We start from the raw sequence: 125,251 nt of genomic DNA on the forward strand, positions 1-125,251 counted from the left end.
CAAACATAAAAGAGTTCCACACATAATGGAGAGCAAGTTCAGCAAAGAAGCCACATGTGCCATCAAAAGGAAGATCTCATGAGTCCCAACAAACATATTAAGAAGAGAGAAAAAAAATACAAGTTTGATGGGACTAAAATGTTGTCAATCATGAAAAAAGAACAGCCACCTCTTCCCTGTAGGATGTAACATTTACATCCTGCATATTTTTATAAAAAAATAAAAATAAAAAAAAAAAGTGGTCACCTATTCTGATGATGTCTTAACAGAGGTGAAATGTTGCATTGCACAAATTCTATTGGTTCATCAAATATTGACTCATTCTTTTCAGAACAGCAACCTCCTGCAGAAGGTCCATACCACTGCTAACATGGTACAGTGTGTTGCAAAATGGAACCAGTTACCATTCAGCCAGTCACTATATTTCAACCACATTGCCAGCTCCAGACTACAGCTGGGAATCTGTCAGTTTGCAAAAGCCCTCTCATTAAAGTAGTGCAGTAATTAATCATTGCACTGCATCAAAATGCTGGAATCCTGTTATGTCTTTTTGTTTCTTTTCATGCAAAATTCTTTCATAGCAGCAGGCATCCAGGCAGACCTGAAGGCAATCCAGCATTAGCTGCTGTTGCTGTTCACATTTTTACAAAACAACCTCCACTTACGCATCTTTACATCTCTTTTATTTATATTCTTAAATGAGGTTTAAATTAGTTCATGTCCAGCCAGAAAGAAAATCTTATTAGTTAGGTCAACTTTAATATCTTCCACTTGATCCTAAATTGATAGAAAGTGAGGAAAGCTTAAATAAACAGGCCAGGTTCCTCCCTGCACTAGTAATTACTACAGCCACATGTGTTGCTAGGTTCTCGCTTTGGGTGGCCATAATACTATGAGTGTAAACTTCAGCCCTACAACCCCACCTGCTACATCTTGAGAACTAGGTCATACTGGTACTTCTCCACTTTTTTTGCTAGAATAAACAATGTGTGTTTACCATCTATCCCAGTGCCACAGCAATATATTCTTATGATTTTGTCATTCATCAACTTCTGCTAAATTTACAGTGGTCTACACCCAACATTTTTCCATTATTATTATTTATTTGAGTATGTAATGTATTTTTTTTTTAAAAATCTCAATTAATGGTACTGCTTTTTCTTCTTGTGCTTCAAGCAAACAAATAACCAATAATGAGGGCATCACAGACATTTGCTGATTTATTTGACTTCATATCATGAGAAGTACCATACCAGACCATGCTCTGGTGAAGTTCAGATATTTCTCCAAAGCATCCTAAAAATTACCGTTTAAGGTTTTTTTTTTATTGTTATCATTGTAAATCACAATTGTTCTTATCATTTGGCTTTAATATGCAATCAAGGTTTCGTGTTTCTCACACTAAGGTTTCATCTTTGAAGAGCAGATTAATCGAGAAAACTTTGTGTTAGTCTTACATTGCTTATCATAAGGTTGAACAACAACAACAGTCTCACGTTTACTTCAAGAAAAGCAGGGGTTAACCTATTAATGAGCCACAGGTGTGAAAATTGTTATTCCAATTAGTGGTAATTTTACAAGCAATTACATCCCATTATAAAATTACAGTGAGGTGTCAACGGGGAACAAAGAGGTTGCATTCAGTTGTTTTTCATGGTTTGCAATCTTAGATCATAATATTAATCCTGTATGGTTTTCTTTTGACTTTTTCTTCTTTTTTTTTAGTTCAGTAATAAACTTGTTTCTCATGCCAGCCTTTGGAAAAATTTAGCAACATGAAACCGATGCTACTCAGCACCCTGTTGCTTATGCTGCAGCCACTTTCTGCTTTTAGAAATGGTTTCTCTCAACTGCATTACAGCAAAGAACAAAAACCGTGAAATTTTAATGTCCATGACTTTACGTAGAGACAGATGTGGAAAACAGGATCATTGCACCATACTTTAGCTAAAAGTTGATTCATATAGCCTTGCTGTGCATTTGCAGCCAAGTCATTAGACCTGGCTTGAAACTTGACTTTTATCAAATTTCATGAAGATAAGAAAAATATATCTAATGGTGAGGATAGATAATATGCACCCAGTTGGTTCAGCTGAATACTAAATTTACACTTATTTCCATAAACTATTTAGATAGGTTTGGCAAAGATGTGTTTGCATGTATTATTCCTCCAGGCAACACTGACAGATGTGTCCTTTCTCCTCTGCAGCCTGGTTAATCATCTCTTCATGAGTGTGGTTTTTCCTCTAATGAGAAGCATGAAGGCTTTCCTGCTTTCCAATAAGCTGGTTAATGTTCACTTATGTGTCAGTTTAGACATCAGGAATGAGAGCTAATAATCCTGTTAAATTATGTTTTTGCCATATTACATCTTACAATATTAACACTACATGAACATGTCCATGTACTTACATGCTACAAAGAGACAGTGACCTGCTTGCTGAACGATGCCAAGTGACCATGGATTGCACATTTTCCTGCTATATTTTACCACAGACTGAAAGCTAATTTCTGCTAGGGCAACAACAAAGCAATTCCCAGTAGCTACTTCACATCCATCATGTGGCAAATCCAGAGGCAATATGATAAATACATTTCACCAGACCCTTTGCTGTGTTTCGCCTCAGTTTTATTTCTTGTTTCTCATTCTCACCAACAGTGAGGAACTCTGAGAATGACCAATCCAGAAATCAGTGTTATTGAGGTTGATAAAAGTGCTTTAACGCTACCTTTGCATAAGGAATGGGGGTCTCACAGATGTTGATTCACTCTTGTTTGCAAGACTATAATAACCTGGATCAGTCCATTCTTGTGCATATTAGTTAAAATCATGAACATTTACTTTTTTTCTGTTCAAATACCCAAATTTGACCTTTTCCGGACTGTCATGGATTTTCTTTCTAAACTTCACAAGCTTCGAATTTTAGCTGTCATGGTTTGTGGGCTTGCTTTTGGGGTTCTGTTAGTCTGTTTTATTTTTATTTTGTTTCATCTGATTTTGTAGGTTTTCTCTTGTCTATTCTGTTTCGCTCATTCCTGTAATTTATTCAGTTGATTGGATTTAGCTCCTCGCCTCACCTGTTTCATTTAGTTGGCTTCAGTGTATTGATGCCAAGAGTTTCAGTTACTCCTTACTAGTTCACTGTCACATTTGTCTTGTTGCCAAAATGCTCCCTATTTATTTTTGGTGTTTACACCTTATTCCTGCAATAATCTTTGTCCTGTCTCATCAGCCTGCATGTGACTCCTCACCACTGCCTCGCTATGACAAAACAAGGCCACAATGCAAAAATGCATGTTTTTCTGATGACTTTCTTATAAAGCATTCGTCTTCCGGGTTTATAAATGATTAAATATCTAATTAAATAATGCACTTGTTTCAAAGTGCATTGAAGGACAGTAATGCTTCTTGTAATTATCCACATTAAACTACACAGAAACAGGACTCTAGGAGTCCATTTAATACCCATATAAAGCCTTTAGTCAAAACTTTAATTGATGAAATAGATTTAGATTGAAGATGGTGTCATCCTTTTTCTTTTGAAACATGATTGTAACTCTTATATACTTGTTGTCTGTTTTGTCTTTGAATTAAAGCTTGACAGGAAAAAAGTCACATGCAGTTTCAAAAGCAATTTTCAAGAGCATTTCATCAATTGTTCTGATGAATTTGGGTTATGTTAGACGAGTAGTTCGTCTTTCATCAGTATCAGTGTTTTATTTAGGTTTTGACAACAAAGAAATATTTTGCTTGCAAATGTGTTTGTATGGTATTTGGATACAAGTGGTGGCCTTAATGTTAATATATTTTTTATAATAAGATATTTAATTTATTAAGATCATAAGGATGTATTGCTTTAGTTATTCATCATATTGAAGCTAATTCTTTAATTAGCAAAGGTAACATGAATCAAGTGTTGCACAACAGAATAATGCCAATTAGTTAATACAAACTCTGCAACGGATGTAGAAAGAGGCCTAAAATGTTGTAACACTTCCACCTGCTGGTTATTTCTTCATAGATGCACAACAACCATGCCCTCATTCAAGACTGTAATCATCTATAAATGTAACATGTATGCCATTGCACTGTGGGAGAAAATTACAGTATTCAAAGAAGGCCGATATAAGCTAAATTAAAAAAACAAAAACAAAAACAAGAAACACTGCATTCAAACTCTTCGTATCAAAGCCCCAGTTCTAGCCGAAACTGTTTCACCATCAGGCGAAAGGATTAATCATTGTATGTTCTCTAATGCATGCTGATGATGTAGAATGTCACCATCTTCTAACACATACAGGTCATATTTGATAACTGCACATAAAGCACTTGTGGGAGAATTGAGTGATCTTTGGATCTTAATGTCGGATATAAATTAGTGGGGAAAAAAACTCATTGTAGAAAAATTGATTGTTATTTTAACAAATGCAACTAAGCATTGTAATTTAAGTTAATTATAATAACAGTATTTGAATCAGGTTAAGAATATTATATTGTCTTAGAGAGTCTTAATAAGCTAAAAAACTTGAGATCAGACATGGGGGTAATGTACTTTAATGTATGTGTGTTTGATCTGCCATTTCAAAGGACTATATTACACTGATTGAACAATAAAACTGAACAAAGTGTGGTATTGCAAACTGTATCTTGTTATTATCCTATATTTCATGAACACTTATATCCAACGTTTGACTCTTGAAAAAACTATCTTTCAAGCTTGACCTGCGTTATGGTTCCATGATGTGTTGCCATGGTGTGAAAAAAGAAACAGACATGCCTTTTTTTTTTTTTTTCCCAAATCAAATATTTCGGTATTTTATTGCATCGATAGGAAATGCTCATAGCTCTCGAATGAGCAACAATACAAAGAAAAAAGGATGGTGTAACACAATCATCCAAAAACAAAACAAAAGTAAACTGCAGCTCAGCAACTCCCCTTCACACCCCTACACCCATCAGCTGCATCATGCATTGTTCTCACTTTGTTGGTTTTTGCTTTTATTTTCAGTTCATAAAGTTATACAAAACAAAATAATCAGAATGAACGAAAGAGTTTCTTTTTCTTTCTGTATCAAAGCAATTATAAAAATAAAAACCTTTAAACACCAATTGCTTTTTAATTTATTCATCCCATCTGGAAATTCTACATGTCATAGACAGTAACAAGTCCAAACACAAGAAGGTTATGTATTGTACTGGACCCAATACAAACAAGTCTAAGTCCTTTACTTGCTCTGTGCAAATGTGTTTTGCTAATGCAACATCTATAGTACAAACTGGTGCATAGTCATGCTTGACATGTTCACATGTAACATGCACAAACAGGCATACAGTTAAAACAGATTCTCAACTGAAACCCATTTCAGAGGAAAAATAATGTCACAGATATTTACACAACTAATGAAAAGCCACAGAAGAAAGAAGGAAGACCTACATTTGATATTTGCAAAGATGAATCCCAACTATTACAGGCAGCTGCTTGATTATACAACACATTCAAATGATACAAAGAAAGACAACTTTTTAGTAACGGATTCAGTGAACATACGTTGAAACGATACAACACACAAACAAAGATAACAAAATATCTGTACAATCAGTCCAGGAAGCCATGTTAACGGGGCACAAAGTTCCTTCGTACATTTTCACACCAAGGAGATTTTAGACAATACATAGCCAACTAGACCATTCACTATTAAATAGTGGAAATTTCATACAAGTAGCTCATGCCATAAAGTCCAACTATTAAATAAATGTAATGTTTCCCTTAGAGTATATTGTACAGACCAGAAACAGCCCAGAAAGACAGTAGTTTGACTGTTAAACAAGAAAATATTGGTGATTGAACATGTCAATGTAATATTGCAAGTTCTGATTTAATTGGTCATCTGGCTTTAGGGATCATTTAAACTTAATAATCAAGGATCACTGCCTGAGCCTTAATCACCTATTAGTCTCTGGACAGGGTTATAGTCTGAGCAGAAAGTAAACTTCAGGCTCTGAAGTGTTTGTAGGTGGGAGAGAGTCATCTGTATAGTACCTATCTCCATTATGGTCCCCATTTCCATAACGTAATGTTGTGCAAGCTCCTTCAGGAAGCCCCCTGTCTTCCAGTTCACCAATGTAGCCTGCTATGTAGGAACCAGTAGAGTGCCTGTTAGCTGATAGATTTTGTGAGGCTGGTTTGTTCCTCAGTACCACCCCGCCAAGGCTGGCAGTACTATTGATCACCACCCCTGGATGAGATTTTAGAGCTTCTTGCTGCCTCTCCCGAGCACGGCTATTGATGTGACGCACTCGGCTTTGGCTTCGAGAGGAAAGCCGACGAGTAAGGACTGGAGGGGAATCATCTATATCTCTGGTAACAAATGGAGATATGTTTGCTGCTTGGGATATTTCTTCATGGTGTAACTGGGTTGATCGAGAGCTTTTCCTGTCTCCATCATCCCCCTCCAGACTGACCAGTCGACGTAACTGTTCGGTAAGTGGATCACAAGACTGTGAGTAAGGTGTTGCTTCTTTAAAACTGCCAATATGCTTTTGCTGCCTCATATGAGGAGTGACAAAACTGCGACTAATAATGTGGTATTTGCCCTTAAAGTTGCATGATATGTCTTCAGAAGTCAGGTCTCCCAGAGACTTCGACTTGCATGGGCTGGGGACTGCAGAGTCTGTGGCAGAAGATGGGAGATGACTTGATAAAGGCCCTGAATCTGCAAGCAGTGAAGGTCTGGTTGCAGCCTGTGGCAGGTGCGTTGCATGACTGAGGTGAACCTTATGTTTTTCAGGAAGTTCAAGGCCACATGATTTTGTTTGACTTTGGCCTTGTGGCTGGTTGTTTCTCGAAGCTGAAGACTCTGAAGGTATCATGCAGTCATAGCCTGGGTGGCTGTACAGCGCTTTACATTCAAAAGATTGTAAATTCCCATCTTTGTTTCCAGACATGTTTATAGGTACAGCTGGTGGGACACTCTCCATCTGACTGTACCCAGGTCTGCCATGATGAGACCTGTTTAGGATCTGGCTTCGACTGTAGCTCTTCTGTTGCATGTAGGAAATGCTCAAGTCTCTGCTATTGTTGAAGGCCTCAGAATGGCTCTGAGATATGGGATAGCTGTTCTGATGCAAAGGACTAAAGTTAGAGGGTCCACAGTTGGCATGTCTATGGTCAAGTGGAGGCTGGGAGTAGTCCTGTTGTTGGTGGTGATTGGGCAGCTGATGAGAGATTTGATTTACTGGGGAATCACACTGTAAAAAAGCTGGATAAGATGGACGTTTAGGATACTGAAGTTGAGAAAATGAAGATGGCTCTTTTTGGCTTGAATAGTTGGGATTGGAATCATGGTTTCGAAACATAGCATGCTGTTGGGATGGACTTACTAGCTGGCTCCAGTGTTTGCCATCTCTTCTGGAAGTCAGCATACTTTCCAATGGATCCTCATCGACATTTAGCTCCACTTCTGTAAATGCCTTTCCAGCTGCATAGTGGAGGAACTGGTAACTGCTCTGCGTATTTAAAGAGCAGCTCGTGTACATTTCAGAATTACCCTGCTCTGTTTCAGGTACTCCTGTTGGGAGATCATTCACCTCCTCATATATCCGCTCCTCTGTCTCCTCTACTTCTTCCCTGTCACCTCTTCCTCTATCTACACAATTCCAGCTAACACTATGGCCATTCTCGAATTTCTGAAGCCCTTTTACAGGAGAGGACCCTAAACTACTTGAAGGCGTGCTCCCTGTGGTGTCTGCTTGGACATGGACTGTCTGTTTCCTCAGGTTGTAAACTGACACAGGTAGCAGATCCTCCTCATCCAGAATAGTGTACACATCTTCCATTTCAGTAGTTTGTGGGCTTGAGATGACGGTTGGAGCAGGTGTGTCTGCTTGGGAAATCTTGTGGAAGGAACAAATTTCTTTATTTACAGGATTTGTCTTTTGAGAGGCCTTTTGGGGACTCATGCACAGCTTTTTATTTGGAGATAACATCTTAGTCTTGAGAGGAGATCTTAAATCTTCCACTTGAGGCATTTTTGGACTGGTTGATGTATGGTAAAGAGTGTTATGTCCTGCAGTTGTGGCATTGCTTTGATCAATATTGCTTTCAAATTGACCAATCAGAGCAGAGATGGAGCCACATGTGTCTTGCTCATTGCCTAAGGACATGGCATCAATGAGTCTGGAGATAGTGCTATCATGTAAAGAGCTGGTACTTCTCAGACCACAATCCATTCCCACAGGAGCCGCAGATGAGGCAGCAGAGGAGGAAGATGAGACTGAAGGTGCAACTGTTAACAGTGTACTGTTTGATGATGTTTCTGGTTTATCTGATCTCACCTGGCTATTTGTCAATGCTAAGATAGAACTGTTCTTATGTATTGCTGTGAGTTCTGACTGGTAATTAACATAATCTTCTTCCTTGCTTACTTCCCCACCACCAATAAGCAGATAAGAAGCTTCTTTTGATTCGTCAATTCCATTATTTTTGTTCGTCTTAGATGGCAAAAAGATGCTTGACTCAAGTGAGAACGATGATGCAATGACAAGGTCAGCGGAGGAAGATCTAGGCCTGTTGAATTGGCAAACTCCTGTAAAAACAGATAAATAAAGAAAATGATTAATGAAAAAGCAGTTACACGCTATATTAGTAACAGAACGCAAGCTAACAAACAGTTAAAAGACAGCAACATTACAGCCAGTACAATGCAATAGCATTACACAGACAAATGGATCACCAAGAACAACTGTGGAGGGGAAGCTGGAAATGGGACTGCTAAGGTTACAAAAAATAGCAAGAAATAAAGAAAACAAAGGAAAAAATGGAAGAAATTATGTATTTAAAATATCATATTTGGAAAGAGATGCTCAAATGGGATTAAACAGCACAGCGATTTATATCTCTCAGACCACTTCAAACAAAATACACTGGGTGGACGAAATACTGGTATGTTTTTGAACGATGCAACCTTAAAGAAATAGGTATTTTAGATTACCTGAAGGAAAATCCTAGTCAGTTCTCTACTATAAAGAAAAACAACAAATGAAGATGGGATAGAAAAGGTATGTTAAGGTATCATGGAGAACAGGCTGAGGTCTATCAGTTCAAAGGATTACTGTACATGACTTTTTGGTAATTGCAGCAGCAAGTAGAGAAAAGGAAAATCAGAAAAAATGTTACATCAATTTATATGCAAAGCAATTACAGGCAAAATGGGGTTTAAGAAATGCTAGATCAGTTAAATGAGAATTGATTTTGGTAACATAATTTAGCTTAACTGAATAATGCAAAACTGAACAAAATGTCCCCAGCAGTGACTAATAAACATCTGCATAATTTGCTATGTTTCTATTGGATTACAGTTAATTTATATTATACATTAACATATACTATTTATCAAAATAATTTGTGTGTAATTTGCATTATTCCAAAATGCCTCGGTCTTTTACCAGAACAAGATGAAAATACCTACCAATAACAGTGTCTGCACCTCCATCTTGCTGCTCCTTGTCTGAGGTGCAGAGAGACAGCTGGCCTTGAAGGAGTCTGTCTAATGGCATGGAGATTGGTCTGTGGGTAAGTGGGGCTCTGGGCTGCATCGGCTTCTCTACCCCTAATTCCTTCCCTGACACTCCCTCTCCACCTGATCCTGCACTTGTGCCATTCTTATGGTCAGATATTGAAGCCATCGACTCTGACAACGCCATCTTGGTCTTTTTCCGTCCCTTTGCTGGGGCGCTGGCTGTGCGGCGTAGGAAGTGATCACTGAAAGAGCGTTTTCGAAGACCAGAGGAGTTCGTGTCCACAGAAGACTTGGAGGAACGGCTGAAGAAACCTCGGATACCTCGCAGCTGATTGCCCTGAAGAAGAAAGAACCAGTCCATAACTGGAAATGGGACTGCTTATACATTGACAAAACTCTTCCGACTCTTCAATTTAAGGAAACAGTATTAATATTATAAAAGTATTAAAAACATTAAACAAAGTTGATTAGCAGAAACTGAAACAATGGCATGCTTTTTTAAACATTGCCCGTAGATGGCACTGTTACTCCTTAGGTCACTGCAAACAAGACGCAAAAAGCTGCAGTTTTGTTGTTTGTGCATGCACGATTACACTGCAACCTTTGTGTTTATGACGACACAAAAAGATCAAATAAAATAACATGGACTAAAAAGTAGCTTTGTGAGTAAATTGCATCACTCAAAGCCACACACAAACGTGCCTGGAAATTTGTTGGAAAATAAATTTCCAAATCATGCAATTCTTTTTCATGCAGCACAACACAGAGCCTGGGTTCTCAGTATACCTTGTTAGATCCTAAAAAGTGCATTATGGTAAAGCTGGGGTTCAGGACTAGAGGGCTCCACTAGAGAAACAAAGACGCAAGGAGCAGAGCTTCAACTGACTGACGTGCTAAATGAAACACCATTTCTGTTTTCCTTTACAATAATATTTGAGCTCACAAAAAAAAGAAGCTAAAAGTGAGGCATAAGAGCGAACAATTTAAAGCACTTACCTTCCCATAGACATCATGCACTGACACATGTACAAAGATAGAAGCCTCAGTCAGCCCCTCCAAGTAAACATGCCTGTAACCTGTTGTTCAGAGATGAAGGGAGAAAGAGTTTGAGTTGGAGTGTGGGTTACAGAATGATAATAGCTGTCATCACACTGCTGATTGTGCAGTAGTTGCCTCCGGAGAGGGCATCAGGAGTTCAGGGTCAACTCCAATGGGTATAGATAACTAAAATAAGCAACCAGGTCACAGGTCCCGTAGAATACAAATCACTCATGTCATGGATAATTTCCCTTCTGGCTTCACTGTCAGAAGCAGGGAGGAATTATGCATATAAGTGTGAGCTTGCCTGTTTGTGTCAACTAGCAGTACTGTTCTGAATTCTTGCTGGCAGTGACAACAGTGTCAGTCATACAGAAAACTTTCCTCATTTAAGAGATAGATTTAAAAAAAAGAAGAAAAAAAAAAGAATTCTGCACAGACCAGGCATCAGGCTGCTAAAGGCAACAGTCCGTTGACCAATAAAGTCTCGTCCAATCGGGTCATGGTCCCAGACAAGGAAACGCACAAGTGCCACTTCAGCCATGTGAAGAGTGAAGGATAGACTCTCTTCCCACACTGGATTGAAACCTGAGGAAAAAACACAAACGTTATGTGTATTTTATTTGGTATCTTTTACATTAGTTTGCTACTCACTGCACATTCCTTTACTAAACTGCACAAGAGCAAAAATAATAGAAAAAAGATAAAGTTAGTAGAAATGATTAGTCAAATGATGTTTTTATGAGATCGATGATCTTTGTGTTTATCGTATATCACCAATAAGACTGAGGGGCTCCATAACCTTTCCCTGAGGAGGATTTTCCCTTCCCCCTGCTGGGTAGCCTCATGTGCAGAGACATGTTAGGTGTCACAATAACAGATCTCTCTGCTTTGCTGCCTTTGTGGCTATAATAATTAATTTGACGTTGATTGTGGTAGTGCTGCAAACTCCTAGAGTCAAATGTGACATACAAAGCTATGGTATTTATTGTTTTATTATGCGCTCTGTGGAGAGCATTGAGGCAAATTACTTAATGTGTCACAAATATTTCTTAGTTTTGTATTAGGTTTGTTTGCTGTTCATATATTGGGGAGGCTCCAAAAAGTTTCAGGGAAAGTTCAAAGAATAAAAGTATAGTAATATTCCATTAGATAGAAAAAGAATAAACTAAATATCTATGATGTAGTTGCTTAGAAATATTAGTTATGAATGTGATACAACCTTAAAATAGACCCTTAATTTAGCCACTGTAGCTTTGATATGTCAAATGGCAACATGTTGTTATCTTGGCTCTCTGCAGAGTCACGAAAGGTTTATAAAGGAATTTAGCAAAGTCACCCAAACAGTGTGTTGTCTCTTTTACAAACTTTTTATGAGTGTAGGTAGACTGTCTCGGACTGAAAAACCAGGATATAACGCTTTGAGCATAATTTAATGTGACGTACAAAAAAAAAAAAAGTAACAAAAACATTTGCATAGCTGGACTTAACACAATAATAAGCCATTAATAAAGCCATGCAAACGGTGATGTGATGCTGTGGTGTTGTTCTGTTTGATCTGTTTGTGTCTAACCGTTGTCATCAACAACTCGTGTCTGTTCCTTGCAGCAGTCAACTGGCAAACCGATAATCTCCACTTCAACAAACGGATCAATAATCTGATAGGGAAGAGAGGAAAGTAAAATTCATTACATTTCAAGCTGTAATGTTTATAGTGAGAGCAGGTTGAACATCTCTTGGGAGTCAAGTATAAAAGTGCATGTATGTGGGTGCAAGTATGTGCATGAGAAAGAACGACAGATGGAGAGTGTGAGAACACTGCTTTTACCTCTCCACGATCCCCCAGCATGGAATCTGGTGGTTTGGGCAGCTGCTGGCCACTAATGATCTTCAGAATGAGCTGCTTCTTAGGGTAAGCTGGAAGTGGGTCATCACTGAATGGGTTGAAGGAGCCTAGAGGGAGTAAAACACAGCAGAGCAGCAATTTTAATTAATGTCATCAGTTAATCCTAACATCCAGGCCCTCTGACACTGTTGTTTCCACACAGTGGATTCCTGTTTATAATTTAATCTGCATTATAATAAGTAGGTTTGTAAACTATAAGCGAAGCAAAACTGTGATAAAGGAATTCACTGAGTTTTAAAGTGGAAAACCTGACTTACAGAAGGATTGATGAAAATGATCAGAGTTATTTTGTGAAAAACCAAAACATTTTGTGAATTCTTGCATTAATCTCTTGATAAAATCAGTCATTTGGCAGACTTCTCTACTTCCAGGTAGACAGTGTTTACATATCTATACCTGGGATTGAAAATAGCATTATTTCATTATCAAATTACAACAAATGAATAAGGATCTGTGTCTGTTTTTTGTGCTATACCTTTGCACATGGGAGGAGGCTTGAGGACGTAACCAATTCCACCATTCACCATAAACTTGGCTCTGTTGAGCTGCATCATCCTCCCCTCTGTCTGATAGTTAAGGGCCACTGAAAAAGAAAGGAAAAAAAATGCATTTTCACCGACCCACCTGTCAGATATGCCACAAAAGGACCATTTTATTTCAAAATCTTTTGTGAAAGGGGAATTTCTGCATGAATGAATAAATAAGTTAATAAATTCCAAGTGGAATCCATCCCTACATTATGTATGCTTTATTTACCTGAAGATTCTTCAAAGATTCTTGGTCTGAATGTAACCCTACTGAGAAGCCCTTTAAACTTAATGCACAAAATACAAACGTGCAGCATATATTTTTATGTCTTCACCCCATTTATCCATTACTCATGATCATAATCAAATTATCTTTTGACCATAGTTTCAGATCTTTACTTTTTACGGCTATGACTTATTCATAACTATCATTGAAAAAGGTAAAAAGATGCAAATTTCATCATTTAGACGAACAATTTTTAAGCCATATTCCAACAAACTGCTGTTTAGGCTCATTTAAGCAACCACCTAGCAGATAGATTTTCAAACAAGGCATTTCTTCAGTTTTTATCAAGAAACAGCACTTATCAAGAATTATGAAGACCAACCATGGGGGAAGAAAAGAAATCTTTTAAAAAATTGCTTCTATTATGGTTAGAAAGGCTTTTACTGGAAAAAGTAAGTATTACAATTCTGCCACGTATGTGAGGTAATGTACTGTTCCATTGTGCAGTGAGACTTTGACAATCATGACTACCATCACAAGTTGTCAAAACCAAATTCAGACAAAATTCAGGCTTCTAGAGGAGTCCAGTGCATTTTGGTTACAAGTCCTGTGGATGATGAACTTTCAAGTAGAGATTTTTAGCATCTCCCTGACTCCTTAGTCAGGAGCTTAATCTGCCATGTCTTGGAAAGAAATCTGTGGATGCCCTTTAATAGAACAGCCCAAATTAGACCATCCATATTTGTAAAATATGGCATTTTCTAACCATCAGGCTATTGTATTTTAAATCCAATTTTTTTATCATGTATATTGTATAAACTATAAGTGTAAGCAAAAGCCACAGAGAAGACGGCTCCTGTGTGCATGAGGTGTGCAGTGAGGATTGATTTTTTGATTAGCAGCTTGGAGTGACACACCACAATCTTACCCAGTTGACAGCCCACATTCCAGTATAACTGAGGGTTAAAATTAGAGGAGTCAATACGATAAGCTGAGGGATAAATCCGTGACAGTTGCCGCTGGTTAAAAGCCAGAAACTGTTCCGTCCTGTGATTGACCAGAGATTGTGCTCTGGTCTCGCTGAATGACAAAACGTCACCTGGAGTGCCTGAAAAGAAAAAAGAAAAAAAAAAAAAGACATGGGTTAGACTTGAGATGATGTCCCCAAGGTTCAGAATATATTGTACCTTTTTATTTGTGTGTAGAATGTCAGAATTTTGGTGTTTCACCTTCGTTCAGGCACTCCTGTGAAGCAACAGAGTTGGTGAACACTACCAGGTTTGACAGATCTCTGCTCAGTTTCATCGTCTTCCTCTTCCTCCCACCCCTGAGAAATTTGCAAGAGAGGACACACAAGCAATAATGAGGTTGTGTAAAAATGCATCTGAAAGGTTAAGTAAAAAGAATATGGCATATGACATGAACACATTTATTGACAAATTTAGAGTGGAAAAACATGGCAGGATGGAGAGGATTGTCCATCAGAGGCAGCTTGCGAGCCACAGGAAAGAGCATCAAAGGCAAAAAGCTTAATAGGGACCTGAGCGCATGCAGAGCAGTGATACTTACACAGTCATGCACACATACACTGACACAGTGATGCACACACACTCTTAGATAAAGATTGTCAGTCACACAGCCAATCAGATGCATTCTTGCAGGAATCTGTTTTGTTATACTCCTGAGGACATGCATCCATGAATATGCATCCAGGAACAGACTGGAAGAACAAGGAGAACAAAGACTGACAAGAGCAGACAGGAGCTGAGGGAAGAAAACAAAGCTGAGTAGGCATGATTCTTGCCCGGTGTTCGTTCCCGTAGAAAGAGGATGAAAAAAGAAAGATGTAGACTGACTGTATGTGTTGAAGAGAAGAGTGTTACAGCAGGCTCAAGCAGTAGTTACAATACACTCACTTCAAACTTTTGGTTTGTTTATTTGTTTTTCTTCATTTAATCGTGTCTGATTAAATATCTAACAAACTCATTTAACACAAGACTGGGGACGTTTGAAGTGGGATTTCTAATAGTGGGCTATAAAGAAGTTCATACAATCCGCTATACTTGGAAGGAAAATGCCTGTTTTACTCCAATATATTTAAAATACTGCTGTACTTAGGACTTCCCTTTTTATTGAACTATTAATTGAATAATAGTTTATAAAGATGTACTTTTAGTGCTACGAATCAAACCTACATGTGCAGAATAAGAAAAAAAATCTACTTGTATACATTAGAAGATGGCTTCCATTCATGTTTGTGGAAGATGTAAGATTGAGTACATATTATGCACATACAGAAACAAGTAAAGATGAGTTTTACATTTGTCATACTAAAAAGCAAAGCATGACGTGTGTAGATACTATACATATAATGTCGTTTGATACCTCTAACTATTTCTCTATAAACATCAAGTATAATAGACAGGGTTTTTTTTTTTTTTTTTACATAAAATCATGGCTTAATATAAACATTAATAAAAGTTCAATAAGAGCTATTGGGTGATAAAACATGTCTGTTGTCAGCTCAAATCGGACAACATCCTGGGATCTTAGTCGTTGTAGAAATTCACTAAATTTAACACGTAAATAAAATTGAAAATATGTGAATGAGTGAACATGATTATAACCCTGTAAACATGATTAAAAAAAAAAACAAAGTGTCTCCTTTTCAGTTAGTGAAAGCTTTGAGTCCATCACTCAATCCGTTTAAAATCTGCACTAAATGACACCAGGAGGAGCGCCGGCGTTTTAATGGCACAACTCGTTCCCTACACTGAACAGTGCTTTCAGGAATCATCACACTTTTCTATTGTCACTGACTGCCAGTGTTGTAGTGATGCTGCTTGAAGGTCACCTGTTGAACTGTCCTCCAGCTTCCCTTCCAGACTTCTCCTGAACGTCTTCCTCCTTGTCCACACTTTGGCATGACAGCCTGGATTTGGAGTGTCTCTGGATGACAAACACAAGTAAGTTTTATAATGCAGAGAGGTATTTCCTGTAGCATACCTAGCCTGCAGCTGAGATCCTAGTGCACATGCTAAATATACAGAACATCATATGTGATGCCGCCTCCACACTCACAGCACTGAGAGTTCTTCAGTGGCCAGGGGTTGCTGCAAGTGTGTCTTTGGTAAATCGTGTATGTTACGGCAAAGTGAAGCTGCGGTAGAGCTGTGGTTTTGTTGTAGCAGTTTAAAGTGTGTGCTTGTGCATAAATGTGGGTGTTTTAGACATATTGAATATAATTATAGCAAGTGTAGTACATGATGTGTTTTTTTCTCTCTCTCTTTCTCTCTCTACATGTTAGGCGCAACGTTTATAAGCACTAAGGTGGAGAACAGGAGGAAGGTTTTGTAATTATAGGGGTTTAGGCTGCTTTGGAAGGATTGAATGCACTTGAGCTTGTGCATACATACATGCACACATGGACACACACACACACACACACATATATATATATATATATATATATATATATATATATATATATATATATATATATATATATATATATATATATATATATATATATATATATAGTGCATAAATACTTGAGGGGAATGAGGTCAGGTAAAAGAAGAAAAAGTTATAGTTTTTATCTCACATTGAAAACTAATGACTAGAAAGTATTCTGTAATTTCGTTCCTTGCTTGGTCTCTTGCTTTTGTCCCTTCCTTGGTCCTCATCATTATCAGCTTTTTTAAGATATTCTTAGCAAATGATCTAAATCAACACAATGCATGCTTTAGATTTAAAAGTATACTTCACAGTTATACATAAGTCATGTATTCTTCTCTAGGGAATCAGAAGATGTGTATGGAACTAAAATATGGTCAACTACAGGCTGGAAACACATCCTCAGAGTGCTTTACATTTTGCATTTTTTTAATTTTCCCTTGAAAGTTTTATACTAAATGAGAATAAACACTGTTTCTGTTTGGCTCCCCTAAAGTGGTGCTAATAGGAAGAGGCATCTCAGCCTGTCTCAACTGTTTAAAAAGAACAAAGGGTGGCAGATTTATGAGGCACCTCTAATGACACATAATGATTTAATTCTAAAATTCTGATACATTTGTCAAGACTAATGTTTAGTATTGTATTAGAATAGTGTTAATTATAATCTATGGTCATTTCAAAGCATGTGTATGTGTTGCTGTTTGTAAAATGTGAAAATGACAAAGGGCAAAATGTATACAAGTTATGAAAGGGAATAACTTGGAAATGGGACCAAAATTTATTTTGTGAATACAATAATTTGCTTTTATCACACATAAACATCTATATAAAGTAGTACTATGGAGGACCATGTTCCATTCAGTGCTTAAAGCTTTAGTATCTTTCTAGAGCAAATGAAATACTTGGTGATATTTGCGTCTTCATACAGATACGAATAAAAAGCATGAGAGCAGAAAAGAAACTTGAATACCATGGTTGCTATGGAGATGTTTTATGTGTTAGCTACATTGCATGTTTGTATTTTTTAAATTGTTTACCCTGTTTGACCTGAGGCAACATACATATGATTTACCTTTTAACCACGAGTGACATTTTCAAACCACAAAATGACAACTTCAACAAAAATAATGACAAACGAGGATTAAATCATTGATTTACAACAAAAGCTGAGGTTATGACTTTTCAAAGTGTTTTCTTTTCACTTTCATCAGAAGTTGGGAAAAATAAAGTTTAGAGAAGAATTTCACAGAAAACCCACAGCTTTTACTAAGCTGTTAAAAGAAGTTTTATGTCACAAATCAACTGTCAGTTAACATACATGTGTGGGTTTGTTAAGCAGTGTGTTAACTAGCTAATTAAACAAGTCCATTCCTGCAATTATATTTTGCCAACATTTTATTAGGTGGATAATACAGATGTAAATCGCCAGTTTGATCATGATATGTTGATTTAATGGATGTTTGCTGAGATCTCAAATTCAGTCATGATCCACTTTCCACTCAATTTGATTTTGGATCCATCATAGGTATGAAACAACATTGCAAGAAATTTAACACAGTCTTTTTTTTTTTTCATATTAAACTCTCAAAAAGTAACTAGAATATCATTTCACATTTTTATTTCCGAGTTCAGGTGTATAAATAAATCAATATAAAAAAATAAAAATAAACATTCTTATAACAAAAACAAAATAAAAGACGAGCCAGGAGACCTCAAAATACAGCCACTTTCAAAATGAAAGTGTGTTTGATAAATGTTTCTTTTATTTTTATTGATTTTTTAACTATGTTTGCATTTTGTATCAATGTCATTGTTTCACTGACCACATGATTGATTAATTAACGTAGATCTATGTGTTGTTGCACTCATAGTGAAATTAGGAGTAGTCCTGGTTAATAGTCCTGGACATGCAGATGCAAACCATTAGCAGACAGAGCACCATCTATGCCCATTCTCATGTGGGCCTATTCCCTGAAAAGACATTTGAGATAGTGCTGTCCAAAGTCGGGACACTGTCCTGCAGGTTTTTGATGTATACCTGTTCCAACACACCTGGCTTCCACTAAATGGATCCAACAACCAAGAGAGTTCTGCACAGTTACTGAGTCATTTAAATCAGGTGTGTTGGAGCAGGGATGCATGGAAAAGTTGAAGGATTGCGACAATCAAGGACTGGAACTGGACAACCCTGATATCAGGATGTGTACTCCCAAAAAGTGCTCCGACAAAGGCCTGACCAGGAATCATCCACCATTAGCAATAACTTGATGTTTGTGTTGAGATTTATAGTTCAGAGAAAAATGAAACAATCCAGTGTTTCTTTGGATGCTAAATTCGTATACACGTCTGAATTTCAAGTCATTATCTGGAAACAACAAACAAATATGCAAAGTAAAAATTAAAAATCATCGTACCCAAATGCATAATCCACCTGCCTTCCCTAATCCTAACCGAAAATCACAGGAGAGTGACTCCGTCAGCTTTTTTCGTGCCTAAGGCAAGTTTGCTGTCAAAGAAAAGTTGCCTTACAAAGAAAATCTTTGTTCTATGAAACTGAGATTTTATGGAGTGATGCCTTCCTTAATTTATTTTCTTTAAACCAATCTGATCTGAATTCACCACACAAATAGATAAAAACAAATCAATTTAAATCAGAAATGAAACTTCTTTTTTTCATTCTCCTTACCTTCTGTTTGAGTGTTGTAATGAAGGATCTGCTTTGGGATTTCTTCAGAACCCCTTTGGAACTCTATTTTAAAAAAAAAAATTAAAAAAAAAAGGGAAACACATTCACATTGATCTTTGCCTCTATTTGTTTGCATGTAGGTGTAAATCTCATAACAACCATATTAACACCCCGTGAGTCAGTGGAACCCTACAGCTTCAGAGCTGTAGCAGCACCATTAGACAGCAGCCAATAATGCACAACACAGACGAAGAGGGCAGTGGGCGAGAAATGGAAAACTTGACAGTAAGGAACACTTAGAGAGAAAAGCTTTTGAGACAGAATGAGGTGAAGGGGATCACCAGCAAAGTAGGACTAAAGCGGATGGGAAGCTCTGAAGCACTACACCCACTACATTAAAATGGCTGTCAGAGAACTCAAGTTTCTAAAAATAGCACAAGAGGCGAGCGAGCAGGGAAATTAAATATTAAGTAACATTGCAAACATTTAATTTCTCATCACTTTCAGTCCATTTTGACACACTGTGGATGAAAACTCATATATCCTGGTGGAAACACAGCAGCACCTTCAGTGCTACCCAAAAAACTGGAACTTTATCAGTTTTTATACATGAAGTATGTATGTTTCACTTATGAGTGCTGCTCTAACTAGTTAGCTCCTTTATTTTCTCCATCCTCTTCCTTAACCATGACCTAGTTATATTCCTCCTTATTTATTCTTTTTCTTTTTAGCTGTTCCCTTCAACTTTTTAAAGTACTACCCCTTCCTATATCTAGCTCCACAAACTGCCTTGGGGCTGTACCTGCCGCAGGTTCTTCTGAAGACCCTGGTGTGTAGCTCGCAGCAGAGCTCTAATGCTGAAGCTGTCTGTATCCTCCTTGTCTCCAATCCGAGACTCCTTCAAAAGAGAGTCCAGTTTCTTTCTGATGTGAGACTCCACCTGGTGATGCCCATTGCCCTAGGTGGATAAGGAGATGAACAGAAGGACAATTATTTCAAAATAGTGGAGCATGGCAAGACAATGCAACACAGGACCCAAACATGCAGTACAACTGCTGCTTATTGGCAAGAAATGCAACCAATGGTGTAAAATGAGCACACTGCTGAATGTACTGTGTTTGAAAGTGCTATAATTAGTTTACTTTAACAATGCGCTGAAAAAGGGAGTCAGATTTTAGCATGTTTGGTTAGCACAGCAACTCCATAACTGCAGTTGAGCTTCCCTTGATATGCAACTTTTAAATTCAGGCAAAGTACATTAAAATATAATTGGCAATAAGTAGGAATCTGGCCACAGGTCATGTATCAGGTCAGTCAGTGTATGGAACTATGTTATGTATCTTATTCCTTAGCAGCTTTCATCATGATTTCTAGCCAAACTAAACCAGACAAAATCATCTTCAAATGCAGATAAGAGGAACAAATTCTACATAAGATAACACCGTGATGTGTGATTGCATTCTCTATATCGGGGGTAGTCAGGTTCAGTCCCAGAGACCACAGTCCAGTAGGTTTTATTTCCCTTGTCTAACACACCTCATTCAATTTAAAGGATCCAACAACTTATCAAATTCTGCTTAATCTCAATCAGGTCTGGAGAAACAGGGAAATGTTGAAAACCTGAAGGACTGCGGCGCTCTAAGAATGAACTTGCAGAGGCTACTCCTGCTCTATTCCACTTTACATCTGCAAGTCAATGTTGCTGGGTTTTTTTTCATCATGCTGATATTGGTTGGGTTGTATAAGAGCTGTCTGATGGATCAACACCATAAACAGGAACGAGAAAACGGCACCATAAAAGTTCCCTTTTTCCCCAAAATAACACGCATATGAAAGGTGTATCACTCTATTAGTGCAACGTTAGTGATGACTGCTGTGAAAGCATACTGGTTTAATGAGCTCAATACAAAACCTCCCAGAACCCTGCCAACATCCCTTTAAAAATGGCAATAATCATCTGAGATGGCATCTGTGGATTCTTGCCTCCAGCTAAATGTTGAGGAATTGATGCCATATTCTGTTACACAACTGAACCATCTGGGAAACAACATGATTGTTTCCCTGTTTTAAATTTAGGAAGGAGGACCCTGGCGCTACTGTATAATATGACTATAAAAGTGGTGCATGATTTCTGTTTCTACGTGCATTAAGCTGGCAGTGACAGCATATTTGTTCATGTCTGAAAGGAACCCGCTTCTCCTTTGCATTGAATGGCATGACAATGTGATCCAAACACTTTTTTGTGTGTGTTTACAGTTTAAACCTGCTTCATTAAGCACTAGTTATTCATAAACATTGTTGCAATGACTATCAATAAAACTTCATGACTACAAAACTAAACACATCTCTAGCCAGTTACTGAGGTCATTACCTCCTCTACACCAATATTATCAAGATCCTACTAACTTAACTTCTGTTCATGTTGCTTATGTGGACGAGTGTGTGTGTGTGTGTGTGTGTGTGTGTGTGTGTGTGTGTGTGTGTGTGTGTGTGTGTGTGTGTGTGTGTGTGTGTGTGTGTATGATGAAGTTCTTAAATAAGAAACGCAGAGTGGAACAAAGAGATGCCCAAATGGAAAATCAGAAAAGTTTGATCATTGCTTGCTTTTATCAACGACAAATTATTTAGGGATCCAGGAAAACATCGAGAGGAAAACCATCTGGATAAGTAGATATTGTTATGCTTTCGCAGCGGTGGTTTATTTGCTAAATTCCTACTCCCTTTGGCCAGCAAACATGTTATCCTCTGAATTTAACAACACTTGTTTCTCAGAGATTAGCTTAGTAAAACTGCAAAAAGCTTTAATTCTGAAAGGAAAGGAAGGAAAGGAAGAAAGTCATTCATCCCTAAGGAAAATCAGCTCTTTACAAAAAAATTTCAAATAATATATTATATATAATTTTTTGTCAAATGTCCAAGTATGATTAACTCAAATTTGTGAAAATGACAGACACAAAGTATTCTCCTGTAGTAACTCAAATATGGGTTGTATGTGAGCGAATTGGGCATCTGTTCCCCTCCTACCCACTGATATTTGGTTCATGTTACAATACCTCTTTAAGATGCAAATACAGCTTACAACTGTCTGCAGTTTCTTATAAAGTTCAGCTTAATCAAATCAGTTTGATCTAAGATTTTGCTGTACCAAAGCACATTTCTATTACATTTCCCTGTTGCCATTTATTACTGGCAGATCCTTCGCCACTACATCATCATAACTGGCAGATGTTGGGCTGAATTCAAAGGGAAAATCATGCAATTTAACACTGGAGCTCTTGGCCGTATAGAATTATGTGATAAGTTGCAAATATAGCCATTTTGGGGCAAATACGCAATTTAAAAAGTCTTGTTTCAAATCTGTTTCACATTTCAAATGGGCTGAATGAATTATTTTTGCATCTTTATTTATCACACAAGGTTTACTTAAAGCAAAAACAACCACTGGAGACAATAAAGAACTGAAATATAAAGTCAATGTTTCTCTTAAATATATGACTTGTGTCTGCTGTAAAACCCAATGCTTTAATCACGACACTCAGGATGAATTTTAAATAAGGGGAAAACAAAAAAGTACATCCCTTTAAAAAAAAAAAAAAAAAGTAGTTATATAATTGTTCAATAGTTTTTTTATTGAAGAATAATTATTGAAGATATACTCGTGAAGTCATTTTGTCAGCATAATGTAGTAGAAGAAAACTGCTTTAGGATATTTCTTCTGTCAGAGCACATTAGTCCTCGCTATTCAAATATTTTTCATAGTGAAGAAATATTACAGCTGATGTGCACTGTATCAAGTAAAATATCTGGCTAATGAATTGTTTGCATTGTCAATATTTAGCTTTTTTTTATCACAATGACTGTTTCACTTCTGAATCTGAAGAGCACAAAAACTTAAGATAAAGCACAAAAGAAGGATGTATGATTTAAGAATGTCTCGTCTCGTCTCATCTTCATGCCGCTTATCCGGGGTCGGGTCGCGGGGGCAGCAGCCTAAGCAGGGAAGCTCAGACTTCCCTCTCCCCAGCCACATTTGCCAACTCTGCGGGGGGGATCCCAAGGCGTTCCCAGGCCAGCTGAGAGATATAATCCCTCCAGCGTGTCCTGGGTCTTCCCCGGGGTCTCCTCCCAGAGGGACGTGCCTGGAACACCTCACCAGGGAGGTCCAGGAGGCATCCTGACCAGATGCCAGAGCCACCTCAACTGGTTCCTCTCGATGCGAAGGAGCAGCGGCTCTACTCTGAGCCCCTCCCGAATGACAGCTCATGACCATAGGTGAGGGTAGGAACGTAGATCGACTGGTAAATCGAGAGCTTCGCCTTCTGGCTCAGCTCCTTCTTCACCACGACAGACCGGCGCAGAGTCCGCATTACTGCAGACGCCGCACCGATCCGTCTGTCGATCTCGCGCTCCATCCTTCCCTCACTCATGAACAAGACCCCGAGATATTTAAACTCCCCCACTTGAGGCAAGACCTCACTCCCGACCCGGAGAGGGCAAACCACCCTATCCAAGCTGGATATGAACGTTTTGTTTGATAATGTGTGGAGCATAAAAAGATTTAATTTCATTTCACATTCATCTCATTGGACTGAATTTACATTTTTATTCATTATTGTATTGTTGACTTTTAATACACCTACAAGCTTGGAATATTTTCCCTCTAATTTCCATTTTTCTATTTTTTACTAGAAAGCTTAATTCACATGATATTTCGAGCCACATTCCCCCATCTTACATTACTACTCTTCAGTTTGAAGTCTTCCTCAATTTCATCTGCGCTGTCATCATCAGACACCTCCCCCTCTTCAGCATCTGCAGACAGATATGCAGGTAGGCGCTTTCCCTGGATGGAGAAAAAATAAAAAGGGTTTTTTAGACATACAGTAGACTTCTGCATATGTCTGAAGTGCAGCACCATCCCTCACTCATCTCTTTTTATGCTCATAAATGCCCACACAGGTTGCACCTCTGAGATAGTCCAAAAATAACTCAGCAGAATTCAACATGTCTGACTGATCTGAGCACAGGAAAAAAAAAAAAGCAAATGCATAGTAAGTAACCTCCATATTAATGTATATTTATATTTATTTTATCAGGATTTGCCACCTGAGAAGCGGTTTCTGCCATATTTAACCGTAAAGGAGGATGCAAAATGCACACTTGTCCAAAGACATACACAATGTACCAGATTTCCTGACTAGCTCCTGAAGCAGCTCTTTCTGCATGCTGGGAGCCCATTAGTGAGCCATTCTGAAGGTGAGAGTGGGAGTCAAGATTTTAGAAGCATCTTCTTCCAATAAAAATGGAGACTTAGCTTCCTGCAAAACACAGTCTCTCACAGGCTGACATTACTGCCCTCACTTCAACCACTGCCAAGCAGTCTTTTGTCCTTCTTTCTATCTGTGAGTGTCAGAAACCTTTATGACATATCTCTTTATTGTCTTGTGTTTGCTCTGCTGCTCTGCTGGGGGAAGTAAAAGGGTGAAAGGCTGTCGAACGAGGGCAGGGAGAAAAGAGAAGGGGGCAAGTGTAAAGGCCCTTTATCAAAAATCAATAAAGTGCTTTCATTTTTTTTTTTAGATATCTGACTTAGGAATGGACAGGTTCCTTCAACAGCGACTTTTTTCATAAAGCAGATAAAGACGTCTTATCTGGTTATCTAATGAATACTGAGGTTTTTCTTCATTTAGGCACTTGGAAGGTCTTGGTGCTTTGTATGAATAACGTCTGCCATGATGGTAGAATCTCACCTCTGGGGCTATTGAAGCAAAACTACGGTAGATATTTTAACATTCTCACGTTTCAGTATGTAATGGTTATGTTGGTCCACAGCCCAAATTCTAGCAGTTTTCCTGCTGTATGTTTGCCTATAAAGTAAAACAATAATAAATGTTTCTGGTTGGGAATAAAAACTGTAAAAGAGTTCAACATTTTGAAAAAGTTAATATCAAGTCATGTAAAAAAGACCCAAATGACAGGTAACCTGAAGCATTCCCATCAATTATGTTTTCTTCCTTTATCTCTGCACAAACATTTTGTGTCACGGAGAAGAAAGTGGACTGGATATTTCTCAAAAGCATACACTTGAGGTTTTTTTTCAGGATAATTATGCCAAATCTGATTCACATCTGCCACTTCTGCCTGGCCTTTAGAGCATTAGGTACTAGAGAATCTTTAACATCTCACTTTTTATTTATTTTGTTCCACCATCATTTTGCTCCTTCTTGACCTCACATTAATGTTGCACATCTTCACATGCTCTACTAGTGTTTTATCCTCCAAGTATTTACAATGTTTCATGCATATTTATTTGTACATCTTATTAATTTATTATTATTTACTTTATCCCAGCATTTTATCAACAAGTGTCCTGTCCTCCATTCCCACAATATAAACCTTAGACAACAGGAAATGTTCATAAAACATTATTGTTAAAAGAGAGACATTAGCCTCCAGCTTTTCACTCTGAACTCCCCTATGATCGCGTCTAACTGTTAAATCCACCTGGTGTGTTGATTTAAACAGAAACCTGTTTCAAAGACAGGACTGTATGAGCAGTCTTAAATGAGAAAATGAAGGCATATAACATCATAAGATTTTCTTTTATTTCAACGGTCAAGCCTGGCCACACTGCTCTTTTGATGGGTATTCATCATAGCCCTGAACTTTGACCCCACGTCCGGCACTTTTACTTGTTACAGTCATAGATCGTCATGTTTCACAAGCCGTTTGAGATGATGGGCTTTGGAGGACAGCAGTGTTATTGCCACATTCTGTCTGCAAAGGCCAGAAGTTAGACAAACAGCCAATGCTCCATTGCCCATGAGAGGTAGCGTCCATAAACGGCTCCAGACTGCAACAAAATCCTAGAGCTCCTACAATACTTAGACAAAATGCTCCATTTTTATTGTACCCCATGTTGCTTTTAGACCATAATGACATTTACATAGTTCTGATAGCTGTCTTCTTTAGATGTGATGGAATAGAAGCAGTAGCTTTGCAAGTATGAGAGGAACCATCTGTATATCATGTGTCTGGAACTGTACAGTCACACAGAAACGTTTCTTGTTTGCTTGTTTGTTTCTATGACTAAAAATAAAGGAGGTATATGTATTCTTACTTGTTAGTCTTCTCCGTGACACAGTTTGTAAGTCTTGCAAATGCAACAATGCACGTTTCAGGCGAGTGTATCCGCTCGTTCTTTGTGGTATAACACATCAGGACGAAGATGAAAGCGTTGTGCCAGAAGTCAGGTGAAATATGCATACTAAGAATTGTTTTTCATATTTAGCAAAAGGTTTTCATGCATTGCCTTCGTGGCACTGATCCATGCAGCACAGGATCTTAAGGTTAACCAGAGGTTTAGCTTTCATCCTTATTGTTGCTACTGGTAGCAGTTTAAAAGTGAATACGACAGCTGCATTAAGTTACCAGTCGGGTTCTGCCTCCACTGTAACCGCTATGAAAAGACAACAATCTGCCAGTGAATTAATAAATGCCAACAACTCATCCTCTCTCCTTTTACATCTATGATTAATACAATGACCTAGTTTTGTCTTCTGCTCTTCCTTCTCTTCATCTGTTTATGTGAAGTAATTAGTGGCCTTGGGTTGCTTTTTCCAGTGCTCGTCATTTGTAGCAATGCACATGAAGTCAGCTATTGACAGATAATGAGCACTTGTTTTTCTTCCCGTCAGTGAGAGGAGGGAACTGGGGAGGTGTAAAGCCAAGGCTTTCAATCACAAGTAAAATAAGTGATAAGCAATATTGTTATTTTGAATCTTATTCATTTAAAATCATGAACTCTGAGTCCATCTTTCATCCATCTATCCATAAATGCATTCTTACTTTGATGAGTATCTTTCCTTGCAGGCTGTGAGGACTGGGTAATGTTTTGGAGTCTCTGCTCAGTACATCCCCCACGTCCAGTTTGTCCCCAAAGATTTCTCGTAGGTACTGTGCAATCTTCTTCTGCTGCTGGATGCTACAGTGATTCTCTATGGAGAGAATCACTGGGTATCTAAAAAAATACAAGAGACATATGGAGGTTTTTACAAGTTGCTTAAATCTTGACAAGAATCCAAATGCTTGTCTGAACTGAACGAAAAGGAGGAAAATGGGGAAAACTCAACAACATATTCCTGTCTGTGGAGGGTGTGTGTGTGTGTGTGTGTGTGTGTGTGTGTGTTGGAAAGTGTGTTTCAAGTGTGTCTGCGTGTTTTCATTTAGAAAAGGTGAAATGACTTGTGGCCACGAAGCAGCACAGCTCAAATGTCAGGTTTGTCAGACTGACAGCTCTGCCTCGGGGGGGATACGGCCCTGCTTCCACCTCTACTCCTGATCTCCAAAACACATGCTGAAACGCACAACTGTGCACACACTTCTACTCTAACACAACAAAGAGAAAAAGAGACAGCAGAGCGATATAGTCATTTCAATACATCAGGGGAATACACAGCTGCCCCTCTAATGTGAAGCAGTGAGGTGTCTTTGAGGTGTTGCGTAATGAGTGTGTGTGTGTGTGTGTGTGTGTGTGTGTGTGTGTGTGTGTGTGTGTGTGTGTGTGTGTGTGTGTGCGTGTGTGTGTGTGTGTGTGATTTGTTACATGGCAATATCGTCCTTAGGTTATAAATCATATTAGCTGCTAACATGGATAACAGATGAATGTAAGCACAGCAACAGGAGATATGAGAAGAAGAGCAATAAAGCACCAGACGTTAATTGTATTAATCTGTTCTCCCTTTCAGCATTATTACAGATTACTAATTAATAAGCAATGAATTAATGAGAGGTTGCAGATATAGCCTACGTATTAAACAAGAATCATTTCTTTCAGGAGGAAGTATCGGGCCAAATTTGAATTAATGTGTAATAAATTATCTTTGGAAAATTATTTCAAAATTATTCTGTAGCATTTGGGTGAAAATATTCCAAATACCAAACCTAAAGAAGAGTTATTTCCTCTCACATAAAATCCTGTAGTTTTATTTATTTATTTATTTATTTATTTATTTATTACTTATTCATTTTCTTGGTCATTTTACAATTAAAAAGATGCTCCAACATTTCTGTAATTTTACAAACATTTTAATGTCTGTAAAGCTCTTCATTGAAAAATTTCCTTTTTTTTTCCAACACTGATTTTAACTGGTTCGTGACTCTGCGAATAAATTGGCCGAAGACTTTTAAGGACACCCATTTGAACAAAGCATTTCTAATATATCTCTCATCTAAAAAAAATAATGAAGTCAGTCTAAGAAATCAAACCACTGTAAACCATTAACTGCTGTTAATTTCCTGTGATTGTATCAGACATGCAATTTTAATCTGATTGAAATTCATTTTCCAAAAACCTGGAATACTTTTTTTTTAATATTAATTAAATCATTTGATTTCTATCTAAGAGAGTGGTTATTTAAATTAAGTAACTTATTTTTTATATAACAGTTAAGGGGATCAACAGAAACTGTGGTTGTCGTCAGTGTGAGCCAATGTGGCAGCAGGGAGCTGCAACATTCACCACTTTGTTTGGGTATTGTTGGACCCAGCAGAGACAATCGTGGGGTCCCTGAGGACCCCAAGGCGAATGCTGCTCAGCAGATGGTTCAGTAATAGGTGCTAATTACTTCCAGGAATCACTGAACTCTGAAGAACAACAATGTAGTTTTCTAACTCATGCAACTTTTCTGTTTTTGTTACACCTGTTGGAAAAGCTTTAATCAAATTTAATCACAGGAGATGCCTTTATTATACCAAATTGTGCCACTCCCTAGCTATACACTGAAATGTACCTATTTATTTACTTCCAGAAAACATGAACTTCATGCTGCGTTTGAGTGAAATGTGAAAAAGCCTTCTAGAAATAGCCACACGGCCATAATACAGAACTTATTTCATTGAATAACTTCAAATCCAGATTGAGAGAATCTGAGACAGCTTCCTTAATCTGTAACTGTTCTTTTTAATTTGTAACTAATTTTAATTGTGCCGTTGCTGTTTTATGCTGCCTCTTGGCTTGGACTCCTTTGAAAAAGAGGTTTTTAATCTCAATGGGACTTTCCTGGTTAAATAAATGAATAAATAAAAATACTACATAACTAACAACAGAAGCCAATTTGGAATCAGTGATGAAATCAAAGACAGAAAATGCTGTTTATGAATCAAATCTGATATTTCCATCATTGTATCTAATATCAGTAAACAAACAGAAGGACACAATGACTGTGGGATGATAGAAGAGACCATTTTTCATAAAACAATCACAGGACTTGCATCCAATCACACACACCCACAGGCAGCTTTGACTCACTGGTTATTTACGAAGGCATATTTATTGATGGTTTCCAGTACGGATTTAAACGTTATCTTGGAGGTCAGAGTGTATCCGTGTTGCACCATCGGCTCCCCATCAGGACCATCCCAACAGTCCACTGCAGGGGGGAAAAAAATCAATGAGTCATGGATGTGGAAAATATGTATCTCTCCAGTCTGAAAATGTAGAAAACCTGTTACTGATTTACTGACATTTTACAAAACTAATAGAGGTTTTAAAGTTGCTGTAAACATCTTTAACATCTAAAAAGATCCATAGCAACGATTAGTTTATTTCATTCACCTCACAATCACAGAGCAATGCAAGTCTCTTATAATTACGAGGGGGTGTTTTCACACCAGATGAATTGATTAGTCATCGTACAAAAAGCCCAGGTGTTACTGATAGCTCCAGTGATGGCAATGTTCTGTCAAGTGTCCCACTGAGCTGCGGTGGTATAAACACTACCAGTGTCAAGAAAACTGTCATTCAGTCATTATTACGCTATTATTTACACCTCAGCTCTCAGTTGTTTTTCTGATATTTCCTATATACTAAAGTGTTTTGATATTTAAATGAAGATGTATATGTACCTTCCACACATCGGCAGCCAGACTGCAGCACCCAGGCGTACATGTCCGTCTTGGAGTGTGAGAGAAGCTGGTCTCCAGTCAGGTACGTGTTATGAGAGGAGGCGATGAAGTAGTTACACAGAGGTTGCTCCATGTCTTGATTTACTTCATGGTGCAAAGGGTTGAAAATGTCACAAGCTGGGCTGCGCATGAAGCTTGTAAAACCTGAGGAAAAAGTGCAAAATTATGGGGACATGTCAGAGGGCTCTGTTTGCTCAGTAATCCTAAATTTTGGGATTTTAATTTATTTGTATGAATGTGTTTTTTTTCTTCCATGCTCTGCCGATGTTTTTCCCAGCAGACAAATTCTCGACAATCACCAGACAGATTGCTGTGAAATGTTGTTCTGACATTGATTGTTTTCATGTGAAGAGTCCTAATGGCATCATTGATCCTTTGACTTTTCAGCTTGATGTGTTTGGGTTTAAGTCACACATCTCAATATCAACACACAGATAGTGGGCAGATACCAGCTGGGCCAAGAGGATAGGTTCCGATGACAGTAATCTCCTGATTCTTTATCTAACACCAACAGCATGTCAAGGTTTTCACCAATCCTTCAATACTAAGCAGATAAATCTGTCTGACATTTTATTTTCATTTTGACATCCCATCTGCCTCTGATGGAAAAAAACACACACACAAGTAAATGCTAACATGTAAATATAAACTGTCATAATGTATGCAGCCCAGCCCACAATATGCAATTTCCACACTCGATTCCACGACTACCACTAAAACAACAACTTCATCACAAATCAAGTCAGCATTATGATTAAACAAAATATCTCTTTGTCAGTTTCTTTAGAGTTAAATGAAGAAGCCCCAGCTGTACTGGAGTTTGCTTGGTGCTTGGGAATGGTTTTAGGAAGCTCCCTCTTAAATCCAAATTATTTTTCCAATAGTAGACGACAGGCTCAGTGAATGTACACAGCTACAAAAAATAAAAGAAACACATAAACAGCACATTTTACATATTAATGATTGAAATATTGCAGTTGAAATCTTCATGCTTTTAACATAAGAATGAGCAATAAAAAACACAGGCTCAAAACAGGCCTGTTTTGAGCCTGTGTGTAACCAGCCTTTCCCCTCTTCTGAGTTTCCTGTCTGTATATAAAATAAGGCCGAACTAGAGCTAGAGCTCTCTCTGAATTGCTGCATGATGTTGGAAATGCTATCCGTGTGTGCAAAACTAAATAAATCTTGTTAAACTTTTCTCATCAAACTCAGTCTTAAACTAATTTTCTCAGAACATGTATCATAAATACTCGTTGTTGTTTTAGGCAGTCCTGTGATTGCCACCTCTGGAAAGTTAATATTCTTTATTTTTCTGAAATCTGTACATATTCCAATCACTGAAGCATCAATTCTCCAATTGACTAATCAACAGTGTTATTATTAGTTTGATTTCATTATGCAATTTCATCAACGACTGGTCAAAGCAATTATGCATTTCACAAAGAACCACTTGAATCAGGTCTTTATAATCAGTGTCACTATTTACATGCTTACAATTCCCCTCTTACTGACCTACTCTGTAATGGTCAAAGAGTGTTTTTGCAAAATATAGCAACACAAGTAAGGTCACCTTTTATCTTTAGCATTAAAACATGATCACGTAATTATTTAACCAGTTAGTTGTGTGAAATATTGTATTACCTAGTATATGACTTCTTTAGCAAATTAATCCTTGAATTTCAAGGCATGTCAGGTTCAAAAGACAAGAACTTCTTGAAGGGGACATTACGATATAGTGGACAACCAAATATTCACGTTAGCAAGTATTTTCAACTATAATTCGACATCTACTTGCTCCTCTTGCATCGGATTTATGGTTGACAATTCCAGCTTTAAAATTGCCTAAAATCAAAGAGAACAGCACAACACAATGACTCTTTTACTTCAACTGCCTGTCACCAGATTATATCATGCACAGCCTGTCCAAGTGACATCAACAATATGTCTTCATCTGCAGCTTGGTCATCCAACCGTGCAAACAGTCAAGCACTGTGAGTACAAAACAACTCTATACTGGTCCAGACAATTTGCTTCAAACAGGTCTGTTTTTCTTCTGGGAGTACAACATGAAATAAGGGATAAGTGATGTCTTCCAGTAGAAAAAGAAAACTAAATTGAGGGGAAAAAATACAAATTAGCCAGACAAGCAGACAACTGGCGTGGGCAGGTTGAGCGTAGAGGAGAAAGATAAAAAAAACAAAAAAAAACAACAGGAAATGGTTTGTGATCAGAAGTCTGTGACAACAGATTTTAACATGAGACTCTGAGAGAAAGAAGAGATCCAAAAGACTGCACATTTACTTTCTCCACACTGTAGAAATCTGCTAAAGTAAACCCCTGAGGCTTCTCACACAGTAAAAACACAATTTATGTCTAGACACCCACATCTCAGGGCTGCAGGGTGGGCACCAGTCTACTGATCTGGTCAGCCAGACACACCCATTGTCGGCCTTCATGCATCAGATTTAAAAATTAGTCTTACTCCCCCCCCCTCATTTGCTGTCCCCTTACTCACAATGGTCTTTCTGTCGGACTAATTTTCTCTTTCCCTGCACATTTATTCTGATGAAACAATCTTCAGACTACAGCTACCCTCCCACTCCTGTCTCCTCTGCATCAGGTTACCGTTGGTTATATGTGGTAAATACTTCAAATGTCACAAAAACTTTCTCAGTTTTCACCCAATGTCAGGAGGTAAGGTTTTTATTATAAAGAGTAGCACTCATCGTGGGAAAAAAAAGGATATATCTGTTTTAAATTAAAGAATGTCTCATTTATTCTACCATGTGTACTTTACCAATACATTCACTGAATGGTAAGGCATTTGCCACAGAGTGGCTGCCACGTTTTCGTCAATCTACCATAGACACATGTGGCTAGACAAATTGCTTACCATCACCAGGAATGAATACAGAATGAATGGATAATGGATTTACTGTGAAGCACTTTGGTAAGGCAAAAAGCACTATAATAGCACCACAATTACTAATGAATTCAACGGATTGCTAAGATTTTATTGAAATATATATGATGTGTTTTGGTCAAAATGTCAAAGAAAAACAGTCATCCAGTTGATATTTAACCACATTTTTACAACTCTCAATTTAGTATAGTATGTTACAGATGCATTACGTATCTTTAAAACTCTGTGTTCCTGACTGCTGATGACACAGTAGCATGTATTATGTGCAGTTCTGGAGCAGTAGCTGCCCAGTGGTGCCTCAAGGCTGGAAGCTGAATTAAACATCAAGTTCTGTAGAGAACCTTTGAGGCAGGGAGTGAAGCATTCAATTCACCACAGACTGAACTGAGGTCAGTCTTACAGTTATACCATCATGCAAATATGACCCTTGAAATCTGTTTTACTGACAATGACAACATCAAGTATACACCCTGGGGGCTCAGCTGCAAGGAGTAAACTCAGAAAATGTGATAATCTTGTTATAATAGATCATCTATTGTGGATTTGCCATAGATTTTAAATCAACACTAAATTTTGTGGCTGAACTCTAAAGCTGGATGGGACATAAATACCTGGAAAAGTGAAAAAGTGCTCAGCAGCACCAGTAATCCAGTGGTGTTTAAAGTGTTAAGTAAATGACCACACAATGGCATGTACAACAGTAAAAATGTCTTTTCTAATCCCTGTTTTAAATTGGCACAATAAATCCATATGCTTTACTGATGGCCCATTACGCATGCTGGTCTGTGTTTTATTGTATAATATGGTAATGTTAATCAATGATGCTTATATCACTATTGCTTTTGAAGATGCGTTCAATGGCTGTTGGAATCTTGGAATTTCAACTCCCTGACTAAAAACAGAAACAAAACAAAGAAGTCAATACTTCCCAGTCAAAATATAGTGCCTGCATACCCAATTAAAAAAAAGTTGTAAACTAATGACACAGCATGGCAAACAGAAGGGGAGAGAAAGAAATAGAAAAACTAGAGGCTGACTGGGTGTAAGGAAAAGACAACAAGAAGAAAAAAAAGAAATGAAGATTACCTTCAATCCCCATAACACCTCTTTGTTTATTTTCATCAGACACCTCGAACTTATCAATGATTTCTGCCGCATACTCTGCAGCAACATTGGGCATCTACAGGAGAAAAGTAAAGACAATGCATGCAGAAACATGGTCAGTCAACAACACATTAATAATCTGGGAGCACACACAAAAGATGTCAGTTGTTGTTGGTTGTCGTTTGTTGTTGTTGGTTTTTTGTTGGGTGTTTTTTTTTTTTTTTACAGTTTCATATTAAATTTAGGTTACAAGTAAATTGTTTGTATTGGAACATATTTTGAAAACAGCAAATAAAGGTTGATGATAAATGGCACTGCTGCAGTGTAAAAGAAACCCTGTGAAACATGTCAAACACGACAAACCAATTTTAGGTGTGATAGACTGGCTTAGTGTAGCAGATTCCTCTGGGCAGACAGATGAAGGAGTTCATTTTGAGGAAATGAGAAGGTGAAATCTCTTTTCTGTGTCTGGATGTCAAATTAAAAAAGACTAATTTGAGGAAAATTGATTTCTTCTAAAAAAAAAATGGTTTAACATCTGCTGTTAATTTCAGATGTAACCGGAACCATGTGTTACCACTTACCTTCTGCTCATTGCGCAGGAAGTTGACAAGCTCCTCGGCTGTGAGGTGGTCCTTCCTGTCACTGTATGCCATCATGAGCAGGAATAGATCTCGTCTCAAAGACATCATCTTGTAGAAGACAGAGAACTCCTCGTATGTCAGCGTACCCTGATGGTCATCCGTGTCTGCTTCCTAAGAAGGTGAAGGAGGGGAAAATGAATAGTGAAAAAGTAAGATATATCAAAAAATGCTTTATTTGAGGTAGAATTTAGTTTTGACCACACCAGAGACTGGATTTGCTAAATATTTGCATGTACTAAAACGTGTGCACTCATTGCACACGCAAAAAGATGCACAAGCTAATTTACTGACAGCGTGCACTGAGGGTTGCATCTTTCAAAGGTGCAAAATAGTGTGTGTGCATCCAGTTTGTACATCTGCTGCAATGAATATGCAATATAGGGTGTCTACACGCTATTTTGTGTTTATGAGGAGAAAATGGAAAAATATTAATTTAGAATCCTGCTATTTGATCTAGTGTGTGTAATTGCTCACAAGACTGTGGCTATTGTCGTAAGAAGGAAATAAGAAGACACAGAATATTCAACTTTGTGTGAATATTTTTGGAATAAACAGCTTTATCCCTCCATGCCCTTGCACTGGAATAAAGGGTCCATACGAACAATTTTTTAATTTTTTTTATCTGTTGTCCTTGCATACATTGCAATATGTGCATAAGTACACACGCATTTTTGTGTTCATGTCTGACATTATTATGTTTTACTGTTTTGGATTATGGTGTCCTTTGTGGTCAACCCATATGGTTCAACACTGATAAGTAGGGATGATAGTCCAATTTTACACACATGGTGTAAAATTGAAAAAGAGGATGAGCGCACATGGTAGGTAGAAACTGTCCAGTCTTTTGTCCTCTGTTTTGTTGTCTTTTACTCAAAAACAGATTGTCTGTAAGACAACAACAAATTATCTCCACACACTATTTTTCCTCTTCTGACCCAGTATCTCACTAGATGCTGACACACACTGCTCATTTTGTCCTGCCACCTTTGCACCATCAGCTCGCTGGGATTCATTGTCTGATATTACCTGCATCTCACGGGTGCCCGTTCGATTCCACATTAAATCTAATCATACCAGCCAATGCTTCCATCACACTCCAATAATGACTTTGCAGTGGGAATTCCAAACTGGATAAAAATCTACACAGAACCAGCAGAGTAAATAACTGTGATGAGCTTGGAATGCATCGACAGAAAACAGGCAGATTCAGTGTATTTAAAGCAACACAAGCTGTTCAAATGGCAACGGTATGGCTTGCTGCAGCTTTAACAGAAGAAGATAAAGTGATAACGTTGTTTTTATGATCTAAACCCAAAGAGGGATCTGTTTTACAGCATGGAACTACACTATATGGAACAATAAAGCCACTCTTAAATTTACAAAGCATGGACAAAAAGGCTTTAAAAACTTCTTTGAATACTTCTATCAAATCAGAAAAAAGGAAAAGTGAACATTTTAAGGTTCCTGTTGGCTGACAGTAAGATTTACTGTGGTCAGATGGCTTTGACAAGACATATTCAGAAGCCACACAGTGCTGAAATTTCTAAACTTTCTCAGCATCAAATAGCAGTAATTCTTATTTTGCCTTTCTGCTGTTAAGATAGTTGAAAATAGGTGGGGAAAAAAAAAACAGCTGTACAAGAGGCAAAGCGCTGAGATATCACAATAAGAATGTAGTGATAGTTTCCACGGTCGTGATGAAGAAGATGTGAAACCTTTTGTTGTTTATTATCAGATAGAAATGCTTTAAGTAATTGCTCTGTTTTCCAGCACCATTGTAGATGGTTGCAAAAGAAGCTGCAGCAGAAAAAAATATATACTTCCCCCCACCCCCCAAATTTCTACGTAGAAATGACAGCTACTTCACAGCTGACAGTTTATGCCTTGTTTCAATGGAGGTTTCAATCCTGACCCGTCAGCTGATTCATCACCTGTCACACCTGCTCCCCATTAGTCATTAGCAGTCATCTACAGGAAACAGTGCATCCGGTTTCACCACTTTGCCAGATCACATTTTATAATGTCTATCTTACCTTTCTTATTACACCCAAATGAATATAGAGCAAAGCAGGCTCCCTGATAAGGTGTCAGTGTCTCCGATCAACAGCGTAAACAATGCCAACACTGCAGGCTAAACAAGGCTAGGAATAAGCAATGCACACACAAAAGACGTTCGCTTTGTTGCTTGCATCTTAATTATCTTTAATTAGGCATTTATTTATCTATATTTATTTTGCATTGTCCCAATACATACTCATAAGCTTTTTTTTTAACAACAGTTTCATCCACCTGCTTTTATCTTTCAGCAAATTATGTAAATCCTCTGATCTTGGTAATGAGAACATTTTTTGTATCTTTGACTAATTAACTGCTCTTTTGGGCTCAACTTCATCATAAATTTGCATTAAAGTCTCATTTGTATTCCAAGTTTTTTTTTTATCTCTTGTAAACCTGCTTCTTAAGGTGATGAACTTTTCCAACTGGAAGGTACAATCTGACACACACTGAAGATTAAAATAAAAGTTGAACAAAATTATATATCAAGAAAACTAATTGAAAAAAATGTACATGACTTTTAAGCTAGTCGTGTTAGGGAGGAACACAGACAGCATTTGTGATCAATATATGAAACCGCTTACAGAATTAGATATGGTATGGCTTGTGACGTGAATTACTTTGACTGCTGTGGGATCATTTGGATCATTCAGCTGCTTAAATCCAGTTCAGCTGATTAAAGGTGTTGCAAGCTGGACTGTTTTTAACAAACCACAAACCCTGGGGCTGCAAAACATTAGAAAGCATAAACAAGAGTTTAATGCAGCACACAGCTGTATCAAAAGATTAAACTTTTTAGATGTTTTTAAAGACTGAGTTCTAGTAGAAGGAAAAGGAAATGGTAAATGGACTTGTACTTATATAGAGTTTTTCCAGTCATGCCGACCACTTAAACCGCTTTTACACTACATGTCACATTCATCCATTCACACACAAACACACTCATACCATACACTCATACACACTCACATCCCAATAGGCACATCACAGAAAGCTGCTGATTATCCATATCAAAAATGTACTTGTCTTTAATTAAACATGTACATTTTCATGGCCGCCTCTTGCATTTTGTTTGTTTGAGTGTATTTATAAACATCCTCCAAAATTAATGCTGTGAGTAACCACAAGGAGCAGCGCAGAGACCAATTTGATTAGAGACTTGTATCTCGAAGCAAGATTAACATACCCCAGATATCTCCATTGCCTGGATTGACTTACCCCAGACACTGGCGATCCAAATAAGTGGTACTACGAAGCTGGTTATCAACCTGGTAACACAACCCAGCCAGGGTTTTCCCATCATGATTGGTGCATGGGCACATAAAAGGGCATGTTTGCCTAAAATGGTGGCTTTGCAGCCACTGACCAATCATGAAGCAACCAACTAAATCATGGAGAAGAAGACAATTATTCTTCACACATATGAGGAGTTCAACCACATAATGCTTGACAAAAGCAACGCTGTTGTCATAGCAACAGTTAGGAAGGAACACTGGAAGAACATAGGCAACGGTATTAATGCATAAATTTGGCAGATTATATTATGTTAATTTATCGGACACTATCAATGAAAGGTTCAATTATTACTTTAAGGCAGAACTTTTTTAACTCATTCTTCCAGGGTCCAGGTTCAGGTTCAGGCTCGGTCTCTGGTTAGGATGCCCCGGAGATGCTTCGCTGGAGAGGTTTTCTGAACACATCCTGCTGACAGGAAATCCCAGAAAAGACCCAGGAATTGTTGAGTGAATAACTCTTACGACTGTTCTGGGTTTCAGGATTTCCAGGGGAGCTCAAAGAAGTGACTGGGTAAAGAGAAGTCTGTGCTTGTCTACTTAGGCTATTGTCCAGAATGGATGGATGGATCTTCTCCACCATTACTGTGTTTCCTATTGTCTGAAATAGATATCCTAACTGGAGTGATCTTTAAATTCTGCATTTCTCTCTAAAATTCAAATTTATCTATAAAGCACTTTTTACGCCACAAAATGTAGAGGATGTATTGCTTAACAACCATACAAAAGTAAAGCATATATGTAGGTAAAAGTGTTCAACAATGACTGAAACAGACATATACAGTGTCCCCTCTGCATTCACTCAGCCATGACGGGCCGCCACAGATGTATTGTTAGCGCCACGTCTTCAAAAGGCCCGCAATTAAGATAGTTTGATGTGGACAGTGTCAAAATATCTTAATTGAACCTGCATTGCCACCTCCACATCCACAGCGTTGGTGGGCTGCTTTTCTGACATCAGACATCTGCTCTGATCAAAAGCACACTATGCAGAGTGCAGCAATGGGGAGAGAGGTGAGACCTAATTAAACTTCATTAGTTACGCCCACAGGCAAGGTAAACTCCGAGAGCATCCGGCAAGCTTATCATGCGTGGAGTCCGGAAAAAGGAAAGAGCTGCTGGTAAAGCTGCTTTAGATTTTACAAATTGAATTGACGTTCCAATGATGATATTGAGAATGAACAGCAAACATTATGTAATGTAACTATGTAATTGGTTTTAATGGCTACCATAGACTAATGAAGTTCATTCTCATTAGCTTAACATGGTAGGCTATCATCCATGCATAGTAACATATTACCAACTGGCTGCAATGTCAGATGAGCCTGTTAAAATAGTTTTAGGATGATAGGAGCTCTTGAAATTTAGTTATACTGATAATTTAGCAGCCAATGACTTAAGAATAGATTTACTGTCTGACCTGAAACATTTGTTTGACCTTTCTGCGCGGCAGATTGACATTCAGCTTGTGAAGAAGTTGGTAGATCTCGTCAATGTTCAGCATGCCATCTCCGTTCTTATCCGCTTCCTCAAATGTCTGCTTCATCCACGTTAAACACACAGATTAAAGAGAATAATATGTCTTGCACAAAATCCGTTTGTATAACATAAAGATTTTCAGGTATGTCATTTAGAAAACTTGCAGCTACTTTTGCAATAGGCAAAGAAAAAATTAAAGATAATTTTAAAAGTAACCAGATAATAATGTAGCCTATCACATTTTAATTACGTTCTTGAGTGAATTCAAATAGAAAAAGTATAAAACACACATCCACAAAGACATTAAAATAAAATTGTGGCCCTTTCTAGAAAGTTGATTTCGTGACACTTAACAGTTGTTTTTTGTGTTTAGCCTTTTGTTTTAAAGGATATTGGTCATGTGTACGCTGCCGCTTGGCCAGCGAGTCCTCATCGCTGATCCCAGCCATCAGATAGCGGAGGCCAGTTATCCAAGTTCTGGCTTCATCTGCATTTGATGTCACTAAGTCGAGGGACTCCATGTGATTTCCGTGGTATACTGTGAAACAGCAGGCTTGATCAAAACTGCCGTCTCCATGCCGATGGAAGATGTCCGACTGACCACCCTCCGTCACTTTGTAGAGCGAGTCAATGGTGACTGATAACGTGGGGACAGACAAATAAAAAATGAATCAACAAAAAATCAATTACTATTTTTAAACACCATAGATAGTATAACAGATTCTCTTAAGATATCTTTCTCCCTGTAGTAGTAGTAAATACTCTTAGTATTTGTTGTCAAGCTATGCATCAGCCATATTGTTACATCAGTTTTCCATTTTATTACAGGGGCACAAAAGATCGTTATGGTTCCAGTGCAGTATTGTGTTTTTCCCATAGTCCTTAATGCAGGGAATTGTGGCTGCTGGTGAGATGATGCCATTTATTTAGAGCCAAGCCATTTAACTAATTGGTTTTAATGCAGAGACCGAACCAACTGAAAATAAAAATCTGCAAATGTTAGTAAAGCATGAGTGCAAATAAATCATAGTCCCACGGGAGATGCAAATTCCCCTTGTTTTCTCTTTATGTCTGAAGATTTTATGCATTTTGATTAAAATATATGTTACTTTCTATAATTATACACAGATTGCAGAGAGGTTCCAAGTGCAAGAATGTGACAAGTTGAGACTGTGATGGATTTAACAACAGTTTAAATCATCTATATACTATTAATAATTCATCCCCTAACAAGGACAACATTTGGGTTGACAGATGCAAACAAGGTAAGGAGGTCAGAAAGTTGGCATGATCTTTTATGTCACATTTAGCTTCTTAACTTCATGCTTCATGGTGGTAATTCAGGCAAACAAAGCAAAAAGCTTTGAAGTCAGGCCATGTGTAGAGATCAAGGAGTTCTGGGATTGAATCTGTGCAGATTCTTTTAGAATATTATGAAAATTGTCCCTACCAGGTCCAAAAACTTAGTCAAAATGTCAGCAACTAATCTAAAATTACAAATTAAACTTCAGCATTTTGTCAGCTTTGCTAAAATCCTGTAAAGAGTGATTCTTTTTATAAATGCATCTGTTTTACTGCTGCTTCTGTTCCTTGCTTCTGTATTTTATACACAGCAATTCATTTAGTTTGGGGGAGTGACAAGGCTTTGTAGATAAGTACTATAGGAAAAATTACTCCGATCAGCTTATTCAAAAATAGAAAAGGCTAAGATATGAATGTAAGCATACTAGTTCATCGTAATCTGCGTGAAGTGAACTTTGACTTATCTGTTTTTAAGTGTGAACTTGCAGTTACCAACTGCTTTATCCATTCATACTGTAATTCAGAGCTCCCAGCCAAAGTGTCATGACAGAGAATGGTGCAGGAAGAATAAGGCTAAAATACTTAAAAGAATATTAGCAAAACATTGCAGAATAATCATCCAAACCAAATGACATGAGTTCCTCACTTTCTATGCTTTCTTCTACTATGTGTGACAATACACAGAGTTGCAAGCTCCTGCAGGCTTCAGAGGCTTTCACGGTCTAATAAGATTTGTGTATAAACTTAGCCATCTTAGATACTGTGTCATTGTTGGAAACAGCCTGCAGTAATTTATGTCCTGCTCTGAATTTGCACATATGCTTTGCATGTTGTTGCACCTCTGTGGTTTTCCCCACTTATATTTTATGCATGTGATCATCTAAGCAGGCTCTCCACCGTTTAAAACCTTTTGGAATCTGATCAATGCACAATGCCTTTCCTGAAAAACAATAAATATTTATGCTAAAATTGCTGATTGCTTTAGTTATGATTTGATTCTTTTAGCCGCCTTCTTACAAGTCACAAGATACACTGTATATTTTCAGAATCCTCTCCAAAATCATCATGTCCTTTCTACCATTGCACTCAATTCTTACATCTTGTTACATAATCCCATCTCTGAAGTACTGCTGAAACCGAAAGGCATGGCAGACATGGCAGCCCTGTTTTGATCACACATACATTCAAAGAAAGAGCGGACCAGTTGTGTTATTTTCCATCATGTCAGTGGAGAGAATTTAAGAGGCTTATCCAATGTTGACAGTTTACAATCACAAACGCACACATTGTCCTTTCCACACAACACAAGTAAGGCCCATAGACAGATGTATGCTTCATTGGACTGATGCATGGAACAATTCTGAGAAATTAGTGAATATGATGCTTTAACAGAGGCTACGACATGTTAAATGATAATCCCTTCAAAGCCGGAACAATGTAGTGAACTTGGATTAAAAAACTTAAACACACCTTTCAGGAAAAAATTTAAAGGGTTAATGCTACAAAGAAGAAGCTGTAACATTAAAAGCAATTTTACACATAAGATAGACGTATCATAATGATTATGTAAGTTTAAGAATATTATTGTCCACACTAACAAGGTTGAGATTTCTGTTCATTTACCAGTTAATTGTTTTCCAACAGTGTTGAGAAAATGAATATTATGGTCTTTGTCAGCTTTCTTTTTCTATATAATTAAAGATTTCTTCTTCAGGGTTTGTACTAGCTTGCTTACTACAGGGAATTTTCTGCTTTTTGTACATAAAATGCTTCAATCATGTACCACCAACTTTAGTAAAAAAAAAAAAAAATAAAAAAAAAAAACAACACATTATTGAAAAAAAGAAATGTAAATAATATGGCAAAGGTATTATAGTATTACACTGAGCAACAGAAAAAATATATGCTTAAACAGCTCATACACCTCCCTCTCTTGGATGAAAGAAGGCACGCTGGACTTGGGTCATTTCCTTCTATTTGCTCAAGACTTATGGTCCCGATCCCGTTGCAATACCTTTATTTTATCATTTTAGTATCTTGTATTCTTATTACTTTTAATCTTGATCACTCCGTAACTTTAATTTCTTCTCCTGGTTATAATGTAAGAGATTAAAAAGAAGTCTTAGTTATATTTACAGCAACTGATAACGTTCCAGCATGTTGTACTCAGACTGTAAAAACAAATGACCTATTTGGCATTTGATACTGAAGGGGCACGTCAGGAAGTAACTCTGTGTACACATACAATTCCTAAATGCAAGATTAACACATACTTTCTCTTTTTAACAATTCTGCTTTAATGAACAATATATGAAGACCCCAGGTGTGCGCACAATGTGATTTTGGCTCACTGCTGGTTTTTTTTTAAATAGTTTGCTCACCATGCATGTTAATGTTGCATTTGGGATCATGCAGATGTGTGCATGTGTGCTCTACAACTTACTTTTGGCCTTCTCACTCTTGCGTGAAGGCTTCCAGCGGATGCAGGAACGATGTTCATCCAGGTAGAAGAGTCTCACCAGCCCTTTGGATCCTGCCTTCAGCTTCACCATCTGTGTCCCAGACTGCATCACACTCATGCATCGCTCCACTGCGGAGAACAACATACACACGAAACCAAACACTGAGAGCTCAAATTTAAAAAATTATTTGTATTATTTCAGGAAGAAGTAAGGTAAAGTGTCAGAGAATGGCCCAGTTAGTAGCACAGCCAGCAGCTGATGTGAGTCAGCGTCCAGGCTGCAACAGAGATGCTACTGTGTGAACACACAGGGCTACTTTTCTGTTGCCCACTGACCTGCTGCTTAGAGCAACTCAGAGGAAGAGGAAATAAAATGTTCTTAAAGAAAGAGACTTGTCTAATGTATAACAAGTTTCACAGCGTGTCTGAAGGCTGTCATAAAAAAGAAATCTTCACATCATGCTGAGGCAGGTGGAAGCAACAGTTAGGCTACATTCAATGCTGCTGCATCTCTTTCTAAAGGGTCTGTTTTTAAGGATTTTAGTCTCTTTCCTGTGGCAAGATAAGTAGAAGCTATTGTCTTTGAGCGGCTCAGTATTGGGGGGGGGGGGGGGGGGGGGGGGGGGGGGAAACTGAAAAACAAACGTATTAAAATTAAAAGAGCAAGAAAACAGTTTTGCAAACTCAGTGAACCTGTTATTCTGGATAATTTACAGACTTTACTGCCAATGACAGCCTATTTGAACCAGTTATTTCCTACAAAGCAGTTCAAAGAAGGCTGGTCCAACAAGAAAAGAGTATTAGTATTTTAGTTTATGTGCTCAAAATGTGGCAATTTTACACTTCTGGGTTGAAAATTATCAAATTGCAACACACGTGTAGACTGTTTTGCTTAGAGGAACATCCACCTGTTATACCATAACAGAGATTTGTGAATATTAAACATGTGAAAGTCCTAACCTTGTAGGTTTTTTCAGCTCTAACCTTGCATTTATATATGTCTATGTACTTTTAAATCTTCCCGATGGCATGGTTTTAATGTTAGATAAAGGACCAGAGACAGACAAATTAATTCCTTTTTTTATTTATAAATTAACATAACCACAATTTAATGCATTTAGATGTAATTGTCAATGCAAGAATGTTAATCGATTAAAATAAATTGACTACTGTCAAATCTGTGTTTTATTACAATTTTTATGTATTTGCTTAAGAAAATAAATAATTTATTAATTGATATGTTTGATTAAATATTAGCCAAGTGCATCATATTGTCCAGGGGTTGTACAAAAGACCAAATTAGCAACATAGGGCAGCGATGTAGCATTTTCAAGTTCAACATCATCTTGCAGTAGGAATGTGGGTGACTAAAACCTATAAACCATCATATAAACCGTGTCTTTGAAAAAAAAAAAAAGAGTTTAAAAAAAATAGGTTGATTTTAAAAAAACGAACAAACTTCATTGTCAACTACAATGGTTTTGCTTTAGACAATTATAGCTATTACCCACACCATGAAACTTGTCTATGTTATTTGTTGTTTTGGAAAGGTTTTGTGAATGGGAGGATTTGGATTATATCAGCACTGGTATGCATTATCCTTGTGCTTCTGCAGCTTATTTTAAATTGTGTGGCATTTACAAATGTATCTGCCCTGCAGCTCCAACATGACATAATCACATGCTGATTGCAACGTGCTTAACATCTGAGCACAGGCTGGTGAAAGCTCAACAATGCATTGTTGCACTACTGTAAGTGTTGGATAAATATTACAGTATTCTGGCAGTTTTTATAGAGCGTAAGATCAACTCAAGTCTCTAAAAAGGGGTACTAAAATGAATAGAAGTGAAGTGTAAGAAGAATAAAACCAAGACCAGAAGGACTGAAGAGGCTGTGTGGAGTGAGTTTATGCTTGATTGCTATACTGCCATGCACCGTCCAAGCATTGAGAATGGATTAAAGAGAAAACTTCAGCCTTTTTCACTTTGTGACTGTGCTTGTTTGGCAGAGATACAGATAGGCCTGACAACAGAGAGAAAGTGAGATTTCTACCCTCATTAGTAGAGCCTGGGTATGCAGGCATATATGTGTGAGTGTGCTTGTATAAAGTGTGTTTAACAGACACTAAATGCAAGATGTCTACATTATTTTATTGCACATGTATGTATTAGATGCACGAACCAACAGAATTTCCATTATTATAGAGATATTACTGAAGAATTTTAACTAGATTGCCTATTTTAGATAAATGTGACACTTTACATTTGTGTGTAGATCAGCCTTTAACGATGAATAATGTTTAACAGAACCGTACTGCAAGTGTTCAGTGGCAAACTGGAATCTTTAAATGTTCAAAAGAATATATTATATGAGTATCGCATTATTTAAAATAGCATAGATCTTTATATTGTTTTGTAACAACTGGATCCAATTATGTGTGTATTTCCTTACAAAATCATTCAACCCTTTTGTAAGGAAAAACTATCAGCTGACAAATTAATTGATCCTTTCTAAAGCATGGCATTAAGTGGATTAACAGTCAAATCTCGGAAACTGAGCTGATCTCCTCTTTCATGTCCACAATTCATCGTAGCACCAAAACTATAGCCGAGGGTGGGGGATTACCAAAACTGTCAGGACAGCAAGTGATTGCTGCAAAGATCCACAAATTCCGATTAAACCTAGAATAGCACCCAAAGATGCAGACCTCGGTCAAGCAGTTCATTTTCACTTATTTTGTGATTTCAACCCTATGTCATAGTTCTACATTCATTCTATATATACTATTAGAGTCATTGAAGATCAAAACGTATCTTTAGCACTGAAAATAACTCATCAAATGCTTATTAAAAAATAGCAGTTTTGTCAAAATTCTTTTTTTAAAAGAAACATCTAGGATAGTTTTTATGCCATATGTGAGCATAATGTTGCATAATTAATATTGTTGCAAATTCTCAGAAAAATAAGAAAATATTACAAAAATCTGTCCAGTTGTTTTTGCATGAAGTTGCTGACAAACAGACAGATAGAGAGATAAATTTGGGTAAAAGCTGTCATGGTTTGGACTTATTGTTTTCTGTTTTATTTAGTAGTTTTTCCTGTGATCTCACCCGTTTATTGGAGCCTGTTTTCCTGACCTGGTTTGATTTTCTTATTTATTTCACCTGTTCCTCGCTAGTCCCTTAGTGTTTTTATACTCCTTGGTTTTGAGTTTCCCTTGTCAGATCATCTTGTTATGTGTCCGACATGTCTTCAGATCAGTCAAATATTTGCGTCTCATCAGCCATCTGCGTCTCATCAGCCTCCTGCCTCTCTGTCCTGCATTTGGGTTCCCACATCTCCACTAACTTTGACACAATCACAAAGCGGAATCACAATTTTCTATACTTATCCACTAATCATATGAGCATTGTTCAAGCAGCAAAAGATTGTAAACGTTTTACTTTCACTGATTGCCAGAAGCAGGAGTTGATAGCAACAAAACATCTGTGAAACGCGATTATCAGTCTTGCACAAAAAAGCTTTTCATCCTTGTATAATAAAAAATTACAGCTTCTACCTTCTACCTAGAATTCTGGTGTGTCTCTTCACAGTAACGGCCCATTTCAGATCCTCACAACATGTTTATAAAAGTGAGGTCAGTTCTTGACTTGGTCTGACTAACATGAAAACACATCTAATGGCTGTAAAAATAGAAATGTTTAACTTCTTGGGATAAAAACACCACAAACCCTATTGTCAGTACACTTAAAACCCATCTACTAAGATTTAACGTTCAAATCAATCTTTATCATACCTCCAATATATGTCAGTTCACTATTATAAATTCTGAAAAAAGGCTGGATCTGAACACTGCACTATGTTCATTAAACTCAGCCACATAGTTTTGATGTAAACTTCAAGAATCAATAAATAAAAAAAATTACCAACCACTCTAAAACATATAATTGCCTAAGGTATTGGTCTTTTGAATGAAATTCAATTTTATTCAGGTCTTCTCAAGTATTTCTTGCTCATTTATTTATTTTTTTTATTTATTTATTTTTGTCTTGTCCAGCATTTAAGCAAGCAGACTGATGTTCTGGATGCTGTGTTCTGCTGAGCAAATTTATTTTGCCAAGGGGAACTTTTGTAGATGTAATGATCCCCTTGTATTTCTTGATTCTTATTTTATTTTTCAATTTGTTTTGGATAATAGCTTGTATTACAGAGTTTATGCTGCTGGACCCGACCGGAAAGGACAGGAAAGGGGCAGAAAGAGAACAGAAAAGAGAACATAAAAAAAAATAAAAAAAAACAAAAGAAAGAGATCAATGCATACATGTATATGCACATACATACCCACCTACATATATATGTATATACACTCGCACATACAGTATATATATACATATATACAGACATACATACATATACACATACATACACATGCATACACACACATGTACACATACATGCATACATAAAGATAGATATACATACATACATATACACATACATACACACACATATATATATATATATACATATATACACATATACATACTCACATACACACACATACATATACACATACACATACACACACATACACATACATATACATACATACACATACACTCACACATATGCATACATATATACATATCCATACACATACATACATACACATACACATAAGTACACACACATACCCACCCACACACATAAATATATACACCCACACAAGCCAACTCTAGATTCGTGGAGAACAAAACCGTTGACAATCATGAGGACCAGAAACTAGCAAGTTAAGTCAAAAAGACAGAAAGAGAGCTACCTGCTGTTAGTGAATAAACTTGCTGGATGACTCAGTGACTGTGACACATGCAGAACATTCATGCAGAACATTCAGAGTGGAACGTGTTTAGAGAAGAGTGATCATGCCAATGTGACCCCGCCCGCCTACAGCTAGAGGAAGGCCAGGAGAACCCAGAGACCCGGGTAACCGACAGTCACCCCCAGGTACAGATCCCAACCCCCCCACTCCAGAGCCAGCCATGCATCTGCCCAGGAGGTGGCGAAGGAGGTGCCCAACCAGAGTCCCCCGCAGTCAGGGGGAACAGGCCCCAGCAGGCCCAGGCCGGCAAGGGCCGATCCCGCCGGGCACCGGCCACCTAGGGCAGACAGAGCGCAGGCCCCAGGGCCCCAAGAGCCCGTGAGCAGCCCCCCGCCCCCGCAGGCAGAGGGCACAGCCCACACCGACGGAGGACCAGGATCCCCAGACCGCCACCCAGCGGCAGCCAGGTTGCACCCCAGCGCACCAGCTGCGCCCCCGGGTACAGGACACCCCCCCCCCACCACCAAACCACACACACATATACATGCATACCCCCCCCCCCCCCCCCAACACGCACTCCCCTCACACATATACATGCATACCCCCCCCAAACACGCACTCCCCTCTCAACCCCCATCCACACAACCCTCTGCAATCCATGCACATCATCCATCACATATACAACCCCACCCCACCTCTACTCACTCACCCATACCAAGTCACACGAACCCCAATCGCCCCCGCCCCCACACACGCTCACCCCCCCACACACACGCTCACACCCCGCCACCCCATCCCTCTACTTCTACCCAACCACACATGCCCCACCAAACACCCCTCCACCACCCATAGCCCCCCTCCAAACTTCACCCTCACTCACACATCCCATTCCGCATATACAACCCCCCTACACACACACACACACACACACACACACATACCCTCACTCCTCCAACACAGGCACACCCCAATACAACCCACGCGCCAACATACCCCTCCACACACACATCTACTCATCCTCACACATCCCTATCCCTTACCCACCTATATCCCCAACCCTAATCCCCCCCCAGCCATCCCATCATCCATCTGTAACCCCATACACCCACTCCCACACATCCTCACCTCACCCCTCCATCATGTCCCATGTGAGATACCTCAGAGGGGGCAGAGGACAGGATGGCCCCGATCAGGGCCCCCATAATTACCGCCCACCACTCCCAGCGTCCCCCCCACCACCCCACAGATGCAGCCGACCCAGCACCCCCCCAGGGCCGGCGACAACCCTCCTACAGCCAGGCCAGCCCAGACTTAGGCCTAATGGACGGCACTCTTCCCCCACCCGTACCCCCCCCCCCAGTAAAGCCCCGAGAGCAGGGGCATGAGAAGACCCTATCGTCCCTGCCTCCCCCCCACTTATGACTGATTGTGAAGTATGTATTAGTTGCAATTAAAACTGAGGGAAGTGCCACGCGGTGTTGGGAGAGGGACCACCTAAGCAGCCCCGCCCACCATACACCGCATGCTCTTCCCCCTAATCATGTGAGTCGTCAGTGTTTTGGTGTTTGGTGTCTAAGTGTAATTAAAACTGGGAGGTGAGCCGAGGCTGGGTGCAGCGATCAAGACCACCTTGATGGCCTTTCTCACCACCCAGCGCCACGTGCACACCTCCCAATACCCTGCCTGTGTGTGATGGGGAGCGGGGAGGAAGAGGGGTTGAGGGATTTAAGTCTGGAGGAAAGTGAGCTTTCCTCCAGAAGGTGAGCCACCCGCAGCACTGGGCATGCCCCCTACTCCCAGGGCCCCCCAAGGACCAGGACAAGCCGGGGACAGCCATCCCCGTAACCAGAGCCTTCGGCGACTCTAACCAGAGAGTCATCACCGACCCAAGAGGGGACCAACTCACCACATGCAGAAGGGGGGCACGAGGACAAAGAGGAGGCGGGGCGGCAGAAGGGGAATCCCAGACCGATTGTCCACCGCCCCCTCACTCACAGAGGACACCCCCACCTGGGGACATGAAGTCCCCCCTTGTCCACACATCGGCACTTCACACTGTCTCAGCACACACCTACAGCCACACACACACACACTTCCGGACACATTCAGGTCCACCCAGCCACCCGTTCAGCCCACCCTTAAAACCATCCTCCTGACCCCCACGTCACATCCAAATCTCCCCCACTCCCATCCATCATATCTACACTTATCCACCAACCTACCACACACATGCACCACCCACTCCCCCATACATACACCCCTGCCCCCCCCCCCCCCCCCCCACACACACAGACAGCACGCCCCCCCTCCCCCCTCCTCCCCCCCCCACACACACACCCGTATACATGCACCACCGCCACTCCCCACATACACGCATCACCCCACTCCCCTACACACACGGCACTACCCCCCCCCCCCACAGACACCACGACACCCCCCCCCCACACACGCATCATCACACTTCCCCACCCACACACATCCACATACCTATGTACCGCCACCAGTCCTCAACGCACACCCCCTACACACATCCCTCCATACACACTCACATCCCATCCACACTATCAAACACCCCCCACTCAACAAGTCCCAGGGTCGCAACCAGGCACCAGAGCACGTACCTGCCCGCCGCCACAGCGGCAGGTCCAGGTCAGCCCAGCCCCCCCCCGGCACAAGCCGACCCCCCACCCCCAAGAGACAGGGGACAACCCCGGGCACCGGAGCCCGGGACCCTTGCTCATTTATAATTGTTGCTCAAGAAAGAAAATCAGACTCCCACATACTCACAACAATCCCCAAAAAGTTATTATGGAAAATAGTATCCATTCATTCATTTTCCATGCACAATTTATCCTGTTTGGGATCAAAGTTTTGAAAACAGGTCCAGTATACATGTACTATATTATTTACAAGTAAAAACATTTAAATACAATTTTTTGCATGGACAAAAAGTCACATGAATTATGCAGACCAATAACTCAAAGACTTCCCCGTTCAGATTATTATTACAACCAGAATCAGCCAACTCAAAACATACACACTGAAAATAAAAATGTTCAAAGAAATTTCAAATGAATGCACACATGCAAAAATGTAAAAAAAAAAAGCATTTTCTGATGACATGGCTTATTATCTTTAAAGACAGCAAAAGTCAAACCTCTCATGCCTCTAAAACATGTTTAAGTATATTTGACAGGACACACACTCAGCAGCGTGCTTGTCAACAACCTCTCTGTCCTCAGGATAAGCTTAGCAATGGCTTGAATTATGTTCAGAAATTTGATGAGTTCTTTCAGTTGTAGATATTTGCTCCAGAATTATTATCAAAGACAGGCATAAGAACAAAAATCCAGGATTTGTGTATTACCACCCACAATGTAAGCAGACCTTACATTGTGGGGGATAATCTCTGATAAAGTTAAGCGAATGCGAAAAAAATAGGTAGTGGTTCTCTCTGGAATCAACTGGTAAGTTCAGGTTTTACGCTGGCTAAAAAAGCTAAACTCTATGACACAAATTCTCTGCTTCAAACATAAAGAATGAAATAATAATATATTTCAGAGTCTAAATAGTAACAGTGTATTACATCTGGCAAAAAACACACAATCAATGTTTACCTGTCCACTTCATGACTTTCTATCTATCTGATAAAAGTTCCTTTTAAGGTAATCTTATAAAAGTCAAAAGATCAACAGTAAATTATCTAATCATTTTAAGGTAATAAATTTAGCTTTGTCATAACAGATTTATTGTGTCATTATTTCTGTGCTTGTTTGCTTGATATATTTGTATAATATATTTGATTAATTTATCCTAATAAAATTGTGAGATGACCTGAGTTAGATGTTGAGGAGATTTGGGGAAATAACTATGCTAAATCTTGGTGCAGTTAAAAGAATTACACAAGTATTCTTTTATTTATTGTGGTAGATTTTTCTTATATGTTCCACCAGCTGTAGTTAATGAATAAATTTGATTTTCAGGTCATCATAATCATTTCATGATAACAGAACACAGTTTGACCTCCCGTGGGCTCACCATCTGCGGGAGGAGCCGTAGGGGTTGGATGCAATGTGAGCTGGGCGGCAGCAGGGGGCGGGGACCCTGGCGGTCCGATCCCCGGCTGCAGAAGCTGGCTCTAGGGACGTGGAATGTCACCTCTCTGGTGGGTAAGGAGCCTGAGCTTATGAGCAAGGATGAGAGGCTCCGGCTAGATATAGTTGGACTCACCTCGGCTCCGGAACCAGCACCCTCGAGAGGGGCAGGACTTTCTTCCACTCTGGAGTTGCTCATGGTGAGAAGCGCCGAGCAGGTGTGGGCATTCTCATCAGCCGCCAGCTTGGTGCCTGCACGTTTGGGTTTACCCCAGTGGATGAAAGGGTAGTTTCCCTCCGCCTTCGGGTGGGGGGACGGGTCCTGACTGTTGTCTGTGCTTATGCACCGAACAGCAGTTCAGAGTATCCACCCTTTCTGGAGTCCTTGGAGGGAGTGCTGGAGGGTGCTCCTTCTGGGGACTCCATTGTTCTGCTGGGGGACTTCAATGCTCACATGGGCAATGACGGTGAGACCTGGAGGGGAGTGATTGGGAGGCTTGGTCCCCCCCCTCTGAACCCAAATGGTGTTTTGTTATTGGACTTCTGTGTTCGCCATGGATTGTCCATAACGAACACCGTGTTCCAACATAAGAGTGTCCATATGTACACCTGGCATCAGGATTCCCTGGGCCGCAGTTCGATGATCAATTTTGTAGTCGTATCGTCAGACCTTCGGCCACATGCCTTGGACACTCGGGTGAAGAGGGGGGCGGAGCTGTCAACTGATCACCACCTGGTGGTGAGTTGGCTCAGATGGTGGGGGAGGAAGCCGGTCAGATCTGGCAGGCCCAAACGTGTTGTGAGGGTCTGCTGGGAATGTCTGGGTGAGTCCCCTGTCAGAGCGAGTTTCAACTTCCACCTTCAGCAGATCTCAAACATGTCCCGAGTGAGGCGGGGGACATTGAGTCCGAATGGGCTGTGTTCCGTGCCTCTATTACTGAGGTGGCCAACCGGAGCTGTGGCTGTAAGGTCGTTGGTGCCTGTCGTGGCGGTAATCCCAGGACTAGTTGGTGGACACCAGCAGTGAGGGATGCCGTCAAGCTGAAGAAGGAGTCCTATCGGGCCTTCTTGGCCTGTGGGACTTTGGAGGCAGCTGATGGGTACCGACAGGCTAAGTGGCATGCGGCTTCGGCTGTCGCCGAGGCAAAAACTCGGGCATGGGAGGAGTTCGGCGAGGCCAGGGAGAAAGACTTCCGGAGCCCTTCAAGGCGATTCTGGTCCACCATTCAGCTAAGGAGGGGGAAGCAGTGCTCCATCAGCACTGTGTACAGTGGAGATGGGGAGCTGCTGACCTCCACTCGGGACGTTGTGGGTCAGTGGAAGGAACACTTTGAAGACCTCCTCAATCCTACCAACACATCTTCCGATGAGGAAGCAGAGCTGGGGGACTCAGGGGTGGACTCTCCTATCTCTGGGGCTGAAGTCGCTGAGGTGTTCAAAAAGCTTCTTGGGGGCAAGGCCCCGGGGGTGGATGAGATCCGCCCGGAGTTCCTTAAGTTTCTGGATGCTGTGGGGCTGTCCTGGCTGACACGCCTCTGCAGCATTGCGTGGACATCGGGGGCAATGCCGCTGGATTGGCAGACTGGGGTGGTGGTCCCCCTTTTGAAGAAGGGGGACCGGAGGGTGTGTTCCAATTACAGGGGAATCACACTCCTCAGCCTCCCTGGGAAGGTCTATTCAGGGGTCCTGGAGAGGAGGGTCCGCCGGATAGTCAAATCTCGGATTGAGGAGGAGCAGTGTGGTTTTCGTCCTGGTCGCGGAACAGTGGACCAGCTCTATACCCTCTTTGGGGTCCTGTAGGGGGCATGGGAGTTTGCCCAACCAGTCTACATGTGCTTTGTGAACCTGGAGAAGGCATTCAACCGTGTCCCCGCCTCCTGGCTCCTGTGGGGGGTACTCCGGGAGTATGGGGTACCGGACCCCCTTGTGCGAGCTGTCCGGTCCCTGTACGACAGGTGTCAGAGCTTGACCCGCATTGCCGGTAGTAAGTCGGATTCGTTTCAAGTGAGGGTTGGTCTCCGCCAAGGCTGCCCTTTATCATCGATTCTGTTCATAACATATATGGACAGAATTTCTAGGCGCAGCCGAGATGTTGAGGGGATCCGACTTGGTGGCCTCAAGATTGGGTCCCTGCTTTTTGCAGATGACGTGGTCCTGTTGGCTTCATCTGGTCGTGATCTCTAGCTCTCGCTTGAGCTATTCGCGGCCGAGTGTGAAGCGGCTGGGATGAGAATCAGCACCTCCAAATCTGAGACCATGGTCTCAGATTGGGTGGGTGCAATCATAGGGTGGATTGCCCTCTCCGGGTCGGGAGTCAGGTCCTGCCTCAAGTGGAGGAGTTTAAATATCTCGGGGTCTTGTTCACGAGTGAGGGAAGGATGGAGCGTGAGATCGACAGATGCATCGGTGCGGCGTCTGCAGTAATGCGGACTCTGCGCCAGTCTGTCGTGGTGAAGAAGGAGCCAGAAGGCGAAGCTCTCGATTTACTAGTCGATCTACGTTCCTACCCTCACTTATGGTCATGAGCTGTGGGTCGTGACCGAAAGAACGAGATCTCGTATACAGGCGGCTGAAATGAGTTTCCTCCGCAGGGTGACCGGGCTCTCCCTTAGAGATAGGATAAGGAGCTCGGTCATCTGGGAGGGTCTCAGAGTAGAGCCTCTGCTCCTCCGCATCGAGAGGAACCAGTTGAGGTGGCTCGGGCATCTGGTCAGAATGCCTCCTGAACGCCTCCCTGGTGAGGTGTTCCGGGCACGTCCCTCTGGGAGGAGACCCGTGGTGGCTTTAGCTCAGAGCAGTCGGCTTGTAAATGGGAAGTTGGGAGTTCAATTCCAGGCTTCCCCTGACTATGTGCCAAAGTGTCCTTGGGCAAGACACTGAACCCTAAGTTGCCACCCCCTATCATGGTATTAGCAAGTATGTAAGTTGCTTTGGATAAAAGCATCTGCTAAATGACTGTAGAATAGACCCAGGACATGCTCAAATCAACTTATCACACAGAAGAAAGCTTAGTGATAAAGCTATCCTTTTTTTTTTTTTTTTTTTTTTTTTTTTTGGATAAAAGCATCTGCTAAATGACTGTAGAATAGAATAGATAGAATAGACCCAGGACATGCTCAAATCAACTTATCACACAGAAGAAAGCTTAGTGATCTCAATGATCAATGACAAAACCACCAAAATACCTATTTGCAGACAAAGATGCTGATCCCAGTCTGGTCAAGTGTTTAAAAAAAATCACTACCAAAACAGAGCAACACTATGTTCAATGACAGGTAGCATGAGCTAAAACAACTAAACGAAGAGAGTGGAGGTAGCATGTACAAACTTAAACAGAATAAGCTGGGATGTGGTCCAACAAATACAGAATGCCATCATTTGCAAATCTCATAAAACTCATATTTTATTTCAGATAAACATATCACATGTTGAAATTGATACATTTTTCATCTCAAAAGTTGGACAAGATGATGTTTACCATTGTTTAGCATCCCTTCTTCCTCTCTTCCCCTTATCTCTCTGTTAATGTCTGGGAGGTGAGGAGACCAGTTTCTGGAGTTTTAAGAGTGGAATGTTTTCCTATTCTTCTCTGATGCAGAACTCTAGCTGTTCAACAGTCCTGGACCTTTATTGCCAGACTTTTTATTTCACAATTCACCAAAAACATTCTGTCAGGGAAACTTCTGGATTATACGTAGGCCAGTTCAGCTTGGACTCTTCTCCTGTAAAGTCAAGCTGTTATAGTGGAAGCAGTATGGGGTTAAGTTGTCTTGCTGAAATATGCAAAGTCTTCCATAAAAGAAACCCTGCTAGACGGGAGCAGATGTTTATTTAAATCCAGGTTAAAGACCCACCTGTTCTCAGGTGCACTTGAACAGTTTTTATTTCAAAGTCCAAACCTGTTCTATTTCTTTTAACCTAAACATTTTCCTTTGTCTTTAGTTTCTAATTTAAAATTATGCATCTTGTTTTCTATTTTAAATTGTCACAAAAAACAAGCTGGATGACCCCTCAACTGTTCAGTCTGCATACAACATCCATGGGTTCCACACAAAATAAATTAACTTGTGCAAAAAATTACAAAAATGCACAAACATTAATATTTTACATACAAGTATTTTACATGCTTTGTTTTTTTATTTTATCTTCAACCTCAAAAATCTAATTGTGTCTTGTTAAAAAGGCTCCTGGCAATAAATGGTTAAACATGTTTACATGGATAGCCTGATAAACAAAGACAAAACTGCATTCAAATCAGCTACAAATGCATGAGAGGTTTAAAGAATCCAGAGCTTCACAGCTTTGTGTGTAGATGGTGCATTTAAGGGCACCATTTTTAATGATTTCTCTGTGTAGTTTTTACAGCCTTTTGTGCGTTAAATGCGTTACTGTAATCAAATTCAAAATGAGTTCAAATGATTTTACATGACATGATAACATGCTTCATTTTCAATAATGGATTTGTTATCTATGGCATTTTTTGGATAAAATGTGGGCTCATGAGATTTGCAAACCACTCCCTTCAAATCTTACTTACATTTCATAGTAAGCCCTATCTTTTTTAGTTTTCAGATTCATTATAAGCCATTTTCATCATGCAGATATCAAAATAAAACATTTGCAAGTACTTTCCACTATTGTGGGAGTTTTCCACTGCTGTAGAATATCCTCAGATATTTAAGAGGGGAGATAGTTGAGGAGAACTGATCAAAAACTTGAAAGTAGGTCATTATGCATTATTTATCTCACATGGTCACTTCTGAAATCCACAGCTTCATGAACAATAGAATTTAAAGAAAGTTGCTGTCAAATGTGGGTTTGTTGTAGTATTGATCACAGTCTACTTTATGAAAAGTCTGTTCTATTGAGTCTTCCCATCGAAGAACTCCACAACTAATATAAAACATGCTTACCAACACTACTTCAGCCCTAAGAGACAAAACCTCAACAGTTAGGTTTCAAATAAATGAACAATTTCTTGACAGCAAATTCACGTCTACTCCTGCAGATTATGAATATAAACATTTTTTTTCAAGACGCATGCAGATATATTTTACAAGAAAAAGCAAAGGAAAATAGAAGTGTTTTTTTTTTTTTTTGCTCTCGTTTTTCGTTTTAATCCAGCTCAAGCTGCAACACAAAAAAAAAACCCTGCAGAGATACAGGAATGTCACGTGCAGGTTGCTCCACCATCTGAAACAGCTTACAACAAGTCAACTAGTATTTTCTGCACCTTCCACCCCAACATCTTCCACTCACTGTCTACATCTCCACCATGAAAAACCTTGAGAAGAATCAAGTCATCATGAGGAAAGAAAAGAGAGACTGAGGATCAGATGGGAATCAGCTCCTTATCATGGATGAGAACTGATGAAAGTAGCTTCCAAATGACCAGTAAGGGTTACATAAAATGGTCTGGGCCTTAAATGCCTTGAATTTTATTTTGTTTTATTTTTTTCATTTCTGATTATTAGAATTGAGGAATTTATCATATAATTGTACAGTTTAGTTGGTAGTTTCCCTATTCATGTCTCTTTAACCCCACCTGTCATGTCTGTGCAGATTATCCCCACAATGCATTTTTTCTTCTGCTTTGCTGCTTGTGGCCTCGGTTTTACAGTAGAAGGAAGTCTTGTGCGGCAGCTACATCAAATAATATAAAATCTTTCTTTTTTCTTTTTAGGAGGGTAAAGGTAAAAGAAAAAATATATAATGGCAGCCCAGCCCTCCTTTTTTTTTGGCTTTCTTACTTTTATCTGCTCAGTGTATCAATTGTTGATGTGCGTGCATGCTTACATGTGTAAAAACTCATCATCTCTGTTGGCACAGAGCAGAGAGCAGATCAAAGCTTTTTCTTGCCACGGAGGCCGAGGCAATTCAAACACATTTTAATAGGGTAGGTGATGAAGACACCTCTGTGATAACCTGATGAACAAAGCCCTTCCTCACTTGGATCCATACAATGAGGCCTGAGCACCTGGTGTGACATGATCAGTAACAGCAGTTTTCATTCATCACTTTCAATCTTGACTGTCATTTTTAATCACAATAGGATGCGAGACCCTGTTCAGCCAGGACTGCAGCCAAATTTCTATCAGTGAGTAATCAGAAAGAGCTAAAGTATCAATTCTTGAATAATTCCATATGTGATTCTCGTTAAGATTTGGTCTGAGGGTAAGTATTAGAATAGACAAGAGTCCAAAGATTTATCATAATTTATTCATAACTACATATATTCATATTCATCAGCATCTGCCTGATCCTTCATGTGCTATTCATGTGGCAGAAGACACCAACACCCAACTACCCCAGCCAGTGCAACTGTGATGAAACACAAGAAGCACAATCAAACAAAACAAACTGGCCAAATGAGTGGTTGATATCCACAAAGTATTTGCTGCCATTCTGGTTTGCCTCTTGAGATGTAATGGTTTATTCTGTAAGATGTGATCCAGTTTTTGGATGACTTGACATCCACGGGACAAACTGAATGGAATTTCCACACGATTAGTGCAATGATGAGTGATGAAATGTACAGAAAACCACATAAAAGCCAGCCGGATCTTACATTATGCGTAGTGATCAACAAATAATTAAGGCAAGCCTTCTGCAGGTTGGTGAGAGAAAGTAAGAAATTTGGTCATCCTGAGGGATATTCCAATACATAACCATGAGCTTCTGCTCTGTCTGTGCTGTGAATAACGCGATCAAAAATATGCACAACATGAACATACACACATTTAAAAATAGCTATGCAATAAAAAAAAAAATTTAATAAAAAGAAACAGGTCTTAGATCAGTTGAAAGGGCAAAAATTGTCTCTGTTTCTTCGTAGGTTTGATCTGTATAACACATTGTGCTATATTGTCTAGACTGGAACAACACAAATACACACACACAATTTTATATTTGCTTACCAATTTGTGTAAGCCTGCATTTTTGTGGTACAGCCACGGTGCCACCAATATGGTATATGTTACATGCCAGGAGAGTCGCTCCAGCACACTTTTCAGCAGAACCATACATAAAGGCGGATCGTACTTTATGCCGAGGTAAACCAGTAGGGCCAAACAGCGATGAGCAAATTTCCCCCATTTCTTCACCCGAGAAAATCGTAAGCCAGTAAGGATTCAGCTCACAATACAGTCAGCTGCACTTGTAGCTAAAAAAATGTAAAAATAAAATTAAAATACAAAAAACAGCTCTGTCTTTCTTCACATCAGACTTGACAGATACTCCAGAATGACCTCAGACAGTGAGTCTTCATGCTCCAAACAACAACCAAGAGCACCAAAACTCCAGCAATTCATCTTCCTTTGCGTTGCGCTCTGATCTGCACTGGTGCCTTCATCTGCCAGTCTTTTCTGTCTGGAAACACACACACACACGCATTTCCACCTTCCTCTTGGTCATCTGTTTCCACTCCCACCTCCTGCTCTTCCAATCCAGCTGTCTCTGATGTTCACAGGTCTCTCGGAGCAAGTGCAGCTGTGTCAGAGTGGCTGCTAACATGCTACTCTAAAGCACACTGTTAAATCTGGCATTTTGCAGCATTGTTGTGTAATTTATTCTGTGATTATAAAAAGCAGAGGGAAGAGGATAGTGCAGCTTACCAGTCGGTTTCTTTCAAGTCAACTAGTGGAATATAGAGAATTATGACATAACATTCATGATAATGCACTGTCAAGAGCAACATTTAATGGGTTGACATGTGGGATGAGTGTATCTGCTTGTGTGGTAACAGAAATGTCATGCACCGTACATCTGTCCATCCTGCACTTAATGCTCTGCTAGTTCAAAAAAGCTTTTCCCTCCTCAGAGGGAAGTTAGTGAAGCCACGCCTACTAACCACACTGAAACATACACACATACATGTGTATGTTGCCTCTGTGCTCAGCAAAATATAACTTGGTTTATGTGTGGCAATAAAGACGAGTGTTGGAAATGGGTGTTGGGTGGGTTTGTGCGTGTGTGTCAAGGCCGGATTATCTTATGGGCATTGTGGGCATGGGCCCAGGGGCCCACACCCATTGGGGGCCCATGTGGGACCCATGTGGGGCAAACACCAGCAGTGTGGACATGAAAGAAAATTTACATAAAAGCCAGAGTTACACCACAGTATCTAGTGTGTTGCTGCTGGTACCACTGGCTGAGAGATGTTAGAAATGTTGTTTCAAAGTGTGTCATTCATCATTTCCACAATGTTATGGTGTGGAACGGGGGCCATGGAACACTCTTGGCCCAGGGGCCTGTGCACTTTTAATCCGGCCCTGGTTTATGTGTGTGTTTGTCAGAATGTGTGACAAGCTGATGGATTTTTCTTTGTTGTGCTTTTATAATGTGTGCAGCATTTTGTGTTACATTTTATAATCTGGAAAGTGCTTTTTAAATCAGGTTTGATTTGATTTGATTTGATTTATACATGTGAGTTTTATGAGGAAAACCTCAACATGCATACTTCTTTTGTAACCAATAGTAGACCCTGAGGAAGTGTCTACACCTCCTCATGCGAAGAATGTTTGATTGTTTTTAAGCAAGTGTTGATGGGGATCGCAGAGACGTCACTTACAACTTAGACAAGTGCGACTTTGGGAAGGCAACGGTCACCTACTTGGTCCGACAGGTAGGCCAAAGACAGGTGTGCCCAGTCTACACTAAGGTTGCTGCTATTTCTGCTTTTCCATGTTCCTAAAACCAGGAAAGCTTTGCATCATTTCTTCAGGATGATGGGTTATTATCAAATGGAAAGAAAAAAGAAACACCTCCTGTCAGCTTCTACTTAAAGAATAGAAAGCTATATCATCACACCTCTGCAGCTATTGACAGTTTCTAATATCCTAAAAAAATTGTTGGATCATTTTTCATCAACCAAAATTTACACAAGTGCAATTTTGCAGCATATTTCACACAGTTCCAGTAGAGTTTTTTACATGATGACTCTATGCATGCATGTTTTCAGAGTGTAACTCCATTTTAGAGAAATTATTCCGATTCTCTCCATTTTGTTGTTTTGCTTAAACAGCATAAAGCTTGCTCCAGAAAGGCAGCCTATCTCTGTAAACTACTATCGTGTGTTTTTGTTTCATGGCTACATGTACTGACAGGTTTTAAAAGACAATGTAGGTGCATCACTTGCTGAAAATCACTGCCCTACTCATGGAGTAATGAGTAAATGTCCACTTTTTCACACTTCAATTCTAAATGCAGAGTTTTTCCTCCTACTGCAGCCGGCAAAAGCTGGTAGTCTTCTGCTCAAAGCTACGTTTATGCAGCAGTGATGTAGCTTAGCAAAAAATCTAAAAGAAAAAAAAGAAAAAAAGGGAGACAAAACTTTCACTAAGATGGAAATGGATCTCAGCAGGGATGTGAGTCTTCTGCCAATGAATTCCTACTCTGTAGTCAAATGTAGTGAGAGGTGTGACAAATCTGTAAAAACCTGTGACAGCAAAGTGTTTGGGCGTGATGTCCGTGATGATAGCCAAAAATGTCAAACTTTAAGTATTTCAAGACTGTCAGTATAGACTCTCTCATGGAAAATACAACCAAAAGGTAATATTTATGTTTTAAATAAAAAACAGTTTTTAAAAAAATTGATATTTCCAACAAATCAGTTCTGTAAAGATTTTTCTGGATGTCTTCAGTTTCTTTAAAACTGAAATGAACATATCTCTCTAAAATGTATGTAATTTCCATTTAATAAAAGCCAATTCTGCATTTCATTTTTAACTAAAAAGCAGTATTTAACTATGAACTTTTTACCAACACAGCCATGAAATAAAAAGAAGACAATAAACCTCAAATTATACCATGTATAATCCTATTGTCGTTTCATTTTACGCACACTATATACCAGTCTCCTTCCTGTTTCCCTGTTCCTCCCAGGAAATTCAGCAGCTTATGAAATTAAATTAGTCAAGCGCAGAGTTCTGCAGCAGATGATGACTTCTGGATGAATGTGTAGGGAAAATTGGGCCTCAGCATGGTGGGAGGAATGCCACAGCACATTTGTGACAGTACTTATCTAACGCCTTCCCGAAATGTGAATTCCATCACCTGCTCCACCAGTAGGATGGTCTACGAAGTGTCTACAGGGTGGTCATGTTTGTTCAGGCATGAACTCAATGATGATGTGGTATTTTGCTGATTCTGTTTGACCTCTTTCTTTTTTCTGTTCAGGGTGGATGTCTGTTGCCTTTCCCAGCATGTACAAGGTGAAGAGCAGGTAAACAGCCTGAATCTGTTGCCAGTCAAGATTAGCACAGCTGGAGAGACACTTAGACTCATGTGTGTAGGACAGCTACGGAGCCTACAGTCCACTTGTTGTGTCACTGGAAGCAAACAAAGACAAATCCAACATGAATGCAGTGGCATTGTAGTAACTTGTTTCCCAATGTTCTGTGTGATAGAACACAACCACAGATATGCAAATAAATTTATTATTAACAGTCAAAACTGTAGACCTCATTACTCTTATTCTGATATTTTCTCACCAAAGTGTCTCTAAGATCAAAACATTGGCAAAACAGATTCTCCTTCTTGCTCAGGGTTAAAATAAGAAAGACAGTTAATAACATTCAGTGGAACTTTTCCCACACATGAACTTCCAAATACATCTACATAATTATGTCCAGACAGTCACAAGTCTGATTTCACTCAGTGGTGGACATGTTTATGGCCTTCTCCAGCCTCCTGGAAAATGATGTCTTCCTATTCCTATTGTAATTTCTGCAGAAAGGATCGCATTCCAATAACTCTTCATATAAAGCGATGCCACACATGGACCCATGAAATTTCTTTATATACTAAAAAGATGAAGAAATAAAATAATTTTAATGAAACATTGAGTGGGCTTAAAGAACTATGACAACAAGCTGCAATGTTTGTTTGTTTTTTTGTTTTATTTTGTTTTTTTTTTATTTATTGTTTGTTTGTTTATTATTATATTTATATTCTTTTATATTCTTTTTATGATATATATATTATTTATATATATTATTTATTATTATTATTATTATTATTATTATTATTATTATATTATAGATTATTTTATTTTTTTTATTTTTAAACTCATCAAGCGAAAACCACTTATCAGTGAGACAAACCAGAGAAAATGGCTTTATTATTTTTCGGAAACATAAAGACTGGACTCAGGTCAGGAACAATAGAACAATGGAACAATGTCACATGGTCTGATGGGTCCTAATTTACCTTGTTCCAGAGTGATGGGAGCATCAGGGTAAGAAGAGAGGCAGATGAAGTGATGCATCCATCATGCTTAGTGCCTATTGTACAAGACTGTGGGAGCAGTGCTATGATCTGGGCTTGCTGCAGTTGGTCAGGTTTATGTTTAGCAGCATTATGCGCCCAAAGAGGTCAGCTCACTCTCTGCATATACTGAATAATCATGTTAATCAATCAATGTGTTTTTTCTTCCTTGATGGTGCAGGCATATTCCAATATGACAATGCCAGGACTCATCACATTCCAGCTGTGAAAGAGAATTGGGGAAAATGGTGCATCAATTTCTTACTTCACAACTAAACCCAAATGAGAATTTTTGGGGTGTGCAGGACAAGGCTTTGAGTGCAGTGGTCAGAATCGCCTGTCATAAGTACAATATCTTGAAGAAAAGTTAATGCAACACTGGATGGAAATAAATCTTCTGACACTACAGAAGCTCATCAAAAACATGACAGCAAATTCAGAAAGCACCACAGACCACAGCTGCTATGAGGGCGAACACTGCTTAAAAAATATATCAATCAATTAAAAAAAGAGGAAAATTGAAATGTAATCATTTTTAACTAAGGCTTGATGATTTGGAAGAAATCAAGGTTCCTCTTTGATTACGCTACAAGTTATTAAGAGGAATTAACAATACCAACTAACTGTACAAAGTTGCCATTGTGTGATAGTTTGACCTGATTCTGACCCAGAGTGATGTGACTAATTTCATCATCACAGCTTGGAGCGAAATGCTGCTTTTTGGGAAGAGTGGCAAATTTGCCTTCAGAGTGTGGCATGATCAGACAAAATGTCTTGTGAAACAGCTGAAAATTTTCAACCATTTATTGAAGATTACAGATTGCTGTCAGCAGCTAGCGTGGGGCTCCACAACTTAGTTTTCCTCTCATTTTAGTCTCATTTATCTGCATAAAAATTGCACTTTGCACATGGCTTTTTTTTTGTTCACATAATTTGTGACTAAAAAGATGAGTGTCTGACTGGTGTTTCTGCCTTATGGCTACATCAGGGATGTGGCAGTGTGGCAGAGACAAAGGGGGGCAAAAGTGAGACATCATAGAGACCCTGCTGAGATTCATCCCTGTGCACATGGCGTATTTTGTTAACATAACTTGTGACTCATAAGCCTTCACAAACTTTTATTACACAGCATGATAATGCTTAGGCATTAGCTTGGATTTTTTTCAGTCACTCTGATTTACCGTGTAAATCAGCTTAACTACACCATTAACTTCAGTACAGGTATTGTATCCTTCCTCATTATCCAAGCAACCCCGCTGTCATATCCCTCTTCCACCAATATGAATCCTGTTCATGGTCATAGACCTAACTCTGATCCAGTATATTAAATATGCAACACCAACTCTAGTTGAATCATAGATTTTTAAACATTTGTTCTGAAGAATATTAAATATCTTCCCTAAATTTAAAAGAAATCAGAACAGTAGTTTGAAAATATTAATTCATAATGAAAAAGAGTGTGATAAATACCGTCATGTAAAAAAATAATCCAACAGTTACAGTAAGCTTACTTGTGGAATGACGACTTTACGGCATGAATGTTAAAAAAAAAAAAAATCCATTTAAATTTGCTGATTTGTAATCTAAAAACATTATATTCTAATCTGGCATATGTTAAATCAAAACTGCTTGAATAAAGTCAATAAATCCCAGATTGTGTAAATTCAAATCCCCTCCTCCCTGCATAGAACACAAATAAAAATCTGCACATATTAAAGCCTTAACAGCAGGTTCTGCACGTCTATTAAAATGGCAATCAACAGCAATGTGTCCTTACAAGCAAACCTGAAGCAGTTTATATTTGAGTGCAATGCCAGTCCTCAGGGGACATACTGAAATTGAAATACATTTTAAAGCAAACTAATTATGCGAAACCTGTATAAAATAATAGGTTAGAAAAAAAAAAAGTTTAAAAAAGTACTCTGGTAGGCTGAGTTCTTAGCAACATAAAAGGTTAGGAAACACAGGGAAATGATGAGCAATAAGAAGGAAAACGCACTCTCTTATCTCATGGCTACTCACTTCACCTAATTAAGTGTGCTCAAGGCAGTGCTCAACTCACCAAAGCTACAAATGGATTCCCAGGTCCCCCCAGGGAGCAGAGTGTGGAGCTGTACCAGAATGAAAATAAACACATGACAACTGCAGCATGATAATGCATTAGACAAAGATGCTACAGGGGGTTCCCCGAGTGGAGTTCAGCACTGACTTCAAAGAAGGGAAGGGAAGGGAAGGGAAGGGAAGCCTGCCTGCCTGCGTTTGGGAACGTGTGTGAGATCTTTTTTTTTTTTTTTTTTTTTTTTTTGTACATTCATTTAAACCACTGTTGACTGCTCCTGCTTGGTTAAAGCACCAAAAGCAGGCTGGATGACTGTGTGTAGACTGAGATACAGTATCTCTGGCAGCAGAGCCAAGTTGTCATGCAAATTGTCTGATCTCAGCTCCTCCACAAGAAATGTTGGGGAGAAGTCAAAGCTTCCTGCCTCATGCTTTACTTCTGGATGAGAGAGTATTCAATACAAGTAAATCAAACTTCTGGAAACCATAATAACTGCAGAGACGATGAAAGGAAGTTTAAGAGATTTATAGTTTTATAGAGACTTTTCTTCATGTAAATGTACTGCTGGCTGCCAGCTGCAGATATAACCTGGAGAATTCCAATAGGTTTTAGAAGCTAAATTTTTACCCCCAGTCTGCAGTCTGTTTGAGGCTAGAACAAATGTGACGCACCAATCATTCAGTCAGCATGCAGGCTCCACAACTGTGCAACTCATCATAGACATTTTATGTCATGCACATGATGATCCTTTGGAACCCAGTGGGAAAGGGAAGAGCAACAATGAATGTGACACAGATTTTTGGATTCACTGAGTGAGCAGTGAAAACAAATCTGAATAAAATTTCCAAAAACTAAGGAAAAGAAGGGAAAATATGTTGGGTTTTTTTTTTTTTGTTTGTTTGTTTTTTTGTTTGGTTTGTGTAATTTTGCACTGCTTGAGGCAGTGTGGCAGAGACAAAGAGAGAAATCCGAGGGATGTTGAGATTCATCATCAGTACAGGGGAGACACATGAGGAAAAAAAAAAACAAAAAAACATTTTGCATGAAAAAAAAAAGCCATTCCTTCCATGTGCAGGAGATTAGCAGCCACTGATGCTCCTCCGGTCTGACTTCTTTTCTTCCTCAGCTTGCTCTTATATACAGCTCATCAAGCACAAATGCTACCAAGATTAATAAAGAGCTTTCGTGTCAGCCCCTAAGAGTCACAGAGAAACAGAAACACGCAAACTCCCAGCACTGCGGTGCTGAAGACTGACAGCTTCGCACATTCTGTTTTTTAAGTCCTGAGGATGCTCCATATTTTCTACACCATTCAGGAGAGAGCAAAATGGTTGCTCTAATACCCCAAAGATGGGGCTTCAATGTCCATATTGAAGCTCTGTCACATTGTGTGATGCTCAACAAGCCCTGCAATGGGCTAGAAGATGATATGCTGATGCCAACAACCATCCTGTCCAGCTCTGTTTTTGAACTATGGCATGTGGTGATGCTGTGTGTTCTGTCAGATTCACAGGCATCTTTACACCAATGGCATTGTGATGACAGGACATATAAATCAGGAGCGGTTAGATTTCTGTGGACAGGGAAGACGGTGCAGAGCTACAGAGGATGTGTTCAGATGCATAAGGGTAAGGACTAAGGGCACACCAAGTATCTTCAAGTTGACAAATTAAGAGGCTTTTCTGCCCCCTAGTGACAATTACCAAGGGGCATTTTCAGCATCAGGGACAGTTTCCTGCTGCTCCACAGCTGCTCTTAATCACGAAATCTAACATAAACTGACAAAAATCCCTCATCTTAAAATTCACATTAAATTTTCATTTGGACTGTTTTTTGTTTCATATAAGCCTACAAAACAAAGGAATGAATACTATACTGAATATATACTAATACATGACAATCCTTCAATTAAGAGTCCTTCCTCGTTTGTTGCAAAATGGGTAATTAAATTCTCTACAATGAGCGCGACAGAGAAGCAGGGAGTCAGCCTGTGTGCAATGAGCATTAGAAGCCACCAAAATAAAAGCAGTGCGCCCCACTGAGACAGTTTAACCAAACATTTTAAATGCTTAAAATGATTACTTACCCCGCTCAAAACTCAAATTTCTGCAAACTTCAATCTCTGCCATTGAGCATTGGAGTTGGTAGCCTCACAAGGTCCCTCCATGCGCTTTGGACATCTTTTGTTATTTTTATTTCCTATGTGTGTAGCGGCTTGAAAAACCAAAATGCCAATAGAAAATGTCTAATTGCTCAGTTTTTCCATGATTATTAAACCTGTCAAAGAAGCCCTCCATGAAGATGAAGAGTCACTTTAAAAAATAAAATAAAATAAAATCCAAAAAAAGCTCTGGAATCAAATTGCTCCACAGTACCTGCCTCTACTGTCTGCGGAGTGGAATCACAAACCTCTCACATCCACAGCCTCTGCTCTGCGCGCACATCCTCTCCTCTCATCAGGCGCAACACCGAGTCAAAACGATAAGCCGATTTCATAGGCGGGGGAGTGGATGTTAATAAGTAACAGCTTAGGACGGGCGTGGAGTGAGCGAGAGGGAAACGATAGCGCACAACACCAGAGTTGTCCATTTGGACATTTTGCCTGCTTTTGGCTCTCAGTTTGGACAGTTTGAATTCCCGCAAACAAAATGATTTTGCGCCACATCCGCGTGATTATTTGTTTCAGATCAGGTTGTCTTCAGTGCGTAGCTTCAGAAGGAGAAAAAGGCATGATTGCGCAGTGATGCCAACGCTATGACCCACTTTGTCTCTGAACCTTCCTCAGTTTAGATATCAGTGCTCGCTCAGAGACACAGCAAGGAGGGGAAAATGCTGTTTGCATATTGGAGTTCTCACGGAGGGTGTACAGTGGCGGAGAGGGTTCCGTGGTCATCAATTACTTGAGGGTTTTTTTTAAGCTTTTTAATTGGGCATGAGCTTCTTTTTTGTGTGCGTATTTCTGTGTGTCCAACAAGAGGCGTGTCATCCCGGTGGAGTCATTTCCCTAATGAAAGTCTAGTCACTCCGCAGCGACCAGATTAGTATTGTTCATTGGTCCACACGAGTGCCATTTCATTTAGGATTGCAGGAGAGAAACGTGGAGTGACCGAGCTCACTCACCGCAGACGCACAGTTCTCACACTAAAAAGCAGAGGTTACCAAACAGAATAGCTGGTTCTGTCTCGATTTAAAAAAAAAAAAAAAAAAAAAAAAAAAAAAAAAAAGAGTCGTCCTCACTTCAGTGCAGCTTTTGTGCAAAAGTCTGCTTTTCCATCACGCTTATGCTCAAAAAGATGCAAAAACTGGTTTGTTTGAGCTTTCCTGGCATTTGATCACTTTGATTAAGTGTTCACCTTTTCATGCACACCTGCATGATCACACAGTTTCCGCCCTCCCTCCACCCGACTGATTTCGGAACCATGGCCAAAACAAAACTATCATCCACTCTGTAATTCACCACAGATTGGGTGAAATTACTGAGCCATTGGGAAAGAGACTAAGTGATACAAAGTCATGTGGAAAATAAATGCTAAAAGAGAGAAAGGTTTAGAAACTGGTTTTGGACTGAATGAACAGTCAGGTTTGGTCTGACAAGAAAGGACAGACTGACAGACATGAAGGAATGATTACAGGCAGATAAACAGGATCAGAAGTTTGGCTCAAATATAACACTGTTTATTTTCAGACACTGCTAATTTTTTTCCCCTTTAAACCTTTATGGCAGCTTGAAAATGTAAGCCATCTTCTTTTAATGACTTGTTTAGACCATGTATGCTCAGTTTTAGCCTCATTAAAAGCATTAGGATTTTTTTTTCCATGTTAAAATATCACTAATGTGATGATACATGTAATAACATATGTTTTGTATTACAAACAACAAAACAGACACTGCTCAGATGAACACTAAAACAATCAAGTTTGTTTGTTTGTTTGTTTTACTACAGTTTGCTCACAAGCAGGAAGAGCATGCAGGAGGATGTACATGCTGGCTGCAGTTTGTCGAGGTTGAGGCTGTAAATGTGTGCCTGCTGTGTGCCTGACAGCCAAAGAAGCACACCAACTTATCAAATTTGTCACGGATTACTCTGGGCGGATCTGTAAGTGTGAAGTGTCACAATCTCAAAAGCTGCTGATCAAGATCAAACTGATCCCGGAACAAGTCTGGATTTAGTTCAGCTTCATGGGGAGAGAGCTTCTGAGTGCTTCAGACTATGTGTGCACATGTTAACAAAAAAAATATGCACAGTGCACCGTGAACAAGATGGGTTCACTGATCTCACAAGACTGCATCTTGGCATTTTTCTGACATTAGAAAACAGGAATTTAAAGCACATTGATGGCAGTGAGGCTCCCTCTAGTGTTCATTACTGTGACATGCAAACATCCAAGAGTGGGTTCTGCTTTGTGTTTAAAAGATATTATTCATCTTTTTACCATGAAAGATGCTGTTGTCTGTCAGAAAGTGCCGGCGGTACTGTGGCTCTCCTTTCTTGTTCACTACCCAGGAACTCATGGTGAGCGGAGGGGCCAAAACAACAGGCCGACCTATGAAGGAAAAGAGAACAGAGGTGTTTCAAAATACACTGTTGTAATAACTAAATGTCCATAAATCAAATCATATTAATAAACCACATTTAAAACCACAGTGGGACACTGTGCCGCAATAGTGCAAAATTATGTACATGAAATAATGCGCTGAATAAAAAGAAAGTTTATCTCACAGGTGTCACAGTTGATGTGGTTTTGGTTCATTTTAGATTTACTCCTATTAGATTCTTATTTTCTTTTTCTTTGTGTCATGATTTTGTATCTTGTTCCCTTCCTCTAGATAAACCTTTCATTTGGAGAATATTTTATTTGAAGAGGGCTTTTTAGTTGTAATTGAATCCTTTTAGTGGTTAATTCATGGTTCAGAAACTTTAACAAACAAAGTACAATACATACACATTTGATCTGCTAATCTAAGGACAATACCTAGGGTTCAGACTCTTGTCAACATTTACCCCTTTGAATTCTTTTCTCCATCTCTTAACATGTGTTGTCATTTATCTTCCTTCTGTTTCTCATCTCCATTATTCAAGGACAAATTTTCCGCTTAGTTTTCCTGACTTCCGTTCATTCCTCACACTCCCAATACCAGTTCATAGTGATTCCCCACCTGTTGCTCATCTGTCTCCTTGATATACAATTTCAAACACTCTGTCTCTACCTTTGACACACACAGAGGATATTTGTATCTGGAAAATCTTGGAGTCTCTGAGACATTTATTGGCGTCTGGTGCCAACTGCCCCGAGGAGAAGCGACTGTTGACCACCCAGAGCTTAGGGGTCAAGAATATTTGTGGTGAAAATACTTTCCTGTGACCCTACCTCCTCATCTCGTTCAATAGGGCAAGCAGTAGGTGCAGTATGGCAGACCATTGGATTGTTTAGTATAAAACCTGAATCACTGTGGCCTAATCTAGCAATGTAAATATGTTTTAGCCCCAGTTTAGTAATATTGTCATACAGATTTTGAAAAGAAGGAAAATTGCTAAATGGTCCAATGTGTAGCGATATCTACTGATTTAAATGAAACAACAACAACAAACAACTGAATCTGCTTCAACCTCTCCTGAAAACATTATAGTTACAAATGGGTTCAAAGATCCACTCTAGAGCCAGTTTTTAACTTATCTTTTTTGGGCCATATACTGTAGTAACATGGTGGTGCGACAAGATTGGCAGCCAAGAACAACAACCCCTCCACGTTCCTGAATATAAAAGTTCATTTTCTAACTTGATAAAAATAAGAGTTCTCTAACCTGATTCAATACAAATGAAAACAGTTATAAAAACCACATTAAATTTCCTGCTATTAGACCATCCTAACTGTTACATGCTGAACTTTAGATGTAATGGCACAAGAAGTCATTCGAAGCTTTTCCTCGATCATTAAACTCTGCAGAAACTTATCTTTGTAATGTCTCTTGAGTTGCTCTGAACTCACAGTAGTTGGCCCCGTGCTTAATTATATCATGCTGTCTCAAAATTACCATATGTTTTCATAACAGAGCTGAAATTATAGGCTTAAGTTGAGCAGCAGGGGATGATGACAGGGGAAATTGTTTAAATGGTTTTAATGTCATGTCAGGTTACAATGTAGATAAACTTTATAAAACCACATTCCATGCTGAAGTTTACACGGCAAGAACAAGACGTCATGGAATATGTGCAAAGTCAGAGTGGTTATTGATGTTGTTTTAAGAAACAGCAATATCATTGATGATTTAAATGTAATGCAGTTACTCTCACAGTTCAGATTTGTTCGGCTTTTATTTAGTTTTGAAACCATGGGATGCATGTTCAAGCTCAGCGTTTTTTTGTTTTGTTTTTTTTAATAATTTACTTCATAGCTGAGTTTGGGAAATATCGATTGATGAGTGTTACAAGTCAAAATGTTTGATTAGAGCTAGAAATCATATTATTCAAAGGTCATTATGTCAATTTAATTTAGCCATTTTATCTTTTAAGGGTTTTTGTGGACTTGTTGGGGACCAACTCTTTTACTGGAGCACTTTTATTGGACACCTGCTGATGTAACAGGACAGCTTTTGTTGCAGTACCATCTGCCACTGGAGCACAATATCACTTCAAAGGTACACTGCATTTGTGAAGTCTGTAATCATTGTTTACTGAATCTATAGTTATGATTGTAACCTGGAATTATGTACATCAATCAAGACAGAAGAATCTTAGCTCTACAGTGGTGTGAAACAGCTAGGTGTTTGGAAGGGAGGCAAGTGGAATATGTATTTGTTAAGTCCTGCTTATGGCATGTCTGGTATCAACAGGTTAAGCCTCGAAATGACATTTTGTCGTTCTTTGTTATTTAAGTTCTTGCAAAGTGTATCAAGACGTGAACAGCCATATGACCTACATTTAACCCATATAAAGTAATTTAGCAAAGACTTTCATCCAGAGTCATGAACAGTATATCAGGATTATATTCAGGCCTCAACATGAACTTCGGAAACTACACTGCTCAAAATCATCAAATCAAAAACATAGTCAACACCATGTAACTCAAAACTAGTCACACTTCTAGGATATCAATTTGTCTGGTTAGAAAATTAACCTGATTGTGACTCAGTTTCATCTGCTGTTATACAGGATATTATAATAAACAATTGGTGAAAGTTAGATGCAAATAGCAAAACAACCTCATTGACCATTGTCATTGATCAAAACAGACCCTATAACAGCTAGAGGGTGATACCTTTCTTTTATTTTATTTTCCCCTTTTTTGTCATTTGGTTATAGCGTATCATTAACATACATTTCTAGGGGGGGACCTGTGTGGAGTTCCTCCTGTATACATGTGTCTAATTGTCCACAGACATGCATGGTAGGTTGACTTTAATCTTTAAATCAGGGGTGAGCGTCTCTGGTGCTCAAGAGTCCTGCAAGTGTGAGGAGTTACCCTTAAAGGAAAACACAAAGTAAAAGGTTGTTTTTTGCATGAAAACATTGTGGTGTAAACAAGGCCATAGAAGTCATGTGCAAAGCTTTACATCAAACTCTGCACAAGTCTGGCAAATACTCACTGATTTGAGTCAGGTGTGTTGCAGCAAGGAAACTCCTAACACTTGCAGAACTGCAGGTCTCAAAGCCTGGAAATGGCTTCCCCTGCTCTAAATTTTCTGGAATAAGTAGGAGGCTGATTAACCCACCTTGATGTAGGTCTCTGCTGGTTCTATGATGGAGTGGGAACGATTCCAACCCCCTCACGACCATGCATTTGAGTGATCCTATCAAGCCTTGCACAACTCTGTTACTGATTCTAGTCAGTTGTGTTGCAGCAGGGAAACTCCTAACACTTGCGGGACTGCAGCCCTTGAGGATCGGTGTCGCCCACCCCTGACCTACATGGTAATCAGAGGTGTTTTTACTGCTGCTAAATTAATAAGTGCAACCTTTTTTGGAAAGTTTTGATAAGAACTGCTGATGCAACTTACCTTGGAGATTAATAAAGTATTAATTTATGCTGTTGATAATAACACAAACATATGTCAGATAAGACTCTGTATCAACAATTTTCTGCTTATATGAGAGTGTGTATTGTCATGCTCATGTCATGAGAGTCAGTGAAAAGACTCTTGTGACTGATGTAATTCTAGCAACATTCTCATTTGCTGAAACCTCAGGGGAATACAGTCCGCTCTCTCTTTCCGTTGGGGTTCTTACAGGGAGAGAGAGCCGCTTAAAATAAATATTTTACTACTAGAGTGCAAGCACTACTTCATCTTATGCCCTGAAAGGAAGTAGGTCGATGATGCCTGTAAGTAAAAAGTTTGATTTTTGTTAGTATTTTAATCAAATAAGCCAAGTGACACACAAAACAAATCAAATGAGTTCAACATATGAAGGTTTATGGTTTTATTTTTCATTGTTGTTATGAAAGCAACAAACTGATTTCAGTTTTACTCAGGTATCCAGACACACAAATTATTTTAGTTGAATTATCTTTATATTTCATCCTTTGGGAGGTGATGTGTCTAAAAAAAAAAAGTGCCTATGCTGAGCATGAGAGGCTTTAAAACTTAGGTGTGTTTTATTAAACTAATATAAAAAAGATAAGCAGTTACCAGAAATGAACAATTCTCTCAATTTTTTCAGTTTATATTTAGTTATATTTTCTCACTCTGTGAGAAAAATGCTATAGTTTTGCACATTTTATAATTTTGTGAATGTCGTCTAAGTAGAACAATATTCAGGCTGAGGTCTCAGAGTGACTAACTGTTTGGTTAAGCAGTCATTTCATTCATGTATAATTAGAAAGTCACATAGCTCCACAAAGAACACATTTTCCTACCACTATACCAAAATGCTGCTGATACCATGTGCACAAGGGCATGACTATTACTTCAGATTACAACAGGTAAAGTCCTTTTTGTTTTAGATACACAAATGAAAATGTATCTGTTGCTCAGTTCTAACACTGGACAAAGTTAGTATCTCTCTGATGCGAATAATTGCAAGTTCCATATGTTCTTTATATGTTTGATCCGCCGCTGTCTACATGTAGAACTGTATAATAATGTATAAAGTATAATATAGACTCATAACAAGAACACATTCTATATTTCTCTTTTCATGTGTTAATATCTGCATGCATACATATAAATTTAAACAGATCATGTATATAAACGATCTGTTTATATATATATATATATATATATATATATATATATAGTTGTTTTCTGGGTTTTTTTTTTTTGGTTTTTTTTTTTTTGAGGATCTGCCTTTACTCCAAATCAATTGGAAGTAGCAAAGATCTCAATCATCCTATGGCTGTGAGCCATTTATGTTCTGCAAAGTGAATGAGGAGCTTATAATTGCTTGTTAGACAGTAAACAGTCTTGGCATGCTGATGCATCAACAGATGCATTCTCAACATAAACAGAGTGACTCATTCATTGACACCATAAAGGTATTTCTTGTCTCTTGGGAAGGAGAGATAACAGATGTGGTGGTGTAACAGTTATTGTAACAGTGTTAGACATTGGAAAAATCTGTATGTAATTCTAATATTTTTTTAAAATATCAAATTAAGTTTATTTATATGTATATTTAAGTACATACAAACAAATTAAGGGTACAAAATGGCCTTTTTAACCAAGACTTCACAGCAGTATATCAGAACAGTTACTTGACACCTCATTTATTACACAACTCTGACAGAAAATCATGAGAGAGAGACATAATTCCTCCAGCACTGGAAACTGGAGAAGACCGAAGTAGAGAAAGAACCATCATGGAAGGAAGAAAAACCCTGCATGGGATGTACCACAGACAGATCATTGAAGTGTCTGATATGAACAAGTCTTTCCAATGCCGAGAGAGGGCTGGACTGAAGGACAGCACAGGGGCGCCTTAAGCATGCCTTGAGTACCACAAATCTACCACACCAGACAGGACTCCAGGTGCAGACTGTGCAAAGAAAGCCCTGGAAAAATCCAGCACCTCACAGCAGAGTGCAAGATAGTAGCTGGCGAAGAATCCATGGAACACCATGACTAAGTAGTCGGCATGGGGTGCAGAAAAATCTGTGCAGAATATGGACTCAAGACCCCTAAGTCCCAATGAGAGACACCTCCTAAGGTGATGGAGAATGAAAGGGCTAAGATCCTGTGAGACTTCCAGATTCAAAATGACAAAATGGTGATGGCGAACCAACCGGACAAAGTGATCACGGACAAGCAGCAGAGGAAAGCTGTAGTTATCGATGTATCCATACCCATTGATGGAAATATCAAGAAAAAGGAGCATGAGAAACTGGGGAAGTACCAAGGCCTCAAGGAAGAACTTGCTCAGGCCTGGAAGGTCAAAGCAACAGAGGTATCCATAGTCATCAGAGCACTGGGGGCCGTGTCCTCCACGCTGCGAGAAGTGGCTCCAAAAGATACCCTGAGAAACATCAGACATCTCCATTCAGAAGAGCACAGTCCTGGGAACAGATAAGATACTGCATAGGACCCTCAAGCTCCCAGAACTCCAGTAGAGCACCCGAGCTTGAGATGAATAGTCATCTGCCCTACCCACAGAAGATGGGAAGGGTGGGTGATGGAAGAGATTTTTTTTTTATATATTACAAAAAGCTAAGGAGGAAGACAGTCGTCTAAATTGTCCAGACAGGGCTTCTTCAGTGATCTATGGACCTGTTGAGGAGACGCAGTGACCTGTTGGGTTACTCAGGGGTCAGTGAGAGGGACAGAATGATCAGAGCTGCAATCAGAGCAGAAACTGTAATGAAAACTAAAAACACCATTTGTCACATCTACAGTTAAGCCATATATCAAAATTAATGGCTATATTTCAAACTAATTAAACATTTATTGCATGTGATTCCATGCAACAGTAACTTTTGTGCCATTTGCCAGTTTGATATTTATGTGGTGGGCTTGTCAAGTTGTACTGTGGGATTAAGTGTTGCATAAGGTCATAAGTCAAACTTACATCTATTTCAAGCACCCCTCAACTTCCCCTCCGGTTCCCGTCCTTTACATTTACTGTAGTTTACAGACTTGAATGACGTGCATGTTCTGTAATGTGTCCTCATTGACAAGCAAGAGCTATTGCTTGGAGAAAGTTACAATGCACAAGTTTCTAAGAGATTCCAGTGCATGAGACAGTTGCATTTTTCGGGAATCAGTGTGAAAACAGCCCTTGACATTTCTTATTTTCATGATTAGTTTGACACATATTCATGGCTGGTTGATTCAGTCCCAAGCTGCTCATTCCTTTGCCTCTTCTGCTGCTTTCCACAAAGAAAGTTCAATTATTCATAAGGGATCACAGCACCAACAAAGAGTCATGTTTCCACTCCTACAAGCCAACGCCAGCAAGCTGATACACTGTTCACAATACTTCTAGTCTCATAATAACAAGGGAGTCACTTTACGGCTGATGCATTCCTACACACATACACACATGCAGTCCCCACACTGCATTGTGGGTGTGTGATGGAATAGTCCAGTGTTATAACTTCTTAGCAGTTTGTTTACTGTGACAAAACAAAAGAAAAAAAATCTGTTTTGTTCATAATTTTAAAAAAAACAAAAAACGTTTAAAACAAGCAGATTGCACATTAAAAGTGACTGAATTTTGACTTCAGGTTTAAAAAAAAAACTTCCCTTTTGCACATGTTAATGCAGAAAGGTGCATTCAACAAGAGTGCCAGTGACGGAGAGTAACCTTTCTACTTTAGATGGAATTTCACTGATAGTCACACCAGCTGTCTCTTTAAATCTCTTTGTCTTTCACACCCGCTCAACTACACTCAACCCACTCAAATCGAATCAAAAAATCCCCAAGGACTCTGGTCTCAGATGGGGGAGTGTACCTCTTTCACTGGGCTGGGATGGCTACCGGCTGAGTGTGATAAAGGCCTTTGTTATACTGCCCTGGTGAAAACCAGTGGAAAAGAGCCTCAAAAGGTGACTGAATTTCTATGCAGCAGAAAATTTCTGATCTGTCACAATGATTCAATGATTAGCTGCAGAGAAATCAAGTACATAATCATTAAAAAAAAAAAAAAAAAAAAAAACAGCATACACAATTTTTAGTGGTTGAAATGATCTTAGAATAAAACATTTTTCTGCCTGAGTGACTGTTTTCTACCTGGACCAGTTCAGTAACAGGACTGAAATGTCATGAGTTTTTGTGTCCAGCAGCACTGGTTGAGCAGGTGCACAGCTGCTTGGATACCACATACAGTATCCTAACAACTGTAAATTTAAAGTGACAGCTAGATTTGTGCAGACAGCAAGAAAAGTCCACATTTAGGAGGCTGTGGATGCCAATAAAATGCATCTTATGATGGGGTGTGGTGTTTTTTTCTTAAAAGAAAGAAGTAAACAAAGTCGTATATCAGATCAAGCATAATTTTACTTACGTCTCTTACTTCCCTTTCAGCTTTTGAAACAATCCTCTTAAGTTTCTTCACAAAACCCAAAGTCCTTTCCATGTGTAGCAGTTCACGCAGAGCTTTAGGCACTGGACATCCATGGCATTAAGCATTATTTAATATCAGTAATAGTCCCAGCCATTTGTTTTGAGGTAGAGAAGGTCCCAACAACTTAACTGTGTGGGTTTGCACCCACCACTACATCAAGCATGGTGCCTTTTCAAATGCTGGTGTGACAGTACAATTTACAAAGCCTGGAATGGATTTTGGAGTGGAGCACTTTCTTTTCTTTTCTTTCTTTTTTGTAAAAACGATCACTTAGTCTTCCCATATCTTTTCATTTGGAAACATTTTAACAACTCTTTATAAGTGGTTTTATGGTATTTTCTTACAGTTTTGACATTGTTGTGATGTCTGGTGACTATTGTGACTCCTTAATAGTTCTACTTTAAACATTATCTTTCACTTCCTTGGATTTAGGAATAATATTAATTTATATGATATGGCATGTGACATTAAGTGCACCAACATAATATCTTATTGTTACTGCTCCCTGATTGCCCTCTCACTTGCACAAATATCAGCAGGGAGAGATGTAAAAGAAAACATAAAGATGTAATAATTACAGGGAATACATCACTAAGTTTACATGTTCAGAGCGATCACCACAAACTGTGATCACTGCTTTTAAGAAAGCTTTTCTATGCCTTCCTGGCCGATAGTCTCAGCCGTGTTTTCCTTCTTACTCCTCCCTCGGTGACAGTTCAAAGTCTAGCAGCAACAGCCATCCGCCCCAAATGCACCTTACAATTTAAAACCATCCCACCAATCACAAGCTGTTTTGGCAGTAACAGTCCCTAGTAACATTTGCACAACAAAAGAGAAGACAGGCTGATTCATCAACCCACCCCCCTACACACACTCCACTCCACTCCTTTTCCCTTCCTCTGTGACTCCTCCTCTCCTGCCTTTGTGTTCCCAAAATCCCCTTCTACCCCCTGCGACCCTCCTCCTGTCTGTACTAATCTCCTTGTGCCCAATGGACTGAATGCTTCAGTCAGTACTACCTCTCACTGCAGTGAGACCCCTTCATCTGGCATCCAACCGGACACATCATATTTACAGGCCTCTTCCTCGTCAGCCCTGCATGGATGAAGCATGGATAACAATCATGCAGGTCTTATTGTAAATTTAACAGATCTGTGTAATAAACAGTAACAAGGAAGTACATGAGAACAAATATTAACAAAGGAAATGACCTTTGAAGCAGATGTTGATATTCTTCATCGGACTCAAACTCGCAGCTAAGACTGCTATTTATGTCTCTGCTGTGTGTTTTCTCTAAATGATACCATATTGCATTCTAAAATCAAATGTCACTTATACTCTTTCTGCTTCATTGTTTAAATACACTAATGTCTTGGTCACATAACATCTCAAAAGGGTCTCCTTTAAAGCACTTAAGGACCCCCTCAGACACTACATATAAGACTCCCATGGGATCTGAAAGAAGCAATATAGTTACGGCTTTAGCTCACTTTGTGTTTCGCATGTGGTGTTTCTATAGTAACAGTGGACAAGTGAACCCCCCTGTCCATTATGAACACCATTAACATATCCCGCCCCCTTTTCGTGTTTAGTGGAGTGTCCCCCACACACAAACTGACTAGGCCGTGCTTAGCTGTTTAATGGGTAATGAAAGCTGCAGGATAAGTATCAGGATCCAAAGCGGTGTTTTTAACATCATTTATAATCTATTCAAACTTTTAAAGTGTCAGAAACACCTCACAAGTAAACATTACACCTTAGCAACAGATGTAATAGGGGTTTTGTGCAAAAGTAAAAGATATTTTACTTCTTTTATGAGGAAAATTAAAAGGTTTTTATATCCCAAAAACAAAATGAATCACCATGCAAAGTGCGATGGGAATATCTTTTAGGATTGAACAAGATTTCTGAACCCCTGTGAGTAAAAACCTTAAGACACCATAAATGCACAAACTGGTGACAACTTTCAGAAGTCACCTCTAACAGTAGGACTTGAGTTTCTCACTCATTTAGAGCATCAAGTTCTTTTAAAGATCCTCGTCATCAGTCTGAACAAAGCATTGTCTCTGACAGCCTTAGAAGTCCTCTCCCACAGACTCTCCTCCTTCCACAGACCACGGCCCTTTCTCTCAGCTTTCACCTCTGCTCTGTGTAGCCGTTTGTGCAGGCGCCAGTAGAGGCGAGACTCAGGCAGGACTCCTATGATGGGTGCAGAGCGAGCCAAGCCAAGCCTGAGGACCTCTTCGTTCAAACAGCAGCTCCATATTGCCCCCTGCTGGGGACATGAGGGAAGACACAAAGATAAATAACCCAAGGAGAAAAATGTTCCTCTCAGTCATGCTGGCAAGAATTAATTGTTAACAAGAAAAGTTGTTTTTTTTCTCATGAAATAAATGAGTAACAAGGGAATTACTCCATTGTCTTAAATGGGCAATGCCTCACCTTGCTCTGAGACACTAAACAATGCAGTGTGTCGTCCTTTCGGCTGATAAGTTTTAGCCACACAGGTTCAGCAGGTACCAGGTTCTTCTGTAGCCATTTTTTTCCCTCTGGAGTCAGCTCTACACCTGTAAGATGTACCAGCAATGGAGGCGTGGACACATCTAAACACGACAAAAGAGAGAGTTAGGACTGACTAAACAGGTTATAGTGAATCACAAATTATTACTTTTCTTTGGAATGCTGCATGAAATCAGGGTTTGATACAGTATTACAGTTCTTATAGTGGAGTGAAAGCAACACATAGACTTTTTGTACTAAAGCAAAGATGATGCTTGTATTAATTTAACAAAATCGCAAATTCTGCTATCAGGGAGCTGGAGAAGGTTCAAAAGGGACTCAAATGCAGCAGAGAAAACAAGTCTGACCAGAATTCTGAAGCATGCTTTCAGATTATACCTTAATACTCAAACTATACTTGGCTAAAATAGATTTTTATATTATATTTCCACACCTGACTCCTAATGTATGTCCTTCACATGAAAACAGCTGATGAAGCAGTCTATATGAAGTGCCTTGATTTTATTGTTCAGTGAGCACCATGATTTAATAGCACAGCTAACAGGATTATTTGTCACTTAGTCATAACAAGATTATCAAATTAACCTGAGTCTCAAAGTAAAAATGCTACAGTGACATTTTTGTCAAACCAGATTTCTGAAAAACAGAAAAATAAGTGTACACACACACACACACACACACACACACACACACACACACACACACACACATATATATATATATATATATATATATATATATATATATATATATATATATATATATATATATATATATGTATGTATATAGTACTGAAATTTATTATACAGCAAAATGAGAGAAATAGCTTGTGGAACTGGAGTTTCTTTTTGTGTCTGTTATAGGACAAGCTGCCATTAGATCCTTATTCCTTATAAATAAGGGCCATGATGACTCACCTGACCTTTTCAGCATGTGTAGGAAATTCCTAAAATAATAATTCCTTTTATACATTTATTGCAACAGGAGAAATAATAAAGCTATACTCCAAATATCCTTTTTTTCTGTATGTTTACAGCTGAGGTTTATTTGGGTGATGGTGGTGTACTGGTTTAATTATAACCATAGTGATTTATTACTTTAAGAAAATGACTAGAAATTTTGTAAAAAATCAACTAAGCTCAATGCTAGTTGAGTTAAGTGAGCTGGCTTTAGTTTCTTTAATGTATATAGTTCTGATAGAAAACTATATACAGGATAGACATATCCTATAGACTAGGATATGTCACTTAGGCAGTCTGGATTAAAATGAAATATTTTTTTAATCCCAGTCTAAATGTCCTTTGGTTTAGATAACCCTACCTATGTTAGAAACCATGAACTCGATGAATGAAAATCTACACAGACACCTTTTCTATATAACTTAATTTAAAGTCAAAGTAACAGACTTTTAAAGTTTCATTCTAGCGGCTAAAACACTCATTAACAATATTTTTAGCTTTCTAAAACTTATATTAACCTGAATCCATCAGTCAAATTTATCTTGAACTATGTTTATTGAAAATAAGATTCAGTAAAAATGAATGAATAAAATATTCAATTGTATTGAGAAATAGTTCCTCATACAAATAGGAAATTAATGTTAATTCTATTACGGTAAAATTGCCAGCAACCAAAGACATGTTGGATATTAACAGACGTTTGAATCCAATCCAATAAATAAGATGGAAAAATAGCAGGAAAACATTTTAAAAGATTCATGACAACAAAAATATTTGAAAACAGCGATTTGGATCAGTGGAGGTCACAAAAGGTTTGGAGAGGTTTTCATTTCTTTTTTAACCAAAGCCACGACACAGACTGGGGCTGTTCAATAAATTGGTCAGTAATGGCCCACTTAAAAGCTATTTCTCGTTTAATTGTACTCATTCTTTCATGAACACACACACATTACTACCCTTGTGTTTAGACAGTAATGGAGAGAGAACTGGCACAAAAATTGGCACGTGCTCCACTTCTATTCCTCTCTCAGTGATGGAGTGAACCTTCCCACGAAGGCTAACGTTCCTCTCTATAAAGCGAGCCGGAATCTCGTGTGCAGCATGAAATTTTGTGATCTAGTGAGACGAAAGAGGGACAATAATATTACTAATAATAGTAATAATGTAAAATTTGATGATCAATCTATGTGTCACCTTATGTGTTTTATATTATAATATAGAACAAGATTTGCTCTAGCTCTCTTACCAGTTTGATGCTTCTTGCAATTATAATCACACCAGCAACAGCTAGTCCAGTGCTAATGTTCTGTGTGAGAGACAAGAGAGCAGTGATGGGTGAATAGTTGACAGGATGACAGAATTACACCCAGAGACATTAACACTAGAGCAGGCTAGTAAAGCTGCAGCAGACAACTGGTGAAAGGGTGTCTGGGTGAATCATTACGTGACACCACATGGCGCACAGAAACAGCTTGGAGGAAATTGGCAGTGATTTTCACGTTTACTTCTTCAGATTTCTTCATCCACATTCCATCAGTCCTAAAGCTGATTCGGCTAGCAGTAAATGAAGGTCCAGGCTGCTCACGTGCAGCACACTGTACCATTGTCATTGCTTTCAAACAAAAGAGACTCCTACCCGCACGATAGACAAATTATCATCTACGAACTGAGAAATTACAGACACGATGTTGTGCGACGACTGGTTTCCTTTGTCTCTTTGTTGTCTGTCCCTCTCTACCTCCCCAGTTTCTGTTTCTCTGAAAGACTCCGGCATGTTGTTGACATTTTCTCGATGCATCCAAGGCTCCGCCTATTTGGGTGGGACGTTCAAGGCAGGCTCGTGCAGAGTCTCCGCCCTGTGGTCTGCTTTGGATATGACAGGGTGGCGTTGAAGTTGCCCCTTTTAGATAGATCAAGTTTGTTTTAAAAGGGGAAAAAATCGTGCTCTTGTAATTTAAATGTCGCACTTTGAATGTTAAAGTTGTTAAATGTCTCAAGCTTATTTAGCTCTACAAGAGCAGTGCAGTACATGTTGCATATTGGAGATTAGTTTCTTAATATAAACCAGATAAATACCACTGCGATTGGTTCATTTGATTGAGATCACTGCATATCTGCAGAATGATGCAATGCACGAAGTAAATGTGTCAGATTGACCATAGAGTTTTGATATTAGAAGTTATAGTCTCTACAAAAAGCAGCATTTTCGCACAGAAACAGCTCGAAGAACGATCCCACTCATCACAAGTTTCACTATGACTGCACAGTGAAACATGTTTAGTAAAAAGACATCATCCAGGAGTGACCACTGTATGACAGATGCACTGGATCTCTCATCTTGTAAACTGTGAAGTCATGGAGCTACTTGAAGCCGGATGACGCCCCCATTTCCACAAATTGGCCAATGGGAGCTAAGAGGCAGACTTGTCCTCCTGGCCGCCATTAAAGAATTCAATCCATGAACTGAAATAATGGAAATCTGCAGGACCCATGGATCAGGCAGGGAAGAGCAGCTGATGAGTAGTCTCGCAGATTTGGCATTTTACCTGTTTTAGGAGCTCGTTTACTATGACAGAGCAGTGTGAGGGTTTTAGTAGAAAGGAGGGCGGTGTAGCCAATTGTTTTATGTAGCTAGCAGGCTAGCGTTGGAGCTGTGGTATGTTAGCTTGTGTGCTAGCAGGCTAGCTGATCAGGGGGAGGGGAGAGTTCCTTTGCTTTGAAATTGTTTCAGATCCGCTAGCTGACATTAGCATTAGCACACCAGGGAGTAAGATTTTGTGATAAAGTTTTTTTAGTTTTCGAGATCACATTTTTATTCTGCATATAACTTTTTTTCTGTTATTGGATTTAAGGCTAATCTGTTCGGGATATGTTAATGTTTAGTGTTTGATGTAAGGTAATGTGACCGCAAGCTTGCGGCTAACCAGATCAGACAATACATTTCAAATAGGATTGATGAATCGAATAGCTAGAAGCCTAAATTTGACGCTATCTGGCTGCCTGTCTAACGTTAGCTTAGCTGCTAGGCTAGTGGTGGCTAGCGCCGGGTAGAAGTTGTCTGACTAGCGGCTGCTAGCTGTAGTTAGCAACTTGGTCAGGGCTTTAACGGGATCATTACAAGCGAACATTTTGCTGGCGAGTTACACGGATCAGCTAATGCCCCAAAGGTGATTGAGACGATGGACTTTAACGTGACCACCACGCAGTGAAAGGATGAGTTCGTGCTTTGTACCAAACGGGGCCAGTTTGGAGGACTGCCACTCCAACCTCTTCTGCCTGGTAAGACTGCTCTGTGCGCTAGCTTTAGCATTAGCTCGGATACAGAGGCCAGAAAGCCATTTTGGCTAATAAGGCAACAAGCTATGTAACGTCAGATGCAGTCTGGCGTGAAGGCATTGGGCCTGCAACTTGCAAACCGTGATCCAGCTAACTTTCATAACAGAGAAAGCACACATTGCATGGCAACTTGGGAAAGAAAAAGGGACCTGCTCGTGAGAATGGCTTGATCCCATGTTTACATTGTAGTTGTTACGGGAATATTGAGCGTTAGCTACATGATAGTAACAGGTCGGGTCAACAGGCATATATTGAATTATATTTTTCCTAAATTAAGGCTGCCCAACACTAAAATTATCAACACTCAGACTATGGAATAGCCTTCTCTATCTTTAGGATATATATTTTTTTTAAAAACAGCTAGACATTTTTATTTTAACAAGCTTTTAGTTATACTTGGGCTCCTGTGACAGATTTTACATTTTATACTTCTATTTTATGTATTTTATTCTGTATTTTTTATATTTGGTTGTGAATTTATATACCATATTAGCACATGGTGCTGCAAATCACTGTGTGACTAGTGGCTGTGAAAGGTGCTGTACAAATAAACTTACATAATACTTACACAAAGGAAGTCAAATAAAACATTAAGTTTATTAAAATGAGAAACTAGCTAATTTTTTTTTTTTTTAAACTAAACAACTTGTAGGTCTTCAGTAGTTATTAACTTAATAAGTGACTTCTTCATGTTGTTTGGCATGTTTGTAGTGACATGTATGAAGAAAGCAAAACATGCAATGGTGTCAATGCCCTTTTTTTAGCATCTTTCCAGCTATCTGTTTTCTGTCTGACAGCAAAAGCAGTTTTCATTTTCAGTATCTTGGATGATGAACCGGATACATACAGAGCTACGGAGTCAACAAACGACAACTGGGATAATGTTGTGCTGCATTGGTATATGTTCATTCTCACACTATTTCTCTTCTTTTTTTAGGCTGATTTGACTGGAATAAAATGGCGTCGTTTTGTGTGGCAAGGACCCACTTCTTCGCCCATCCTTTTCCCAGTGACTGAGGAGGACCCGATCTTGTGTAGTTTCAGCCGATGCCTGGCGGCAGATGTGCTGAGTGTGTGGAGAAGGCACCACACCCCGGGTCGCAGGGAGCTCTGGCTTTTCTGGTGGGGGGATGACCCCAGTTTTGCAGAGCTTATCCACAATGAGCTTTCAAGTAAGTGAATACAACATATTTGCATATTCAGGATTTGTGATCCTCACAGTATCAGACTTTAGTCTTCAGTTTGACATCTACTAAACATTGGAAGAGATAGCCAACTAAAGATATCAAGATTTGTTTTTTTTTTGTGTTCTGTTTTAGTCAGTGGATCTAAAATAACCAGTTAATAATAGTTCGATCTTTGTGTGTCAACTCGAGACAAAACCTCTCTTTAATGTAGTTTAAATTATGTAACCAAATGCTATTGCCCAATGTTGACATGTAGGTCATATACATTTAATTTTAGATTAAAATATCTTGGATAATAAGATAAAGGAACATTGGTAGACATTGAGTGGAAAAAAACATCTGGAATGAAATGTTTCTGTGAACAACAGTGCATTTGTTTTGTTGTTTCATATTTTGAATCAGGTGTTTTCCACATCCAAAGAGACTTAGCCTTCCGACTTCTTCCTCAAGAAATGCTAGCGCTTCCTTGGTTGCCATGGTTTTGTCCAATGGGCTGATGTCAGTAGACACACACATTCCACTGCATGCTTTAATTTACGGTGCTTCGACAGGTTTGTCATGTAGCTACTCTGAGTTACAGTTAACTCTGAGAACGCCAAAGCAGTGTCAAAAGTTTGTGTCTGATCTTGCGTAGCCGAACCATTTACATATCTCTGATGGAGCAAGGCTGTTTTCCTTGGCATTATTTCACAGCCTTCAATGACTTTGTGTGTCATTAATCAAACTTGTTGTTGATTAGCAAAGCTCATTCTTGTCTCTAAGGAAACAATGACAGCTTAGACAGCTTTTGTAACTACAGAGGAGTGCTGGTGTTTTGAGTGACAGGTGAAGTGCTTAACCTAATTTTGCAGGTCTTGTTTAAGGCATGTTTCTCATGGTTTAAAAAAATAACTAAATAAATTCTGTTGAGAAATTGTGATAAATCGTGAAAGATGGCCTGATTTGAAGACTTTCGAGCTCACTTGGATCCGTGCACTCTCAGTCAGAGGCAAAGACGTGTCTGGTGGTAAAAACACAAGCTGTTGCGTATCAGAATCACCTGACTCTGATTTTTCAGACTTGTGTGTGTTTGTTCCTTCTTTGTTGACAGTTGTATCTGTTAAAACATTCATCTTAGGGGTTGACTCAGTGATTGGGTATTTGGTGCCTTTTCTCAGGTGGGGTCAAGTGTCACTGGCAGACAGCAAAGATTGGTGTGTGCAGATACAGAGGAAGCAACATGTTGCTAAGCTGCATCGATGTTTAATCTGTAGTTGAAAGCAAGTATGGCTATTCCAAAATATTAATAACCAGATAAGGTTTTTATGGGTAACATCATCTAATGAATATTTGGGTGATTTAATTCAGTATACACCAATTGGTGTTTAATCTATCTGTTACATGCAGCAATAACAGATAAGATAATTGTTGATATCCAGTGATATTCATGCATTTGTTGACTCACTTCAGTCAGTTTATTTTTAGTAAACCAAACTAAGAATATAAGTATGCTAAAATAAATTTGACATACCTCATAATGTATTTAACACAAGGTTAATTTTACATTATTATTTTACCAGGAAGACAGCTTATGTGATGAAATCATGATTTCATGTGTTTGTTTTGTTTTCCAGGTGAGGAGGATGGCGAGTGGGAGAGTGGCCTGTCTTACGAGTGTCGAACGCTCCTGTTCAAAGCCATTCACAACCTGCTGGAACGATGTCTCATGAACCGTAGCTTTGTTCGCATCGGCAAGTGGTTTGTTAAGCCATACCAAAAGGAGGAGAAGATCCTAAATAAAAGGTAAGATCTGTTTTCATGTCTGACAACAAAGTTTGGACCCAGAAATTCTAAATTAAAGGCAGCGCTTTATCATTTGGCTGACGGATGTGGTCTGGAAAAATCAGTTATAGATGTAGGTTTTTTTTATTATTATTATTATTATTATTACTATTATTATTATTATTACTCATGTCACATTTCAGTTATTAGCCAAGTCTCACTTCAGTTTGAATTTTTTAAATCCATTTAAAAACCTGACATCCATCAGCCAAATGAGTTCACTTGGGAGCAAAAATCACTGAAAGTTGTTTCCACTGAACGCATGCCAGTGTCACATATAAGTATTCCCTTTTTTCTTTCCTAAAACAAAAGAATTAACAGTTGCTGAAGGTAAAGATGGCAGCAGAACAGCAGGTCGTGAGTTTTACTTGTGCTGACAAGCCAAACCTGAGTCATTATCTGCTGCTGAAGTATTGGTGGAGATTTGTAGGGGTTGGCTGATACAGTTTTCTTGAGACGGATCTGAAACTGTTGATGTGAAATGTGACACACTTGTTGGGAACACCATTCAGAAATTCTTTAATAATCCCCAAGGGGACACTCTTTATTTGGCATACATGCAACATTTTATATAGACTGTTAAAGTGGACTTGTTCAGGTTGTGTTTAAGGTGTCTGGTTTGTTAATGCCAGTTGTTTTTTTCTGTTTGTTTGCTTTTTTTTTTTTTTTTTAAAGGATTAATTTATTCATTTTTTGTTATCACAAGTTTGAAACTTACAATGTTGCATTATGGGTATGATAGTTCATTTTGTTGTGATATAGACACAAAATTGGGACAAGTTGGATCTGCGCTCCTTTAGCTTAGCTGGTTTGAAAAATAGTTTGTTTTCATCTTCCCGATTTGAATGAAACCAGCAAAAAATTTTCACTGTCAGCTTTTACGGAAAGTGGATTGTATATTTTATTTTTCTTCAGCAGTCCACATGTTGTCGCTCGTACTGTGGACAAAAGCTTGTGGGATACTTAATGTTGTGCAGTGTTTCGACTGATAATCCAAGAGAATATGATTGCTTTGTAAAGTTGCTTTTCTGAGGCTTTGAGATGACTGACAGGTGTCTGAATTCTGGTTGCCTTATTAACCTAAGCTTTAACTTGTTATTAGTACATCACCTCTGACAAAAGGGAAACATGTTCTTGTCTTAGAAGTAGATCTAATCAGTGGCCTTTCACACTCTTTAATAATTAAAACTTTCCTTTGGGATTGAGCTGTGGAAATGGTGCCAAAAGCTTTTTACTGAAACCGTCATGTTTGAGTTTCGCTTTCTTGAAATGAGAAGCCACCTTCAAGGAAAAAAACTCCTGTAGCAAATGCATGAGCTACACCAGATGTAATACCATCCCAGCAAAAATTAGACCTCACCAGTCTCGGAGGATGTTTTTTAGTTATATGACTTTAATCTTCTACAAGATTAAAGTCATGTAAAATGGCAACTTTCTGGCTTTGAGGAACACGATGGGAAGTCAAGGACAAAATGTATTAGTGAATGGCAGCTGGGGAAGAAAGTATTGGAATACGCTGTAAATTTCCATTTTCAAAACTTGATACCTACATCAGATTAAATCTGCTCATCAGTCTGCAGTTATAAAGGCATGCTTTCACTTTGGAGAGCTGATCCGCCAAGCAGATGGAGAGGAATCATGGCAGGAGATTCAAACTCAAGGCCACTTTGTCTCTTATCACACACAATTCCGTGTTTTTTGTTGCCATGGTCGTTAAGTCAGTTCGTCCACTAGTTGGCGGTGATGAGTTCAGAGTTCACTTCCATGTTTTCACACCACTTGGTGGTTATTGGTGTTGAAAATGTACTTTGAATCTGTCTTCTGCGTCAACCATAAATGTGCCTTAAAGGGGTGCTATTATGGTATTTCAAGTTTTCTGAGCTTTCTACAGTGTTAGTGTTGAATCCTCATCAGACATGTGAACGGCACTGTTTTTTATCACCTAAACGCATGTTTGAGTTTGAGTTTGAGTTCCAGCACGCTCTCCGTACGGTTTCCATGGCAACGAAAAACACGTCGTTTTAGAGAGTTTTTTCTACTTGGAAATCCTTGTGACGTCCCGGGGGATAAGGTTCGGTGATTGGTTACTTTCTAATGGTTAACAAGGGCATGTACAAATACATCAGGCGGGTGGAAAACGTGGGATAAAGTTGTTTCCAACGATGGCTGGTGAGTTTACCAAAGAGAGACATCCTGCTGCATACGTTGCTGTGGGTTGCTGTTTTCCACTTCGTTTTCAGGGTCTGATTCAGGTTCCAACATGTAGGGCTGTATGCTATGTGTTAACATTGTAGTTTGTTTTTTTATTGAGTTCATATTAGCCTAATCCTTCTGTTTATGAGACGTTACAATGACGGCGAAAGCAGCTGCGGTGCGCGCTCCCGATGTAGCGCGGTGGCGGGAGGCGGGGCTTAATGCGGAAGAATCTCAATCCACTCGTTTTGTCCACAGGCTGATCTGACAGCCTACGGAGAGGGTCGGTCTGAAGTAAATAAAGCGATTTGTGACAATAACTCCATCAATCCCAGCCCTTCTGGGCTCAGAAATAGAAATAAATTAGCCTGAAATGCACAGAATAGTTCCACTTTAAGGAGAGGATTAACAACTCAAATCATCACAGAAGGTAGAAAAAGATGTTGGTTGTTCTGTCAGCTGTGTGTTAAATTCAAACCAAGAACGAATGACATGGACAGGATGTAAAGGGCAAACATTACTGGCAATCAAGGAAGACATCAAAGCAACAAGACAGAAAACTTAAAGTAATATGTCTTCAAAAGTGCTCAACAAAAAAATATAAAAAGGAACAAATGGGTGTAAACTGGAGTCGGCGTCTGACCAAACTGTAAGAAACCAGCTAAAGGATTTGCTTACAGAAATGTTAAAAGACAGTCATTAATGCCTAATCAGAAAAAAAAAACAAGGTTACTATGGACTAAGGAAAAGCAATTGTGGATTGCGGATGACTGGATACAAATAATTCGGTGAAGAATCACAATTCTGCGTTGGGCACGGTGATGATGCTGGAACTTTTGTTTTGATGCTGTTCCTTAGGAAGACAACTTCACAACATGGAAAAGCTATTGTTATTAACTACGACAATGTCTTTTTTTTTTTTTTTCCCCAGATTTCTTTCAGTGTTTCTTAAAGCTAAAAAGTTGCCTTTTTAAATTACGGCATTTGTGATCTGTCTTATTTTTTTTTATTTTTTTTTTGACTGAGTGAATATCTTCCAAGACAAGAGATTTCATAACTTTTGCCAGGGGCTGCGTTACTGACGACATACTGTAGCTGCAGGAAGCAGAAATTGGACAAGTGGTAAATCATTTCCAGTTTGACAGTTTGTATTTTTTTAACAGTTAATTAAACAGTTTTTATAACAAACTTTTATCTGATTTAACAACTTGTATGAAATTTTGTCACATATATCAATTTACTGTTTTGGGTCCATATTTAAAAAACACTTCTTAGAAAGCAGTGTATAACATAGTTCCATGTTAACTTTTAATGGCAAGTCTTTTCTTTTTCTTTCTTTTTCTCAAGTGCAAGGCTGGTCTGTGTTTTTGTTTTTTAAATAAAGGCTTGAGGTTAACCAGCAACATATAAATATCTGCCTGATTCTGAATGGAGTGTTGCACTGTTGTTTCTCTCATTGCCCATATTTGAGCTTGCTAACACATATTTATTGTCTTCTCTTGAGTAAAGAGCCAAAGAGACCCAAGTGTTCCTAGAGAACTAAGATAAGCTTCAGAATTTTGTCAATGTTCGTGTAGAAATCTTCGTGTTTAATGGCTTGGCTTCAGCTCCATCTGGGAACTTTTTTATTGATTTACGAGACTTTTAGGTCTTAAAGAATTGTTGCAAAGAAGAGGATGTGATTTACTCTTCACTAAGGTTCAGCTTCTGTTCTTTAAAGAGGCCTGCAAGTGTGTGTCTGTGTGTGTGCGTATTGAGGCACCTTTAACAGGAGACTCTGGTAGTCTTGCTGTCGCCTGCCGTCTCTGGCTGGTAAACACAGCAGTCTCTGGAAAATGCTGAGTGTGCACTGTGGTTTTACAGCAACCATGTCAACAAGTACTATTTTAGTGCATTTAGCTGCTTGGACTTCCAGACATAGCTAGAAAATAAAGATGGACATTGTTTTTGACATATGAGGAAATATTTTTTTTCTTAGGTTTGTGATCAAGCATAATTTTGTAATGATTCAGGCTGGTGAGGCAGAGAGAGATGCACATGCATCATCTGATTGGATGTAGAAACGGCTGTTTTTTCATCCCACCTCTGGTGTCTTAAGACATAACACAAAAGAAACCCCCCAAATAGATCATGAATGAAATAGTAAATGTCATGTTATCCCCATCTTATGTAGAAAAATTGAATCATCTGATGACGTCAGTGAACCCTCGCTGATTGACACAATATTTTGTTAAAAGTTAAAAGTTTGCTTGCTGTGTGTTTTTCTGTATTTGACGATTAAAACGTCTAAATGTTAAAATGCCTGTTTTGTCTTTTGACTTGACAGCGAGCATCTTTCTTGCGCATTTACCTTCTTCGTCCACGGCGACAGCAACGTGTGCACGAGTGTGGAGATTGCTCAACACCAGCCTCTGCAGAGACTGAGCGAGGAGCATCTCAGCCTCGCACAGCAGAGCTCCAGCCCCCTGCAAGGTTTGACCACAAGAGTTATGCTCAGTAGAAAAGACCTAAATAGAGTTGTTTCAAGTCTTTTGTAGGCCTTTTTTTTGTTTTTAAACTGGAGCATTAGGGGCGTTTTCCCATTTGTTGTGACTCCTTCTCTGCCCTACAGTTATCTTGAGCCCATATGGCCTAAATGGGACCCTCACCGGCCAGGCGTTTAAGATGTCTGACCACCCTACTCAGAAGCTCATAGAAGAGTGGAGGCAGTTTTATCCCATTTGCCCCAATCCCAAGGAGGTCCAGGAAGAAAAGATGGAAGACACAGATTGGGAAGATGAGTCCCTGGCTGCTGTGGAAGTCCTTGTTGGTAAGGCTTTATAATAATTCAATAATGCAGCGATGGGATTGCCATCAGGTAAGTCTTCATTAAACTACGTAAGTATAAGAACAATTGCACAGCGACGTAGTGGTTAGCACTGTGGCTAGCCTCAGCTGGAGAGGAGGCTCGAACAGTGGCCTTTCTGTGTGGAGTTTGCATGTTCACCCAGTGTATGCGTGGGTTCTCTCCAGGTACTCCTTCCACCGTCCAAAGACGTGCAACTGGTTACTCTAAATTGTCCCTAGGAGTGATTGTGAGCTTGAGTGTGTTGGCCTTGCGATGCACTGGTGACCTGTCCAGGCTGTACCATGCATCTTGGATAGGCTCCAGCTTCCCAGCAACCCTTAAATCAGTGTTTCTCAATTCCTATCCTCAGGCCCCCCTGCCCTGCATGTTGTATAGGTAACCCTACCTTAACACACCTAAATGAAATAAAGGGCCTGTTATCAGGCTGCAAATAACTTGATGAGGAAGTTCAATAATCTGACTCAGGAGCTTTGGCGGAGGAACATGTCTAAAACATGCAGGTCAGGGGGTGTCTGAGGACTGGATTTGAGAAACACTGCATTAAATTAACTAAGTGGTTCCAAAAATGACTGATTGATGTATAATTAGGAGTTTTAATTGTATTCATTTTCATTTAAAAATATAAATATGGTTTTATGTGAGGAAACAATCATTTGGACTGAAAACGAGTTCCAGAGAGGATGTGATGATGATGACAACCTGATATTGTGAGCTTTGTGCACTTGCCGTACACGCATGTGAGGTCTCTGAAAACTTAAAATTTTGTTTGGTTTCAGCGGGAGTGAGGATGGTGTACCCTTCCTGCCTGGTGCTCCTTCCCCTATCGGACATTCCTCCTGTGGTCTCCCAGGGTTCTGCCAACCCCCCTGGGAGCCAGTTTGGTGCTCAGCAGGGTCAGGCTGCCCATAGAGATCCTGCCATATCTTCAGTCACCCTGACTCCTCCAACATCGCCAGAGGAGACTCACACAGGTAAAATGTGGACCAGCAGGTCAACCAGAATGAATCACTCCCTTTTGAGCTTTCAGTCTGTGTACAAAAGTGTGTTGCACTTATTTGATTCTATTATTTTGCCTTCCCTCAGATTACCAGCCCTCCCACAGGTGGCTGAAGTTATCCTCTGCCTCCGATTGCTACAGCTCTAACAACACTCTTCATGGGGGTAAAATTCCACGCAGGCTGGCCAGCCAGATGGTGGAGTCCGTGTGGCAGGAGTATAACATAAATCGTACAGGAAACAAGTACGTTAAGTGTTCCCTTTTCAAGAAAATGTCTGGTTTGCTCTCAAATACCACTTCACTAACTGATAACATGTCCATCTTAATCACCAGGAGGAAGTTTACAGCTTTGACAAATGGGGCCTGCGAGGAGGAATCGGACAAATCTGGACTCTGGGATTTTGTGGAATCGACTTACAGGCCATCTTGCAATTGCTTAAGGTATGCTGGGAGGAATGTGTTCAACAGTGGTTTCTGTTGTGTGGTTAAAAAGGAAGAAGCATGCAGTAAATATTTGTTTCCACAAAAGGCATAAGGGTCAGATGCAGCGATCCAGCAGCACCTCAGGACACCCGCCTTCTTCAGGCCAGCCTTCCCAGCAGCTTCCCAAGCATAAGCTGGGCGAGAAGCCGGAGAAGGGAGAGAAGCAGCAGAGGAGGCCACAGACGCCCTTTCACCACCGCAACTCCATGAGTGACGAGCAGTCTCTGGAGCCACAGACCCCGAGGCTTTGCCCCAGACCACAGGAAGAGGGCTCGTATCCGAGCCTGCACCATGTGGACACGGTACCGCCGAAAGCTCCCACGTTACATCCACACGGCCCTCCCACAGACCTAGTCGGATCCCCACCTCCCCCTCCCCTCAGCCCACACCCCTGCGATCTCGTAGAAGGCGACATGACCCCAGGCGGCATGAAGAACTCTTCCACGCCCATTCACCAACCGTTCTACCCGCCGTCCATGGAGCCTTGTCTGATGCCACAAAAAGGCTCGTCTGATGAGCCTCAGATGGAGAACATGCCCATGCCTTTGCCCTTACCTCCAAGCTACAATGAAAGCTTAGAACCCACCATGTTTGTAGGCTCAGCTATTAACCCCGGTGAAGACTCTTCTCACAACCCCTGGAAGTATTTCAGCCTGCCCAGGAAGAGAGACTCCAACTTCCAGCCACCTCAGCTGCCTGTGGATAAAATACGAGATGATCATGGAGGGGGCACAGAAGGGGTCGTCTCTGTCACTGAGTAAGTTTTTTGTTTGTTTGTTTTGTTTTCTTCTCATCCCACAGATAAGTTAAAACGATCAATGCTTGTAGTTAAGAAAATAATGGCCATGTGTCCCTGTACAATTTACTCCCCCTCAGGTTGATGTGCGACTCCTCGCAACCCCTGAAGGTGTCCCAAGAGCTGGTTAAGGCATACACTCAGAGGAGAAACAGCCATCTCGTCTCCACCACTGGAGACGGAGAACACAGTGACGAGCCGGACCCCTACGCCTTTGTGGAGGGTGACGAGGAGTTTAGCTTCGCTGAGAAGAAGGATAAAGCTGCAGCTGACAAGGAAGGCAACAAGAAACACAAGGTGGGTCCCTGATCCTGCTTTATTACATCCATTTCTCAGCTTATTATATTTAACTTGTTCCAGATTTTAAGTCTCTTTTTGACTTTAATGGCGAGGTTGATATTCTGCAGGTAAAAACCATAGCATTGTTTCTGATTAACCAGTCTGTCAAATCAGAAATCCTTCCCCTAATAAATCCTGATTTTCTTTCTGGTTTTTTTGTTCAGTTGGATGAGGGGACTGGAAGTTCTTCAGAAGGTGAGAATGTCTTCCTTTTCTACCTCTGTTCAGCCTCCAGCTTTGACATTTATTTAAATAAGATATTTGGAGGCGTACATTTTGTTCAAGGTTATCTCTCTGATTTGTTATGCATTACAGATGGTCAGGGTCCATCTGGCAGTAAACCTTCGACCTCGACCAGCCTCATCCATGAAAATGACTTGGCTGTGTCCTACAGCGATCTCGACAAAATATTCAACTCAGATGAAGATGAACTAGCGGTAAGTGAAGTGTGGTTGGTTACATTTATTTATTCATTTATTTTAGTCCAAAAGCTCACATGGTGGAAGATGTACTTAAATTATTTTGTTTTTCTCTGTCACACAGCCTGGAGCCAGGAGAGCTGGAGTTGGTACAGAGGACAAGTTTGGAAGTAAAGACTCCAAACCAGCCTCGCTGGATACCCTGTCTTGCATAAGTAAGGAAACTAAGCGTCAGTCAGTGATTGTGCATCGTGCTATTTATGCATCTTTACAGAGAATTAATGTCTTGTTTCTACAGGCTCAGCAGACCTACACCAGATGTTTCCCACCCCACCCTCCCTGGAGCAGCAGGGCTACTCCCCCATGAACTCCGGAAGCAAGGACAGCCTGGAAACGGGGGCGAGCCTCACCCTGTTGGACGGGAGCCAGCTTAACAGCCACTTCAAGATGGAGTTGGAGGAGTGTTTCTGCAGCCCAAAGCCATCTGAAATAAAGGTGTGACACAGTTGCCTAGAAGGAGGAACGCTTAAATCAAAGCCACATCAATGGTTTCTTTTCTCTCGCTTCATTTGCTTTTTTGTTAAATTACTTCTTTTTTTCTTTTTCTTTTTTCTGTTTTCAGGACTTTTCCTTTGTGTACAAGCCAGAGACGTGTCACTCATTCATTGGCTGTTCTATGTATGCACCCCTCAAGACACTCCCCAGTCAGTGTCTTTTGCCTGTTAAACTGCCAGAAGACTGTGTGTACACGCCAAGCTGGACCATGGGCAAAATGGAACTGATGCCTCCGGTATCGAGCGTCAATCTCCTCACCAAAGACAGGTAAATGCATTTTACATGATGCATTTTAGATGTTTTTGTTTCAACCAGATAAGGTTATTTTTGTAGCCTTTACCACAAATTAAACACGTGTCACACAATCAAGTTTCATGACTCGTTTCATGGCTAATTAGTTTATTAATGCAGACTAGCATTACCAAAGCTCTGCTGTTGCTTTATTCATAACATTTAAATGTTCTTTGGTAATCTACATATAGCATCATTCTCACATGAGTAATGGGGCTTTAATTCACCGACAGCTGTGAGCTCATTTCCCTTTAACTAGAGATTCCTATGATGGGTGTACCATAACATTTTTTAGTGAAACAGAAAAGCTTGAGTGGTTTTTAATTTTAATTTTGTAAACACTTGATGACCCAGAGCCAGCTTAGGCTTTGTTGGCGGGAACCTCTACTGCAGAAAGAGGTCACTGTGCCTCCTTTTGTGTGTTAACTCCAACTATAACCTTCTACACTTACAAAAACTAAACAATATTTAAATTTACCTGTTTAAAGATTGTATGCTTTTGAACAGAAGTTAAAAATGTCACAGAGTTGCTAAGAGTATGAAGATTAGAGAATAAAATCCAAACTCAATGTTGGTGATAAGTTGCAGTTTAATGACACTGCTGCAGTTTTAGTTCTGGGCTCATACTAGAGCCCACTGTTTACAATTTCATGGCCACAGAGCGATGTTGTTCTGCCACTTCAAATTTTTCTTCAAATTCTTTTTTTTATTTATTTATTTTTCCATTCTTTGGGGTTTTTTTTTATTTCAGTTGTGGCTCACAGTATAGGGAGACAGTTGTGCTTCAAAGACTTCTGATCTAAGAAAGCTGCATACACACACCTGGTCTCTGTTTGGGACTTAACACAAATGCAACATGTCTTAAAAACTGAAGTGTTTAGATCATCCACAATGGACCATCAAAATCATTTGGATTTTATAATATCTGAACACTTGCTTGGCGAGGGATCAGAATCAATCTCTGGATATATAATATATAAAATAGTTGTTTGAAGTAAATGTTGAATGCTTTCAAGATGGCATCGAATCTGTGTATAAAGCTCCTGCATAATGTCGCATATTTCTAACTGTATATTCAGTTTTTTTCCGTTTAGGTTTTTACAGCTAAGCTGAAAACAATTTAGAGCCCACAGTGTTAAATGTTTTCATTGTTTTTCTTCCTGTAACAGTAATGTCCCAAGTGTGGAGCCAGACTACAACCAGTCCTACACCCCTCAAACCCACACACCCTTCCTATCCAGCAGTGCTCCTCCCAGCAACAGTGGCGCTGGCATCCTGCCTTCCCCGGCCACACCTCGCTTCTCTGTGCCCACGCCTCGCACGCCACGGACCCCACGCACTCCCCGCGGCCCATCCAGTGTCCAGGGCTCCCTCAAGTATGACAACTCCGATCTGTACTCTCCGGCATCCACGCCTTCCACTTGTCGACCTCTCAGTTCTGTCGAGCCAGCCACCGTGCCCTCCATCCCTGAGGCTCACAGCCTTTACGTGACCCTCATACTGTCTGAGTCGGTCATGAACCTCTTCAAAGACTGCAACTTTGACAGTTGCTGCGTGTGCGTCTGCAACATGAACATCCGAGGGGCCGACGTAGGCGTGTACCTCAAGGATAATGGCGAGGCACAGTACCCCTGCACTTGTGGCTTCAGCGCTGTCACCAACCGTCGCTTTGGTCAGTCTGCTGGGCTTTTTCTGGAGGATGAACTGGACGTGGTGGGACGGGGTTCCGATGCCAGTCGGGACACCGAGCGATGTTTTGAGGAGCTGCGAGCTTCCATGACCCACAAAGCTGGCAGCGTGAAGGAGAAGCCGCCAGATGAGTTGATCCTCCTGTTGCAGGATCAGTGCACCAATCCATTTGCCCCAATGGCAGGCGTGGAGTATTCCAAACCGGGCTCGACCCACAGCTCATTCCTGCGGGTGGAAGAGAGGGACTGTTATAATGACTGCTACATGGCACTGGAGCATGGCCGGCAGTTCATGGACAACATGTCGGGGGGCAAAGTAGATGAAACACTAGTGAAAAGCACCTGTCTTCATCAGTGGCCAAAATGCAAAAGTATGTATTGTCTTACTTCTTTTCATGCTACAAGATTCTTTATATTATGCTTTTCCAACATCAAACGCAGCGAGTTAAGACTTCTTCTACCTTCTTGTCCCTTTTATAGCAACAGATATGAGCAAGCTGTTCTCTCAGGACGTCCTGCGGGTGTTGTTGTCCCTCCAGCCCGTGCTGCAGGACACCATCCAGAAGAAGAGGAGCGTGCGCTCCTGGGGTGTTCAAGGACCACTCACCTGGCAACAGTTCCACAAAATGGCTGGCAGGGGCTCATATGGTATGTGGGAAGTTTTGTCTATTTTATTATAATTGTTTTATGCTGCAGCAATGTGCTCAGTTGCTAGAATATTCTACAACCAGTCAGTTTAACGTCCTCTTTTCATCGCAGGCACAGATGAGTCCCCTGAGCCTCTGCCCATCCCAACCTTTTTGGTTGGTTACGAGTACGACTTTGTGGTGCTGTCTCCTTTTGGGTTGCCCTATTGGGAGAAGCTTCTCCTGGATCCTTTCGGCTCCCAGAGAGATATTGGATATGTGGTCATCTGCCCAGAAAACGAGTCGTTGCTTCGTGGGGCTAAAACTTTTTTTAAGGATCTGAGTGCAATGTATGAGGTAGGCACGTTTTGGACTTTGGAGAAAAAAAGAAAAAAAAACATCCTTCCTGTGCTGACATGCTTACAAAAGGTTTGGCTGGCATTCAAAATTTGATTCACACTGTTTGGTTGTTGCATTACTTTTTCTCTCTACAGGCGTGCCAGCTGGGCCAGCATAGGCCCATCTGCAAGAGTCACCCAGAGGGTATATTAACGGTCGGCACCACAGAAGGCAGGAGCATGACGGAGCAGCCCCTTAGTGACTGGTTCCTCAGCATGGCTGCCAGAGAAGGAAACAACGAAGCCTTTAATAAGCTCAAACTCTTTGCTCAAGTGTGTCGTTATGATCTAGGTATGGTTCAATCCTAACGTGTAAAAATGCAAACTGGGAAAGTCATAGTTTGTGAAAATGGTGACTAATTACCTTTTTATTTGTGAACTATTTCAGCTCCATACCTGTCAGAGCAGCCATTGGATAGCTCCCTGTTGTCCCAGCGCAGTACCACCACAGCTGCCTCTTCTTCCTCCTCCTCCTCCTCCTCCCAGACCTCCAGCTCTTCCAGCATCTCCTCAGGACTCCAGAGCACCAACACTACCAGCACCAGCTCTGCCCAGGTCAGCAGCACCCCACCCTCGTCGTCGTCATCAGGCTCCCAGACCATCGGAGGAATAGCCTCGGCCAAGCCAAGTTCCTACTCACCATTTGGAACAGCAGGCTTGCAGGGCAGCGCCACTCAGAATGGACCACAGTCAAACTCCCAAAGTGGAGGGGCCTTGGCAGAAAATGGATCCATTCAACCTCACGGGCCCACAGAGACACCTGAGAGGTAGGATAGAACTGCATCTGCAACCGTTAATGTGAGATTATTTCTAAAAGCCCTTCAGTTTTAGTGTGTAAAAACATTCGGATCTAATAGTTGGTTTCTGGGCAAAAACTGATCACAGTATCTGATACTTTGGCAGAAAAATGACTAAAGTGACCAATCGTGTAGTAATTTGCCATCAGTTGGAGGAGAAACACAAGGCTGCCGTGTGTTTTCGGCAGTGCACCTTCTCTTTACTTGGTGCAACAGGCGATATCATTATAATGATGCAAGCTGCTGTGTTTTGTACTAGATGCAGCTTGTAGGCATTTTTTGTGGGGGCAGGGAGGGAAGGGAGTTGCAATTGTCAAGTCGAGAGGTAACTGGACTGTGGACCATTATGGCAGCAGTGTGAGGGAAGAATGTACAGTCCTCCTCAAATGTATTCATACCCTCCCATTGCTTCTGAATTGTGGTTCAATAGAAATATTTTTAAAAAAACAAAAAACATGCAAACAAAGATAATAAACAAATACGTTTAACGTCACTCATTAAATGAATAATGGTTTTAAGGGAATCGGTGCAATCAAGTATCTTCTGTAACTCAGACTTCACCTGGCATCAGGTATTTTGGCCTACTGCTCATGAGCAAAGTGCTCTGATTTGTTCAGGACATTTTATTTTTATTATTATTAAATTTCAAAGCAATTTCTTATTTCATCTACTTTCTTTAATCTCCAGTAATTTGAGGGACTATTATGAATTTAGTCTTTAATGAAAGATATGAATAAAGTTGCGGACATGCAGATGCTTAATGCTGTGGAGATGGAAGCAAGTTGACTGGTTTATGTCATTGATATGGGAACTGAAGGGGAGTGTGCTGTGTTGGATGACACCCAGGCTCTTAACCTGAAGGAAGGGAGAGATGAAGTGTGTGTGCTAGAAATGGCTGATAACCCCCCACATCTCAAGCAAGGATCCACGCCAGATCTGCTTAAACTTAGTGGAGTCACTTTAAATATTTATAGATTTCAGATCTGGGATGACTTGTTGACATTAGTTTTTCATTGTATTGTTGTTCCAATACATCTAAATCAAATGGATCCAACAGCCTATGAAGCTGTGTACAATGACTAATTAGGGCACGTTCACATCAGCCTTTTTGATTGGAATCAGAGTTCAAATGCTCTGAAAGTCCGCTTTGATCTGGGAGCTATGAATGCGCCAAACAAATTCTGATTCAGACCAAAGGAACGGATTCGGTCCACCTACTAACACAGGACTTGGCCAGTTTCAAGCCGACCAAATACGGGAAGCAGACTACAAAATAAGTCACTTCCTGCATTTGATAGCATTGCATCAAAGGTAAATACATAGTGATGGCGTAGAAAGTCTTCTGCCTCGTCTGTTGTTCATACTGCATCCATTGTTGAAGTGTATTTCTGCAGTATACACGCAAAGACGAAACAAAAAAACTCAAAACAGTCTTCATGTCTCCATGTTTAACTCTCAACAGAGTTTCTTCTTCATGCAGGTCTTGTCCTCTCTTTTGCTAAATACTAGTGCAGCGCCACCTTTGGTGGGAATGGGAATATATGATTCTAACGGTTTGGCGTGTTTGACCGAAGTGCAGCGTGAACACGATCTCTGTCCGCATGGATACACCCACCTACAACTGAGCCGAGTCCCCAATCGGACTGAGTTTAACCGACTATCCTGATTTGAATGCACCCTTAATCTCAGTCTGATATGGTGGAGTAGGGAAACAATGAAATTGTGGTCCTGAGGACTGAGGCTGGACACCTACAGTAAAAATTGAATCTACTTTAAGCCGTAACATGAGTCAGAAATTCAGTGAAATTAGAGTCAGCATATTCAGCTGCGTCTCTCTAATGGAGTTTAAGTTGTCGTCTTCGCCTCCCTGTAAGATGTGTAAAAACACAACTAATTTTCAGGTGGTTGAAACCACATATTGGTTGTTGTGCACCCAGTCTAACTTGTCTGTGAGTGGCATTGAAATTAAGCTCTACTTTGTTGAGCAAAGAGAAATGACGTGCTGTGGTGTAAACAAGATATAAACATCAGACTGTTTAGTTTTTACTGGAAGGCCGAAGTTTAAACCTGTTGTTGAAGAAATGTAACCTTCAGGCCACAGGTTGCATGTTGCTGCTTGGATATGAAGCCATTCATATCTCAATTTCTTTGTCCTTGTTTGAAAAACCTTTTTGTTGAACAAATAATTTCCAAATGGATAAATAAAAACAGAGGAGAAGAAAAAATATCTTTAAAAAAATAAAAAGAGTAAATACAAGACATGTCAATTAAATTGTCAAACAAATTAACGCCTTGAGGTTATTTGAGTTGACTTTTTTTATGTTTGAAAGGGGAGTAGGAAGATGTTGGTCACTTATCATGACTTTCTGCTTTTTTACCATCATTAGTTGCTCACACAAAAACCCAAAACTGAGGGAAAACGGTCATATACATGTGACTTTTTACAGTTATACAGTTGTCCTTAATAATAACTTCAAAGCTACTTAAAGTAAATTTTGTAAAACATTTTGGTCAGTGGACAAGATTTCCACGTCGTCTCCTAATTTAATTGTTTTAAACAGTTGTTTAAACTTATGCATGGATGAAACTAATGTTGCTCCTCTGAGTTCATGAGGATTTTTGCCTCATCTGGAACACATTCTGAATATTGAGGGCAAAGATTGCTTTGAAAAGAAGACTTTTTTTTAAGGCTATTGCATTTTGTTGTCTCATAATAATCCTTTCTATATTGTAGAAAATCTACAATTCTGCATGAACACTAAACAGACGCTGGCATTTACAAGATTACATTACAAACCATATTGTAATTATTGATCAGAAAAATCAAAATAAGAATTTATTTCTGTATCGTTTAGTTTGGACTACTTTAAATAATTGTTATAGACTCTGAAGAGGGCTGTTTGTGTTGAAAATTGAATATTTATTCATGTAATTGTTTTGGAAAGAGTTCATTGTTAAGTTTTAAATGTTTGGATTAGGGCAGCCAGGAATGTCTGTCTTCTGTGTGAACTCACAAGTTTGTGAAGTAAATACAACAAACTACAGCCATGACAACGGCTGGGATGATACACATCTCCTGATTTTCATACTGTCATGACATTTTAGTGCCAGTTCGATTGTTCTCTTTCTTAAGGGTTGCAGTGTTTGTTGAAAGTGGAAGCTTCCTTCCACGTAATCATTTGGTTAATAAAGCACTTATTTTTGAGGAAGAGCATAAGGCGCTTTACATAATAAAAACTATGTTTGCATATGAAAAACACGCACACCTTCACAAGTGGAAATATATAACATAACTATCTAAACACACACCTTAATGTCTGTCTGCATAGACATGCTAAAATAAAATGATTGAATTAGGATCATATTAATTGTGGGAAGTGTATTTAAAGTGGAACTATTATGTGCATTTCAGGCTAATTTATTTTTTTTTCTGAGACCAGAAGGGCTGGGATTGATCGAGTTATTGTCACAAATCGCTTTATTTACTTCAGACCGACCCTCTCCGTAGGCTGTAACATCTCATAAACAGAAGGATTAGGCTAATATGAACTCATTAAAAAAAAAAAAACTACAATGTTAACACATAGCATACAGCCCTACATGTTGGAACCTGAATCAGACCCTGAAAACGAAGTGGAAAACAGTAACCCACAAAAACGAATGCAGCAGGATGTCTCTCTTTGGTAAACTCACCAGCCATCGTTGGAAATAACTTTATCCGATGTTTTCCACCTGCCTGATGTATTTGTACATGCCCTTGTTAACCAATAGACAGTAACCAATCACCGAACCTTATCCCCCGGGACGTCACAAGGATTTCCAAGTAGAAAAAACTCTTTTCTCTCGATGTTTTTCGTCGCCATGGAAACCGAATGGAGAGAGTGCTGGAACTCAAACTCAAACATGCGTTTTTAGGGGATGAAAAAACAGTGCCGTTCACATGTCTGATGAGGATTCAACACTGTAACACTGTAAAAAGCTCAGAAAACTCCAAATACCATAATAGGACCCCTTTAACAACAGCTAACAGACTGAAATGGTTGAATGAAAAGATTTTCTTCCCAGCATTATTATGTGATGTTATTCCAGTTCACACATTTTGCATTTGCTCATGTGTGATGCCAACGTGATGTATAGCTCGTACACCGGTCCTCTGGGGGTCCACTGAGTCATTTTTCAACCGACCAAATGCAACCCAACAAATGTGAGACAATACAGACGGAGCGTACCAACCACACACACGTGTCTGGACTGATGTTTATCCCGTTAAATAACATAGTAGAAAAATAAAGACAAGGAGCAGAAGCTTTTCCATTATCCACTCCTCTATACACTGAAGGCAGATTACATTCCCAGGGATGCTTCAGCTGACCCAACAGATAGTATGTATAGGTTTGTTTGCATGCCTGCAGAGTCCAATCAGTTTGCCGAAACGATCACCCAACCCTTATGAAGCCACTGTTGTGTGTGTGTGTGTGTGTGTGTGTGTGTGTGTGTGTGTGTGTGTGTGTGTGTGTGTGTGTGTGTGTGTGTTTGACTTTTTATCACTAAAAAAAACAAAACACTGTTCTAGTATTGATTTTAAAACTTCATTATCTCAAATCTTTCCAGACATAGCATTGCATACAGCTAAGCTGCACATGCTGTCAACATGTACTATAACATCAACAGGTTTTTGTTGTAAGTGGAATAATAATCTGACTTTCCTTAACAGCACAATGGAGAGAGACAAAGTGGGCAAGCCAACAGACGGAGAGTCCCATGGCATTTCTTTCCCGCCTGCCATAGTGGTCTATATTGTTGACCCATTCAGCTACGAAGACGCAGATAGAGACGTCCACTCTAGCACTTACACTCTGGCCCTTCTGCGCTGCTACATGGAGATGCTTCTCTTCCTACCTGCTCGTATCAGAAATGCTGTCTCTGTACAGGTATGATGGTTTCTAATGTCTGCTTCAAATTTGAAAAAAAATAATAATAAAATAGACATATATTCATGTTGCATTGTTTCCATTCTTTAGATGTCCTCTTTTTGAACTGTTTTCCTCCCTTTTGATCATTTAGTTAGAACAGAGCAGGATACCAGCAAACACAGGGGAGCTTAGAGGGAACAGGGGAATCATTAGCAGATGCTAATGGAGGTGACAGTGGCCACACCTGTTAAACAATGACACAAGATTGCATCAACATGCCGGAGGGAATGTTGAAACATGCGATGTGTGAAACATGAGCTAATGGTTTTCAGTATTAGTACAGCTGTAGCAGCATAATGCATTCAGGCCCATCACAATAAGCAGATATTTTGTGACTAAGTTTAAGATTTTATCACACTCAGAGTATGTATACTCTGTAACATCAGTGAAGTCTATTTGCATTGATGTTTGCACTCTGAGTGTAATGTAAAGCGTGAATCTGCTCCCTTTTTTTGCTTGCCAGATTGTTCCCTGCCACTATCTGCTGCAGCCGGTGCACAGCGGCGAGCGTCACGCCTACAACCAGCACCTGAAGTCGCTGGCTTTCTCTGTGTACACTCAGTGTCGTCGGCCTCTGCCCAACTCCACCAACTTCAAGTCTCTGACGGGCTTCGGGCCTGGGCTTGCCATAGACATGGCGCTCAAGAACCCAGAGGTGACTTGAAGTGTTTACTTATCAGAAACTTGTTTGAACTTGGTTAAATGTGTCTGCTCAGCTCAGTCTGATGTTGTGTTTTTGTACACAAAAACATTGTGGGTTTTTTTTCCCCCCTTCATGCAGAGGCCGGAGTGTTTGCGTCTGTACACACCACCCTTCATTTTAGCTCCAGTAAAGGACAAGCAGACTGAGCTCGGGGAGACGTTTGGCGAGGCATCGCAGAAGTACAACGTCCTGTTTGTCGGCTACTGTCTGTCACATGACCAGCGATGGCTGCTGGCTTCCTGCACCGACCAGCACGGAGAGCTGCTGGAGACCTGCATTATTAGTATTGATGTACCCAACAGGTTTGTGCGCTTGTACGCAAAAAGAAAAGGTGAAGGAAAAACACCTCCGTACCACCTGATGGTTAATTTAGTGCATGTGTTATGGCAGGGCTCGGAGGAAAAAGGGCTCCGCCAGGCGAATGGGATTGGAGAAGTTGTGGGAATGGTGCCACGGCCTTGTTCAGCTGACATCACTGCCATGGAGGATCGTGATCGGGCGACTTGGCAGAATGGGCCATGGCGAGCTGAGAGGTACGCATCATCCTTCAGACAGAGAAGTTAAAATATTTACATTCATAAACACACACACACTGATGTGCTGTCACCTTGTTCACATTCCAGACTGGAGCATTTTACTAAGCAGGAGGAACTTGCAGTCTCTCAGTAAGCGCCTGAAGGAAAAATGTAGGATGTGTAGCATCTCTGCTGCTGATACTCCCAGCATTCTCAGTGCCTGTCTGGTTGCCATGGAGCCGCAGGGCTCATTTGTCATCATGCCAGGTAAGAAAAGGATTTAAACTTCACTGAAAAAATAAAAAGCAGCTCAAAGTTGGATTGTTTTTATTTTAATGAACAAAATCTTGAAATGCACACGGTTAAGTCTTCATTTTTTCCTGTGCAGACTCTGTGTCCACGGGTTCAGTGTTTGGTCGCAGCACCACGCTAAACATGCAAACATCGCAGCTGAGCACGCCTCAAGACACATCCTGCACACACATCCTGGTGTTCCCCACCTCAGCCATGGTGCAGGTCAACACTAACACTGCAGAGCCCCTTGACATCAACTTCAACCCCATGAATTCTGGTACGTTTTCAGCGGTCATGAAAGATTGATTGTAAAATATCTAAAATGGCGAATTGTGCTGCTGAAAACGCTGGAGAAGTTCCCCCACCGCCTTCAGTTTCCTTTGTTCAGCTTTCAAACATGCATGTGCAAAATCTTAACTTTGCTGCCAAGTCAAACTGCTCATCTCTCTCTGCAGATGGATCTGATGGCATGGGCATCTTTGACCTCTTTGGCAATGAGATGGATCACGAGATGGTGGACGCAGACCTCATCAACATCTTGCCAAACTCCCCCACAACCTCCCCTGTCCACTCTCCTGGCTCCCACTACCATCAGGGAGGAGATGGAAGCAAGGTCAGCCACCCTTTTTTTTTTTTTTTTTTTTTAATATATAAAACTGAATAAGGTCGACATGGAGTGTTGCGTTATTTTAGCAGCTTACTGTTTTTTTTTTTGTTTTTTTTTAAATTAACATAGAAATTAAACATGCAACATGGTGTCAAAAGCCCGTTGGAGAGATTTAATTATCATAGATATACTCAAATAATGATGTTTTATAGAGTAACATGATGTCACACATAAAATGTAAATCATTTCAACAGGGCCAGAGTGCAGATCGGATGGAGTCCCACGAGGAGGCTCTGAACATCCTGCAGCAGCCGATGGCTTTGGGTTACTTTGTCTCGACAGCAAAGGCTGGACCACTGCCCGACTGGTTCTGGTCGGCCTGCCCTCAAGCCCAGAACCAGTGCCCACTTTTCCTCAAGGTAAAAACGAGCTGTTGATTACAGTTCAGGAGGCTTTGTTTTTTATGATTATTTAATGTACCTGGCTGCTACAACAATCTATCTGTCTGGGAAAATCTTTGTAATGTTTTGCTTTTAGCCTTGTTAGTCCTCAGACTTTGTCTCTAAAAGCATCCAATTCACTTTGGATCTGTCATTCGTTCCCAGGCCTCTCTGCACCTCCACGTGTCTTCTGTCCAGTCAGACGAGCTTTTGCATAGTAAACACTCCCACCCCCTGGACTCTAATCACACCTCTGATGTGCTCAGGTACGAACTGCTTCCACGCTGTTTTTATCAGAATAAGGAGAATGAAATCTGTTCTGTTTTAACCTGTTGGTCTATTCTGTACATCAGATTTGTTCTAGAGCAATACAACGCCCTCTCCTGGCTGACATGTGACCCTGCAACCCAGGACCGGCGCTCTTGTCTGCCTGTTCACTTTGTGGTGCTCACACAGTTGTACAACTTCATCATGAACATGCTCTGAACTCTTAATGGGATCAACTTACTGAGATTTGAAAGGAAGAATCGCTCAGACAAACTGGATTTTTGAGCTCTGAAGAATCCCAGACACTCAAAAGGACCTCGCACTCCATCAGGACAAACGTGGAGGAGACGCCTGCTTTCTTCTTCTTCCTGATGCATCCCACAGAACGCTGACTGGAAAGTCCCAATCAATCAATCAGATGCCAAGAATCCATTTTAGCATTTTGGATGATCAAGGGATGTTTCATAAGGAGAGTAAATTGTCTTTTTAATGACTGTAGATTGCAATCTATGAGATTTTATCTTAATGAAATGCCTGCATATATTATTTATTGTAAGTTTTTAAATGTGGAATTTTTAATGCTTAATATCTTTTATATATTACAAATCCTAGAGGGTGTGTATATCTCACTGTAAAGGAATTGGTTTAAAAAGTGTAATTTTTCTCAATTAGAACACAGGAAAAACCTGTTCAAGTGAATTTGCTGTAGATTGCTTTTAGAATATTATTTTTTCAGAGGGTACAGACCTTTCTATTGCCATGCTGTAAAAATTAAGTAAAAGCTGGCCTGGGCATTTGTGTCCCACCCAACAAGTGGATGAGACTTACCTCTCTGTCTGCTTCGAGTCTCTCGCACAGTAACTCAATGAGCTCTGAAGAGGAATTAAAGGTACATTGTCAGATTATATATTTTATATAACAGATTTAGGTAATTGTGTGTGTATATGTGTACATATACTTGTGTGCCGCTACTGATGGTGCAGCTTATGTTTTAGGAATAAAGTGCGTCTACCTTACCATGTGTTGCTGACTTGTTCTTTGACAAGTAAGACCTGATGGGGATCAATTTTTTATTTTATTTGTTTTATTTAATAACCTAAATTATATAATGGCCCTTGAATGTAACAGCAATGCAAACACCACAACACACCAATACAGAGCAAGATATTTTTAAGGAAAAGCCAAAGTCGTACTTTAAACAGTAAAGGTAAAAAATATCTTAACTTTAGGATGTGCTATTATAAATGTTGTAGAAGTGTTGTTGCCTGTTAGAGGTGGTGTGTCCGCTGCATTTACCACCCATAACAGCTGGGTGGGCGCAGAGTTCTCACACCATTTAAAATGGCATCAGCCAGATGACCCACATTGATCCCAGCTTGTTCGGTGAGAACGCCTCTTTAACTACACTGAAATATGTGTGTGTATAGATAAACACACACGCACATATACATAGATAATATATATATCTAATGTAAAATAGACACTTGTGCTTACGTTTCTGTCCTGAGCTCCCATCATGATTGGAGCTGGTAGGATGGTTGCAGGTCTGCGTAGGTGTGTGTATGTATATGTGTAAAAATATATCAGTTGTTAATCACATATATACTGACATATTTATCAGCCCAGAACACTGAACAAATATGATCATGTAACCAATGGCATGCAGACAGTGCTCATCCTTCTACTTTTTATTTTTTTACTTTATTATTTTTTTGTTTAATCAGTCAGACTTACTGGTTGCCTGCTTGAAGATGAGAGGGGCTGCACAGCTTACCCTAACCCTAACCCATAAAACACTTAACAAGAAAAGATATATTTTGTACACCTTAATAGTCAAGCTAATGAAGACACTGGGTTGCTGTGAATGTACAAAATACGTCCAAAGTTACTTTCACTGTGGTCTTCTTCTTCTTCACAAACCTTTTCTGTAGGTCTTGGCACTCGGGCGAATTGTAGCTTATCATAGGTAGAGGATTGTTCACCAGGTGAACAACACAGCAGCTTTAACCCTGGCCACACTAACAGGATTTGGATGGTTAGTGAGAATGGAATTAGCTAATCAAGGAGAACATGTCATCCCAAAGCCTCATCCAATCAGCACCTTATGTTCTGCTTAATTGGATCCAATTGAAGGATAGCCCACTTCGTAGGGAACCATTCAGGACAGCCAGCTGGAGCCAGGCCACAGAATCCAGTAAAAGCAGTTTCAGTGTTAGGAAACATTTTGAGAGGAAAGCTCAGATATTGAAGGTCTTGAAATCCTAATCTCAGACTAGAACAACTCCAGCCTTTTTCAGAGAGAGTTGCTTTTTACGTGGCTCCTTTAAAGAGTGTAGGGGGCCAGACAATCCAAGGAAATAGACACAGAAAAACGAAACACAGGCCTCCAAACAGATTTAAAGGTTTAAAATAGCAAAGTTGCTATATACTGTATCATTGCGGCTGCAGAGGAAAATTTCCTTAAAAGCAAAATAACTAACTCCTATTTTGATGTGCTGCATTTATTATTGCAAAGCAAGTACAAAATTAAAGTCTTAAAAGCAAAGGATTATCGGGGTTTTATTAGGGCTGTGAGCATAATGGTTTTTTATTAACCCTTTGAAGCCTGACCCATGAAAAAATGGTGAGAAAAGTAAAATTTCTTGAGCATGATGTCTTTATTTGGCCCCTTAACAAAAAGTTACTTTTTGTTTTGTTGCGGGGTGGGGAAAGGATACCATATATTACTATGTTATGTGTCAAAATTATGAATGTAATCTTCTGCTTCTTAGAATCTGTTTGGAGGCAGAAGACAAGTATCAGGTTGTGCTGAACCAGATTTTGAGCAGAGTTTTTTTTTTTTTTTCCATAAATTGATCCAAAAGTTCTCAGAAACTGTATATGATATGTTTGGCTTTATAAGGTTAAACTTTAGCGCCATCACATTTGAGCACAACAAAAGAAAGATCAGCTAAAAGTGAGCAGTAAATCTGAGTAAATATTGATGAAATTTGATGAAACAACAAAGTGTGTTCAGTGTTCAGCGAGAGGCTTCTTCAGGTCCGATGCAAGACTAAAAGATACAAAAGATCATTCCTGGCAGCAGCCATCAACCTCCGGAACAAGACCTCCTCAAACTAATTATTATTATATACTACAATATTGAATTTCCCTTTGGGGATTAATAAAGTATTTTTCATTTCATTTCATTTCATTTTCATTTCATTCATTATTTAAACATTCATTACAATCCATGTAGCATAGTTGTGGTGGGAGAACAATGCCATATTTTAACATCTAAAAACGTCTTCTTAAAAATAGCAACATGTATTTTAATCTCTGAAAATGTGAAATTTATTAAAATACATGTTGCACTTCCAGTACTAAATTATGCTTGCAGAGATTCCACCTTTTTTTCAGACTTTCAAAATACTTTTCAAGGTTACAGAACTTATTTTCAGACTTGCAAAACTTTATTTCAAGTTTTACATTTTCAAACACTGACTTTCAAGGTTTTAAAACATTTTTTTTTTTTTTTTAATTTCAGATTATGCAGGATTCTAATCGCATAATATAAAACAGTTCAGTTTAGTCATACATATTCAAAATACACAATCCTCTTCTTTACATAACAGCAGTCATAATCAGCAATAAAAATTTGGTATAAATGATCTTGCTCCTGTCTTTACATTGTATTGTATCAGCACATATTTGCTTTTGTTTGAATCATTTAATTCATATGCAAAGTCTGCCAAAAAACAAAAAAAAATCACAAACTTAAAACAGCTTACATCACACCTACTCTCCATGTAATACAAATACAGGGATAATGTGACGTTTTGGTGTGTTTTTTATTCCTGTGTCAGGTTTCCAATCACCCCAGTGTCTCTTTGAGCAAACCTTTCTGCTGCTACATAAGCTGTCTTTCCCTAAACTCAATCAGAAAGGTTTAGGGGCCTGATTGGATTAATGTAAGCCATTAGGAGTAGTTAATGGTCTTTCTTGGTGTTGATAAGTAACACTGGCTAATTGACCAGGTGCAGCAGAGAGCCGACGGCGGTCCACTGTGACAGGTGGTTTCTGCTGAAGTCGCTGCTCGTAACAGCAAACCGACAGATCAACCGGTCAGTGTGGCTGAGATTTTAACAAAAGGAAGAAAAAGTTGAAAAGTATTTGTAATCTCAATCAGACAAGAATAGGAGGATATTACTCTGTAAAGACTAACTTTCATCCATAGGGAGTGTTTTTGGGCTTGTTTTGTTCAATCAGAAGGTAAGACAATAACAATTATTGTGCCAATATGTGTTTCTTCTTTAGCAAGGGAGAATGTGCTTGAGTTTTTTTTTTTTTTGTTTTTTGTTGTTTTTTTTTTAAAGTTTGTTTTTTTAATCAAAAACTAAAAAAAATTAATAGAAATAATAAAGATTAAAATATCTTTTCCCCTGATATTATGTTGAATATAGACTTTACTTCTTAATCAAATGGTGTTGTTTGGGTCTGGAAATCACTTTACACGAGTGTTAGTTTATTTATAAATTGGTAATCTGGTAATTGCACTGTTTGCAAATATTGACATGTTTCCATCACTAATTACCAACACCCAGGGAAATATTAAAAACATTTACTTTGTAATCACATAAGACTAATAAAACTAAGGGAACATTAACATTTGTCAGCTGTAGCGTTTCTAAACTGTTAAGTTTGCATTAGTTTGTTTTTTAACTTTAATATATAAATCTATAACACCTGATAACTTCTCAGAACAACAAAAAGCATCAACAACATTACAATTTGATGAGGATTTTTTTGTGTTCTCCATGCCCTCAGATGACATATCGATTCGTTTCCAGTGTTTCATTGACTGATTTTGGCTCCCACTAACTGCCCCTTTATGGGATTAAGAGATTTCTGCAGCATGCTGGCATGGATGTAGTTTATAGAACATGGGATGTGTAACCTCAAGCTAATCTTGTCTTTGTGAGAAGGGAAGGAACAGACTATTGGATTCTGGCAGCAAAAAGAGCCGACACAAGCAGCAGGTGGAGGAATTCATCAAAAACAGGAAAGAAAAAGCTACTTCACGAGACCCACGCCATGCACCCCAGAAAATTCTTATGAAAATTCAAAGCTGGGAAACAAAGCTTCTTTATCTATGATTATCTGAACGCTTAAGCATTCTGTCTCAGGTGCTCACTGGGCATTACTGCTGTGGATTTTTGTGACTCAGTCAAGTTCTGATTCTGTTAAACTAGCAGGTAATTCCTTCTTCAAACTAACACACATAAACCTTGTAAGCTTTTCTTTTCGTTCTTCATATCCTTTGCAGATTGACCCTGTATCCCACTGCAGTCTGTTCACTAACAGCTTTACTAATCATGCGTCCTTGGAATTAATTAAATGGATTGGCACACTGAATAACGCAACTGGATTACCGTCAACGATGCAATCTACAATAACAAGATACCTGTCATCTCCTTTCAGTATGAAGGACAAATTATTTGTTAGGTGTATCCTTATCAGTCCTCTATATCTGTTTTTAAATGCACCCCATTTTAAATAAATGTGCTTACAACTATTTGTAAGTCTTTTCAGAATGTTTACTTAAACTGCAGACCATCTCGCGCCGCAAATCCAGCAGCATGCTTTCACTCCCATCCTGCGACAACCTGCAACCATCCTACCAGCTCCAATAATGATGGCAGCTCAGGACAGAAATGTAAGCACATGTGTCTATTTTACATTAGAAAAAGCCACCCTGTTCAACATGCAGTTACTGGCTTTTATATATATATACATATATATATATATATATATATATATATACACACATACATATATATATATATATATATATATATATATATATATATATATATATATATATATATATATATATATATATACATACATATATATATATATATATATATATACATACATACATATATATATATATATATATATATACATACATACATACATATATATATATATATATATATATATATATATATATATATATATATATATATACATATATATATATATATATATATATATATACATACATACATACATACATACATATATATATATATATATATATATATATATATATATATACATATATATATATATATATATATATATATATATACATACATATATATATATATATATACATATATATATATATATATATATATATATATATACATACACATATATATATATATATATATATACATATATATATATATATATATACATACACATATATATATATATATATATATATATATATATATATATATATATATATATATATATATATATATATATATGTATGTATATATATATATATGTATGTATATATATATATATATATATATATATATATATATATATATATATATATATATATATATCTATATATATATATATCTATATGTCACAAATTTAAAGGTTTCTCCATCTTAAATCTAACTGATTAATACACATTTCCTCTTTGCTATAGCTCAACCTGCACCCTCCCAGAAAGACCCTAAGCACCAAGTCATTCAGATCAACAGTGAGTCCTGCAGCATAAAATAATAGATCAGCCATGACTGATAAGACTGATTTGATCGAATTAGAAACTATGATCTATTTCTTTTTTTTAAGGCACAAGGGAGATGGGCTACTCTGCATGTCTGTATTGCATGGAGGATTTACCATCACAAACAATCAAAGGTACATCAAAATTGTCAAATTTCTCTCTCAGTGAAACTGATTTTTGTAATCAATTGCACAACTCAACTTTGCGTCCCATACTGTTTCTGATCCTCAATTTAACAGAGAATGCACCAAAAGCCAAAAGACCCCATGCCTGAGTGTCTTACATCAGGGGTTCCTGACTTACAGCAGTACTCCTGCGGTCACCCATCTTTAACTGAGAGTGAGTCCAATGATGTCATAAATGCCCTTTTTCCAATCAATTCATTGTACAAAATGATTTAAATCATCTGTCTTTCACTCTTCAGCCTCTCCATGTAGAGTCCCTGCATATGGAAGGACTGGTGACAGGAGTGAAACTGGAAAATTACACCCTAATAAAATTGAAAACAGAAGTAAAGCCTTTGAGCTTCACCCATCCTCACCAGCATCCTGCGACCGTTGCGCAACATCAACGAAAGAGCTTGACTCGGGGAAGCTGGACCAGCCTGAGAAGATGCTCTGGAAAAAGAAACACTTAAGCAGCCAACTTGATATAAAACATTTATCATCTCGAGAAAAATTCTGGGATACAAATATTCAGCCTGAACTTGATGGAAGACACTGCAGCTCACTCGCCAGGAAGAGACCGCTTGAGCATCACAGCTTTATTCAAGTGAAGAGAGTAAAATGGGAAATGGAGGAAAACCAGTGGGATTCTTCAACAAGTCCATCTTCATTAACTGCATCTGGTGCAAATCCGTTCTCACATACACTACAAAACACAAACAAAAGTAGTTTATGTGTCTCTTTTCCTCATGACTGTAGATGTAATATTTCCTCTCCAGGCACTGAGTTGCATCCTTACCAAAATTCTTCATGGAAGCATGTTTGTCACAACACGGCAGCTGTCCATTTTGGACAAAAAGTGCTGAAAGACCACCTCTGGAGCAGCTGTCATGGTTTGGTTACACCACCTCTTTATTTTCCTCTTGCACCAACATGGCAGGAGGCAGTTTACCCCAGAGGGAAGGAAACACTCCCATCGGTTTTGTCCCCACTGCAGATGGCAGCTACCTCATCCTGGCCTTTTGGCAACATCCTGCTTTGGACTCAGAATCTCCAAAGTCTGCCTGTCAAAAAAACAAGAGCAAACACCCCCATCACAGCAACTACTCACTCATAGTGTCTGCTCATTTTTTTTCCCTCCCATTTTTCTTTTGATTGAAAGCAAATATTATTCTTTTAGATTCTCTCTGCAGCCTTAACAAATAGGATTCTTAATGGAGCATCTAGTGCATTGAAATGTTTTATTTTTCTTGTAGTGATTCCCACATAACACTGGTTGTTAAATTAAACACATTAAAATAAAAGTGCTTGTGTATGTAGTGCGTTGGACCTTAATTCTACCAAATGGCCAGAAGGGCTAAGGTTAACCATTTACTCTTAGTTATTCAATCTTACAAAAGATTTGAGTCATTTCTGACTCAAAAACAGAATCTAGAGATCTCTCCCCTTCCACAATTATGCCTGTGCATGAAGCAGCGGTACTGCAGCAACAGGGGATTCACCTCCACCTTTTCACAGATCAAAACAGACCCTGCTTTATAACAGGAAGCTTCAAAACCCTGTTTAGTCACAGTATTTCTTGGGCTATAATGTAAGATGGGAATACATCTGGTTTAATACCTCTTTAGCCTTATGATTGTATTTAAAAAAAAAAAAAAAAAAACCATTAAAAGCTGCAGACCCAGGTTAAATGATGCATTTAAATTTGACCCACCTTTAAACAAGAGATTTTCTTAGAGAAAATAATTTGTATTGCCTTCAAAATTATGAAGATGCAACTATAGTATGTCGTGGATTTTGTAAGTTACTGTATTTGTTTTTATATCGCTTATTAACTCATTGAATTGTATTTGATATGCAGTAAACAGAGAAGTTTGGTTATGAGGCTTCAAAGACAAGCTAATTAAAGATGGACTAAATGGATTAGAGTATACTGACAGACTATGAAATCATTTTAGAGGCTGATTCTTCCATTTTTGTAGAAGTACTGTCTTATACATATTATATAAGAGAACTTAATGATACAATACAGTTTGTAACAAGCAAGCCTCAACATCATTCTGCTACAAATTGATACAGAAATATAAATAAAGCAATGATATTTAGGCTTTCTTTGGAAAAAGGTCAGATATTGTGGTGTACTGACAGCAGAGGAACTGGGTACATTGATTGTCATTAAAAAGGAATCCTTTTCATTCATTCATTTTCTCAACCACTTAGCCTATCCCAGTAATTATTAGGTGAGAGGCAGGGTACACCCTGGACAGGTCACCAGTCCATCGTGTGGCCAACACCATTCACTCATTCCTAAAGACAATTTAGAGTAACCAATCAACCTTACCCAAAGTACCTGCAGAGAACCCACGCATACACGGGGAGAATATGCAAACTCCTCACAGAAAGGTGACTGTTGGAACACCTCACCCCTACCCCCACCCCTAAGGGTCAAACCCATGACCTTCTGGCTGTGAGGCCACAGTGCTAACCACTGCATCACCATGCAACCGCCTAAAAGGAAATAGCCTCTATTAAAGGAAAAAAAGAAAAAAAGTTAAAAAATATACATTTCTGCCTGTTTTCAAACAGGTTAAAGAAGATTATGACCTTTACACAACTATGACTACAGTTATATCAAATAGTTGCCTTTACATCATTTTTCATGAGAGAAATGGTTTTAAAAAACATTTAGCTTTAGATAAAACTCAAATCAGCTTATCTTTACTGAGTTCAAGGCACCTCTGCTACCTGGCATGTTTGAATAGGAAACTTCCAGTTTTTTTTATTTTAAACTAAAAAAAAAAACCAACGATGACGGTGAATCATCTCAATGGTAGGTCACGCAAGGTTTCTCATCCTACAAAACATGCTATTGATAAAGTAAAGAAAGCATTGAAGTAAAAATAAAATTATCTCTGGTTTTTCAGGTGAGTAATCACCTAAACTGTTGACAAACATGTACTGTTACTAGAAAACTAACCAATATGAATCCCCATCTCTGAGGGGTCATAAATGCAGTCTGTTCTCTCTGTAAAGCTGAACTAGCTAAATGCTAACATGCTAATCACATTAACCATGTTCATCTTAGTTAAACGAGCGCTAAACACCAAATCCAATCACAGCTGATGGGATGTGTCATATGTGGTAGCATTATATACATCTACATCCATCCAAAGGTAAAGACCCAATTCTAAATGAATAAATAAAACAAAAACAACATTTGTATCATTAAATGTATTTAAAATATGCAACACTAAAACAATATTTAAAGGCTACAATAAAAAAAAACAATGTCTTCATAAAACCCCCTTGCTGAGCAACATCCTGGAAATATCCCATAAAACAGAACATGTGATGAGCAGAGGTTCTTATAAAACTAGCTTTTTAGTGCTCTCAACTCCTTCCATTTTCAAAGTTTGGTCAGAAATGATATTTCAGAGATGATCTTATCAGCAGGAGACACGACAAAGCGAAGCTCCAGCATCAGAATTAGTAAAAGCAGCAATGATGAAAGTGTAGGAATGATCCTGAACACAGCACAAACACTGCAGGAAGCTTTGGTTAGACAGAAAGTGCTGCAGTCTTGCCTCCACTGGCAGATCCACAGCTAAACAACACATTAAAACAGGCCAAGTGCAGCTACACAAGTGTCCACTGGACATGAGTGATTCTACGCAGTACACAATCAGACCACATCCATCCCAAGGCCTCTTGCGACCTCTGTCAGAGCCTGGACAGCCCTGGAACTCCCACCGCCATCACAGTCCTCATGCGACAGTCCTTCTGGATCGTCCTCAGTGTGAGGAATGGTACTCATCACGCAGTAGACGGGAGAGTCCCCACCTCGGGGGCTGTGCTGAGAAGACATGTCCTCTCCTCCAGACAGGTCTGAGGAGTACGAGGAGGAAGAGCTGGATGAGGGCGAGGACGATCCTGTCGGGGAGCTTCGGCTGCTCTCTGGAGCGACTGCAGCGCTCTTGTTCCGGCTGCTGGTTCTCTGACTTTGTCGAAGGCTTTGCGGCTTTTTGGCCATGTTCTTCATGATCTCCTTGGTCACTTCAACAGTCTCGAATCGTACCATGTTTAATTTCAGGAAGCCGTCTACATCCTTCTTGTATCTGGATGGAAAAAAAAACAAACAAGTGCATAAAAAGATTCTCAGCATTTAGACATTTAAATATTGACGGAGCTGAAAAGCAGCATGGAGATAAAACTACTCAACTATCAAAAGATTGCACTCACCTAAAACGGGAATGTCCAGAAGGCCATTTCAGCTCATGCTTTTTACGCAGGTGAAGTGTGAGAGTATAACACCAAGAGAAAACCTTATCACAGATATGGCATTTATATTTAGACATCCCCCCTACCTGTTGGCAGACAGATCATTCATTAACATTACACAGTAATTATAAAAACAAAAACAACAAGATTTTAATGGTAATGGTGGACAAACCTCGTGGGCTCTCTTGAAGTGATGGCTCATGGTTTGGAATGTGTGACAGGAATAATCACACCCCTCCACAGTACAGTGATACACAGTGCCCTCATTGTGTACCTCTGTGTGCTTTTGGAGGTCCCGCTGGTTCTTAAATCTACAATAATAAAAATACAATCCATTTTTATAAATACACAACATAATTAAATAGGGTTCACGAGACCAGTAACCTAATATGGGTGTAGTTCTACTCCCAGTGTGACAAATATAGATTGTCCTTTCTGCTTTTCGTGCTTTTTATGTTTTCTAAAATTAAACAATAATTGATCTTAAAAAATTATGGAGCACTTCTATAATAAAAAATAAATAAATAAACAAATAAATACATAAATAAATAAACTACAACAAGAAAACCCTGTAATTTAGCAAAAATTGCAAAACATTTAACTTTACAAACATCAGCTGGTCTCTCCTATGTTTCTAAATGATTCAACACAGAGGGACACATGTCTGTCATAAAGTTTTAAAAGACCTTGAGAGCACTGAACTGAGGAAACATTTTTTCACAAAACAGTATCTTTAAATTAAAAACTGTTTTTGTTAGGGGGGGAATTTATTCTAAATAAAAACTATATTTAGTAACAGTAAACATAAGATCTGTTTATAATATTCCTTAAAAATAGGCTGCAATAACAATTCCTAGTACCTTTTTTTAAATAATAAGCAAATTTCTTTTTTTTTTAATAATATAAAATAAGCTTGCACCAAATATTGTGTTTAGATAAATATAATTGGTGAAAATGGATGTTATCAAAACATGTGATCCTCCACTGAATTTATAATCATGTAAAACCTTTATGCAACTCCATTACATAAAGAAAGACAAGCAAAGAAAAAATACAAACTTTGAGGGGTTTTATGATGCCAGTTTGTTGTGATGGCCTACCTTTTGTCACAGAAGTCACATGGGAAGGGTCTCTCATCACAGTGGCGAAACCTGATGTGGATCTTCAGGGCTGCTAAAGTGGTGCAGGTCATATCACAGAAGGGACACTTTACTTGATTGACTGGAAGCAGAATACAAAAGCATTAATTATAAAGAACATCTATCAAGATGATTGACAGCTGATTATCTGGGGAAAAAAAACTCTTTTTAAAACAAAAAAATAACTTAAACCTTCCTTCGATAAACAGAAGTGCTGAAATGTATATAATCTTAAACTAAGCCATTTAAAACCAACCACCAATCAATTTTCTGATGGCCTTTATGTGACATGACCAGCATCCACTTAATGGTCTTTAAGGTAATACTTTATAAAAATTATATTGTAAAAAAAAAAAAAAAAAAATGTTAGCATCCAAACAAAAAATTTAATCAAACACAAAATAACACCTGCTTTCTCTTGCTAAACAAAATTGCACACATTTATCAGCTTGTCATTACACACAGTTGGTTCGAGTCCTTTAATAATCCTGATCATTTCTATTCAATAATAAACTGTTAGTGATTATTACCATGCTGGCGAATGTGATCCCTCAAAAGCCTCTCACTGGAAAAGGCTTTGCCACAATGTTCACACACCAGCGTCTCTGTTTCAACAAAAATAAGTTCAGGCTTCTGAGATAAATGCAACACATGTAGAACACCAACATCCGATAAATGGCTGTACACTTGTCTGACCTATTGGCTCGGATTGTCTGTGGAGGTGGTCAAACAGCTTTGTATTGCTGGAGAACATGCTGCCACATGTAGGACAGGCTACAAGTCTCTCCTGGGTGTGGCTGCGCATGTGCTCTCTCAACCGGTACCTGATCTTGAAGTAGGCGTCACATCCTGAGACAGAAACATGAAAAATCAGAGGAGATGCAGGGAAAACAAACACATGTTCAACCTCCTCTTACTCAGCCATACCTGCCCAGTTGCAAAAGAGTGCCTGCTGCCGTTGTGACACTGACTGTTGCTCAGCACTTTCTACATGATTGTCAACATGACGGTAGAACCACTCAGGATTATTAAATGTACTCTGTAAAAAGACAAAAGTATGCTCATTCCATATGGGATGGCTGTGTTATAAATCCTGATAAATAATTTAAAGTTAAAATGCCTACATCACAATGCTCCCACTGGCAAACATATCCATCTGATCCTTCTGGTACCAGGTTGTTGCTGTTCATGCCCTGGTTGCAGCTGGGTAGGTTAGGACGGGACTTCAGCAGCTGAGACCCGATAAACTTGAGTTTACCATGGTAGTTGTGGAAATAAGCATGTATTTCCAGCTCTGTGCGGCTGCCCATTGACAGGAATTCACATCCATTCCAGAGACATGCATATTCATCTAAACAAAGACAAGATTTTTTGTTAGTATAGCAATACTAAGATACATTCTTGATAATACTTAAAAAAAAAAAAAGAAAAAAAAAGATACTGTGCTGCCTCAGTAATTTATCAAAATCAAATGGATTAACCACCATTTTATTATGTTTGGGAAACTGGGTTAATGCACTGCAGTCTGGTGTGATTATAGGTAAAACTGTGGAGAATAGAAGTTTAAACAGCACATTTATGAATTCCTTTAGTTTCACAATCAGTCAGATTCCTCTACACTGCTAATCACAACACGTATTAACCCATTTTTTGTTAATGTGATTGTTATAGCTCAGATCTGCTTAGTCAGGAGTGATTCATACACATTAGTAGGTCCAAGAAAGTCATAAAGAAATGTTTTGAAAAAGTAATTTACAGGATCGCATGTCTAAAAGAGGTTAAAGTGTAAAGCAGGGGTGTCCAGCTCCATGCCTTTAAACATTTCTCTGCACCTACATGCCTGATTCAAATTAAATCAGGCATTTATATGTATTATCTCAAGCTTGTTATCACATGCTGCCCAAGCATGTTGATCTATTAATTTATTTAATTTTGGTGTGTTGCAGCAGGAAACATCTAAATCCTGAAGGAGAGCAACCCTTGAGGACCAACTTCGGACAACTATGATGTAAACAATATTGAAGGAAGGTGCACTGTATTGCTAGTTTTGTTTTGGATACTATACTGACATAACAGCTTAATATAACTTCAGTGTCAGCTTAAATTGCTATTTTGTCTATTTTTATGAGTAAAGTTGGTATAAATTACTCGAACATCCCTCTGAAAAGTGATGAATGAATCAATTTAAAAAGAGGCTGAGTTTTTATGGTCTGGCACACGGGTTTGTCCCTCACTCACCCAGCTCCTCCAGGGTGTCTTTGTCTCCCAAGTAGTCCTTCAGATGCAGGGACATGTGGTCGCTAAGCTCCTCCATCGTGTGGCCCCTGTAGCCGCATGAATCCCACTCGCACACCACCTCGAAGTTGTCAAGCCTTTTTGTTGTCATCATGGCGTTGAGTGATGTGCTCAGTTCTGGGCAACACAAAAACATGCAACCACAGAGGTTCAATACTATGATCTTTAAGCTAGCATTTTAGTTTATACGCATTTAAGTCTTATTATCCTGAATAACAGTTTCGCTTTAGAGCTGTCATGCTATTTGTACTTTTTAATGGGTCTTATACTTAATATGGCATATTTATGACATCTTAGCCGGCAGTTTACAAGAGATAAGGATCCCTTTGATCCTATCTCTATATGCAGTAAATATGGTTTTATTATAGATTTATTTCTACTTACAAACTCTGATGTCCCAGCAGCTCTGTACAGAATCCTCTTTTCCTTCCCTCCACTCAGCTTATCTGGCTTTGTTTATTTCCTGTGTGACGCTCGGAACGGAAGTTCTTCTTCTTCGGTGGTTTGTTTAATAAGCGAGAGGCAAGCCAAGTATTCCGCCAGCCACTGTCCTCCCGTGAATTATAAGTCAAATTTCTCCAAAGTAGAGTTAAAAATAATAGCATAACAAATTATTATATTATGAATTATACTATATTTATATATTACAAATTATATAATATTATAGTTGAAATTAAAATATTAACTTAAGCTATTAAATGCTACATAAGTTAAAATGATATGTAATACAGAGGGTAAATAGCTCCTCACACAAGAACAAGAACATGATTTTTCACTTGATAGTTTTTTCTCGGAAACTAATTTGTTGTAATCCATTTTTCATTAAAAATACATCTGAATATTCTCTTATATGGAAATACCCAAGATTCAAACTGACAAGCAGACTTTGTTCTTTTTGCCCCTCTTGATATATATATATATATATATATATATATATATATATATATATATATATATATATATATATATATATATATATATATGTGTGTGTGTATATATATATATATATATATGTATATATATATATATATATATATATATATATATATATATATATATATATATATATATGTGTGTGTGTGTATATATATATATATATATATATATATATATATATATATATATATATATATATATATATATATAGGATGATCTTTTACTTACTGTCTTTAAGTTCACAAGTTTTTAGAGGAGAAGAATGCACAAATGAACTGGGATTATAAACTAGCTAGTCAAAAAAATAAAATAAAAAAAAGTCGCCACCTGAATTGCACTAAGCAAATAGGTACAAGCCTCCTATTGGATAATTACAGCTTGGGCGTTTATTTTTCAATTGGCAGGTTAATCAACCCCAGCTGGTAAAATGAGTAGTTTTTTATTTCTTCAATTATCAAAGACACATTCAGTGACCACTGAAAACTGAAACGTTGATTGTCATTTTAAGAAGGCTTACATCATTGGCATGAATGAAGCAAAGAGAACATGGAAGGAGCCCAAAGACACCTTTTCTCCACTAGAGGTCATGATTTGCAGACAGTTGAGACCATGTGAGAGATGCTTACAAAGATCACTGTTTTCTAAGTCAGTAAGTCAATTTTTTTTTTTTTAGATTTTGACAATGCAGAAGTGCTCAGTCTGTTTATATAACAGTACTTATCTGTCAAATGCACATACACATCTGCAACAGAGGAATTTGTGTGCCAGTGAACTGACCAGAGTAAAACTTAAAAGCCTTGATCTCCTGCCTGCGTTGCCATGAATAGCTGACCATTTAAAGATTTTCCAGTTAGAAGGTTGAGCCTATAAGGCTCATTTAGCTTCATAAGGCCTCAAAAATAATTAACACAGTTTATTACCAAGTAATGAAATGAGTGCATAAAATGTTAATTCTGTTCTACGTCAACAGACAAAAACTAGACATGAACCAGACAGACGAGAATTTTAGAGAAGAAGCAGTTTCAGCACATCCAGTCCCATCACTGAGCTCTCATTCAATAATTTATGTTCATCTGCAAACACGACCGCGCAAAGGCACTAATTATTCATGCAAATTTGTGTCTGGATGACTTATTCACAGAAAAACTACCAACAACAAAAAGTGTAAAAAAAGAATAAAGTTTCCTCTTTGCCCTATTAACACCATTTTTTGTTATTTTCAGAAGTTCCCTTTCAGTCAATACACTTGGTAAAACATATCTAGAAGGTAAGTATGACTATAACGCTCTCGCAAGTCCTTGTTGAAGACACCTCAAATCATGCCTGAGACAAATGATGTGTGATAATACGTGTGAGACCTTGCCCATACTTATATACCACCATCAGCATTGTCTGCATCTATGGAGCCATATCCTTGTCGTTTTACTTTCAACCCTGGAAAGACAGATCTGGTTCTGGAAAGAGTGCTGGGAAAGGTTCCCTGCTGTGGCCGCT

General features: G+C 39.2%; 5 protein-coding genes across 8 annotated transcripts; 1 reads left to right on the forward strand and 4 right to left on the reverse strand.

Moving 5' to 3' along the window:
* Positions 1-5,968: 5,968 nt before the first annotated feature.
* Positions 5,969-6,946, reverse strand: LOC306760204 (1-phosphatidylinositol 4,5-bisphosphate phosphodiesterase eta-1-like; the record flags this gene model as incomplete). Its single annotated transcript, XM_079246003.1, has 1 exon — positions 5,969-6,946. The coding sequence occupies one exon, from the start codon at positions 6,944-6,946 to the stop codon at positions 5,969-5,971; it is 978 nt and encodes a 325-aa protein (XP_079102129.1).
* Positions 6,947-7,062: 116 nt separating this feature from the next.
* Positions 7,063-70,333, reverse strand: LOC306760205 (1-phosphatidylinositol 4,5-bisphosphate phosphodiesterase eta-1-like; the record flags this gene model as incomplete). Its single annotated transcript, XM_079246004.1, has 24 exons — positions 7,063-7,216; positions 7,536-8,586; positions 9,469-9,856; positions 10,306-10,365; positions 10,516-10,595; positions 10,999-11,145; positions 12,131-12,215; positions 12,386-12,510; positions 12,939-13,046; positions 14,145-14,324; positions 14,446-14,543; positions 16,071-16,165; positions 19,359-19,421; positions 20,161-20,316; positions 24,094-24,201; positions 27,207-27,378; positions 29,668-29,788; positions 30,264-30,467; positions 34,333-34,426; positions 34,935-35,105; positions 39,762-39,891; positions 40,214-40,457; positions 43,566-43,712; positions 70,255-70,333. 24 exons carry the CDS (start codon positions 70,331-70,333, stop codon positions 7,063-7,065), a joined length of 4,260 nt encoding a protein of 1,419 aa, XP_079102130.1.
* Positions 70,334-80,058: 9,725 nt separating this feature from the next.
* Positions 80,059-83,593, reverse strand: c18h3orf33 (c18h3orf33 homolog (H. sapiens); the record flags this gene model as incomplete). 3 transcript variants are annotated; one of them, XM_079246928.1, is made up of 5 exons in its annotated part: positions 80,059-80,591; positions 80,759-80,919; positions 82,752-82,911; positions 83,042-83,101; positions 83,432-83,593. In XM_079246928.1, 5 exons carry the CDS (start codon positions 83,591-83,593, stop codon positions 80,334-80,336), a joined length of 801 nt encoding a protein of 266 aa, XP_079103054.1. In that variant the 3' UTR covers positions 80,059-80,333. The 3 variants fall into 3 exon arrangements, with proteins under 3 accessions (XP_079103054.1, XP_079103056.1, XP_079103055.1); XM_079246930.1 differs by having other exon boundaries at positions 80,059-80,588; positions 83,301-83,559; XM_079246929.1 differs by having other exon boundaries at positions 83,301-83,559.
* Positions 83,594-84,258: 665 nt separating this feature from the next.
* On the forward strand, positions 84,259-109,378 carry LOC306760667 (mediator of RNA polymerase II transcription subunit 13-like). Of its 2 annotated transcripts, XM_079246629.1 has the most exons (30): positions 84,259-85,074; positions 86,069-86,303; positions 87,932-88,100; positions 92,659-92,804; positions 92,944-93,141; positions 93,957-94,151; positions 94,264-94,420; positions 94,511-94,618; positions 94,707-95,417; positions 95,537-95,753; positions 95,960-95,990; positions 96,111-96,232; positions 96,339-96,429; positions 96,513-96,709; positions 96,837-97,036; positions 98,230-99,119; positions 99,229-99,396; positions 99,508-99,731; positions 99,869-100,064; positions 100,161-100,539; positions 105,284-105,500; positions 106,006-106,197; positions 106,324-106,547; positions 106,636-106,778; positions 106,869-107,027; positions 107,149-107,331; positions 107,510-107,667; positions 107,916-108,080; positions 108,267-108,367; positions 108,455-109,378. In XM_079246629.1, exons 1-30 carry the CDS (start codon positions 85,009-85,011, stop codon positions 108,585-108,587), a joined length of 6,375 nt encoding a protein of 2,124 aa, XP_079102755.1. In that variant the 5' UTR covers positions 84,259-85,008; the 3' UTR covers positions 108,588-109,378. The 2 variants fall into 2 exon arrangements, with proteins under 2 accessions (XP_079102755.1, XP_079102754.1); XM_079246628.1 differs by having other exon boundaries at positions 95,960-96,232.
* Positions 109,379-118,791: 9,413 nt separating this feature from the next.
* LOC306760344 (histone H4 transcription factor) lies at positions 118,792-122,915 on the reverse strand (the record flags this gene model as incomplete). Its single annotated transcript, XM_079246155.1, has 9 exons — positions 118,792-119,224; positions 119,349-119,473; positions 119,560-119,698; positions 120,488-120,608; positions 121,057-121,131; positions 121,223-121,375; positions 121,454-121,565; positions 121,651-121,877; positions 122,765-122,915. The coding sequence occupies 9 exons, from the start codon at positions 122,913-122,915 to the stop codon at positions 118,792-118,794; spliced, it is 1,536 nt and encodes a 511-aa protein (XP_079102281.1).
* Between the last annotated feature and the right edge of the window lie 2,336 nt (positions 122,916-125,251).

The sequence above is a fragment of the Telmatherina bonti genome, assembly GCF_933228915.1.
Source record: "Telmatherina bonti genome assembly, chromosome: 9".
NCBI classification, from domain to species: domain Eukaryota; kingdom Metazoa; phylum Chordata; class Actinopteri; order Atheriniformes; family Telmatherinidae; genus Telmatherina; species Telmatherina bonti.

Excerpts from the sequence above, each read along its gene's own strand:
- LOC306760667 (XM_079246628.1), top strand. The coding sequence starts at position 85,009 with ATGAGTTCGTGCTTTGTACCAAACGGGGCCAGTTTGGAGGACTGCCAC. Across the intron at positions 95,418-95,536 it reads GGGGTCGTCTCTGTCACTGA|GTTGATGTGCGACTCCTCGC; the intron begins GTAAGTTTTTTG and ends ACTCCCCCTCAG. Across the intron at positions 107,668-107,915 it reads AGGGAGGAGATGGAAGCAAG|GGCCAGAGTGCAGATCGGAT; the intron begins GTCAGCCACCCT and ends TCATTTCAACAG.